Raw genomic sequence first — 144,179 nt, forward strand, 5'->3', positions numbered from 1 at the left:
TGATGGAGGAGCTCCGGGCACCCAAGGCCCCCAGAAGGTCACTTCTTACCTTGGATCACCACTGTGTTTTCCAGCTCCCCACATCCCAGCATGTGCACCTTCCTAGCCTTTCCTCATAACCACCCTGTGCCACAGACATGACATGGATAGACCTCATTTCAGAGAAAAGCCCAGAAAGAAGTCAAGCATCTACTTTGTATTTTCAAACTATGACCTAGGTTACCCCAGGGATGACGTGACATAAGCCACCCAGGACTGCTTTGCCCCTCTCACCCCCTCATCAGAGGACCTCCTCTTTAATCTGACAGATATTTGACCTGTCCATCCTGCAGGCTGGTTGCCCAGTGCTTGAAGTATCCCATCTCCCCTGAAATCCCAAGTCTCTGTGGGTTGGCGTCTGGGGAACCAGACTCCAGGGATCCCCCTCTGTGTTTCTCTCCAAAACCAAGAAGCCAGAACAGAAGAGAGTGGCCTAAGATGTCTGGCAAATCTGGGATGCCTGTGGAGTTGGGCCTCTGTGGGCGAGCTGGAAGCAATGCTTGAAGGAGTAGCCAAGTCTCCATCGTCCTGGTGGCTGGCCACAGTCCAAGGCTGTGATGGGGTGGGAGGCCGGGAGGACCACTTGTAGTGTGTCTGCCTGCAATGCAAACCTGGACATCTGAAAAGTACCCCTCGTGTGGAGCTGGATGGTCCTTACCAGAGAGCTCCAAGTCAAGACACTTTGGGACAGGCTAGAGCATATTATGGGCTGTGAGGGGAGCTGAGCCACTTCAGGATGCACAGTAGAGAGCTGAGCACTATCAAGCCCAAGGTCAACCCTGTGGGATCCATGCCGCATGTTTCTTAGTTCATCTTTATACACCCTGGGCAGCATGTCAAGGCTTCTGCAAGAATTTCCATTAGATCATGCCCACTTGAATTTTAAACTGCCTTGCCTGGCTTTTGAGGGCTTCATACCCTGATCCCATTCTTCTCTACCCCTGTGCTAACAAAGATTTTATTTATTAGAAAGAGAGAGTGCATGGGCAGGGGCACAGAGGGAGAGGGAGAAACAGGCTCCCTGCTCAAGCAGGGCTTGATCCCAGGACCATGACCTGAGCTGAAGGCAGAAGCTTAACCAACTGAGGCACCCAGGCACCCCTCCATTCCTTATTTTTGTTTTATTTATTTAAGTCATATCTACACTCAAAGTGGGGCTCGAACTCATGATCCCGGGATCAAGAGTTGCATGCTTTACTGACTGAGCCAGCCAGGAGCCCTTTTACCTCCATTCTTTAGACACATCGCCAAAGAGTCCTAAGAACTGATTATCAGTCCTGCCCACAAGTAGCTCCCAGGAGCATTTCCTCCTTTCCCTCCTTTTCAAGTCCAACTGTGGCCCTGCCCCCCTAGGAAGTCACCCTGACCACTGCAGCATGCACTGCTCTCCCTCAATCAGCAGGGCAGCAAAGGACTTCTGTATTCACTAGCATGTTTCCTGGGTGACCCTTGTCTCCCTGGTGGAGTTACAGCTTCCTGAGAATGAGGACCCCATTTACACCCTCCCTCATCCTCCCACGCGAGACCAGAGCCAGATGTATCATAAATCACATTACTGCCAAGAGGACACTTCTCATGATGTGCACTGAGTAATGTATAGAATTGCTGAATCACTCTATTGTACACCTAAAGCTCATATAACTCTGTATGTAACCTATACTGGAATTAATAATTTTTTTGAAATAATTAGAAATTTATAAATCAGTAAATAACCTGTATTACTGCCTCAAATCCCATGTGGTTTTGGCAACCCCCCCCCCACACACACACACCCAGAGCCAGAGTGACTGCCATTAGCAATCTCTGCTAATCAAGGGCTGGCCTCTTCCGGTACTTCTTTGGAGCGAGTTTCAATAGAACAGGGACTGTCGAGTTCTTTGGACATAGATTTCAGTTCTCCAAAAGGGAACTTATGCAAATTATGCAATGTGGGGTACATCAGAGTCCCACTAGCCCCAACTGTGGGTGGGCCAATGGCCCCAGAGGCAGGTGGGAGAAGAGAAATACCATCTCTGTCAGCCACCCCAGAGGCTGCCTGCCTAACCATACCACCCTGATCCACCTCTGGAGTCTGGGAATTTTGTTCACCATCAGCGAGTCACCATCAGCCTTCAACATCTGTGGTTGAACTTCTTTCTTTTTTTTTTTTTTTTTTTTTGGTTGAACTTATTTCTTAAGTCACTACTCAACCCCCTAGCATGCATGACATGGTAGCAGACTAGTGAGGCATCCCTTGGCTTTCATTGGGAGGTGGAATCCACGGTCCCTGCTGGTCTCACAGATTTCTCTATGGATCTTGGATCAAGCTTGAGGTCAAACATTAGAGTCTGAGCACCCCTAGATCAGAACCTTCCCAATCATTTTCAGCATGTACCACCTGATGGCCATGCTGGTACATGTGTTCAGGGCACACACACCTAACAAAAGCCCCCCAGATTCCTTCTTTGGGTAGGAAATGGCGAGTGGAATTCTCTTGTCCCTACAGCATAGGGTTTGTCATAGGATGTGGTCTTTTCTTTTTTTTTTTTTTTTTAATTTTTATTTATTTATGATAGTCACAGAGAGAGAGAGAGAGAGAGAGAGAGGCAGAGACATAGGCAGAGGGAGAAGCAGGCTCCATTCACCGGGAGCCCGATGTGGGATTCGATCCTGGTTCTCCGGGACCGCGCCCTGGGCCAAAGGCAGGCACCAAACCACTGCGCCACCCAGGGATCCCAGGATGTGGTCTTTTCTAACATGCACTGAGACCAATCCAGAAGAAAAACACCTCTTGCTACACTGCTCTTCTACAGCAGTGCCTATGATCTTGGTTCTTCGGGTCCAATTTCCGACCCACGGGTAATTTTTAAGGTGAAATTCTGTTGACAGTTCTTTAAGAAGCCCAAATTATATTCCCTGGGCCCCATTTATCCAAAGATGTATTTACCTCCTCAAGAAGCTCCAGCCAATAAAGCAGGTATGAATTTTCCATACATAAACCATATTTTTCTTAACAGATTGTGTTTGCTCTAGTGTTCAGTGAGCTGACCCTTCTCTCAACGATGCAGCTGTCAGGACAACCCCAGAGCCCTTCCACACAGGGTCACAGGAGACTGTCCTGGAGAGGACAGATAGGATCACTTAATGCCTGTCCTTCCAGAACTAGCACAGAGGCCACATGGTCCCTGTACACTATCAACCGAGCTTTGAAGTTCACTGAGCAAGGAGTCACCGTGTAAAGTTAGAAAATCTTTCCAACAAGATTTGTCCCCCCCCCGCAAAAAAAAAAAACCCAATTAAAATAGAAGACAAAAAAAAAAAAACAAAATCAGATAAATGAAGAATAAAAAAAAAAAGAAAAGATTTGTCTCCAGGTGGTTCCTGAGTTCTTCACCTGAACTCAGGTCAGCCAAGTTGGCCATGACCTTTAACCTGGCCTTCTGCAGGGCCAGGACACTTCTTTTTTTTTAAAGATTTTATTTATTTATTCATGATAAACAGAGAGACAGAGAGGTAGAGACACAGGCAGAGGGAGAAGCAGGCTCTATACAGGGAGCCCAACGTGGGACTTGACCCCGGGTCTCCAGGGTCATGCCCTGGGCTGAAGGCGGCACTAAACCGCTGAGCTACCTGGGCCGCCTGGGCCAGGACACTTCTAATTATGGCAAGCCCAACAAGCCTGCCCCTTCCTGAGGTTTGAGAGCATAGCCTCAGGGGAGATGGTAATGGAAGGAAAAGTAGTACATGTGGAACAAAAAAAACAGGCTCTGGTGACTAACCAACCTGTTTCACATCTGGTTCTTTGTTTCTTACCTGTGTTGTCACCCTTGAAAAAGTTACGTAACATCTTCGAGTCCTTATACTCGGTGTGCAAAACGGAGCGACTTCTACTTGTGACCATGGATGGGGCCCGTACACAGGTCTGTCCTGCCTCACTGCTCCATCGGGATGGTCTGGGTGAACAAACAGCAAGGAACTTTCTTTTTACAGTAAATACGTGCAAATAACTGTCAGTTGCTGAGGCCAGAGCTGGTTACAAGTTATTCAGAACTGAAACAAGTTTTTCATTACATTTTAAAAGCGAGGTGAGGGCAGGGGCACTCAAAATTTATAAAGGCAAGTGCAGCAAACGGGCTCAGATCCCAATGCCAGGGCTCAGAAAAGCACCCACCAGCCAGGGTTCTTTCTTTGCGGCCAACCTGGCACCAACTGCCCAGTGCAGAGTCCCCAAGAACAGTAGGTTACAGTCATTTAGGTTATCAATGTTGGTGCAGAAAAGCAAGACCCAGGCAGTGGTAAACCTAAGCAATTCTATCTGGAATGCATTTTATATGTGCACGTATTTTTTTTTTCTTGGCAGGAGGCTTACCTTCCTAATTATGTTTCCCTGAGGCTATTATTAAAATTAGTCTGCATTCCCCAAGCACACACTACTGACAGCAGGGGGAAGGCAGTTCATAAATGACAGGGTAAGGTCTACCTGGGATTGTTTGAAAATACACCAACCTGTGTGTAGCTATGTCTGTGTGCATGCGTGTGCACGCACACACACACACACACACACACACACACACACTCCCAACTCTGCCATGTGTAATAAACACAGTAACAGAGTTGCTGCAACCCCCCCCCCCAAACACTGGAGAACAATACTATAAAACCCTTAGAAAACCATCGTGGGCATCACCCATGCTTTCTCTTCATTCTTTAACCATACAAATCATCTTATCAGCTTCTACCTGGCAGGATTGATGCATGAAAATCTTTTTAACTTTCCGACAATCCTGTGCCTTCTTCCAGGATTCCTCACATATCTTTAAGAACCATCAAAAGCAGAGTAAAATATGCATTTAAGGCCACATGTGGACACTCATGCTGAGAAATGGATTCATCTGGATTTTATTGATTATCGCTGAACTAACGTGTCTCCAAACATTGTTGAGTAAAAATCCAACCTTACATGAAAACTGAATCTTGATATTTACATATTCTTATGACTCCTTGGCCATCAGATCATTCATATATGGTGACTGAGAAGGTCCTGGTACGCATTTCCCTAATATTCTCATGTCCATCCTGAGTGATGGTGGCTGTTGCTTCAAGGCCTCTGGGTTTGAGGAAACATTAAGAGTTTATTATTCAGGGCATCTGGGCGACAGTGGGCTAAGCATCTGGCTCTTGGTTTTAGCACAGGTTGTGATCTCAGGGCTGTGAGATCAAGGGTCCATGTTGGGTGTGATCTGCTTGAGATTCTCTCCCTCTGCCCCTCTCCCCACACACACCCTCACTCTCTAAAGCATTTTTATTTTTTTTAAAGATTGTATTTATTTATTCATGAGAGACACAGAGAGAGAGAAGCAGAGACACAGGCAGAGGGAGAAGCAGGCTCTATGCAGGGAGCCCAATGTGGGACTCGATCCCCAATTCTCCAGGATCATGCCCTGGACTGGAGGTGGCCCTAAACCGCTGAGCCATCCGGGCTGCACTAAAACCTTTTTTTTTAAAAAAAAAAGTTCTTAACTCTGGGAAATGAACTAGGGGTGGTGGAAGGGGAGGAGGGCGGGCATTGGGTGTGACTGGTTGGCGGGCACTGAGGGGGGCACTTGACGGGATGAGCACTGGGTGTTATTCTGTATGTTGGCAAATTGAACACCAATAAAAAATAAATTTATTATTAAAAAAATAAAAAAAAGTTCGTTATTCTAGTAAGTCATTTCTGGGGTATATTTCCTTTGAACCATTCCCAAACATTAACAGTGGTATTCATGTGCTGTGTTGTGAAAGGATCTTCCCAATTGCTTTGGCCAGCCAGTATCTTCTCCACTGGTGAGGCAAACTACTGGGCATGAACCTTAACGTGAACATACAGCATCCTAGTGATGCACTCTGGGATTAGAGCGCCACAATGCCTAACTGCTCCTCATTCAATTTGATGTTTTTGAGCAAAAGTCACCTCAATTCATCTGGGCCAAATTACAGTAAAACTCCTAAATGAGGGACCCCTGAGCAGCCAAGCCTTTAAATGGAAATCTGCATCTTTAGGTATCCCTCCTCTCAATAATGTAATCGACCTAAAAAAGAGGGGAAAATCTCTATTCATATTTGCTTGCATATGTCTTGTAAATATGCTTGCATAAGGAAACTTTGTAAAGAGAGATATATAGGTATATATAACCAGATGGGTAATTGGACAGGGTGGATGCAGGAACAGGAAGGAAACTTTTCTCTATACCTTTATGTACATTTTGGTTTTTAAACCTCGTCAGAACATTGCCCAATGAAAAAAATTAGACAAGTAAATGTTATATGGTTTTGCCTTACTGTTGGACTAGAATTCCTAGATTACCAGATGATTATCTTTCAGAGATTCTTCACATTTGTATCCATAAGAAAATCACTAGAGAAGGTTAAAAATAGAAACTGAATTGGACAATAAAGCATATCCCCAGAATGCACAGCTATACTGTCCGCACAAGGTTCTAAGTTGATAAAAATAGTTGTCAGTGTTTGTTTCCTCATTTCAAAAAGAGAAAGTTGTATTTGGTAGTTGGGCATTGGCTCGAGAGTGAGCATGCCCACATGCAGCCTCCTGTAGCAGACCCTGTCAGTGTCTTACCACCCTTCAGCTCTGCAAGAGGACATATTCAGCACACATGAAAGGACAAGCAGAATGTTGCATGCATAGCATCACCTACATCTATTTTTATGTCAGTTCTAGAATCACCAATGACAAATTCTACTTCAGGAAAACTGTTAGGTTTCTAACCCTCAGGATCTCAAGTTTTAAAATGCATGTCAATTATTTGTACTTTGTCTTTTATCAAATAATAGGTGCTAATTACAGGCTGTTTTTGAAATAAAATGTAAATCTAAGGGTCGTCAAAATGTTTTTTTCTTAAGGTACAGGGTGGTGAAGTGTTGGAAAGAAAAATAATTTCCAAATGACTTTGTAAAACACAAAATCATATGCTATTAACTGAGACTTTGGGAATGTCAGGTCTACCGACAAAGCTTTTATTCTACCTCATACTCTGAACTCTAAAGATTTTAGAATATTCAACTTGCTTTTATTCTTTTTTTTTTTTGGTGGTGGTCGGGAGGGCAGAGTGCAATGGTGAGCCTGCCAGCTGGTTAGAAGCCAAGAGTTATCCAGTCTGATCTGAATGGAAAAATCTATGATTTGTTTATTTCATAGTTCAAGTTCAAAAGCAAGAGACAATTTAAATAATAAAAGGGTCACAGGAAAAAATGCAAAGAAAGAAAACAAATCAGTGAGAGTCCAGAAGAACCTTCAAGAATATTTAATTCGGAAAATGTTATTGGTGTAGAGAAGTTGACTGAAAGAAAACAGCTGGGCAGAGTTCAAAGTTTTAAATTAAAAACAATCTTACAAGGTCTACGGGGATAACTCTTTGAGCCACATTTTGGAGACCAGATTCATTTCTACCAAGTCAAAGTAATGGCAGTCTAAGCTAAAAAGGAAATTCCTCACAACTGAGGTAGTTACTAAGTATCAGCACATTTTCCAGGTTCTCACAAGGCAGCTTAGCTATTTACAATCCATTTTTCCTCATATATAAATGGAGCACCTTTCCAATTTTAGGTCTTCTGTGATTGGTTTTAAAACAACAACAACAACAAAAAAAACCACTTATACACACCAGCCAGAATATGCCTATTTTATTAACATCATGCTTGAATAAATAACTGGCTACTGCTAATAAAATTAAGCCTCTGTTTACAACAGCCCCCAATATTCCATGTTGACCATTCGCGCAGAATTTGGTGTAAAAAGTCGAGTGAAATGTAGACCCTGAGCTATTGAGTAATTATGCTTCAATATAAAAATAGAGAATTAGTCTTACAACTGAAGATCTGAACAGGAACACAAACCACCTCTCTGTGGGTTTTAGCTTTTGTGGAATAGGTCAGGATCTTAATGGGGGTCTAAGGCAGGAAGAGACTTGCAGGATTTTTTCATTTTTAAGACTTTTTGGGAACTCCTTTTTCAAGGGATTTGTTACTGTCTCATAGTTTTATGGGTTGACATTTGGTAAGGATAGGAGGAATGGAGTCCTAGGGACCCAGGGACAACAGAACCAGCATTTGCAAGATCCCCCCCATTCCCTGGTGGCTATAGGATCACCACTAAGCTATTATCTTCTGGGCTCTCTACTCCTTCCTGTCCCCCTCCAAACAAAAACAACACGTGAAAAATATCTGGACACTCAGGTCCCACCAAGTGGACTTCTTGGCTGAAAGGGTGGCACACGACCATGAAATGCACAGCCAGCCCTTTGCCTTTCTGAGGCAGGGGCCCAGACAGACAACTCAAGTAGGGCACTTTAGAAATCTCTTTTTACAAAAATTGGGATCCCAAACCAAATGTAGATGCACAGGCAAAATCTTTGCTCGGAGGAGTGTTGACAGCTCTTCCGTGAGCCCGGGCTGTGCCCCGGTTTGGGCTGGTGCCCAGACAGTTCCCTATTCTATGTGGTTGGGGTTGAAATCTGGTACACTGTGACAAAGGGGACCAAATGAGCTTCTTAGTCACTTGGTCATTTCTGCCATCAGGATAGGAATTCAAAGCAGGTCAGTGTGGACATGAAGACCAGCACACAGCGGCTTGCTAACTTGCCTGGATAAAACACAAAAAGACAAAAACCCACCCCCAAACTAAGTGTGAACGTGTGATAACTCAGACGTCCTGAATGCCTTCTATATTTCTAGGGAGAGTGTATGAAAAAGAATCTTCTAAATGGGTTCCACTTTTTAGTATAAGCGGGTTCGAGAAATAGACCTATCTATCTGCGATCTTAGTTTATGTAATTCAATTCAGCCAAGACAGGTATAGTCTGCAGTCTCTTCCAGTCCCTGGCTATCAATGAAGTACAGCTTTCTTCTCGTATTGATGCCTGAATACAACCCACCAAGTGGCTCAGAAGCCCCCCGTGCCTTCACATTCTGTCCTAACTTAATAATAATAATAAAAAACAAAATCACATCCACTTCTCTCCAGATAAGGCAACTAAAACAACAGGGATGAATGGAAATTTTACTGCTTGTTGGGCTTTTTCTTTTAATAAGATAACATGATAAATAAAACCTGCTTCTGTACAGCTATTTAATATTTCAGAAATACGTACATGTTACATGCCAAGAAAGGACCCTGGTTTTCTTGTAAGAAACACGGTGAGATCATAACTGAAGGAAAAAAAAAAAACCCACAAACAAAAAGGAAAAAAAAACACAAACAAATAAGAGAGTGATAAAATCACAAATGCACAACTAACTACAGTTCTGTACCTACACTGTTAGCCACATTTAACATGATTCTGGGGGAGCAGGAATCAACTTTACATACGAGTCCCTTTTCCCCCACAAAACTGAATGAAAACACAAAGTCAGCATTTTTAAACCAGTGGCCACATAGTAAAAACTGTACATCGTTGTCCATTCATTTAAAAAGCAAAGTCACTAAGATGGTATAAAAGTGATAACTGGTGCCTTTTTATCTTTTTGATGAAAACTTTTTCCTCTAAGATTCAGAATTATCTCCACTCTCGCTGCATGACCAGGAGCAAGATGCAGAAGACAGCAAGGAGGTAGGGCTGTGCCCCCACAAGGGCACCAGGGCTGCTGGCTTTATCATTGGCATTCTTCCCAGAGTGGTCAGTCACGTTGTACTCAAACTCTGAAGGGCACTGCTGATACTCACAACCACTTCCACTTCCCTCTCCACTGCTCTCGTCACCTATTTAAAAAAAGGAATAGAGATTTCAATCCACTTAGTCCTCATCACAAGCTGGTACAAAGAACAATGTATAAGTTCCAAACACAAATGCTTACTGATATCAAAGAAGTCCACATCGTTCCCGTTGTACGCATTCTTCATTTTACTGGTCATAACCCGAAGAGCCATGATCTGACGAAGGATCAGTATGTCTGGTTTGCTGGTGTCAACCTGGACCTCTGGATTATTGCCCTGGTTGGCTAAGCCATTTCCCGTCACTGCGAACAGGTATCTGAAATGAGAAATGACCCTGTGAATAGGAGTGGTTAAGACAAATAGTCGCCGCAGATCATCAGAGAATTCTGCCTAGATTCTAGTATTTCCATTGGGTACAATTCATGAGAAAGTTCTTTCATTTCTTGTTTCTCTGCTTTGATGGTGACCTTTTGGAAAGCTACCCCTTTTACGGAGGTTGGTGGGTCAGAGTCAAGTGCAGTGGGTACTTAGCAGAGTTACTAAGTGTGTTAGGGGAGCAACACAAGACATCCCCGAAGAGAATGAGGCCTTTGGGGAACTGGAACTTTGGGGAGCCAGGCCATTGGGCCAAGAACCACAAGGATTCAATCCTGTAAAGACCAAACTTCTGGAACAGCCTGACCTTGGGCTGCAGCCCCTGTACTGGGCTAGAGCCACCGCCACAGACTTCTGGCCCAGTACTCGCTGCAACTAGCTGGGTGCCTTCCCAAGGCTTGCGGGGCAAAGCGTGTTCCTTAGATTGTCTAGAGGCTATCCACATTACTGATGCTTCCCTCAGGTGACACCAAGTGACCCCCGTCTGAAGAGCCCCGCAGTACCAGGCATGTGGGAGAAGGGAGACCACCAATCCACTTGCCCAAGGCTAACCTGCTCTTGCCTTTCCCATTCCAACAATCATCTTCATTGCCATTCCCGGCGGCCATCCTCTCATCACTGCAAACATTGCTGGGCAGAGAGGACCAGAACTTCTTGGCCTGTTTCAGCTTCTCCTTGACATCAGTAACCTAATTAGAGGAGGGGGAAAAGAAGAAAGAAAAGTAAAAAAGAAAAGAGGAGAAGAGAAGACCTGTGTAAAAACACCCAACTGCCTACAGATGTATCTTTTGACCATTTCTAAAGTCGCTCCAGAGTGCTATGCAATTTATTTTCAACTTGAATCACGAAAGAAAAATGCAGATCGAATTTATACAGCAAAAAACAGAATTACTCAAATGAATGAATGGTGGGATGCAAGGAGTTGCCCAGATCCACCGTCTACTCTACCTCTTTATTTACAACTACCATTGGAAGCCTGCTGGCCTCCAGGTCCCATGGATACCATGATAAAACACCGTCTCTTTCTGTGAGGCTTTCATACTCTGGTTCGAGCATCTATACTGTCCTTTCTATGAAACCGTGTCTGTCACTGTGCTCCCTCCTACTCCTGTGTGTGCAGCATGTGTGGAAAGCAGTTTGCTTATGTTTTCCAACTGTCCTAACGCTTATTACACATCCCCTTTTGCTAGTTAAGGCAAAAGGATGGCTGCTTCTCCCACTTTGTTGGGGCTTCTGGAAAACAAGGATGGGTCTCACTGCCCTGTGCTTCCCTATGACAGGCACAATGATGGTCTCAGAGTAGATGCCTCACGTTTCCTAACTACGTACCAACTTTATGAGCTAGAAAATGAGAGGCAGATTTATTGACACCCACATGCAATTTGCTTGAAAAGCTTCACCTGAAAGACCTGCACTTGAAAGCCTTCCAACTAAAAATGCATTTGGAGCAAATGTTTTTGGTTCTTGGTCATTAAACATGGCCATTGCTGCCAAAGTGCTCACCAGTCGGTCCAAACTAGTGCCAGCTGCTGTGGTTGGGCGTTCCTCAGGGTGATATGGTCTGAAGCGAGCACTGAAAGCCCCCTCAGAGATGGAACGTGAAATCCGGCCGGCTGGGAGGGGCTTGGGGGGTCCACATCCCTGGAAAACCTGCATTGAAGCATTCATGGTCACATTAGGGAAGTTGCATCCCAAGTTTGGGAGGGGTAGGGGCGGGGACTCTGTTTCTCCTTTTCAGTTATCCTGCCTCTGTTACCTTCTGAGACACTTGCACACTATTCTCCTGCATGTTCATTATAGCATCAGAAATCTTCACATCGATGGGATCCATGACCGATTCGATGTTGAAGGGACCCTCGAGCCTCTCCGCCACCATCAGCATTGCGTCTAACAGGGTGTTTGGGGAAGAACAATATGGCATAAAAAGTAAATCGTTAGTTTGGCCTTGGGTAGTCAGTCTGATTATTTTACTGTCTTTGTTTCCTATGGATGGGGGGAGAAGGGGAGGGAAGAGGGTATGTGTTGTAGTCAATTCACGTTTTTCTGTCCGCTTCTACTACACCAAGCTGCATTTAGTCAGCGTGTGTTGCTAGTTCTCTAAAGTGTGAAGTGGCCAGGTGAATGCTTTATTCCACAGCAAGGACACTCAATTGGGACTGTTCTATTATAATGATTGTTCATTCTTTCGTGTGTCGGTGGCTGTCACTGTAAGGCGCCAAGCTGGCTCCTGCTGACAAACCTAAGGCTGGAGGCAGAATAACATGCCACTTCCACAGTGACTTCCTAGGATCTTTTCATTTAGGTTCCATTTACAAGACTCAAAAACATAAATCCGTTAAAATTCTGGCGTATCATTTCCTTTCTTTCATTTTTTAAATGAAACCCTTTCAGCTCCTTGAGCGCACAGTTGGAAAGTACAAATGACAGTGTTCCCAGGAATTCTAATGACTTTTCAAATAATGAAAATTTGAAAAAATGCAAATTTGTATTAAGATAAACTTCCCATTTCAAACACGAGGGCCTCGAGTTAAAGCCAAACATGTGCCTCTTTTCATTCGGGTGAAAAGACAACACAAGACACAGTACACAAAAAAGCCTGCATTCACAGTGTGAGTCTTTGCGGATTATTCTGTGAGTCACCTTGGCATTCTGGAGGAGTCTAGAATGTTTTAGTACACATCGAATCTCTTAAACAAAATATGTGGCACTTGTTTTTCTGCCGTATGTGTTGGCTGCAATTATTAGGCTTGGTGGCTTTGCCTGATTATTTCCTGGTCAAAATGAAAGCAAACTGGAAATGGGAAAAGGGCTGCTTCACTCCTGACAAGCACCAAACTTGCAACTTGTCTGCTCTCCTTTCCACTCTAGGACTTAAGGTTTGCAGGGAGAGGGTCGTCAGGGCCACCTTATCTGCAGGATTCAGGTAGGCCAAGGGCAGCTCCCAGCAAGAGGCCAAGGGCAGCTCCCAGCAAGGAGGGCTAGTTTCCAGAAGACTATAGGCCCTTCTCAGAGAACACTGCAGACCCCCAGGATCTTCTACCTCAGCTTTCTGGTGCAAAGGAGTTTTAGCATCAACATATTAATGAAACCAAATTTGGTCATCAACCTTTCACCTTCCACCTAGAACAGATGCAACACAGCATTTTAAAGCACTGGGGGTCATTTCTCTAAACTGCAATAGCAATGTCACAAACCACAAATAGATTTCCGTGAAATGCACTTTTTTAAAAAAGTAATAACAAATCAAGTTTCAGATTGCATTGTGGTAAGCACCAATAAAGTGACGCTTCCAACCTCCAAGTAAAGGCTGCCAGCATGAATATACCATTGTGCTAGAGGGGGAAAAATGCTTTTGATGTGCTAGCAAAAGGAGACTTTTGTAAACAAGTGGAGCACGACTTAAACGTGTTCATCATTGTCAAAGCATCAGGGCTGCCAAGTACAGAAAGCACATTCTTCGCAGAAGTCGCTTGCTCCAAATAAAAATATTATGAATAGACAGATAATCAGCATCCAAAATGCAGAGGTTTAGACAAGAAAAAAACAGCGCATTTTGAAACTACTCATTCCCCTAGTGGCGAGGAGAGGCCAGATCACTAATGTGTTTGTGAAAGACTGAAAGGAAACATAAACCCGATTCTTCTGGCTGTTTGGCGTCTTTGTAAACTCTGGGAATGGAGGGAAGCCGGGCCTTTGTTGGGGCCGGTGCCATGGCGTTGTGCGGTGCGCAGCTGAGGAATGCGCAAAGCTGCCTCCCACCCCTGGGGGGAGTCATGCTTGGCTATCAATGAGGCTCTGCCCTAGAAGCAGCCAGCCCTGATTAGTAGCTGAGAGAGAGTGAGTGACCGAGAGCAAGAGAGCCAAAGATGGTGGCTTTGGGGTATTTTTCTTCTGGTGCGTCTCAGCTACAGGTCTCATTTCCAGGATATCTCACTGACCCCTGCCTCCTGCCAGCAACCCCCAAATCCCAACACCCCAATATGAAAGTCCTGCTGGCAGCAACATGTGACATTAATAAGGTTGGCTAGGAGTCAGATGAACATTAAGGCAACCACAGTATGTGATGGAAAACAAGGTGCATCCAAGCATAATTTATGGTTCTCTAGAAACAGGCTTTTTTGGTGGTGGTGGTGGGGAGTATTGGGTTGACCTTTTGAGTCAACCTCTTATAAAACCAAGTCCAGGGTGTTTCAACTGGATCCATCTTGTTGATCAAGGCTGACAATGATTCAATAGAGGGAAAAGAGGATATGGCAGCAAGAAGGCAGATGTGGAAAACGTATCCTTAGTCTCTTCAAGGGCCTGGTCCAACTGCAGGATTTCAAGGCTCAGGCTATGTGGACGAGGTCGCCCCCATCCATTAACAAAGCATCCCCTTCACACCAGGCAAAGTGATTCCTTTCGAACTGGGCCACCAATAATCATAAACCCCCATGTTCAGCCTCGGGGCCCACTGGGAGAACAAAAGGCAGTTTCCCGACTTACCCCCAAGATCTGATTTAAAGAAGGGGGGGGGAGCCCTTTGCCGTTCATTAACTGCAGTCATTTAAAGGGGAAAGAAAAATTCTTTGCAAAAAAAAAAAAAGAAAGAAAAGAAAAACTAGAGAGCAGAGGCATGTAAATTGGGCGTGAATTCTATAACCACAGAGCAAATTAAACCCTGGTGAAAATTCATAAAAAAGCACTGGGGATTAACAATGTCTATTACTCCTGACCAGTTAGATCAGCTTATGAGACATAAAGAATAAAATACCCATTAAAAATTAAGTTTAGACATGAATTATATACCTCTTCCCTCCAAAAAAGATCATTTCAAATAACTGAGGAAAATTGATTCCGAAATTCTATCAATTTGCACTGGGGTTTAATTTTGTTTCTTGAAAGAGAGCAAACGTAGTTTGAAAACTCTCAATGAGAACAACAGCAGCAACTCAGTCCTCCTTGTTTTAGAATACCTGGTTGAAAACATTAATTAAGCAAGCCAGAGTGCAGTTTTGATTTGACATGAACCTGCAAACTCTTTGGAAAAATAGGTCAAAAAAAAAAAAAAAAAAAGAGCGAGAGAATTTCTATCTTAATACAATGAGTTAGTTTATGCCAGAACAAGAGAATAGAGCAAGGAACATATCCCTTTGCCCCTTACTCCTGATCAATCTCTAGAAGAGTTGGCAAAACTAGGGGGTTGTCACTCTACCCTGTTTGTACTGTATGGCAAATGCTCCTCCTTTGCCCTGAGAATGAATACATTAGATGCTATAAAGTAAAAAGGCTAACCGACATTTACAAAACTGAATTTAGCAGAAGCAAACTGCAAATTTGGCATCTGGGTGTGGGGGAGAGGGTGGGATTTAAAAAAGAGTAAAAACATCAACTTTAGATCTGGAAATGCCACGAGCTTTGATTTCCAGTGGAAATATTTTCAAGCTACAATTTCTCCCATGGCTTCCTTCTGGGCATGATGCACCGTTAGTGTGCGCATGCCTCCCCCGCCCTTCGGCCTTCCCTTTCATGGGACTCAGCTCTCCTGTGTGTAAATTTTCTCAGGTCTTCTAGCTCTGAGCTATTTAGGCTACAATTGTGCTGAAGTGCTTAATATTCACATCTTTTATTTTTTCTTGTATCAGTGTTCTCAAGAATCTGTTGGAGCCAATTTATTGATGCATTTTCAAACAGAGTTAATATGGTAATTAGCTCTCATACAGACTAAAAAGCATTCTCTCCAACTCCAATCCCCCGCCCCCAAAAGTGCCAGCAAATTGCATCCATGTTCCATGATGTGAACAAGTAAGTGAAAAACAGGTGCTTCTAAAGGCACTTATGTTCTGCAATTACACCCATGTGACTGGGGGCCAGGGAAGAAAGCCAAGTTTGTTTTTGTGAGCCCTTTTTGTGTGCGGTGCCACTATCACGGAGGATCAGGAGCTTCTGTACCGTACCGAGGTTTCAGGACTTAACATATGCATTAAGAGTGCATCAAGGAAGTTGATGACCAGTCATTTAAATGATCCCTAACTTGTCCTTTCCCGAGGATGTTGATTAATCCTCTCGGAAAATGGGTACCTCCCTTACACTGCAGTCTGGACTCTGGGTTTCAGAGACAGGTGAGAATGCTTACCTCTAACATGACTAGAGCCAAAGGACCTCCATTCTCACGGGATGTCAGCTCCTATTAAATCCTCTACAGAAACAGAACCCCTCAATTCCCCCCAGTCAGGTTTCACCTGGTTCAAACATCCAGCGGTTGTCTGGCCAATAATGCAGAAGGTTCAGTTGTAGCATGATAGACCAAACGATTTCAAAGCTCAGCCAGTGATGGCTGTACTCCCACCTTTACAGGAACACAGGCCTAGGATATACAACTAAAACTGACCTTTCGGGGGGAAATGCCAAAAGGTCATGTTCTCATTACGAAAACTCAGTATTCACTGTGTCTGAGGTCTTCGGTAATGCCACCATTAGTTCAAGAGAATATTTACTTATAGAATGGTGGGAACTCTGAAGACAGTAAGAACCGTGGCAAGCAACAAGGAACAGAAGAACCCTCAGGGATGATAATTACACTATTCCCCACGGCCAGAAGCTGAGCTCTCTCCGGCAACACAAATTTCTTCCTCGCTCACTCACCTATGAAATTGTTCCATTCAAAATCGAGATCCCCTTGGTTAGCCAGACAGCCTCTCATAATGTTCGAGCAGTAGTTGTAACAGGGCTTCACATTCACGAGCCCCTGGCAATGGGAGCAGTAGATCATCTTCAGCAGGGCATGGGTACACTGGGCTGTAGGATTGACCTAGTTTGGGGAGAAGACAAAGACAATGGTGGGACAGAGGTACCAGAGCAATTCCAAGTCCATCAAGTTGACCTTGAACATTTGGCCATGAATTCAACATAAGAATGAGTTGTGATGGATCACACTGAGCAGGCCTGGCCTGCTTCTTCTAGAGGAAGATTAGATAAAAGGAAGGGGTATGCTAGGAAGAAAGTGGGTGGTGGTGGGGGGAGGCGAGGGATGAACACCGCTTGACCGTGAATAACCCAGGTGCACATTATTTCCCACCCTGTGGACTCTCATTCTTCCTCCAACATGCTCCCCCTCTCATTTTACATGGCTCAATTGTTTCAAAATCCTCTTACAAATATAGTGCCAGGATTGGCCAGAAGACACCAGAGTAGAGGTGATCTCCTGCCCACCACACATGGCCTGCTGTGGACTCTACCAACACTGTGTCTGGCTTGCCAGACTGGGACACAAGCATGTCTTCTTTTCAAACACATGGACTACAAGACTGGCCTTTGACACTTAATCTCCCAATCAAGGTGAAGAAGGGTATCTAGTGTACACTCTGTTCTGTGCCAGTAGCTGAGGAGAAGGCAAAAATCAATGCATCCTACAGGCAAGAATATGAATACATTTAACCTCGGGATGAAGTGAAGGCCTTCTAAGTCCTGGGAGCAGTAAAGCACAGAGTGCTCTGAGAACACTTGATGGAAGAGACGTGACTTCAGTTACACTTGGAAGAAAGGGTTGGATTTAACTGGCCAAATGAAAGGAGAACATCCCAGCCAGGGAGAACAAAATGGACTGGAGAAGTGTGCAGAGTACCTGGGGGTGGTGGAATTGTAGGAAGTGTGGCTGGATGCACAGGTAGGAGTGTGTGCGTGGCCAGAACTTAAAGGCACAAGAAGAGGAAGCAGAATGAGGTACCAATCAGCAGAACATGAGGGCTGTGAAAAGTTCACGGGGAAGGGAAGGGGCAAAGCTAAAAGTGGTACCAAAGTCAGAGTGGGCTGGCCGTCCTCGGTAGAGAAACAAGACCTCGTATCTTTCTGTTTCTCTTAACAATGACATTGTCTCATGCACCCCTCCCTGGTGGCTAACCCAAGGTTCCTGACTTCTCCATTCTCTCTGCCCTGCCCTCTGCTTTGGGAGTCACTATCAGAGGATTAGAGCATTCCTCTCTATCGCTCCCAAACAGTTCTGTGCACACAAACTTTTGAAAGCAGATACTGGTGCAGGGAACAGATGCTGGGATATGGGGCCATCTAGCAAGGTGCTTCACCTGCTCTGGAGTGTGACTTTGGATACTACTTATCAACAGGACCCTCAGGAACAGGAATGAGGGATTAGAACTGTCGGGAGGAAAACTTAACACCAATGGGCTCCTATCTGATGTGCACACACAACACTGCTTATCCCTACCAGAACTCTGGCCTGAAGGGGGCGGGAACCTCCAGCAAACAAGGTGGTAACAGAGTACAACATTCCCTACCCAAGAATTAGGACTTTGCCACAGTTTTAACTAGGCCCAAATTAGTCCTTCTAACTGTGTTTTAATGTGCAGTGAAATCTTGGCTACCCAATACCCCGGGGGAGGTATCTCCAAGTCTGGAGAGCTTGATTTTCTGGACAGCTAAAAGTTCGTTCTTCTAAAGTCATCGATAATTAGGACTTCAATACCTGTCTGCTCCACCCCCTCACTTTACAGATGAGAAAACAGGCCTGGCCAAAGGAGGAGGCTGGAGAATCTGAGGATCACAGAAGTCAGAGTTGCAAGGGGCCTTAGAGGTCACATCGTCCAGCTCTCACATTTAAGATATAAGAAAACCAAGGCCACACAGATGAACTGACTTGCTGACAGTCACCCTGCTATATCTGATTCTAGTACTGCACCTTATCAAACATTTCCCTGCCTTCTTCAACACAAGATGTGAAATTCTCATCTTACACACACTTGATTTCCTCTTGACACTATATTTCAGGTCCATGTTGATGATACCACTAAATGGCTGTATCTCAGAAAGGTGAAGAGTTAGTGTGTAAATGAGAAATCAAAGAACAGACTGCAGCATTTGTTGAATATTATGCTTAAGAGGAAACCATGCCCTGGTATGGAAACATGTACAAAGCTCAAGTGTCAACAAATAGTTACTGAGCACCTATCTCGCGTTGGGGATTATTCTGGAATGTACTTGTGATTAGGTGGCAAAGCCAAGTAGGAATCTATGTTAGAATAGGGAACCTGTTCTTTTTTTGGCATTTTTTTTTATTGGAGTTCGATTTGCCAACATACAGCACACCACCCAGTGCTCATCCAGTCAAGTGCCCCCCTCAGTGCCCGTCACCCAGTCAGGTGGGCGGGGGGTTGGGGTGACTGGGTACCCATTCTATGAAGCACAAACACATTCCAAAATAGTATGGGCCTTTAGAAAATAAGCAAAAATCTAAAACGCAATAGTTATATTCAACAAATTTTTTTCCTCCAAAAAGACCTTTCCATTCGTTTTCTTAACTATTTGTGGTCCACTGTATTCTTCATTCCGTTGTAAGTCAAATCTGTGATGCAGTAGACCTTGTAGTACAGTGCCCTAACACAGGGAGATGTCAGCTCAAGTTTAAAGACAGGGACCAAACAAGATGACACAGTTCAGTTTTATTAAAGGAAAATTAAGCTGCGTTTGGCAGACTTTTTCCATTTCATTCCCTGGCTAAGTACTGGCTCATGCTCTACATGTAACTGGTTGTCTAACTACTAATAATGATCACCAAGGACTCAGCTCTAACATGCTATGTAATCACCAAACACCAGAACGGGGGCAGCCCAGGTGGCTCAGTAGTTTAGCGCCTGCCTTCGGCCCAGAGTGTGATCCTGGAGACCCAGGATCAAGTCCCACGTCGGGCTCCCTGCATGAAGCCTGCTTCTCCCTCTGCCTGTGTCTGTGCCTCTCTCTCTCTGTCTCTCAATAAATAAATTTTTAAAATCTTAAAAAAAAAAAAAACACCAGAATGGAGAAGAGAGATGGTAAAGTTCTAGAAGTAAACCACTATGGGGAAGAACATGTGCCATACCCAGGCTAGGGAAAATTGAATAGTCTTTTGTCTCACAACCACTATTTAGACCACTCTGCACAACTTCACATTATTCAGACCTGGGAAACAAAACTCTTGTGTGGGAATGAGGCCCTTGTACAGAGAAGGGTTGTTATTTTTTATGTTTATTTATTTGATAGAGAGAAAGAGAGAGATCTCACAGAAGCAAGGAGGAAGGGCAGAGGGAGAGAGAGAAGCAGGCTCCCCGCTGAGCAGAGAGCCCAACACAGGGTTGGATCCCAGGACCCTTAGGATCAGGACTTGAGCTGAAGGCAGATGCTTAACCAACTGAGCCACCCAGGAGCCCCTAGAGAAGGGTTTTAACACAGTTAGGAAAGCGGAAAGAAACAGGGGCCCCCCTGCAATGTTCAGTCCCCCGAGAGGAAGTACCAATAAATGTGACCACTCCCCAGGTCTTGGGTCCCCACCCTCATGGATCCAAACAAGCTCAGGATGGTGAACCCAAGGTGCCAAGGACCAGCTCTCCCTTTTGACTCTGGAGTACCCGGTGGAGAAACAAAATGGTTGCCTATCTCTTGGAATCCTCAAGGGCTTCCTGCTGGCATTTTACTTATTTTGAATAGAAATTCAAGTTCATTCACATTCTACTCCCTTACTTTCTAGAGTACATTTACATGGGGACCCAAATCCAATGGATGGATCCTGTCACGTGGGGATTAACACAAGGGTTAAGTTTACTCCAAGGCCACCTTTTAATCCTTAATTATATACTGATGCTCTATGGCACAGCATGCCAACTTAAAATATTCAACATTGTTCCTTTGGGTCACACTCTTGACCAAAATTTGAGGTTTTCCTATTGTTTAGAAGGGACTGCTGAGCCCCAATGCCAGAATCCTTGGGGCTAGGATAGGAATGGGAGTGGGAGTTGGGTGGTTTAGGGTTGCTTTGATAAAAGGCACATTTTTCAGACCTCCCTTAGAGATTGTTTCTCAAAATCATATTTAGAAACAGAGAAGGAAAAACTGGACACCCTTCCCTTCCCCCTTTGAACCACTAACATAAAGAATGGACCAATGATCTCAGGAGAAAATGCTTATTTAGCTTCTATGGTTTCATGATCATGAAGAGTCTTGATGTCAAAACGGAAAAGACACATTCTGTTCAGTGCCGGAATTAGCTGTCTACTGGTCACTTTTACTGGTTTTTACTGATAGATAAGATACAGTTATAGAGTGCTTACTATGTGCCAGGCTCTCTTCTAAGTACTTTGTGTGTATTAACTTATTTAAGCCTCCAACTAATCGTATGAGAGGAGTATTATCATTTCATTTCACAGATGAGAAAGGAGAAATCAAAAGAGATTAAGGGACTCACACAAGATCTTCAAGGGAATGGCTAAGATCTGAATGTGCGCATTTTGGTTCAAGAGCAGGTACACTCAACTTCCTTGTTGTTTATCAGAATGGCTTCTTTTGAGTAACAGAACAGTGAGGGAACAATACATGTATTTTACCAAAGTTTTAACGGTTTCAAAGATTCGTAGCTAAATGTAGCAGAGATTATCGATTTCTACTAGGAAGTGGGAGATTATATAAGAAACATGTTTGACATTATCTAAGAATGAGGTGGTTTGACTTGTTTAATTTGGGGGGACAATATGGTAGAAAGGGGACATCGTCCGGACTCAATACTTCTATTTATGCCCTCAAATCAAAATCTGAGTTACTGACCCAGAAAGAAGAAATATTAAACAGCCAATTTCCAAAACTCATAAAATCCTTCAAGACTGATCAAGGTCTTTTTAAATGTTGAAATGCCTTAAGATTTTAGGAGGCTGTCTGTGTTTCATGGTAAAAGTCAGTGGGACTTGGGGTGTGGGACGATGGAGAATCCTCATCACCCTTTTGTAAGATACTCATTCCTGCCACCCGATATATATTTGACATTGACATGCATGTGCATGCCATTTCTGCTATAAAAAGCCTTTGCAGAGAAGTCCCCTTTTCTGCAAAGACTCTTTTAATATAGATTGAGACTTTTACTCAATAATCTGTGTTTTCCAAACACCACATTAAAAACTACTGCAAAGCAGCTGAAAAAAAGAAAACTGCTGGAGAAGAGCTCTTTGTGCAGCCTGGATTTCATTTTGGTAATTCCAAATGAGCCTTAAGCCACACTACAGTGATGGCAGTCAACATGCTGCACTGAAGTTAAAAACACATTTCCTTTTAGTTTATTCCAGTCCCTAACATACATTTGCTGCAACATTTTTTTGGTCTGCAAAGCCAATAGCACCAAACAAACAAAAAAGACCTAGATTTTATCTGTTGCTTGGTAACATAAGCACCCAATAAAAATAAAGGGAAATATTTCCCAAAATTATGGTAAAAGAAAAAAAGAGATAGGGAACCCAAACATGCTGTGAGATGTGATGAGTTTATTCAACAATTTCCTAGGTTTTTTTTTTTTTTTTTAAGATTTTATTTATTTGAGAGAGAGAGAAGGGGAGAGGGAGGGAGAAGTAGATTCCTCACCTAGCAGGGAGCCTGATGCAGGGCTCCATCCCAGGCCCAAGATCATGACCTGAGGCCAAGGCAGATGTTTAACCAACTGAGCTGCCCAGGCGCCCCCACAACTTCCTAGTTTTGGATTCACTGAACACACCCAAAGGAGGATGAGATGTTCCTATTCCCCTCATAATAGGATTTTTAAGATCTAACAAAATATGTGGAACAAATCAGGCCCATTAAGGAGTATTTGTTGATACGCTGTAGATAAAACTAAAGCAGAGGGCTCAATTTTTGTCCTGAGAGCACTCCATCTCAAGTCCGTAACACTTCCTCCCCTATTTTCAGCTACAGTCCCACCACTGCAATGCTAGTGTTTAAGGGTTGTGAATGAAAACAAATTCAGGGTTGAATAGATCTCTACACCTAGCTTTTTAAAAGCTTTTTATAAAAAAAAAAAAAAAGCTTTTTGTATAGACATTTACACAATTTCCATTTATAATGATTCAGGAAATAGCAAAATAATTTGTGCAATACTCTTGCAGGTGTTGGGGCATTGTGAACACACAAAATCAAAGGGGGAGCAATGGAAATTGTTCTCAAGGCAGGACAACCATTTAGATATCACAAGGGTAAGGCACTGATTTCTAATTATAGCCCCTGGAGTTTGGGGGGGCTGTAGACACAGTCCCATTATGTCAGTGTTAATTGAAACCATGAGAATGCAAGTCTCTTTGGCATAGGAGCTAGTCGTTTTCATGGTGCATGTTACCACTTGTGCACTTCTCAAAGACCACAACAGACTTCACCCTTCCAGGCAAAACTGCTGCTAGAGCAGGTAAATAGGAAAGGCATCATGAGCCATGACAAGTAAAAGAAGGAATAAGTACTACAGAGAGGTATAGTGCCAGGGTGCTCTTGAACCATTTGTTACTAATTATAGGGACTTTTCTGAGTGGGAATTGTAAAGCTTAGTAAGCTGCCATCACTGGATGTCTGGGCCCAAAAATCTGAAGCAAGGCAAGTATACTTTGACTAAGAAGTGACTTTCTCTAAGCTTACTGGTGCTAATGGCCTTTAAAAGGCTTAGTGATAATCAAATCATTGCTCAACATTTTAACTACAACCCTTGGGTTGCAAAAGGAAGATGGAAAAATAGGGCAGCCACTTACAAAGAGAAAGTGGGAACATGTTTAAGTATGCAGTAACTAGCTCCCGAGACCACAGTGCTTTTCATATTTGACTTTCAGAGACATCTTTGTAGATGGGGTGGGTGAGGTGACTTTTTAAAATTAGGATATATATTTTCTACTCAGAATGATCTTTTCTAATCCCAAGGTAATTAATTCTACAAGACACCAAATGAAGAAATGTCTATTTCTTAGGTTGCTCTATTTCTACCTGCAGACAACACTTGGACAGCAAGTGGCAGTGGTGGGAGCCCAAGTTAAAAAACAGTGCTTGGCCACCCAAACTGGTAGAGAAGCTTACTTATTTTATTAATCAAATGTAGATTTTTTTTTCTCAACATGTTCAATTTGAAATAAGGTTTTGATAGATCGTTTACTGTCTTTTCCATAGAACTATATCTTAAATTAAATATCTTGGTTTATTTGGTAGCCATACTCCAAAAATGAATGTAATAAATGTTTTCTCAAATATCCAAGTATTCCTTGCATGCTTCTAAGTAGAAACACAATGACAAGAGATTTTTTGTGTGTGTGTTTTAACTACTTTAGAAATTGACTTGATGCCTGAGTATCTTACTATTGTTAATTTAGGTAACGTAACCCAACTCGGTTGAAGGGTTTGACTTCAAGTCAATCCTAAAGTCTAGAGGAAGCTCAGTAGGGAAGCAAAACATTATTAAAAAGTTTCCAATTACAAATTCAACTTTTAAAGTAGATAAGAGGATTTTTAAAAAAGATTTTATTTATTTATTCATGAGAGACACACACACAGAGAGAGGCAGAGACACAGGCAAAGGGAGAAGCAGGCTCCACACAGGGAGCCTGATGTGGGACCCAATCCCTGGTCTCCAGGAGCTAAACAGCTAAACCACTGAGCCACCTGGGCTGCCCTATAGAGGATTTTCAACTAAACAACTGACAAGTGATGTTTACTTACAGTAAATTAAGCCCTATAGCTGGTATTCTCATATAACTATGCGAGTATCTCTTACACAGATATGAAAAATTACAGTGAACGTAGAATACAGATCAATTCTGAAGCAAATTTAGGGTTAAATTTAGAAAGGAACTTTCTCAAACAATTTACCAATACTAAGGTAACACAGAAAATCTCTTGCTTAAAAGAATTCATACCAAAAGAAACACCAGAAATTGATTGTGACTCCTTTGTTTTGAGTCACATATTCTTTATTGTATAGGTTAAGTGTGTTTGAATCTTCTATACAAAAGCCAACCTTATGGATTTCCCACCATGAATTTTAAGCACCAGGTCCAGAAGAAGAATGTGATACAGGGAAGCCACAACTGCTTCTTTATCCCTACCCTGGGAGGTGAGATGGGGTGCACAATGGCAAGCCTTCTAGCTCCTGACCTTCTAATCTGCAATGAAGGGTCTAATCACTTTGTTTCATCTACTGCCTTCCACGGTGGGTTGGAGGTTCTGGAATCTCCAACTCTAAGAGGGCTCCATCTAGCCAAGTGAGGCTAACCAGACCTCTGCCAGCTTGGTCCCTCTCCCCAATAAATGAAAGGGGTAATGGCTAATGTGAAGCAAACACTTTTCAGATGCTTCCAAAGGGCTCTCTACTTCTTGTCTTTCCTTTCACACCCACACACGCTCGTTCAAAGCACACAGCAGCACTTTTCTGCCTTTTCGGCTTAGGATGAACACAAGGACTTGTTGAAGGAGGGCAGATGTGTCAGGAGAGCTACAACATGAATAACTGCAAACTGGAGTAACTGTGCCTTGTTTTGGGACTGTGGCATGAGCATCTGCAAAACTCCTCATGGTTTCTCAGGCTGGCAGAAGTTCAGCAATCAGATTATTCCTTTAATTATAACCATTATCCCCCACTTGCTCCCTCATATGCCCTAACAAATGTTTGCAATTTATAAGGGAGAATATCAGCAGGATGAGGAGTGAACCAATACATGCTGGGAAGAACTGTTCCCTGAAAGTGTATGGCCTGGAGATGAGAGCATACACACCTGTAATAATGAAGGCAATCAGCAAAGCCTCCTATCACCAAACCCTAGCATGAAATGTCCTAGAAACACCTAATTTTCATGGTACACGATTCTTCAGAATCTTTTCTTCACTGGGTGAATGTACATTTCCTCTCTAACTTGGGTAATCCATGAATCCTAGTCTGCTCAGGACAGCCCTGGCTGCGTATTAAAAATTAGGAGCACATGTTGTCTGGGTATGACTGGTAATAAGCACCCCTTGGTCTAGATAATAACCATCCTGGTTTGGACAATAAATTCTTTGGTCACTTGAACTCTAAATGAACTCTGATAGGTGATCATATTGATATTCCAGTTGTTTGTATGGCTGTTCAGTTTTTATTTTGACCACTCCCTTCTGTCCTCAAAACAACCAAATGATCTAAGTAGAAGCTGCTGCTGTCTTTATGTCTGCAGATTTTTTAGTAAATGGACAACAATTTGGCTTTTCCTTTGAGGGCAGAAATGTCACAGAACCAAGATCAGTCTTCCAAAGGTAACTTGCCCCAGATTATTGTTTCTTCATTGTTACTAACTCATAGAAGAGTAGAGGTAGAAAGGCCTTCAAGAAGTCTTCAAATTTCATTTTTTTTCTGGGGAAGAGGGGAGTGAAGGAGCCATAAAACCTTTCCTCCACCTTGAAATCTTGCTCAAAATTATATTTTGAGGGGCACCTGGGTGGCAATTCAGTGTCTGATTCTTGATTCTGGGTCAGGTCATGATCTCAGGGTCATGAGATCAAGCCCTGCATCGGGGTCCTCACTCAGCACAAAGCATACTTGAGATTCTCTCTCTCTCCCTCTGCTCCTTCTCCCATGCTCACTCGCACACACATGCTTTCTCTCTCTTAAAATAAATAAAATCTTTTTTTAAAAAAAGATTTTTTTAATCTTTTAAAAAAAACCTTTGAAAAAAACCTTTGAAAAGTGAGGAAAGCAAAGATTCTCTAGTGCAGCCAGGAGGTAAAGACACAAATGCAGAGTCACTTACTGGAAGACTCCTCATACCTCCCTTGCTGAGAGGGAGACTCAAGGAGGCCCCTGAAACACATCCTTAGCTTGTTTCAAAGGACACAGTCCAATTCCTTTAATGAACAAATGAGGAAAATGTGCCTCATTTCATATACTCTTGCCTACATTATTACAATTTCATTCTCTTTTGGTAATCCTGTAAACAAAGCCGTAAGTCAAGAGCAGGTGGCCCACACTGTCATAAAAAGCCTCTAAAGAGTTCTGAGTATGCCTTCAAATAAGGAAACACATCCTAATGCATGTTAAATACTGCTCTAGACTGTAACTAGTTAAGCCTAATCCTAGTCACTCAAAGCAACCAATGATGGAGCCTGTCTGTTTCTTTCCCTGGAGGGGAAGTAAAATGGGGGCTGAAAACAATATGGCAATATCAAACCCATTTTGAAAATTAAGGTTCCCAAGTAAACATACATCCTGCTTCTAAGAAAAGCTACCAAGGAAACCACTGGAAAGAATGACGTTAAAGATGATAGTCATCACAGCATGGTCTCTATATGGTGTATCTCCATCAGAACAGTGTGTGAGGGAAAAGGCTAAGAGAAAGAAGAGAGCACAGAAGAAAATGGTTATCAAGCCAGTGGAATTCTACTGATTTTCTAGCTCCCAAACTTTCTTTTTATTTACTTATTTGGGGGGGGGGGGAGCATGAGCGAGCCAGCACACAAGTGGGACCGGCAGAGGGAGAGAGAGAACCCAAGCAGACTCCATACTGAGCTTGGAGCCTAACATGGGGCTCAAACTCTTGACCCTGAGATCATGACTTGAGCTGGAACCAGGAGTCAGACACTCAACTTACTGCAGCCCCCAGGTGCCCTCCAAAACCTTCTTTTAAAATGAAACAACATAAAACAACACAGTATGCAAACACACTTACCACAGAGACTTTGCTCACTACGTCTCTTGCGACCGCTAAGCCTTGAGCAAAAGTACGGGCTGCTACAAATGCACGAGTAACCTGCAGCTTCAGTTTCCGAGGGACGTCTCCGAAGGGCTTCAGCTGCTCGGTGTACTTGCTCACACATTCCAGGTACTCATCTGTAAAGTGGTACTGGGAGTTCACCAAGCGGAACATCCGCTCCAAAAGGCGAGCCCAGAAGTCACTTAGCATTTCTTCCAGGTTCACACTTCCTGCCACATAGTAGCGCTTCAGCTCCCCAAAGAGATCTTTGAACAGTTCAGAATTTTGCATGTATAGGCGGCCGTAGGTCTTCACAAACATGTCATTCAGAGATTTCTCTGCATTTTCCAGTAGTTCTTTGAAGAATTCTAAAAACAAAACAAAAAAAGAAAGCAAGGGTTTTCAGTAATTAACAGTGTTTTTCAGGTCAATTTGAAAACTGGGGGAAAAATGACAAAATGAAACTGGAAAACATGCTCATAGATGAGGTGGATTTCTTTTGGGGGGTGCGGATGTAGCACAACTGATCATTTATCAATGAAAGTAAATCAAGGTCACAAGTCACAAAGTCACTTACTTGTGTCTACATCTAAGATATGGGAAAAAATGATATCTTGGACCAACAACTTCTCAGGAGTCGATATAAAACATACACACACACTTCTCTCATTCAGTCACAAGGTAAATAAAGAAGCAGATAAAAATGGGTACATGAAATCTAAAACATGAGGTTTGCCAGAACTTTCTACTACAAGAATCTAAACCAAAGCTAACTATGCCTTGTAAAGGCAATCTGACACCAGGACAGGTATTTTCAAAACACGTTGTTTAACTTGGACACAATTTTTTTTTCTTTTCTCCTTATATCTACATGACATGCAAGAACACTGCCTGAGGGGGATGCCTGGGTGGCTTAGCAGTTTGCCCTGCCTTTGGCCCAGGGCAAGATCCTGGAGTCCCAGGATGAGTCCTGCATGGGGCTCCCTGCATAGAGCCTGCTTCTCCCTCTGCCTGTGTCTCTGCCTCTCTCTCTCATGAATAAATAAATAAGATCTTAAAAAAAAAAGAACACTGCCTGGGAAATGCTGGAGGCCAAGAAACATAATGAAATACTCCAAAAGCTAGCACTCAGGTTTTCTGAAAATGGGTCCTCAGATGTTTCCCATGGCATTAGTACAAATTGGGGTATCCAAGTTAACCCTGGGTTCTTAAAAAGTTCATATGGTAACATCATGAGATTCTGTGGCGGGAGGGTGGGAGGAGGGAGAGAGACATGTAATGCCTAGCAGACTCAATTACAGATTTGGTAGATTTATAGGACAGCAGGGAAAAATAACTCGAGAAAAATACATTAAGAATACCTGGTTATTCCAGGTATACTTTTTGGCTTGAGTGTTAAGAGATTTTAATCTCTTAAGTACAAAGGGCAAATTAGTTTCTCCTGAAGCTTTTCCTAGGCAGTTCAAAGAAGAAAAACGTTAGTGGTGTATCTATAACAATCATTCTTAAAGAATCTATGGCTGGTATAAAAATAAACACTTCATGATATCAAGTTTACAAGCAGGAAATGTAATAAATACCAAAGCAAAATATAAGGACCACATCAATTAAGAAAGTGCCTCCAAATGAACATGGAGCAGAAAAGAAAATCTGGAGCCTCCTTTGAAGCCAGAACATTAGCAATCTTCTCAAAATGCAATAGCCCAACAAAGCCATTATCTTCTCATACTGGGTGGGCAAATCAGAGGCTGAGAACTACTTCCAAATAGTTTCTCAAAACAAAACAAAACAAAACAAAAAAAACACACATAGTTTCTCAAAACCTACATTGGAAATACTGAAGCCTTTTGGAGGGGATGTGTGTGACTTTGTTTACTTCCAAGAGATACCTATGCCTCTGCTCATCACCACATGGGGGCTTGAGCCTCAAAGTCCACGGTCTTCTGGGATTCAGCTTTTCAAACTGTGTTTTGTTCATGGGGTATTTTTGTGGGGAGAGGGGCTCTTTCCTTTTCCTTTGGTTGAGTTTCGCTTTTTATTTCCTGGGTGCTCTTCAAGGAGACAAAGGGAAATGGATTCCCTCTGAAGAGCTAAAAAGAAAGGGGAGTGCACAAGTCAACCTCTCACCTCCATTCCAAGCGCACAGCCTGGTATTTTTTACAGAAGTTTTCTGCCTGGAAGACCACTGGAAAGTACGCAAGGAGCTAGAGAACCATAGGAAAAACGTTACTCAAATCAGGTACCTGAGAGGCCTCTAATTCTCTCCAAAATCCCAAGTGATTCTCAAGTGTGGTCCCACGACAGGCAAACATCAACACCATGTTACCACATCACCAGGGCACTTGTTAGAAATGCAAGTTCCTGGGCCCCACCCTAAACCCACTGGATCAGAGATTCTGGGCATGGATCCTAGCAACTCATGGATCTGCAACTCTGTTTACCCTAATGTTTGAGAACCACTGCTCTAGCCAAGGAAACGTGTCTCATTTCACCCCTCAATAGCAATCAATACCAGCTCAGGGCTGTGCTAAATATGAAGCATACAGGTTAAACGTTTTAATTAGAATGTCTTTCCAATAAATTGGTTTTATTCCCATTTTTTCTCACATTCCTGGGTGTGATTTATGATGTTTTGGGGGGGGGGTAAATTTTCTTGTGTGGGAGTCTCTCAACTAAGTGTCCAGATGCAGGCAGCACTTTTCTAGAATTCAAAGCTGGAGAGTCTTGGGGTAAGAAGAGACCTGGAAATGCCATCAGGTCCACTTCCAATGCCTTGCTTGAATCCCTAGCAAGTGCTGCTGGTTTATCAGGTACATAATAAACAAGGGAAGCTGAGTTGTATTAGTATGGGTCCAGTGGGTTACACATATAGCTCTCACATGCTGGGAAACTGAAGCCTGGTCATTGAGATCAGTATGCAAGCCTTGTGTCAATCCAGTGCTATGAGTATTTCACGATCCAAAAGAGAAGATTCCAAAGGCAACCACAGGTCCTTCCCTCACATTGGATTTTTATTATATTGCTCATAAAACTGGCACACATCATTTAGTGTAGAAGTAGGATGTTGGAAATTATTAGACTTGTGCTTTGATGACTCATTTAATAAGTAACTGAATATTCACTTGTATTTCTAGTGAATGGCACCTTAGTTGTACAGATTTTATGGGTGGAGGCAGAGTGGCATTTCAGAGGTGTTTGAACTTAAAAACATCTATACAATGTCAGAGTTCATTGTTTAGGCTTCTAAGTGTTCCAAGTCAAAGAAATGCTAAGACACTAAACATTTTATGGGAAAAAAAATAAAAGTCTCAGACTTCCTCATTCAGATCAAGAACCTATGGGTTGGTGTCCCTGTATAATGTAGCTGCTCTGGAGCATAAGAGAAACAATCTAATTAAGAGGAGAACTGATTTCAAACCAGCATGCCCTCTGTCCAATACCACCATGGACCTTACTTTGTTTCCTAGGACTCAAATTCTGTCTAGGAAGGGTGTGTGTGTGTGTGTGTGTGTGTGTGTGTGTGTGTGTACCTGTGCTGTGTGTGATGTTAATTTAAACTTTAAGAGATCAGTCTGGCGCTCCATACATACTAAATTCTAATTCCTTTCATTGTTCAGAAAATTGATTTCCTTTCTGACACTCTTTTAAAGACTCTTTAGTATGGCCATATAAGTTGCAAATATAAAGATTGATTGGGCTATACACAGAAATTCTACAAAATTGATGTATAACAAGTTAAAATCTGATAACTTAATCATTCTTAATGGATACACAATTTGACAGGTATGTACTGAGTGGCTATTATGGGCTCAAATCAAAGCACAGGTTTAGCACACGTCTTAACCTTCTCACCCAATCAGACTATAATCAACATTTCCAATAAGACAAATTTTCTTCATCCAATTCACCTTTACTATACCACCAACCCTCTGCACATGGTTTTATGTGCACCAGAGATTTTTAAAGCATCTATAAAATCCTTAATCTTTCATTTCATATAGAAAGTTTTAAAGTATTCATCTCTTTCACCTATGGAAGTTGATGGAACAAAAGTCAAGGGATTCAAAAGACCTAAACACCCTTCTCTTTAGACTTATTCTTACTGACTCTGTTAAATGGGACTCTTCGACCTATGCCTTTTGCCTCAGAGACCTTATAAGGATGATGGACATAACTTAAATTCTAAAAGCCACTTCAATTAGGTCCAATATCAGCCAAAGCATAATAATTTGCTATAAGGAGAAAAAACAGGGGCTTTTACACCTGCCCCTCCTACAAACTAGTAGCTTTCCTATGTTCGTGTATAACTCTTGTGCATCCCCAGTCTTCCTTTTATTCCTAGGACACCTCCTTCTACAATGAGGAATAGAGCAAAATTAGACATTTGAGTCCTGGTCCACGGCCATTAATGGCAACTTCATTAATCACTGTAATGTTCATCTTCACTTTCTCCTCCATTATTCAGAATTCAGGATCAGGGTCAGATCTTAATTGCTGAAGAACAACTGTACAGGCCGGAGACACCTAGCAATCATTCCTTCTTAATCATTATACCTGAAGCCAATTATAAGATACTCAGTGGTGAAGAGAGGACCAGCCAGCACAGTGTAACCCAGGATTCCGCAATGATCAGAAGCTCCGTTAATTGGGAATTAGATCTCCCTTGTGGCAACAACTTATATTCATGGAAAATGGTGGGAAGGGAATCTGTTTCAAGGGATGCTACCGGTGTCTGAAAGACAGAGTCAATGAGGTGATGGTTTAAAAGCATTTAAAATATGGTATCTGTGATCATGGTTTATTTCTCCTTCAACTTGCAGTCTGGAGGCTTGAGTGATTATGTTTCTAAGGATCAAGCAACTGCAACTCCCAGGGCTCATGGATGAGCACTTAACATGGGGGTGGAAACAGAAGCTACATCTCTAAACCAGTGTGACACAGTGGGGAAACCATGGGATCTCTCACTTACAAACTGTGTGACTTCAGATGGATGAAAGATCTAACCTGATTTTCTGTGGCCTCATCCATAACATGACACTGTTACTACTCACCTTAGATGAATAATGCCCAGCACACCAAAGACACTCAACAAATGGACACTACTTGTAATAGGTAGTGTTCTTATTGTCACCTTTAGGGTTTCTTCCTATCTACAATCACTTTAAAAATCTCTTGAGGCTGGTTTTTATCTCTCCTAGCAGAGTCAAATATTATCCAGCTCAGGAACATAAATTAAGCCAAAGCTGCTAGAGATCAGTTAAGGAGACTCAAGGCCTTATAAAACTAGGAGCGATTTAGTCAAAGGAAATGCTTAACGGCTCTGGCTCCCAATGCTGTGTAATGTCCCAGACATCTACATGGGTGGGAGGGACCATTGAATGAAAGAAACCAAAGAGAGAAACCTCAACCCATGGAAGAGGTTTTATATCAGAAGAGAGTATCACACACTTCACGCAAAGATAAAACACAGATCAGGGTAAAGGATTAAGCAAAGAATTGGTGAAAGGAAAATTGAGAAGGAAGTGGCAGGACAATCCCCACCCACCCCTCCCCACACATTTCATCTGCCAGAAGTCAGCTCAGAACAAGGGCTGAGCTAGGGGACTGAGTATTTCCCAGCTCTAAATGCGAATTATTCTTAATATCAATAATATCAGTTGAACATGGGAAAAACTAGAATGAGAGGTCACCTTTTCCATATAAACAGTTTCTACTCAAATATCCTGTCTTTTAGAAAGAATGAAGAAGAACATCATTTCTTCTCTCCCCAGCCACTTGTCCTGCATCAAATAAACATTCAAAATTCTTGAAACAGGTCAAAAGGCCCCCAGTTCTGCTATTAAACACCATTAGTTACTCCATTATAAACAATTGGCTGGCTATTGATTAATGAGCTAGAAAACATTCTAGAACTAACCCACGACCTTAAGAGATTGGAAGTCCTTTCTTTTCAATCCCCTTGGCTATGTGCTATAAATTACCACCTTGTGTTTATAGTATTAGGAAGCTGCCTTTTACGTTGAAGGATTAATTTCCTCTTTACTGTATAGACTGTACTTCACAGCCCTGGCATGGTGTGTGAACATTAAGTTACCACCTCGACAAAATTCCTGAGAAAAGAAGCCTCCTTGAAAGTGCTACAAATCATACTTTTCACACTGTTAAGAAAACTCAAAGAGTTATATTCACCCATTCATCCAAGAGCATGCATTTAATCAAGAACAGCGAGAATAAGCATCGATAAGTATAAGAGAAAAAGGAAATTAAACGAACATCTTACTGACTGAAACGAAACTGAAACTTTGGTCTCTGAAGATCTCTTCCCTCTGTCTTGCTTTTTTGGTAAAGTCTATTTAAGTTTTCAGCAGGCATTTTCCTCTATCTTGGCAAAATCTTACTCCTCAAAAGTGCCTGCTAGGGCATGGTGTACTAAAAGGACACACACTCAATTAATGTTCATCGACCGATAGCACATCAACAGACCTCCCCTAGGATGACAGAACAATTGCCAATCACAGCCCTTAAGGGCTGTGAACATATGAAAAGGTGCTAGGGATCCTACCAAAATAGGCACAACCCTTTTTCTGCAAGGTTCATTTTCATAGTTAATCCATTTTGAATGCTAAAGCTCCTTGTGTTCTCTCTCATGGCTCCCGTCTCATGCTATTGTAGCCAGAGACATGGCTAAATACTCTAAGTCTTCCACTGGACACCATTCCTTCCACAGGAAGAGGACACCTGGCTCCAGCTAGCCAATTCCCTTTAACACACCTATGCCTTCTCATTCCAGTGCCTGAAGAAGGCTGAGGGGATGGTTTAAGCAAGCCAGGAGGCTGGAGCAGCCGTCCCAAGTGTTCCATATAATAACTCTATGTGGTTCTATTCTGTGGCCTCATAAACAAACCTTATAATACAGTTTAGGTGCTCATGACTTAGTGGCAAGAGAAAAATCAGGACATAAAGTATCAATAATCTGTTAAGACTCAAATTTACATCTACATGCACAAAAAAGATAAGGCAAATATGATGCTGATGTAAATACAACGGGTGTCGGGCAGCTCACGTGGCTCAGCGGTTTGGTGCTGCCTTCAGCCCAGGGCCTGATCCTGGAGACCCAGGATCGAGTCCCACATCGGGCTCCCTGCATGGAGCCTGCTTCTCCCTCTGCCTGTGTCTCTGCCTCTCTCCCTGTCTCTCTCTCTCTGTCTCTCTCATGAATAAATAAATAAAATCTTAAAGAAAAAATACAACGGGTGTCAGGGACATAGGGTAATTATTTTTCAGTAGGTGTTTCTCACTTTTGTCCACCCAAATTTTTCAGTAACATCAGAAAAATACTATACCTTCATTGTACTCAAAAAGTACTTTATTTCCCTTTATTCTATTCATTTAACTTAATTGCTGAAGGTTTCCATGCATTTTTCTACTGTCTACAAATGGTCTACAGTGACCACTGTGATACTTTTTTGGGGGGAACCCCAAATATTTTCTTAAAACACCACCAAAACAGTTACGTTTTTCATAAAAAATACAATTTCTTTTCCTATCAAGTATCCCTTTTCAAGCTGTAGCAATCTAAAAAGTATGGAGAGGGGATCCCTGGGTGGCGCAGCGGTTTGGCGCCTGCCTTTGGCCCAGGGTGGATCCTGGGGACCCGGGATCGAGTCCCACGTCGGGCTCCCGGTGCATGGAGCCTGCTTCTCCCTCTGCCTGTGTCTCTGCGTGTCTCTCTCTCTCTCTCTCTGTGTGTGACTATCATAAATAAATAAAAATTAAAAAAAAAAAGTATGGAGAGATATGAAGAAAATAGAATCAAATTGTCGATTACCCCATCACTAAAAAACAGCCACAACAGTTTATCAAATTCCCTATGTTTTTCCTATGAAGATATGTATTGTTACAGGCTTAAGATCATACCATATCTGTACCTGTTCTCAGGTAACACTGTATAGTTAGCATTTCCTATGGGTATGAGATTCTTTGGTAACACCATTTATAACAACTGCATATATATGACACCATATGCACAGACCGGGATCATTATGAGACATTTAAGACCGATTTCCTATTTTTCATTATTGTAAATAATGCTGTGATGGACACCCCTGAATATAAACCTGTATACAGACCTTTCTTTCCTTGAGATAAATATCTGAAAGCAGAATTACTAAATCAAAGGCTATGAGAGTGTCTTTCAAAATTTCTGACCCACCGAACTCCAGGAAAGGTTGTGCCCATGTAGTGCTCTCCCTGAGGCGTATTTATTACAACAGTTTCAATTGCTTTGCTGATTCTTTCAAGGGGAAGCAGGTGGAGAAAGGCCTGGCCTGGCTGGAGAATTCTCCCTATCACTGGGGACGCAGTGCAGGATCGAATATGCCCTTTTCTTTGCCTGGACGGACAGATACACAGAAAGAGGGTGGGCAGAGAGAAACAACAGCTTTCTGGACTCACGGGCTCAAAGTGCAATGAACCAACAAAATAGATAAAAAGCAGTTCAGTTGAAGCTCTTCCATTGACTCACTTGCTGCTTCTTGCTGATGCCACGCCTTCTTAAGAAGTCAAAGCTAACAGCAGAGGCCCACAGAGCCAAGTACCGGGGGCTCTGGGCTCCCTGGAAGTTGCACAAGCATTTTCAATCCGCAGAGATAGCCAATGCTAGAGCCACAATTGGTCACACTTCAGATAACAACTCAAAAGGCAGAAAACCTTTGTCAATACAGAAATGGGTGTGTTTTGTCTGAGCTCTTGATTTGATTACAGTAAGCTGCCAGTGGCTCTTTTTCACCAAGTTTCACAGAGATTATAAAAGAGTTAGCAAAATGTCTGGCCTTCTAGTCCCCTTCACACGGAAGGAAAAGAAAACAGAATTATAAAGAAAAGAGTAGTAGTGTCTTCTAAGGAAATCAAAGACCATTAGCATTATGATCTAGAAAGAGCGCTGCATTCGCAGGATGGCGAGAAGGCCTCATGTCTTTCTTTGTAGTTCTGTAGCTACTCATCCTGTGAAATGTTGTCCACTGCACTAGAGCAGAGGTTTTAAAAAAGCAATGCATTTTTTTGAATGTCTGAATGGATCAATTCTAAGGTGAGGATTAAAAAGCAACCATACGACATATGTAGGTTATACCCTTCTATGACACATTTATTTGGAGGATTTTTTTTGACATAAAAAACTCCCCAGGGGCCTTTAGGGGGTCTTCAGTAAGTCAGTCAATATGGACACGCAAAGGACAAGAATAAAACCATGTAGTTGAAAAAACAGTGAAGGTCAGAGGTATTTGCCTTTTAAAGCCAGCTTCCTCCCACTGAGGTCACTGTGTTCATGGGCCTGCGAATTCTAATGCCGTCAACTCCCTGCACCTCCACACTGGTTTCTCAACTGGCCTAACGAAGGGATGGCCAGTGTGAACTCTGGGAAACTTCCAGTCAGTGATTAAAACACAGATTTGGCAAAATCTGCAGAGTGCGACACGTCCTGCCTTCGTGAAATGATAGAAAACAAGGGGGCTGAGGGCTTCAGGGAAGGGTGGCCACTTTGATTTACACTTGGCCTGTGCAGATAGATGGGACAGACAATTATTTCTTTTATGTGCGTTTTAAGCTAATTCAGAAAATTTCTACTATTCTTTGAGTTAACAAGCCTCGGGCTCATGGGAGGGTTTTCAAAGACCTGGGGAAAGTAGTGGAGTTAAGAAATGATAGCAGGAAAATAGAGGGTACCAGACAGGCGGCTAATTAACATCTTGTAAGACCTTTCACTAAAGCAGCTGGTCTAGTCACATGTTTAGAAGATTCACAGAATTTTTAGAATTGAAAGGGTCTTTAGAGAGCATCTAGCTCAACCCCCTCATTTTATGGATGGGAAAACTGAGACCCAGTTAATTGCCCCAGGTCACAGTGGGTTCACAGCAGAATCAGGCTGACAATTCACTGTGCTCTGCCTCCCGAAGTTACTACATTTGCTCCCTACGCTGATGAATTAACAGAGTTTCTGCAGTGGACTAGCATCAAGACAACATCTCTATTCCCTTAAGATTTAACATGCAAACTATTTGATTTTGGAAGTTAAGCAAAAATACATTTTCAAACTTGTTACATCGGTTTTACTATGTGATTCAGAGATATATTTAACATGGCAGCTCTAATCTTCTTAATCTATTTGGGTTGTTTGATTGAACTATGCTTCTTTTAAAAACAACTAGTCTCTCACAAAACATGACATTTTGGGGTGGGCCTTTATGTTGTGGTCCCTAAACACGGATTATGCCCCACTTCTATTATTTCTATTCCTTTGCCTGGCAATTCTTTCTAAGCCCCCTGAACTGAGCATCTGATTAGCATATTCATGAGATAACTGATTCAGCTATGTTAATTAGCAGTTCTACTTCAAAAAAAAAAAATTTTTTTTTTTCCCAGAACTCACCAAGAGGGGGAGCAGCTAGCTCTGCCACTATCACTTTCTAGCTCCAGGTCTCTAGCCTAGGATAGTATATTTGTACATTTCTGGTACAGATCCTCAGTTAAAGAATGGGCAAGGGAGATTACAGTGTAGAAAAATAAAGAGGTGAGACCTTAAAGTCAGGCGTACAAGTTTAAAAATGAGAATCCTGAGAATTTTGGTGTGGAGGGGTAGTGCCTAAGGAAGTATACTTAATGTACTTTCTCCAGGTCTGTAAATACACACATGTACACAGTTTACAATAAAAAAAAATGGGTTTACAGACTGTATAATCTCTTTAGATGGGCAAACAATAAAAAATTAAACATGTAGAACAAAAGGCCTTTAAAGATAAGGGAACTGGCTCCGAAACACCACGACTGGCATTTGAACTCTGGAGCTCCCTGAGGAAGAATGATAGAAAACCTGAGGCAATGGGATGATTTCTAGTTAATGAAGGCTGACCCCCTAAAAGCCTACAACCTTATTTTTGTTGAAAAGTTTATAACTTTAATAAGCAGGGTACCTGGGTAGCTCAGTTGGTTAAGCATTTACCTTCAGCTTGGGTCATGATCCTGGGATAGGGCCCCCGTGTGTGTGTGTGTGTGTGTGTGTGTGTGTGTGTGTGTGTGTAGATCTCTTGCTTGTGGGGGGGGGGGTCTGCTTCCCCCCCTCTGCCCCTGCCCCTCCCCCTCTGCTCATGAGCTTATGCAAGAGGACACATGCACATGCCCTCTCTCTCAAATAAATAAATAAATAATCTCAAACAAAAAGTTTATAACAAATTAACTGTTCCAGCCTTAGAAAGAAGTGTTCTCTCAGAAACGGGACTAAAGTTCTGATGGTAGAGGAAGGTGCCTGGGCTCAGGGTCACCACTTTAAATTTACACTGTAAGCTTGGAGATGGCAAAAGAGGCTCCTTTGAAATTGCCTGACCTTATAGGTTCCCATGTGTCCCTCTGTTATTTCCTCAGGATTTGTCGTCAGCCTTTTTCCTGCCACCTTGGACACCCCATCATGGTTCTCCAGCTGCCATCTTGTTGCTCTGCCCAATCTCTTCCCTTCCATTCACATCAATAACCTCAGGCTTGTCCTTTGTAATGGCTTGGACAATTCTTTGACCGAAGCACCCTGCTGCCCTTGGATTTCGGGGCATGAAGACAGCCCATAAACAATTTCACTCAACATCCTCTTTAGGCCTGAGGCACATTGGTGGGTCCTAATGGCCATCCTTAAAAATCAGTCAACAAATGCAGTACCCACTTGAGGATTATGGTTTGTTGGATACCAGTCAACTGAAGTTTTAACCATACAAACACATTTAATTATCTCAGAAAACCTAGCTTGGAGGAAATAGGCAACGTATCCCAGAGCTCTGTTCTGATCTCCACACCAAACACATTTAAGCTACTACTCCTTCAAAAGAAATGTAATCTATATTTAAAAAAGAGAAAGAAAGAAATGTAATCTGTGCTCAGTACCTTTGTTGTCTATGCCATATTTTAATTTGAAGTCAGAAGAAATAAACTAAAGCTTTATAATCATTTCTCAGGACCAGTTTTGAAACTGATAAAGAAACAGTGTTAACACATTTATTGAATGTGAAACCTGGTAGGAAAGGGCCAGAGAAACGGTTTTTCCATACTTTTTAAAAAAACATATGTTAACACTTACTGATAGTGTTTCTCTGTATGGCTTTTTAAAAACTACACGCTGGAATCATACAAGTAATGCTATAAAACCATGGGGAGTGGGAAGGGAAAAGAATAGCTAAAGCAGCAGGCCTGCAGGCAAGAGACGTCACTAATGTCTATGGGCTCCGTACCAGGAGGAGACCCGTCTAACAGGAAATGGGGTGACTTGGAGGTGGCAGAACCTGAAAACAGCTTTGTCTCCACTCCATCATGCTACCAACAGGCTAGCCATTTGTAAAGAGCAGGACTTTTTCCTCCTACATGCCCTTATTAAACCCCAAGAGGTTGTTTTCATGTGTTAGCATCTCAAGTTTTCTAAGATGGCCATCTAATTGTCTTTCTAAGTATCCTCTTCAAAGTCAAAGAAAATGCTGAGGTTACTGTCTTGAATAAGAAATGCCAGTCAAGCGAATACCAGTCTTTTCAATAATTAAGAGTTTAGTGACCAAGAGAGACAGAGGTGGCCTAATGATGTCTTTTGGCAATAACACCCATCTTCGAGGGATGTTACCATGTTGTTAAGTACTCTTTATAGTTACAGCATGTGTTTGTGGGGTGGGGGTATAGACTAATAGACATACAGACATATAAAACATTTTCATCCACCCAGGAGAAGGAGGAGATAAATTCAAGATTGAACACAATATTGCATAGTAACTGGTGGTAAAATGGGTATGATAAATGACATACTACATAGAGAGAACTTTAGTTCAACTACATTACAAATTAAATATGCTCTCATGGTCTAGCCTGGGAACCGAACACTTATTAAATTGGTTCTAAGTTTCAAATAACAAATCTCAAAAGCCAACATTTGAAATACAACCTGTTCTTTAGCTGGGGACTGCCTTATCAGCTATATAAATCTAATTTAGTCCAACTTCTCACCATGGTAACAAGCCCTTTGCAGAAATACTCAAAGACATTTCACATCTCGAAAATTTGCCTTGTACTTCACCACCACACATAATGTCAGGAAAAGCATGCTTCAAAGGTACTATGTAATTAGAATGGCCTTTAAAACAGGCACAAAGGAAATCATTCCTATTAAAATTAAATCTACTTCATAACACTCTTCAAACTGAGTGAAGAGCAACAGAGAAGAGAATCCTGAGGTGTTTGGAACCCAGACTCTAAAAGTCTGTTATCTGTAACATTGCTTCAGATAGGATTGAAGTGCTTCTCATTTGGCTTATCTTGGCCATTTCTTCACTATTAAAAGAAAGTGTTCATATGAGAATTCCTGTTTGGCACAGGGGATTGAAATGGGTTGGGTCATGGCTTTACATGGATAGACTAAGCCAAGGTACCAGCTAAGGGATGAAGCCCAGCTTAACGACAATTATAAATACAGGAGCTACTTCTGGGTCCCTGCTGCATACAAACTCAAGAGCTGAATTTTAATCCTATCCATGTTCTACAGGGCTCCTAGGAATTCTGGTTGTCTCTGGGGAATCCAGTTTGAAATTTAATTTGAAGTCCAGCATCTGCAGAATCTCTATGCTTATTCTAAGTTTTCAGATGCCTGCTTTTTATTAGGGAGATTTTTTCCCCCAGTAACTTGCGTCAACAACACTATTTTGTGTTCACCCAAGAAAATAAATGAAAGCTTTTAAATTAAACTACTTTAATCTCTTTTTTGGCTCCTTGTGACCAGATTTCCATAATGCCTACCATACAGATTCTACTGTATCCAGAAGGATCCTAGCAATGAAGCTGGAAGGCTAACTTGCCCTTAGGGATCCAACAAGGAGAATGTCTTCGGAGAAGACGAAGGAGCTGTGAAAAAGCAATTGTATGAACTGAGCGGTTACTGTAAAATGTGACTTGCATAAAAGGTGTAAAAGTCAAGAACAAAGCACATACTGATGCTTCCTTGGACCAAAGTTCCAATACCTACCATCAAACTTCTTGTAACGGGAAGCAAAGATGGCTTGCAGGTGGTTACATTGTTCGCTGACCACACTTTTGAAATCATCTTTACTTTGCAGGCTGTATTTCTCCTCCATCTCCTGAGAGCAGCAGGTATAGCCCTGGGGACAGATCTTCAAATGATCACCTGGAAGATAAAATTGTACGACAATCAATCTCCATCATCATTCATCAGGTCTAAGAGGCAAGACTTTCGCTTAAGTGCACACACTTCAATTCCACCTGAGAGGTTCCCGCAAAAGCCTAGGTATCATGTGTATCTGAAAAGTTTTACTGAAACCAAAAAACATCGAGGCATCTGGCTGGCTCAATCGTGTAGAGCATGCGACTCATGAACTCAGGGTCCTGGGTTTGAGCCCCATGTTGAGGGTAGAATTTATTTAAGAAAATAAAAACATCCATTCCCTTATGGAAAAGCTAAAATAATAAAGCCACCTACAAAAGACAAAAGAACTTTCAAATCAAGAAGATTGCTATACCACAGGAGCATTGGTGTAATAATAAACAGTATTAACTGTTATTTTAGTATTATTATTATTTAGTATTGTTTATAAACAATAAACAATATCATTCAATGTCAACCCAAGGCTTTTTTTTTTTCCCAAGGCTTTTTTTAAAAAAATAAATTAGTCAAGATTCTATGATAAATACTCTACAAATTATGCAAATGAGACATAAGTTTTTCTAGCTTTTGGGAGTTGACATTCCAAGAGAGGGCCTTAATGAATAATGATTTATAAAATATATGACAGCCAAAGACTAAGCAAAGACACCAGAGGTAGTCATACTGTGGGGAAGCAAAGGAATAAGTGGATTTCAAGGAGTTGGTGGCCATGAAGAAACAATGGGAGTTCACATTGGATAACTTCAGGCTTTAAGTCACAAATGGTAATGGCAAATGACCCTCAAATTTCAGACTTTCTCATCCAGTATCTTCTGCAGTTAGACACTATTTTTGACCTTATGATACTGGGATATGTAGCCACTCATCCCAATATAGACTGATAGCTTCCAGTAAATTTAATCTTTATGAAGTGATGTAGTCCTCAGAGTCAAGAGAAATGCTATAATATGCATCACTCCACAGCAGCTCAACCCATAAAGTATCTCCCTCCCCTACACCAACTACATTCTGCTTGTGGTTAGCACAGGAGGGTTAGGAGGGCTTTTTTTACTTTTAATAGATCCTGAATTCCACCCATACCTTGTTCCTCTTGCCACAGAACACAACTGCGCTTTGCAGAGACCATACCTCTCCTTCATAATGACTAGGAGATATGGTGCCACTGAAAACTGAACCCCAACAGTTATCTAGTTTTTACACATGTTTACAAGCATTCACTGCCATGGTTCCTCCTGCTATTGCTGTTCGTGTTCCATGTAAGATGAAAGGTCTGAAAACAAATCAAGATCGCAGGTACTCAGGAATTGAGTATGCTGAAGACATATGCACCTGTCAACCCAACCATAAGTACATACAATAAATAAAGGGCTGGAGACTGATGAGCCAACCAAACACCACCAATCATGGGAAATGAACTGAGCCATCATCTGGCCATTGCTGCTTCTTGGCTAAGTGTGCTTAGAAGAATAAATCTTGACCTAAGACAGATATCACAGTGGCTTTGGAGATGTGGGGTACAGCAGATAAAACAGAGGTAAGCAACTTAATTTGACTAAACTAGGGCTGTCAACAGCATGTATGCAAATCATTACATAATCTTATATATACCTGATCATTCTTCCTTCTTGGCAATTAAAAAGTAGGGAGAATGTTACTGCCACACAAAAAAGGGGGAATATGGTAATAAAGGACTATTGAGGGAAGGGAAGAGGGAAACAATCTTCAAATAACTTCCTCATCCAGAAAGAAACTGCTAAAAGTTTATTTAAGCATTTTGGAAACCCTTGGTCAGCAGACAAATCTAACCCAAAAAGGAATGGGGGTGGGTAAGATTGTGTATAAGAGTTTAGGAGCAAAAAAGGAAAAAAAAGAGTTTAGGAGCTGTGAAGCTTCAGAGTATCTTAGATCTAATTAGCCAAAGAAGAAGGTTGCTAAGGCTCAGTTTTCTGCAAACATCTTTGTTACAACCAAAAACAAAACTCCCTCTTCACTGGCTTAACAAGTTCACAGCAGGACTTTGGTACCGAGACACATAATTAACAGAGAGCTATCCAGTTGTCTCCAGGTTTCAGGGTTGAGGATTTCCCCCAACATGGTCTTAACATGTGAACTAATACGAAGAACCCCAACTAATACAGCAATTGCTGTAGTTGCATTAAATAATCCATCACACTCACACCTCACATAGAAAATTAATTGGAATGTTCAGAGTGAGAGCTTAAGACACGCAGGGCTATTTAAATGACTTATAATAAGGGGGCAGCTACTTTTTAAGATTGTCACAGGCTAAAATTCATCACATGCTGGTTTTCGAATGCCTGCAAAGATTCCATTGGGGTATGCACAGAATCTCCAAGGCAAAACAATTCATGAGTTTGGAAAATAATTTATGTTCAGGGACTACTTATTGGATGCTATCAAAATAGGCTTCTAAGTCCAAGGGAAAGCCCACCTTTTTTCTACCACCAATGCATACACACACAGACACACAACCTGAAGCCGGAAAATTTAGAGACAGCAGGAAAAAATAATTTTCTATACTTAAGAAGGTGCTAGACAAAAAAAGAAGGTGCTAGACATTGAGGGGTATAAACTGCCTGCCCCACAGAAATTTTACACTGAGACACCCTTCAAAAATGGGTAACAGCAATAAAATTTACCAGTAACCTGCTGAATGAAAACAGCACCATTTCCACTGACACATGAATACACTGGAGCATCAAAAAGGCCCAGCATATTGGGGCACCTGGGTGGCAGCTGAATCTTGATTTCGGCTCAGGTCATGATCTCAGGGTCATGGGACTGTGCCCCATGCCAGGTTCTGTACTCTGCACATGTCAGCTTGTCCCCTTCCCTACCTCCGCTTGCTCTTGCATATGTGCATGCATGCTCTCATAAATAAATAAATCTTTAAACAAATAAATACATATACAAATGGCCCAGCATAGCCAATGTACTGTCCGTTTCATAGCCACCAGGGGCCCCTGGCAGGACCTTATGGAGACCAGCTTATACCAGAACACTGAAGTACATATTTTTTGGCAATACCTAATTAAAAAATAATCCACTTTCATTTTAGAGAGAAGGTATTTCCAGGAAGACTTTGTCTAATAGTAAAAGGCTTGCCTTCTGTAAAGGACAACAACAGAGTTAAGGGTAGACACTTGGCTAATGCTTCTGCTGGCAAAGTCGTCTTCCTCTCTGTGCAAAGCAGCCCACTCCAACAGGCTACTTTTGCCCATGTAGCCTTGAATGTGCCACTTATTCTGTCTGCATTTCTAAAAAGCATTACTTGAAAATGTAATCTGACATCTTTGCCCAAAGCCCTGTCTGAGACACACACAGTCCAAGACGCACTTGTAAATTAAATCCCAAGACATGCATACGCTACTGGGGACTCAGTGCCACAACCAATTTCGGCTGATAAGAAGTACAAGGAGGAAAGGGGGGCAGTCTCAGTGCATTTGAAAATGGAATCAGGGCAGCCCCGGTGGCTCAGCGGTTTAGCACCACCTTCGGCCTAGGGAGAGATCCTGGAGTCCCAGGACTGAGTCCCACGTCGGGTTCCCGGCATGGAGCCTGCTTTTCCCTCTGCCTGTGTCTGTCTGTCTGTCTGTCTCTCTCTCTCTCTCCCCTGTGTATTCTCATGAATGAATAAATAAAATCTTAAAAAAAAAAAAGAAAATGGAATCAGAGCTCCGCATTCTGGTAAGAACTTGAGTAAACTCATTTGATTTTTAAAACTTAAGGGCACTTGGGTGGCACAGTTGGTTAAGCATCCCACTCTTGGTTTCAGTTCAAAATTGGGATCTCAGGGTCATGGGTTTGAGCCCCATCAGAGCCTGCTTGAGATTCTCTCTCTCCCCCTCTGCTCCTAACCATATCCCCCCCCACCATCATATGCACTAGCTCACTCTAAAATCAATCAATTTAAAATAAAATAAAATAAAATAAAATCAATCAATTTTTAAGATTTCTGGAGCACCTGACTGGCTCAGTCAGAAGAACATGCAACTCTTAATCTTGAAAAGTGCCCAAAACAATTTATATTAAAAGCCAGGGCACACATAGTATCTGAAAGACATTCTGCTAGGCTGCAACTGCTCCTAAAATGCTGTGTCTGAACAAGAAAGGCCTTTTCTTTCTGGAGATCTCCTTTCTAAACCTGGTGATCCTTTCTCATTTAAGAAAGATGGAACAGGGTGCCTGGGTGGCTCAGTTGGTTAAGCATCTGCCTTCAGCTCAGATCATGATCTCAGGGTCCTGGGATCGAGCCCTGCATTGGGCTCCCTGTTCAGTGGGAAGCCTGCTTCTCCCTTTCCCCCTGCCCCTGTTCATTCTCTCTTGCATTCTCTCAAAAACACAAAATTTAAAAAAAGAAAGATGGAGCAGTATTTTCTTGGTTGAGTGAGCAGACAGACAATGGGATCCAGTATGAGACAGGTGGGCGCAGACAGTGCAATGGTAAGTGCTGGGCATATGCCTTTTTTTAAGGGGCTCTAGGTAATTCTGCTACATACACTTTTCTAAGAATTACTACTTGAAAGGCTTAAGCAATAGAGCCATGGAAGAGCTGGGAACAGTCATAAGCCAGTAAATTCAATGGCTCAGGTGACGATCTACAACTGTTCTTTGTTTCATCTATCTCCCTAATTCAACCTCCTCCTTCCATGACCTTTGCTGGATGTGCAGGGCTCTGTCCACATATCTCTTCCTGGCTGCTTTCACTCCTTTCCTTTACCCTTACCATTCTGTGTGGCCCTCCTCCACAACTTTGGACTACACTGAGTATGAACCTAAAGGCTTTTGTTTTTTATTTATATTTGTTTAGAGTTCCCTGTTCTTCATTTAAAAAGCAGGTAAGTTGAATGTTTTATGGTTTTCTAAGGAAGCACCTAAATTAAGTTGCTTTTTCTACATGGCCCTTGACTAATTTTTTCTCTGTGGGTCAGTGGCCTTCTAAAGAAAAAAAGTTCCCCTAGCCCTGTCCTCTGAGGCTTGGATGAGATTCAATGAAGCATGCTTTTAAAGCTTAACTCTATGTAAAAAAAAAAAAAAAATCACTCAAGCCAAACTGTTTTCAGTCATATCAGCTCTATGTAATTTCTCTTTAGTCTTGATATCAATGCCTTAGTTTTCAAAGATGAACAAAGATAATCACAATAAATTACTACTCGATCCTGCCGAGTGTGTATTTGTTCTTTTTTGGAGGCACTTCAAATCAATGGTTAAACAAGGCGGCAATGAGAATGGGGAATCTAGTCTATCCTGTAATAGGACTTGGTGGCATAACATCTGTGGAAAATGTGCTTTCTCGTTTTATCTCGTCAACTTCCTTTTACCAAAGGCTGGCTCTGATGTACAAATGGGGTGTGGCCAATGCCTGTGGATGTTCGGTTGCTCATACTCACTTTCCCATAGAAAGTGTTACAGATGGAGATCGGTTCCCAGGCCAGCTCTCTGCTTATTTACTATCAACTAGACTATTTTTAACTGTATCTTACAACCACTTTTCTAGGTTTTTCTCAGAAAATTCATTTTGAAGTCCGACTACATGCCAAGAAAATGTCTCTCTGATTCTCACATACTTGGGGGGAATGGTGATAGAAGAATACTTGTTGTCACCACTAAGGTGTTAGTTTTCTGTATACATAGGAGATAAAGTTAATCTCAAGTCATTAGTCCCCCAGAGTTCTAAGTGGAGGGAACGGCAGCCAGAAACCTTTATGGGGCCCAGTGGCAGAGAACCCAGGCTTGCCTGCACCAGCAGGATTTGTAGGGCAAACGTTCTCTGCACTCCAAATGATTTTACCAATAAAACCACCAAATGCCATTAATAAATAAGAGAGACGCAAATTGTACCCTAAGGGTGAGGGCTGCAGAGAAGAACATTGGAGAAGAACGAACTGGAAAGCACTTTGTAAATTGAAAATGTAAGAGACTGTAATTTTACATTGGTTGTTCTTGCAGAAACAGAATGCCTCACTTGGGTTTTGAAGAAAACTTAGCTCTTTACAAGGGGTTTTTAGAAAGGGAGTTTAAAAGGTTCCAAATACTTAACACAATTCAGAGGTTTTATTCTGCAAGGCTAATGGTAGTCTCAGGATAAGAAGACTCATGTGGGAAGTTAGGATCTGGGTTTGAGTCCCAGCTCTACATGACTCACGGCAGGCTCTGTGGAAAGTCAGAAAGTCACTTACCCATTAGAGCCTTACAAAAGCCCTTTGTAAACAAGGAAGCATTATGTAAATGAAAAAGTGCAATGAGGAAACAAAGACAGAAAGAAAGAAAGAAATAACATCTATTATACCCTGATAAGCTACTGAAGTCCTCCAGGAAGAGACTTTTCTGACAACTTGTACTAGTTGAGGGAGAGGGAGGGGCCAGGCAGGCAGTACCTTCTCTCTTCTGGCTACTTCAGGGAAATTTCTCCTTCAAGGGTGGATTTTAGGGGAGTCAAAATAGCCAGACAGGAGGTGTTGAATGGCATGCAGAAGTGATAGTGAACTGATGAAAACAAAACGCAGACATCTCAAGGGCCATCAAAAGCAAAGCCCTGGGACCTTAAGGAGACATGATGATGGAAAAAGATATGGTATCCTAGATGGGTCCCTGGAACAGAAAAAGACATTGGGAGAAAACTAAGGAAATCACACAAAGATGTGTACGTGAATATTCATAGTAGTATCATTCATAATAGCCAAAAGTCCATCAGCAGGGAGAAGCAAAATGTAGTATATCCGTACAATGGATCATTCAGCCATAAGGACGAATGAAGTTCTGATACGTGCTAGAATCTCAAAACAAAACAAAACCAAACCCACGTGGCTGAATATCAAAACAAAACAAAAACAAGCCACAAAAATAACACACAACTACGCAAAAGAAAGAGCCAGCCACCAAAGTCCACCTATTGTATGATTCCATTTATATGAAATGTTTGGCATAGGTCACTTTATAGACACAGAAAGTGGATTAGTGGTTGCCTAGAGGAATGGGACATAAGGAGAGGCTACAGCTAAAAGGTAGGGGATTTTCTTTCTGGAATGATGAAAATGTTCTAAAATTGGTTTTGGTGATGAATCGACAATTCTGCAAATATATTAAAAGCTACTATATACTTTTTTAAAAGATTTTATTTATTCATGAGAGAAAGAGAGAGAGAGAGAGAGAGAGAGAGAGAGAGAGAGAGAGAGAGGCAGAGACATAGGCAGAGGAAGAAACAGGCTGCATGCAGGGAGCCAGATGTGGGACTGACTCCAGGACTCCAGGATCACACCCTCATCCAAAGGCAGAGGCTGCTGAGCCACCCAGGCGTCCCAACCACCCTACACTTTAAAAGGGCAAACATTTAGGATTTGAATTGTACCTCAATAAAAGCATTAGTAAAATTTTAAAAACTAAGAATATCAAAATATGGTAGGGACTTCAAATAATAATGCGTCTTTACTGGTGTATCAATTGTGACAATGTACCACACTAAGGTAAGATGCTAATAATAGGAAAACTATCCCGTGCTATCCTCCCAACTTCTGTAAATCTGGAACTCTTCTAGGATAAAAAGATTATGATTATGATTATGATTATTTTAAAGCAAGCACCAGTTTTCAAAGGAAAAAGGGGAAATGTGTGTATATGTGTCGAGGGGGGTGGGCTTTCACGAAGCTTTTAAAAAATATAAACAATTGGTGTAATTTTCCTAATGGGACCTACATTAAGCTATTATTTGCAGGGGGTGATTTCCCTAATCCATCAATTGCTACTTTACTCTTTTTCTAATTTTTATTTGTTCCAAAAGTAAAACAATTCTTGCCATCAGTGTCAAGAGTTACCAAAATGATTTCTGCTCACTTTCTAGATCTTTAAATCCATGCAGCCACAAAGTGAACTAAAAAGCAGGCTGCTGTGTAACTCCAGTGCCTCCAAGCCACCTAAGAACCCCAGGAGGAATATACAATGTTCTGCTTCCCAGGAACAAAGAAAGAAAATCTCAAAAGGTTTTTCATACTCCCAGTGGGGAGGAACATATACATTAATCCACCCTCCCCTTTGCAAAAAGGAGTGAAATTACCACACAGGATGCGCAATGCACATCGAAAGCCTTAAGTCATTTGACTCAAGCCTTAGTAAGAAAGCATATAAATTATGGTTATTATGCAGATGTAGCATTTGAGATCACCTACCAATCAGCAGGAAAAATGCAGCTAGTTAGTATTTTGCAAAACCTTGCCAAAATACAGCTCTGGAGGGCTTAACACTGCCAATTATTTTTAGGTCCACTAATCCTATAAGGTAGGCTAGAGAAGGCCAATCGGAAACACATAAATTCGGAAACTCAGTTGTATTGCATTTTTCTAAGAATATCTTCCTGTAAGTGTAGTTGGAAGAGTTAGGGCTGCTACTTTAAAACTCCATGCATCATTCCAACGAGCTTGCAACAGCTTGCAAATCCACTCCAGATAGAAATCAAGCAGGGTTTTTATTGCTTTTTAAATGATAAGCAAATTATGAACCAAAGTTTCTCTCTGGCAATCCTGGAACTCCATTTTAGTGGTAGTAAACCAAAGGTTTCCTCAAGTAAGGCCTATCAGCCCAAGTGAATGAGTGGTGAGAAATGCACTCTCTGCCGTAGGTTACCAGTCATTCTTGAGCAGCTAGAGCATTTGCATCGATCTTGCACATTTACAACCACTTTGTTCAAGGCCTCTGAGCTGGAATAGTAATACTGGTGATTAACCCCACACTCTTCAGTAATCTAGAGGACCCAATACATACTCCCTAAGCAGCAGGTGCTAATGAAGGCTCACAAAACTGAGTTGGGGACTCTTCAGGGGTTGGCTAGGGCCAGGCAGGAAAAGACGAGCACTAATGAAAGAGAGCTTTTCTTGTCCGGTCTTTAGGAGTATGTAACTTGGTAGCACATTTGAGAGTCTCTCTCCAACACCAATTTATAATTGTCATTGGGCTCATAATTTAACAGAATGCCTAGAGGGGTAAAGGATTCCAAACATCTCAGTTCCACATTTGGCTATCCATAAAAAAGTAGCCTAGAGACGAAATACTATTCATTGGCTAGGACATTCCTTTCTCGGGGGCCAAACAGTACTTCTGGCACGTGTGTACCCAACCAAAGATGCATCACAATCCCTGGCAGAGCAAGGCTTCGGTAGAGTCATCTCGGAGACAGCTAGTCAGGCCAGGCTTGGAGGGCCATAGGGAGGGATTTCCAGGGTGGGGGAATGCTAGCCACCAGCATCTCCCTCTTTCTCTGCACACCTGCCTCTCCCCCCACCCACACACACACCACCACAGTGTGCAGAAGTCTTAATGGCTGTCCCCGTGAGCAGTCTTCTGTGGGCAATCACTTAAGACTACAGAGAAAGTGGATGAGGGAGAGTATCCTCAGAAATACAGAGAGTGATTTTCCTTACTATTCCTAAATAATCTCTCCAGAAACCCACAGGAACCCTGTTCTCAGATAACCTGCCAAAGTCATTCAGGTTAAGTATTAAGTAGCAAGACCAGAGAGGGTCAACAGCTGAGTCCTGAGTTTATCACAGGAGTGGTGGAAAATGCAGCCGATGGATGGGGAAGCTCACAGACACACACTTGCTCTAACACAAATATGAACACCTTTCATTTCATGTACATTACACAGGTCATGGCGGGTCATGGACATTTTAAAAAGTAGCTTCTCTTTTTTTTTAATGGTTGTTTTCAACTTGGGTACCTTGGAAAATAAAAACCCTCCTAAGCTTTTTTTTTTTTTTTTTTTTTTTTTTACTCTCTTTCATGATACACCAAAAATTCCTCCCTCCCAAATACGGTGGGAAAAGAAGTCTTCAGTAAACCCACTTTCTAGGGAAAATATACCTAAAGAACAACTCATTCATTATCATGAATCCTCCCAAAGACATTTCTCCAAATGGCTATCTAAAAAGCTTTTATACTAAGTGATAGCAAAGTCTGCTGCTTCACATAAAGAAAAATTATTCTCTAACATCAGATTTCATGCCACATGAACCATTCTTCAAAATTCTAGCCAGATGCCAATGAAATGGTGAAGAAGAAAGAAACATTTACATTTTCTGTGTTTGTACGTACATAATAACATCCCCCAAAATCCACTTCCACAAAATTCTTGTTCGAGGTCATGGTGAGTTACAGCTTACTGTGATACAGACTTGCATCAAGGGACTCTTAAATAATCTCCATCCCATGGACATGGACAAGAGCCACAGGTGAAGAGAGGTTAGTTTCTGTAACATGAGGGGGAAAACTCTGCACCTTAGTGCAGGCAGATGCAGGAGGGGCAGGGTCCTCCTTTTACAGAGCTGAGTTCCAACCCTCAAAAGACCTCCTCTCCTCACCATTATCAAATACCCTCGCACCTGGGCATACGTCCTAGAATTTATTCCCTTTTAGCAAGTTCTTTGCTATTTAGAAAATGTTTGCTGACAGAAGTTTCTTGTTTTTCTTAAAGGCTTTATTTTATTTATTCATGTGAGACAGAGAGAGAGAGAGAGAGGCAGAGACACAGGCAGAGAGAGAAGCAGGCTCCATGCAGGGAGCCCAATATGGGACTTGATCCTGGGACTCCAGGATCATGCCTTGGGCCGAAGGCAGACATATGCTCAACCACTAAGCCACCCAGGCGTCCCAAGAAGTAATATTTTCAATGTCTACTTCCTCTTCTAGGTCATTTATTGGGGCTCTAAGTAAAATCTGTCTTGGTCCTAATTTTGCAGAGAATGTCACCACTAATATCGCTCTCCAGAAAATTATCTTTTCTATTCCATACCCTTTGCTTCCTTCCTCCAAGTCAACTGTATAATGTTTGATGGAACAGTCCCACACTTCTCTGTTGATGCCAATTATTTTAAGTTTCCTTGGCTTGGTGTGCAAACTCACATATAGCTTTCTGAAAGCCTAAGTAGATCACCTGTACTAGTTTCCCTTTGTCCACATATGCTTTAGTTGCTTGAAAACCATAAAGTCATTCATTGGCCAAGCATAGCTTCCCCTCATAGAAATGATGTTGCCTTTCCCAGAGGACTGAGTTTAAGTTTTCAGTGTCCTCACTCTTGATTAGAGATTCTCCTAGCTTACCTTTACAGTGAGGAAGCCCATGTCTGATTGGGATTTATCCTCATGGCAATCCATTAGAGCTCCTTGGCACCAGTCCATCCCCCATCTTACCTTTCAGAATCTTTCCTTTAGGATCAGACCTGTTGATTAATTACATTTGATTTGTTCCTTAGGATTAGAAAATTTGGTATTATTTATCACTTCTTGAACTAGTTACTTCCACTGGTCCACCTCACAAGATTATCTGGGAAGAGAACACTGCCTTAACAATTTTCCAAGCCATTTCAACAACAGTTTACTTTACCCAAACTAACCTTTGACCCAATTTGGCAACACAAAAACAGTAATGCGGTATTTATCAAGCACCTCTTACGCGCCAGATGCCATCCATCAGTGCAGAAAATACAAAAGGCTTGGTCTCGACCGTCGAGAATTACAAAATGCGCAGACATGAATTTTATTATCGCTCTATAGGCTTTTTCTTTCTCCCTCTTACTCTATAATCTGAATTCCTCCAGCCCCTATCCCCCAGAATCTTCAAGGTCCTCTGATCTTCTCTTAGAACAAACAACTCAAGCTCAAGACAGGAGAGTTGATACTTTTCTAGGCAAATCCACCCAACCCACGCTTCTCACACTGGGGCTTCAACAGATGTGCTTCTGGAGGTGCCTTTGGACAAATTGGGAGGAAAAGTCACATACTCAAATATAACTCATGCGTTACCAGATATACACTGTTCATTTTTTGAGTCATCCAAAACAGCAGATATTTGTTTGGGCTCAAAGGAGAATCTTGTAATGAAGGAAATAAGCAAACTCCATGGGGATATGGTTCAGCTATCTTTCTTGGTCATCAAAGCAAAATCCACAAAGCAAAAACTTCTCACACAAATGCTTTTTAGTTATTTGGCTGGACACATAAGGTCACTAACATTCAATTTTATTTTAAAACACCCCATTTCTCAGATGATGCTAATGGTTTGATTTTTAAAAAAAAAAATATTGGGGCGCCTAGGTGGGTCAGGAGTTGAGTGTCTGCCTCTGGCTCGGGTCGTAATCCCAGGGTCCTGGGATCGAATCCTGCATCAGGCTCCCAGCGGGCAGCCTGCTTCTCCCTCTACCTATGTCTCTATGTCTCTGCCTCTCTTTCTAGGTCTCTCGTGAATAAATAAATACTCTTTAAAAAATAAATAAAATAAAAATTTTTTTTAATTTAAAGTATCAAATTCTGATCACTTAAGGCTGAACTTCCCTAAACTTATATTCCAAATGACAAGAAATCATTGAAATGGCCCCATTCAATTTCCCCAACTGAGCTCTCAGGAAAAGAGCTTTTAGGCCTTTGGGTGATCAACACAACAAATAGCAAAGGAGTTGTGATACTACACAATTCCTCCGTGCCACACTAAGAGTAATCCCTATTTGTTCTGGGCTCTGATACTCTGATAAAAAGGTGCTTGAAGCAAAATGCAAGGTATCAGTTAGGGAATTCTTCAGCTGGGCTGCCATGCCAAGCTACCTACCATTTTACTCTTATTTCTTAAATATCACAGGGAAAAAGAAAGGCAGATCTTGGGCACTAAATTGAAGTATTAATGTGATTATTTATGACTTAAAAAAATTTACTTCCTTATGGAAGAAGGTGAAACAATGATTGCTGCTTTGCCAACAAGTGACAAGGAAAAGAAAGAAAACCAGTCATTTGCTCTGCATTCAAGTCCCTACAGGCCTATTCAATTCCTGACCATCCTCACCTGCCAGATAAGAGGCCTCATCATAGTTACCCCAGGGCCACATAGATGTGAATGTTCCCAAAAAACAAAAACAGAAAAAGCTAGTGCAATGGAGGTAGCCTGGCCCTCATTACTGCAGAACTGTCAGATAACCAAGAATGAAGGGCTGCCTATTACCATCTTTGCTTTGGGTGGGGATGAAAAGGAAAGAGGCCATTCTAGTGTGAGCCTCTAAGAAGAAAAGAAAGTTGCTGTCAGAGGGCTGACATTGGAGTCACTGCAGAATGGTGCCATCATAGAACCTAAGAAAGGCAGCAGAGCTTCAGAAACTTGGGCAAGGGCAGACCGGGTGGCACAGTGGTTTAGTGCCACCGTCAGCCCAGGGTGTGATCCTGGAGTCCCACCATCAGGCTCCTCGCATGGAGCCTGCTTCTCTCTCTCCCTGTGTCTCTGCCTGCCTCTCTCTCTCTGTCTTTCATGAATAAATAAATAAAATCTTAAAAAAAAAAAAAGAAAGAAACATGGGCAAGAGTCGAGCTTGAGACATATGTTCATCATTCAGTGTCAGACAGCTTGCTATGGACTGGAGCAACTGAGTAAGTGGGGTGTGCGTTTCATTATGTCAATATCCAACTTGCCTTCCATAAATCTTTTGGGTCATGGGTCAACTGCTCACTTGTAAAGCAATGAATTTGGTCAAATATCTGATCCGAGGAAGTTCCAATCACTCCCCCAGTGCCAGAATGTTACCCATCATCAAGGCCACAGGAGTGAGAAAGAACAGACAAGAAATGGGTGAGGGACGAAGATAAGGAAGTTGGTATATGACCTGGGGCTGAGGAGTGACAACCTGGCACCAGGGCCTCAGGTTCCACAGCAACTCTTACCAAGCAGAGGGACATGTTTTCCTTCCTAGTTTCCATTACACAGAGGCTGCAGATGGCACAACATTACTGCTGCAATTATTGACTATAATTATGAAAATCTGCTATCTCTGATGTGACAGCAAAAATTATTAAAATGGCCCTTCTTAGAAAAAGAAGGGCAATAAATATAGCCTCCTTTGCAAAATTCAATGACCAATTTCATACCAGGACCTTCTGCCAGAAAAGAGATCATCAGTTTAATATACTTGTTTTCAGCTTCTCCCCTTCAAGATGTTTTATCCCATGTGGAAAATGAATAATGACATGTGGTTCATGACATATTTTAAGAGTATACTTAAGGGTGCTTCAAAGGAAAATAAAAGGGTAAACTTCTCCTTGCAGACACACACATGTGATTTGCACAAGCTCCTAGATTTTTCTGCTCCCACAGTACCCAACAAGAGGTAATTTTTGAAACAGTCACCGGGCGCCTGGCTGGCTCAGTCAGTGGAACATGCTTCTCTTGATCTTAGGGTTGTGGGTTTGAGTCTCACGTTGGATGTAGAGACAACTTTTTTTAAAAAAAACTTCAAATTAAAAAATGAAAATAAAAGTCTTCATTTATGAGAATGAGAACAAATGGCAATAGATAAATGTCAGTCTTGGTTTAAAAAGGTAACACTTGGTGGTGCTGTGCTTATCTGTTGGAATTAGTACATATTTTCATGTACTTAAATGTTATTGGTAACTAGAAATATCAAAAGTGAAGGGCTCACTTTGGTCTCTTTGCCTTCTATAGGATCACAAACCGTGCAAGGTCACATTTTAACTCTTTTCTTAATCTACCTAATCTTAGGTTGAAACTAAGTCATAATCCCAAGTGTAGCCCATGTTAAAAGAGCACATACTTTAACACAGTGCAAGATTTTTAATCATATTCTGGAAATCAGTTTCAGAAGGGGCCATTTCAAAAGCTGAAGCTAAAGCAAATGTCCAGCATTATAAGCCCTGCTTTTTTGCAAATGAGTGACCTAAGTAAGAATAAGTCTGACCAGGCTAAGTGGGGTATGTCTATTTTTAATATATGATCCCAGCTCAATACAAAAACATCAACTAATCTAACTCAGGTATAAGTCTTCTTTGATAAATCAATCATACAGAATATTAATACTACAATAAGCTTGGAGAAGAACCACAGTTTAATCTCAAGTTTCACAAACATTTGAGGAGGTGCTTGGTGGCACAAGCCTGAGCTTTCATTTGGCCTATATGACCAGGTTGAGTATGGGTAAATGTGGAGCATACTTATAAAAAGGCATGTTTTGGGGGCACCTGGGTGACTCAGTCGGTTAAGTGTCTAACCCTTGGTTTCAGCTCAGGTCATGATCTCATGGACTGGGAGATCACAGCCTTGCTTCAGGCCCTGGGCCCTGCACTCAGTGGGAATCTGCTTGAGATTCATTCTTTCTCTCTTTCTCTCTCTCTCTCTCTCTCTCTCTCTCTGCCCCTCCTCCTGCCCTTCCTCCCTTGGCATGTGCACTCTCTCTAAAATAAATGAATTTTTTTGAAAAAGGCATGGTTTCATCATTGTGAGATTAATTTTCATGATTTGTGGGAATAAACAGAAACACAACTTATGCCAGGGATTATTACGAAATGAGCCTGTGTTAAAAAAAAAAAAAAAAAGAAAAAGAAAAAGAAAAAGAAAGGAAAAAAGTCATGACGCATCTTGCTTATTGGTTAAAATTCTTATAATAGCACTGACAAATTTGGTGGCCCTGGAAGAGCAGACAGAAGCCAAGCTTCTTTTTCGGTACCAAACAAATGAAGAAAGTCACAACAAGTAGGACGCTCACTGAATAAAGGGAAGAGAAAAGCTTTCCATACACAGTATTGGCCCTAAGTCTTTGAGGCAGGCAGGCTCCACGTGATATAAAGAGCTTAAGCACATTTGAGTTAAACAGGCCTGAATCTGAACTCAATTCTGTGCAACTCTGGTCAGTCTCTTCACTTCAGAGACAATTTCATCTTCTAGAAAATAAGGACAAAACTAGAACCTACCTCACAGAATCACTGAAAACATTAAATGTATATGGTGCCTCACTCGATAATAGTTATCATTATAAATACTGCCATCAGAAAATACTCTCTATTCCTCAGAAGGTGGGTCCTTTCTAGGCCTCGGGATTGGCTATATATTTAAAGGAAGAGTGTTGTTTTTCTTGTTACTCTTCTACTAGTAGTAGTCGTCATCATCTTTTGGAAGCATTTATTTTTAAAATTTACCCACCAAAGAGCAATTTAGCTTTATTTAGCCAAATATAAACTGTCTGTTGGTAAAAATCCAGGCTACAGCAATACCACTCTGGGATTACAGGCTAGAAAATCTTCTCTTTAATTCTGAAATAGCTGTTATGACCCTGGAGATTAATGAAAAACAAAGATGGACTCATATGAAACTGCCATTGTTTTAGGTCAAAAAGGTCAAGTATCAGCAATTTTATATAGCCTACACCTGATTATTTTGAGGAATCAACTTGGCATTAACATCCAAATATCTACATATAAACTATGAACCGTTTGCATTCTAGAATTCCTGCATTCACGAATATGATTCAGAAGAGTAAAAGAATATTTACTTCCTTAAATATGCACCTTGCTTTTTACAAAATGTGTGTGTCTAGGGTGTGCACTATGTCACTGCACCTGTCCCGACACATGATGGCCTCCTCCTTCATGGCCAATCACTTTGCTGAAAGCACACCCTGCTCTATCAAATGGAAGTAGATAATTCAGAAATTTAGAATATCTAAGGATAAACATATGTCAGAGAAAAAACAAAAAAAAAAAAAAAAAGGAAAGAGAAAAGAAAAAAAATCAACAAACCCACCCTGAGATGAAGGGAGTTTGTTCCCTGTCACATCAAAGGGAGGGAGAACAAAGATGGAAATGACAGCTCTCCGCACAATTGTGATGCATTTAAGTGCCATTTTTTTGATGTTTCTGATGAGAGTGTATCGACCTCAGATCGTCTGTCAGTTTAGCACCTGATCACCTCCTTATACTCTATTTCTTAAGTATTTCTGTCAAATACATCTTCCTCTGCAGGTTTTAGATGGGCACCATATATTTCCCTCCATTGCCCTCTTACGATTATGGAGAAGATTCACAGACACGAATAAGAAAAAGAAAATTCATCAACATAATGCTTAACCTGCCAAGATGTGTAGGCAAGGTTTGGAGATGAAAAATGACGGCTTCCTGAACAAGTGTTTCTAGAAGTGTGTGGGAGGAGTGTGCAGAGAGGGAGGGAGGAACAGGTGTGTTGGGAGATACCCTGGCCTTGGTCCTTAGTAGCATATAGGAAGGAGGGCACCACATAATCAATCAGATCAACAAGCATGTAATGGCAATCACAGCACTATAATTCAACAGTGTGATGGGGAAAAGAAAAGTTCCAAACCCATTAAACGTAGTTTTCCTTATTTTAGGCTAAGAAGCTCTGGCAAAACCAGGCATTATTGAGGGAGAAAGAAAGAATTCCAAAAGTAAACAATGTGCAAGATGCCTAGAAATTGGTTTAAAAATAGAGAGAAAAACAAGCCTTACCTATTGTTACCTCAGAGTAAGTGCTCCCAGGTACTTAAGATTTAGAGAGAGCTGCAGAGAGAAGGGAACCTTTAGCGTGGCTAAAAGGCAGAGTGAAAAGAAGTGAAGGTATCTTTGATGAGATAAAGAGCTAGTCCAGATGGAGAAGAGAGAAAAGCCCATAAGGCATTGCAGATTAGACACAACCTTAAAAACAGGCAGGAGCAACTTGCAAGAGATTGCAAAGCCAAGAGAATAAGAGGCTGTTTTTGCTCTATCAAAGGGAGGAAGCCATTTAGAGCATCGGCCGACCCACTTAATCACAGTCACCAGACTAAAAAGGAGATGGTCGATAGACTGAATGAATTCTTTGTCTTCTAAGGAGATTCGCATTCCCAAACCAGAACACTGAACTCCACAGGTCAGAGGTACTAGATCAAATAGTGGTAAACATGATGCTCTGCATCTAATCAACAAACCAGGAGTAGATAAATCACTGTGACCAGATGGTATCCACCAGCCAGTTTTGAAGTAAGTCAAGAGTGAAATTGTTTTGGCCAACATGTGTAGGCCGACTTTACAAACAGCCACTGTGCCCAAGAGACTGGTGCTTGTCAATGCGATTCCTAAGCTATTCATAAGAAGGGTTCCAGAAGGGACCCTGGGAAGTAGAAACCAGTAAGACTCATTTCCATACCAAGCAGGCTGGCAAACTTTACAATAAAGGTGCAATCACTGAACATTACAAAAGTAAAGCCTATGGGCGAAGAGAAAAATAATTTGGCAAAGGAGACAAATCACGTTCATCTAATAAACCAGAGCTCCTGGGGTGGGCAGTGCAAGAAAAATATGCAGCTGGATAAAGGGAACCCTGTAGATCAAATGTACAGGGGTGTTAAAAACACAACAGAAAATAATACCCACGCCACTATGTCCTGGCACTGAATCTTGAAAGAGAAAGAGGGAGCTCAGCAAAATTTGAAAGTTGGATGAAAAGACAGGGGCAGTTCATTTCAGAGATGTGGGAGAGACAAAAGAAGATAAATTAAGGTTCAGTGTGGAAAGATGGGAATCTTATTTCTTTTAATCAAGCATATGGAGAGGCTTTAAGTATTCTTTTTATAGTCTCCTGATATACTGAACATATTCAACAACCAACCCTAGAAGTAGAGCAATGGCTCATCTACACACTGCTTCAACTTTTAGAACACCCCAAAAAGCAAGAGAAGCTTTGGTCTAAACAGAAACAAACAAACAAAAAAGGGTAAGTGGGATCCCTGGGTGGCTCAGCAATGAGCACTTGCCTTGAGCCCAGGGTGTGATCCTGGAGTCTCAGGATCGAGTCCCACATTGGGCTCCCTGCATGGAGCCTGCTACTCCCTCTGCCTGTGTCTGCCTCTCTGTGTGTCTCTCGTGAATAAATAAATAAAATCTAAAAAGAAAGAAAAGAAAAGAAAAGAAAAGAAAAGAAAAGAAAAGAAAAGAAAAGAAAAGAAAAGAAAAAAGAAAGAAAAGAAAGAAAAAGAAAAAAACATTCAAAGTCTGTAAAATTTGCTGTAGAAAATTGGAGCCACCCTCTGAGACACCCTCTGAGACTTTATTTTGCACACAAATATTCCAGTTGCATGTTTAACCAACTCTGCTGTCTGATTTCTAGACATTCAGTTCTGCCCTGGATGAAAAGAGCCCTGAGGACTGACTGCTTTAGTGAACCATTTTTTAAATGATTTTCATGATGACCCTGAGTCTTCCTTTCTTCCTTAACTGATTACAGTTTGTATCCTTTTGTTTATAAGCCAGGGGAATAAATATTTCAGAAATATTTTCATTGAAATGTTTAGAACATTTTTAAAAACTATTTGGTATGTGAAAGAGTAATTATCTGGAAAAATCTCTTACTCAAAATATTTCCTTTTCAGATGAAGCAAGATAACGAAGATGTTATTTTAAAGCCACAAGCATTAAGGTCAACAGTTGGAACAGGATGCAACTCAAAAGCTTCACAGAAGTTATAGATGTATTCAGAGAGCAGATCAACAGGGTGATTTATTAAGGAAAATTCACTTGTTTTGTATATATTTAGATTCTTTGAATTTGTGTTCCAAAAAAGAACATTCATTTTCCTTCCACCTGACCACGGTGTCCTTGTCAGAGACAAAACTGACCAGAGAACTGACCCATGTGGCAAGGCTATTTTTCCTTTCAAAAGACATCAAACAGCTGATTCATATTAGCAAAAACATTAATCTCAGAAGACTTAGAAGAAAAGAGTTAAGTAAACGTGAAAATAAGGTTTATTTCTTAGAATGGGCTTATTTATTTCTTCAAACACATATCTTCCCCATTGAGAAGAGAGATTCTGCTAACTGCACTCCTCACCATTCTTAATTCCTCTCAAGACAAGCCTGGTTTAGTGAAGGAAACATATCCAACATATTCGAGAAGAAAACAAAAATAGGATGCTTAAGGGAAGCCAAATCTCAAGCCATGCACCTTTTAGGACAGGCCACTGTGCACATCAGAAAAGCACCATTTTTGGTCGTTGTCATAAAAGGTATGAAGTGCTCCAGGAAAATGAAATGGAACAAGCACTGGGTAACAGCATGGAAGGTCAAAATACCAATGTTTCCTGGAAAACTAAATTCATGCAAAAGTTCTATCATTCCTTCTCCTTCCTATCAGAATACCCAAATGCAAAAGTTACTCCTCTCTCACAGAAAAGAAAAGGTCGCAAGGCAGGATTCTGAGTAAGGAGAAGACTCCTGAACAAATCAAATACTGAATCATGGAAACAAAGATACTGAAGAAAAGATGGGGCAGGGAGAAACTGTGGCTCACTCATTTTCATCCTAAAAAGGCCAGTGTACAAAATGTCACATACCATATCTGTACCCTACATATGACACAGTACTAATGTTCTACATTTGAAAGAATGAGTTAAGAACGGTTTTACAATTTTAAATAGCCTTGTTCTGCAGACTGAACTTTGATATAAACCCATCACTGCTCCCAGTCTCTCACAGGGCATTTTATAAATGAACGTGTGTGTGGCCATGGATGGCACTTAGCACTGATATTCGGAGATCATTTCTTTAGAACAATGGCCTCTTAACATTTCCTACTTCTTAGCGGGATCAGACACTAAAAGCGCCAGAGTAATGCCTTGCTAAAGAAGGGATGAAAAGCTTACAATATTGCCAGCATTTCCGAGAGAAACAAACATCCTCTGTGAGGGCTGTCCTGAAAACAGCCCTCTGTGGTGGCTCACACAATCTTTATTTCATGAAAACCTCCACAATGGTGACTTTTCAGTGAAAGCTTGTCAACTCCTGGTTTCCTCTCAGAAAGCTGCTGTGGGTCCGGACCCCCTCAAACTCCTTCCACCACACAGCTATCTCCAACTAAAAAAACAGATAAGTCAAGTCAGAAGAGCCTGGCTAAGGGTAGGGAGGGGAAAGGAGAGGATGGGTTTCTTGGCAAAACAAGTGGTGGTGATGGTTTGCTCTTCCGACAGAAAGCCGGGTCAGGCATCATAGGGAGCTGGGGATGCCATGGCTGAGAGGTCAAGAGGCTCCTGGGTCAGTGTCATCACCACTACTGGTTCTATAACAGGAAATGAACCACATATGCGTGCCCTCAGCCAACAATGCGACAAGTGATGCTTGTTTTTAAACACATAGTTTTGCTGTAATGCTTGTGTTGACCCGGGTTCCACATGTTGAAACAGAACACGTGATGGTAGTTGTAGGTGGTACTTTGGAAGTAATTAGGTCATGAGGATGGAGCCCCCATCAATGGGATTAGTGCCCTTATAAAAGGGGCCCTCACAGCAGACACAGAATCTTCGGGGCACCCCGACCTTGGGACTTCCCAGCCAATGAAACTGTAAGAAATACACTTCTGTTGTTTAAGTCACACAGTCTCTGGGATTTTGTTATAGGAGCCAAAACAGACTAAGTAAGAAAAGCCAGTTTTTTCTCACACCTTTACCCAAACACCCTCAGGCCTTTCATTATGAAAATATGCCATTTACTGGCTGCTCACCTGCCAACATTTCCTGCGTTCTCCCTAGGATGGAAAACAGTGAAATAAGGTTACGTGTTAAGTAAAGGCTATCAAAGTTTCCAACCACTAAGAAGTGGAAGAGATCCATGGCCTTGAGATCTGATTTCCTCAGTTTATGGAAGAAAAGACGAAGTTCCCTGCAAATGTGAGTGAAACTGTCCACAGCGGCACGGTACGAAGTCATCAGGGATCTCCTACCACCCAGTTTGATATTCTTTATCAATCAAGTGAACCCTGACATTAGCCATTAGGGAAAAGCAAATGGGAAATTCATGAGTCCAATATAGTGCTAGACCCAGTGCTCATCCCCCACCCCCAACCACTTAATATCTTCCTCCAACTATTCTTTAATTAAAATATAATTCATAATATTTAATGTGTACAGTTCATTGGGTTTTAGTTTATTCACCAAGTTGTGTAACCACTATCTAATTCTGGAACTTTTGCATCATCCCAAGAAGAAATTTCATGCCTATTAGCAGTCACTGCCACTCCGTTCCCCCAGCCACCCATACACATCAGGTCTAGGCAACCACTAAGCTCTGTTCTGTCTCTGTGGGCTTGCCTATTCTGGACATCTTATATGAAAGGAAGTGTGCATGTAGTCCTTTTGTACTGGCTTTCTTCATGAAGCATAAAGTCCTTAAGGTTCATCAGTTGTAATGTCTCAGTGCTTCTTTCCCCTTTTATGGCTATATGTTATTCTGAGTGGACTGCACCAGGTTTTGTTTATCTATGTACCAGTTCATGAATATTTAGATTGTTCCTACCTTTTTGCAACCATGACTGCTGCCACAAACATCCTTAAATTATATTATTTATTATATTATTTGCTTTTTATTTTGACATTGGATACAGACATTGATAGGAAGCTCTTAGCAACACTAAAATCTTAGTAATATCCAAACTTACTTTTGCTTTCTTTTTTTCTTTGCCCAAAGGGTTTCAAATTCCCTTAGGTATATACATACCTAGGAATGGAAGCTCTGGGTCGCATGGGCCAAAAAGTCTATGCTGAACTTTTTGAGAATCTGCCACCCATCGACCTTTTGGAGGTAACAATTCCATCTGGACCGGCCTCAGATATAAGCTTAACACAAGTTATTGGTCTCCACAAGCTAGCTGCTCTAGCCACCAGAAACAACAATGACATTTAAATTGGGAGTGATGACCAAAACAAAACAAAACAAACCCCAAAACATGGGTTTTAATCTCTCAAATAAGAAAACACACTTAAATTTAGTCACTACTTCCTGTTTTCATCCTAAAATTTAGATGAGGCATTCTGAACTTCAATACACACGCATAATTGTAAAAGTGGAATGAAATGGTAAATAAGAATCAGATACCCACCTTTCTTTAATAACTCCCATATGAATTACATCTTTCAGATATGGTAAAAGGAATACATAACTTTCTGGATAGGAACACAACAAATTATCTCAGAGATGTAGATATGAATGCTGCTGAAAAATCTAAGAATATCCACTGTTCCTGACACAGCTAAAAACTCTGCTTCCTAGAGTTACTAAGACATTTAAGACAGTCCCATTCTCTAAATTAAGAGACCTTACTAATGCAGACATTATCAACTCATTTTAGGAGGATAGCCAAGATGGGTAAATGGTCATTCTTGTCAAAGATGGGGGGGGGGCAGCAATGGGCCTATCTTGGAGAGTCACAGAGCTTGTTGATTTCTTTTCATTCTGAAATTCTTTTTATTCATTACTAAGGCTGCTGGGCAGAGCATTTTCCATGATCACTGCTGCAGATTTTTAGCCCCAAAGCCAAATACTTTTTTACAACCTCCTCAATTTGTTTCTTAATGTTTTATTCCATTTCAACTATAGTTTTTTGATGGCTGCCTGTAAGGCACAACCCCCCCCCCCCCCGCCATGGTTTCCACTTAATTTTTAAAACTTCACCTTTTTATCCCAATTTCATTAACCTTTCACCACTCCCATGCTTGCTCTACCTATATTCCCACAAGCTATCTTTTTCTTCTCTAGTCAATGAACATTTATTGGCTACCTCATATATATCAGGCATGGTGCCAAATTCTGAGGGTAAGAAATGAGCATATTCTCTGCCCTAAAGGAGCTCAGAGTCTAGTATAGATTATCTCAGCAGTGCGTCCTCCTTCTCATTTCCATCACAGTTATGACACCATCTTCCCAAGTGTCCATGTCAAAACCATCTCTTTGAGAGCCTGCTGAGTCTGAGACTTGGCTATCTTGATGTTTCCTGTTCCCAGGAGACCCTCTGCAATGGGATATAGACACTGACAGGGTAATCTCTTCAGAACATGAGAATCTTCAGAATCTCTACCCTTATTTAATAAACCAAAGTTGGAATGATTTTTATTTTCAAAGGTTTTTTTTTAAATCAGTCTGTAGGTTTTTTATTTTTTGGTAGAAAAAGGAAACAAGCCTGTTAAAACCTGCAAGTATGCACTATTTACTGCATTACTCATCTTTCCTAAATAGTTGCAGCTGTTTTGCAAGTTTTTCTATGCAAAACTATGGGTCAACATCCTACACTGGATGTTAGGTTAGAGGGCATACGTTTTAGACAATAAGATCAGAATGGCAAATGGCTGGATGGTAAAATATTCACAAGCAATCCCTCAGGAGCTGTACAGAAAGAACAGAATACTGTAGCAGGACATTCATCAGCTCTCTGGGTGTTTACATGCCTTCTCAAGTTCTTATCAGTTTCATGGATTTCAGGTCAAATGTAATGAAGGCATGAATCAGGTATGCATGGAGAGGATTCAAGTTTAAAAGTATTTCAGTTCATAATATCAAGTTCCAAGACCCAAGCTCCAAATGTTATCATTACATAAAAGTATACACATATGTTTTCAATGGTTCTGTTCAGTGGTTCCCATACTGTGGGTCTTAAGAGGTATTTGTCCAAAGTCTATAGATTTACAGGTCTGCCAAGGACTCTGCACGCTGAATACTATCTCACTTACAGAACACACTATAGTTTTCTTGAGCTACAAAAGGTTGGGATCCACTGCAGCCAACACTCGGCACTACTGCGCAGGGAGATCAACAGGTAACAGAATGTAGACAGTTCACGAGACTGTGTGAGCAAAAAACAGTTGCAGGTAAAATCCAATGAGCTGGTACACTTAAGACAAATGATCAGAATGGTTTAGGAAAGGATGGTGAACCCTTCTCACTTATGTACACTCAGCAAACGGTCACCACAGATGACACCAACCCACATCCTGGTGGAGCAGAAAGAGAGAGGACAACATTGCACAGTATCATCTAAGAAGCAATGATGAAGAAATCAGAAACCATGGTCCTCGAAGTGACAACCACTAAGTGGCTGTGGGATGTGGGGCAAGAATCCCCCTCTCTGGCTCTCAAAGACTTCATTCTGTAAAATGACTTTTACCTCCTGTCTGGCTCCAACATTCAGAGGAGCTCTAAGATCGTATGTTCCCATGATTCTGTTTCTCAGAGGCACCCAGGGGCCTCCTGTGGAGGGCAGAGTTGACAAACGTTAACCCCCAAATGAGCTCCTAGACTGCATGCCTCTGCAGCAGCCAAGGGTTTATTTAATTCACCTGAGCATCCTGAGGGCCACATGAGCTGGGTGAATTGCTCTCAATAAATACTTGTTTTGGATGAATGTGAGGGCCAGAAAGGGCTTATGACCACAGATGAATATCAAATCTCTCACCGCTTAGTCAAGTGAGGTCCTTAGAGATTCGTAGGGAAATCTTCTGATAATTTCTGATTCCTTCTGCAGTGAATGTACTTTCTCTTCCCTGCCTCTCCAAGCTCAACAGCAATTTCTACATTCTGCATTTATTAGCAGGCCAAATAGGGTAGCTATATTTTAATAGATTATGAGACTAAAGCTATGTCTACCTCCGCAGGGTGGTTCAGTTTTATACATTCCAATCTCTGAACGCCAAAAGCTGGGAACCAGCAGGGCTTTCAGTCCATTACATCTGCAAGGCTGGAAGCCAGCCAAGGCTAATGGGGGGACATTTTTAGAGATAATAAACCGGCCCCTCTGCAGACTTTTGCTTTAGAAGCCAATTTAAACTTACACCACTGACAAACAGAATATGATTCCCATTCTATCAAAGGGTGAAGGACTGAAAAGCAGTAATGAATTAAAGCAAAACACTCTTCCCATGGCCACTGACAAGACTAACCTACCCTCAAGTGAAAACCTAGCAGAATGGAGATAAGGCCATAGGACCAATTTCATAAATTGTAGCCAAGCAAAGCATTTAGCTTTCAGAATCTCAGTTTCCCCTTTCACACTGGATGCCCTGTAGGCTATTTCCAGTTCTAGTGTACTCTGGTCTTTATTTAACTTTTCAATTAAAAGAATCCAGGGGAAAACAAACTATTGGGATTACATCAAGTGAATAAGCTTTTGCACAGTCAAGGAAACCATCAACAAAAGGAAACCCCAACCTACTGAATGGGAGAAGAGATTTGCAAATGATATATCCATCCATTAGAGGGTCAATATCCAAAATATACAAGAACGTCATAAAACTCAGCACTGAAAGAAAACATAATAATCTCATTAAAATAGGCAGGGGACCTGAATAGACTTTTTTCAAAGAAGACATGCAGAATGCCAACAGAACAGACATGAAAAGATGCAAATCATCACTAATCACCAGGGAAATGCAAATCAGAACCACAATGAAGTATCACCTCACACCTGTCAGAATGGCTAGTCTCAAAAAGACAAGAAATAACAGGTGTTGGCAAGGATGTAAAGAATAGGGAACCATCGGGGGGCCTGGATGGCTCAGTCTGTTGAGCATCTGGCTCTTGGTTTTGACTCAGATCATGATCTTGGGATCCTGAGATTGAGCCCCATGTCAGGTTCCACATTCAGTGCCGTTTGCTTGAGATTCTCTCCCTCTGCCCCTCCCACTGCTCGCCCTCTAAATAAATTAATATGAAATAAATCTTGAAAAAGAATAGGAAACTCTCTTGCAGTGTTGGGGGGAATGTAAATTGGTACAGCCACTGTGGAGAAAGTATGAGGGTTCCTTAGAATTAAAACTAGAAATACCATATAACCCAGTAATTCCAATACTTGCCCAAATAAACTGAAAACACTAATTGAAAAAGATATATGCACCCCAATGTTTACTGCGGTATTATTTACCATAGCCAAGATATGGGAGCAACCTAAGTGCCCATCCATAGATGAATGGATAAAGAAAATGTGGGATATATACATACACACACACACACACACACACACACACACACACAGAGAGAGAGAGAGAGAGAGAGAGAGGAATATTACTCAGGCATAAAAAAGAATGAAATCTTGCTAATTTACAACAATATGGATGTACCTAGAGAGCACTGTGCTAAGTGAAATAAGTCAGAGAAAGACAAATACCAAACTATTTCCCTTAAATTGGAATCTAATGAACAAAGCAAATAAGTATAGAGGACAAACTGATGGAACTGATGGTCATGGGAGGTGGGGCAGGGTGCAGTTGGATGGGCAAAATAGGGGAAAGGGGCTAAGAGGCACAAACTTCCAGTTATAAAATAAATGAGTCATGGGGATGAAATGTATAAGGAACATAGTCAATCATATTGTAATACTTTTGTCTGGTGACAGATGATGATGACACCTGTTGCAATGAGCACTGCTTAACATATACAATTGTCACATCACTATGTTGTACACCTGAAACTAATGTTAACACTGTATGTCAACTATACTTCAATAAGTAATCCAGGAGGGGACGCCTGGGTGGCCCAGAGGTTTAGCGCCTGCCTTTGGCCCAGGGCATAGTCCCAGAGTCCTGGGATCGAATCCCACATCAGGCTTCCTGCATGGAGCCTGTTTCTCCCTCTGCCTGCATCTCTACGCCTCTCTCTCTCTCTCTCTCTCTCTCTCTCTCTCTGTCTCTCATGAATAAATAAATAAAATCTTAAAAAAAAAAAAACAGGGGAAATCACTTGCAATTGACTGAAATAAAATCCTAAGGAGTGTTTTAATGGCCACTGAAACCAAAAGTCAGCAAGACTAACTTAAACCCATTCACATTACCATAAAGGTCCACACCTGAAGTCCTCTAGCATGAACTGCAAGGACACGGAGCTCCAAGGGGGAGTGTGCTTAGGTGGTCTCGAAACTTCTAGGTAATGAACCTGGACATTATGAGCTAAGATACTTTCAAACCCTGAAGATCTGTGGCTTCATCCTTGCTTTTTCTGTTTATTCTCCTCTCTATTCTGACTGCTTCAGGGGCACTTACAACTGCTACAAGGTCATCCAGTGATCTTCAGGAGATATTCACTGGTAAGAATCTTACCCATTTCTGCCCAAATAACTCAGTTTTCCTATAATCAGCAAGGGCTAGACTGGGACCCCACCACAGCCTGGCTTATAGCTTCCCCACAGAGGACCTACCACTCAAGGCTCCAGTTTACAACATGGCCCTGGAGAAGGAGCTGACCCACTCCGGTTCCCCCAGAACTAAACCTAATCCCGCAGGCTTTCACATTTCCCACTATACTTGGAGTGCACATACTTGTCCAGGGCCTCTCCACATCCTGAAGCGCATTATGTTCCCTTGGGGCAAGGGTTAGAGCTGTAGGCACTCAGAAAGCCCTCCGTGACCTCCCCTATTTTAGCAAGTGAGACACCACACAAGGCTTATTGAGTGAATACATCTCTTGGAAGCAAGTAATTCACTTCTTTAACCCCAGAAGAGGATTTCTGTATCCTTGTTAAGCTTCAGAAAGTAGAAAAGGGACCGAAGGCACAGAGGGATTAAGGGACTTATCCAAGGGCATCTAATACAGCACAGGAATCAGTCTCCTAGCTCCAAGGCCACTAAACCACATGCCATCATAATAAGCACATAAATCTGATTGCAAAACACCTACTCTCCACTGTTTGGACATTTCTGTACAGCTCGGGTCTTATGGTGTTCCTGAGGCTGGAGATATTTGATCACTGGGCACAAAACCTAATTCGTACTTTAGCCTACAGCACTGTAACCAGTTTAAAAAAAAAACAAAATGCACAAATCCAAAAGAGAGTGCTTCTTTACTACTCTTTCTTACTCCCCGGGAAGAGGTTTATAAAGAATAAAAGATTCGCTACCAGTCGTTTCAAAAACAAAAACATTGGCAGGCCCTGGAACACACTTGCATACTGTGCATTCAACTTTCACACACAAGTTATACGAAGGGAGGCAGATATTTGTGAGTCCGCAGGAGTCCTACTAGGGTGTGAGCCCCACCTCTTTCTGCATCTGCTTGCGTACCAGGGTAATATGAAGGCATGCTCATAATGATGGCCCTGATGTGCGATCAGAATCATACTCAATTCTATTCTGTAAGATTCTTTTTTAGACATCAGTATATATGGCTTTCTTGCTTCTTTGAGAAGCACTGTCCCAACATAGGCAGAACCTGCTCAGCCAGGAGATCTGCCTGATGGCACTTCATTCAACATAAGGCTAACTTACCTCTAGCCAAGAATTTAAAGTTCTCTCAACCTTTTTTTTTTTTTGAAGCAAAACTAGTTCAAATAATTTTTAACTCTCAAGTTCTTTTCTCGAATATCCCATTTCTTTTTTTTAATTTTATTTATTTACTCATGAGGGACACAGAGACAGAGAGGCAGAGACACAGGCAGAGGGAGAAGCAAGCTCCATGCAGGGAGCACGATGTGGGACTCGACCCCAGGTCTCCAGGATCAGACCCTAGGCTGAAGCCTGCAGCAAACCACTGAGCCACCGGGGCTGCCCGAATATCCCATTTCTTGTCCTCAGGGTGACCATAAATGATAGTCCACACCAGGACACATTTGAGAGGGAAAGGAGACCCTATTAACCATCATGCTGGGATAATAGGTGTGAGCCTGAACCACGCCCGGCAAACCAGAGCACTGAGCCCCTCCCTCTCTTATCTATACTGTTTCAAGTATCTTCTGCTGAGATTCTTTTTTTTTTAAAGATTTTATTTATTTATCCATGACAGACACAGAGAGAGAGAGGCAGGCAGAGACACAGGCAGAGGGAGAAGCAGGCTCCATGCAGGGAGCCCAACGTGGGACTCGATCCCAGGTCTCTAGGATCACACCCTGGGTTGAAGGCGGCACTAAACCGCTGAGCCACCTGGGCTGCCCTGCTGAGATTCTTCAAATAAAAAGGGTAAAAAAAAAATACGTAACTGCTAAACTCCTTGCCATCTCTTCCAACTGTGAATCATCTTGAAACAGTGCTGGAGATGAATTGGATGTGCTTGGTTTTTTTTCCTGACAGCACACAAAGTCTTAATTTCATCTCAATTATCAGGATGACCAACGTAAGCATATTTTCCAGTACTCCCGACATACAAAGTGACTAGAGACTGCATTCCTTCCATCCTCCACACCAAAGTCTAAGGGAATGTTTTTGATTCATGAAAGGGCTGTTAATAAAATCAGCTTGGGAATGGGTGGCACAGTTGGTTAAGGGTCTGCCTTGGTCTCAGGTCATGATCTCTGGGTCCTGGGATGGAGCCCTGAATCAGGCTCCCTGCTCAGTGGGGAGTCTGCTTCTCCCTCTCCCTCTCTCTCTGCTCCTTCCCCCTGCTCATGCTCTTTCTCTCTCACACACATAAATAAATAAAACCTTTTTAAAAAATCAGCCATCTTTCAACACATTTTATAATCCTTATCATCTAAGTTTTGTTGCTTCATTTACAGCTTCACTTGTAAGATTTTTAAGAGCATGGTTATTTTATCACTGAAGAAAACACTGAGAACATTACTTCAATATAATATATTAGGTAACATGTTTTTATACTCGGATGTGGCTTCTTGATTTTGTTCATATATCCAAGAGTAGACCCTACTTTATACATAGGTGTATATATGGAGGATGTCATAAATTACAGTGCCTTATGATACGCAAAACCAGAAAACTAATTTTATTCCACTTGCAATTAAACAATCATAGAAAACCACATCCTTAATCCCCCCAAGAGGTAGGATGTACAATTAATGTAATCCTTAATAGTGCTATAGGTTTGCTTTCAATCCTGTTACTGTATTCCTTCATGCAATCAAGTGCTAAAAAAAAAACAAAAAACAAAAAACAAACAAACAAACAAACAAACAAAAAACTATTGTATCACTTAAGTTTGCCTCCTCAGAGAAAGGTTATGGCCCTCTTATACCCCGTGGGGCTTTTTACCCTAGTTCCTATTTTTCTTATATTTCTGTTAAGTTACAGTTCTCACAGAACCCTCATGATTTACATGAGATAATACAAGTCTGTCTTAAATGATACTAAACTTGTAACCATTAGATAGTGTGAGCTAAGCAAGAAAACCTAATATTATGATGCAGTTGATTTAAAAATGACATGAAAATCTAGTCAAGACTGTCAAAATATTTTTCCAATGCTTCGCTTCCACAGTGACTTATAATGCAGTCACACTCAATTAATTCCCTGGTTTTGCATATCTTAAAGTACTGTAATTTATGACATCTTCCATGTGTAAGGTAGGACTCTGCCCTTGGATATATGAACAAAATCAAGAAGCCACCTCAAAGTAGGGGTGCCAGGGTGGCTTGGTCGTTTAAGCATCTAACTCTTGGGTTTGGCTCAGGTCATGATCTTGGGGTTGTGGGATAGAGCCCCAAGATAGGCTCTAGCCCCGAGTCTGGTTCCATGCTCAGTGCAGTCTGCTTGGAACACTCTCTTTCTCTAATAATTAAATAAAATCTTTAAAAAAAAAAAAAGAAGCCATGTCAAAGTATTTTTTAAAAAGTGTTGATCACCCAGTATCATATTTCTTTACATTGAAGTAATATAATTTTTTCTTAGATGATAAAAGTACTACACTCAATCCACAGAGCTAGTCTCTTCAAAATGAATTTAAATTGAATTAAACACCCTAGTATTTACAAAGCTTTCTTCCCAGGATAAATCATTCTTTCTGCTTATGATATGAATATTTAAATGAGGATTCTTGAACAGTAAGTAATTAGTTAGATGTATAGTAGTGGCCATTTAATTATCCTAAGGGATTGGGGAAAGACAAAGGTTGAGAACTGGGATTCAAATAAATCATTTTCATCAGAAAACTATTTAGTGACCTATGAAACATGCAACCAAGGAACCTGGAGTCGAACACTCACAGCCCAGCTGTGACTAATATTACTATTAACAACCCACCATTCATGAGGCAGATCAAAATAATTAACACTCAACTTGATAAAAAAAAAAGGCCAAATTACTCCCATATGATTGCTTGTAAAATAAGCAAGTTATGTCAACCAGTTGATTACTTAGTTAAAAATGAAAGTTGACAAGGTAGATTGAGTGGAGGTGGGAGGTCAGGTCTCTCAAGCCAGTACGTATGAAAATAAAATTTCAAAGTCAAGTGTCTTCTTACCAAATGCTTTAAAACAAAAACAGAAGAGCTCCTCAAAACCCACCCACATCGCTCCCAAAATAAGCTTTTGCCCGGAGAATAGAGGATATGCAATCTGAGGATTTTGTTCACCTCAGTAGCCACAGTAGCAAAATCTGTCCCCCCATTTTTTGGTCAAGTCAACAATCTGTTTTGTCTTTTACTGTTAACCCAAAACAAAACATGGTTGGAAGGGAGGGAGGAGGGGACTATTTTATAACAGTTGGTTAAGAGCTCCAGCATTGTTTTTATTTGTTGGAAAAAGCAATTTTCTAGAGAACCACTTGAAATAAAGCAGCAAACAACATGGAGCACTGGGAAATTCATTACTTTAGCTCATCTGCATCAATTGAGAGCTCCTGTAAAGTTCTCCAGTTTTGTTGTCAATCGGAGCTTATTTTTTCATACCTTCTTTGTTCCAGAGGGACAGTTCCATCATCTCTACTTTTCATCCAGGATCACATTTCCAGGCTTACCCAAGAGATGCTTTAAATGCTCAAGTTGTAATAACCCTTTTTTTCTCCTTGGATATTCTTTGGCCTCCAAAAGCCACTTGCAGATTTAACTAATTTCCCTTCCAAGGATTGAATGACCACTACTCTCAATAACTATTTGAAGAACTAGTTCTACATTCAGAAAAATTCCACAGCATTGCTAACCAAAAGAGATGTTCTTTTAAGACGGTAGCTCTTGGGATGGGGTGGGGGGAACTCAAAGCAAAAAGGGAAGTTTCAATTACTTTGTGAAGTGAAGCAGAAAAATTAAGTGAGATCCAAGCAAACTTTATTAGCTATGACAAGCAATCCTTAATGCTTTTGTTTCATGAGTGCTCTGAAACCTTTGCTAAAATATTTGAAAAATTCGTCAAGCTAAGGCATCCCAACGTAGCTGCTGTGTGTCTGGATGTGCGTGTATGTGTGCACTTCCACACATCTGAAATTAGTCTTTAAAAAAGCAAGTTCCCATTTGATGTTTCAGGAGCACGTTAGGAAATGAAGTCAAGTCCTAAGCCTTCTTCCTGTTCAAATATAAATGTAATTGGAAACTATGGCAAACTTAAAAACTGTTAATTAAAAGCCTACTTTAATTCTTGACTTTTAGGCCTAGGCTAGCTTCACTATCTCTACTTCTCAGGGTTTGTCATGACCAGTGGAACAAACAAGACAAGGCATAACTACAGACTGCTAAGAAGCAATTCAGACTCAGTTATGTTCTTTTATTATTATTTTTTTTAGTTACGTTATTAGGGCAAATATTCAGTCCTTTGAATCATGGTATTCAAGACTGAAACTGTGTTTACACACACACACACACAAGTGTGCACGCACTTCTACAAATTCTACAAATTCTTCTGCTTTACTCAAATCACTGTTGTCTTCTGGGAAAAGTCAACAGCCTCCTCTGCCCCGATGCTGAAAAATAAGCTCAGATTTTGTAATCTCAAACTTATCAAATAAAGCCTGCAGCTATCACTTGTAAAATAAATAAAGCCATCTTTATACACAAGGCTATTTGTATACACAAGGCTCCTTAATGGCTATATCAATTCTATCAAATGAGTGTATCAATTCTTGGACAGAAAAAAAAAAAGTATGTTTTAGTTGATTTCTCTTTTTTCCAAATTGATTAATACAAGGAACTTTAGGCCACTAGACCAGTTACCATGCTTCTCACAGGGAGAGGTGAGTTAATTAACTCACCCAACAGAAACTGAGGCCTTGAGACAAGCAATTTACTTTCCGGGACATTCCAAAAGTCATTGTAATATTGAGTCAAGGGAGCTGCAGGTGATTTCAGAGAAATGCTTGCTGCTCCCACCCTAAATGAGTGGGTTCGTGCCTTCATCCCTGAGCCCAAGTGCCAAGCTATTCCGCCCAGACCAGGGCTCTACAGGTTGAAAGAGGTTACATGAAACCCAAATTTTGCTTTTAAATTTCAGAAAGTCTTGTTTTGTCATATATACCCAAGGGTATATGTTAAGGGTAATCATAACATGCCAGTATTCATTTTCTAGAAAGAAATCTCCTGACCACTCTAAAGATTAGCACTTAGAGCCCACTCTCCAACCATCTACACTTATGACCAAGTGCCCCCTGCCCAAGACAATCAATCAGCTTCAGGGTTGCTTCTGGCAATCCCAAGTCTGAGATGCTCACAGAGAAAATACCAGAAAATGCATTTTCTGGTTCAATAATAACATTTAGTGACTAGCTCGCTCAGAATTCTTCCAGTTTTTAACATTTTTTTGGAAATGATTAAAATTCAAGACAAAGGACATAAAGGGGAACGTATCCTCCCACCGCCTCTCTCTCTCTCCCCCTCACACACACACACCCCCCAAAGGTAAATTTTAAGTTTTCCTAAAAGGCAAAATACAGTAAAAGATTTCTGCTCTATTGCCAAATGTCAGAGAAAAATAGCTATGGTCTCCATTTACCGATAAAGAAACCACTACTCCTTCATCTTTCCTGAGGAAGACTGCATTTCTTAAAAATCTGGTTGCTGACAGTTGTCTTTACAAAGTAAGATACCTTGCATCTCCTAAAATATTTCTCTGACCTTCTCTTTTACAATCTACTTAAAAGCTTCTCCTGAAGAAACACAAGATCCCAACTCTAGGACAATGCATTATTATTACTTAAAGGTCACAGACACCCAGATACGTGTCCCTTATTTTCCTGACATGCAGTTTTGTCTTCTGGACTGTTAAAAATTCTTTACTAAGAAGGAACAGTGAAAGCGATTTTTCAGAAAGGCTTCTTCCCTAGTTGTATTGTAGCTAAAAAGGGGCCTGAGGGTGGGAGCAGTGAAAATCTAAAGCCTAACATGAGGTAGTTTACACTGATGGGGCTGGAACATTTTTGTTCGGAGCTCCCATGTCTACAGCACACAGTTGGAATGGTGCTCTTGGAAGCAAGCGGTGCCAACTTCTAAAAGAGGATTCTCTCAATTCCCTCCCTTTTCTTATCAAATCCTTTCCCACTAGGCCACAGTCTACTCTTAGAAAGGTCCACCTGCCTCCAGAGCTGAAAGGAGAATAAAATGATAATTCCCTCCTCCCCACCCTATGACTCAAGAGGTTAAGCTCAACTAATACGCATAATTGCCGAACTGGAAGTTTTGCAAAGCCCTTTGATAAGGTCTCTGGTACAAATTAGGAACATTTTAGGCGTTTGCTTAAGAGCAAGCACATGTCTTTTAGGAACTGCCGCACTGCCTGTCACTTTTTGAAAGTTGCCGGGGTATTTCAGATAGCAAGCTTTGAAAGTTCAAAGCAATTTTCAGTATTCTGTTCCTGAGTGTGTGGCTTTTAATATCCTATTGTTGGACAACATTAAAACCAAATGACCCAACAGGTTTCACTTGTGAATTTTTGCTGATGCCAGAGGGCAGTGTGTGCTGTGTCATGGAAGGCCCTGAACTCCTGGCATGGAACTATTAACATTTTACTGACACTTTCTCAATTCTATACCAGGTCCATGGTGATGGCAATTCAAGGAATCTGAGATAGAAACTGTTCACGCCCACTTACTTTTCTGACTGCAACAGGCATGTACTTGATTGCAAGTAAAAGCATTCCTTACCAGAAGCTCCTCCTCAGATAAAGCTCTACGAAGAATCAAAGCAGCTACCTGAAGCACAGATTTCTACAGCATTAGTAGGAAAAAATAAACATAACTGGTCCTCCAAACCTACTATTTTTTTCCCTGAATGCTTACTTCACAGAGTATCATGGTGTTGGCTCCCGGATAGGAACAAAACTCACAAGAAACATAGTAAGAGATGAGTACATTTATAGTAAGAGATGAGTACATTTCTGATCAGAAGCCAAAATGAGATACAACCTGAATGTATGGTGATACCCATTTTACATGCTACTTTTTTAAAATTATTCTATTTAAAAGAAAAGCACCCCAAAAAGCACAAAAAAAGAGAAAAGCACAAAAGTAAAAATGAACTCAATTAACTAACAATGACAGGTATGTGTCAAAATGCTGGGGTAATTCTGGGGCATCTGGCTCTTGGTTTCAGCTCAGGTCGTGATCAGGGTATGGGATGGAGCCCTGCATCGGGTTCTGCACTCAGTGCACAGTCTACTTAAGACTCTCTGCCCCTCTCTTCCTGTAAGCCCTCTCTAACATAAATAAATAAAATCTTTATGGATGCCTGGGTGGCTCAGTGGTTGAATGTCTGCCTTTGGCTCAGGGCATGATCCTGGGTCCTGGGATCAAGTCCTGCACTGGGCTCCCCTCAGGGAGCCTGCTTCTCCCTCTGCCGGTTTTTCTGCCTTTCTCTCTCATGAATAAATAAATAAAATCTTTTTTTAAAAAAAACTAAGATAATTTAATCTCTATTAACATCAGCAAGTAAATTCACTCACTTGGTGAATGATGTATGCCTATTATGTGGCAGACAGACATTAGCCCTGGAACTCGGGTTACAAAGTCCCTGCCCTGAGGAAGCTTCCAGTCAGGGGGTTTCCCATCACCAGGGTTTAGGGGCAAAGAGTAAGTGGTCATCTGACAAAAATGAGGTTGCCGGAAGTCAGACAGAGGAGATTCACACAGAGGTCCTCCAAGGCCCCATTCTGGAAGTCTCTGGCATAGGAATGGCAGTACAGAATGCACTCATCTCCCAGTTTATTTGTCTCTAAAGCAGTCAGTGGCAGGTCTGGCCAACGAGGGAGGATGGGCAAAACCCAGGAAGACTACAATCAAGCTGAGTGAGTGGGCAACCAAATGACACCTTTCTTTACGGGGACAGGACTGCATATTGGGCCCCAAGACATCAATCTGTGCACAGAAAGCAGCTGCCGAGGCCTGGGAGAGGAGGCAAGGTACAAGGTTTCTTCTTGGGGCGACAAAAATCTTCTCAGCAGACTGTGGTGATGGCCACACAACTCCAGAAACATATGAAAACCACTGAATTGTACACTTGGAGTGAGTTTTGTAGTTTATGGCTTCTACTCCAATAAAGCTAGGAAAGAAAAAGCCACCAATCTATCATACTGTCATGGCTGCAAGTGTCTGGCATCACGGGAAGGGGTTAAGAGAAACCAAAACCTCCCCCTATAGCCTCTAAGGAGAAAAGCCCTACTCTGTATCCAAAAGGGTATTTTGATTGTGCCCAGACTACCATGCTGTTCTAAAATTCAGGAAGACTATGGAATAGACTTTCTGCAGAAGGGTGGGGGAGAAAGAAGAAAAAAGAAAAAGGCACAGGAAGGGAGAAGCCCAGTGGGAGAAATAGCCCAAAGGTGCAAGGTAGTTGGGGAAAGAAAAAAAAAAAAGAAAAGAAAATGTGCAAAGTCACAAAGAGTCTGGCCAGGGTGAACGGAGCTTCTTTGATCATGGAAACCTTTAAAAGCTTAGAAGTACCCAAAATTGAGAGGTGAAGGGGGCGAAGGGTAAAGGAAAGCAAACCTACAGTTGGTTACACATGTTGGGAGGAAACAAGGCCCAGCATGTCAATCTGCCTCTAGGACCTTGAGAACAAATCAGTGACCCTTCTTGGGCTTCCACTTCCAGTCTTCAAACGCACTGTGATTCCTAATTATGCTCAAATCCTTTCTCATTAATCAAGCAGAGCCCTTAAAGAACCAGGAGCTCTTCATGGCAGGGCTATCAGATTCCACTCTAAGTTCCCCACACAAAAATTTACTAAGAAAGTCACTCAACAGGTATATGGATGGCATATAAATGGACTAGCATTTCACAGGAGATATCAAAACCCTCCGAGTAGCCCATAGGGTTTTAAGACCTTGGCAAAACCTTTGACAAATCTTGTTGGTTTAGGCTGTAAAAACTCCCCAGGAACCTGCAGGTTTGTTATGAAACTGTTGCAGCCTATTACGAGACTGTGTATTTTTTGCTGCCTGGTTGGCCAATATCATCTAAAACAAGTAATATAAACACTTCCACTTCCACATACTGCATAATAAAGTATCTTCAAAGCTTCTGACCATTTCAGACCTCAATTTGTAAATATCATCTATCATGCATGACAAAGTATCTCACAGGATTAATACTATCATTGAAATCCTGCCAACATTTGTGTATTGTGGGATTACAGAAACTGAACTACCCACCCCTGGTATGTGTATATATATAGTAGTCCACAGCTTTCTGCTTTGTTAATGTGTCCTCAAGGAAATAATTTTAATGGAAGCACTTCATAGTAAAGTTGTCCCCAAGTACCAAAAGAAACATGGTAACAAGCTGGATAAAGGCATTTTTGTAGATTTATACCAAAAGGCAGCTTAAGGAAAATGCAAAAAAAAAAAAATCTGTTCATCTATTATAGTGTCCAGATTCTCAAAAACAATTTGTTCGTAATCACTGAAAAAATAGGATTTTTTAAAGGTAAAAGCCACTGACACTAAAAAAAAGAAAGCTTAATAGGAAACCACTTTACAGCTGATGCAATTTCCATTTCTTAAGAATATTAACTGCAGAAACTACAAGTAGTTACACATTCTTGAAAATGGCCCACTTGTACTTGGGAATACCACAGCCCTTGGCCCCTTAGCAATCCAATTCTCAAGCTCTGTTCAGGAGAGCAAAGCCTTCCTGCTTTCTTTTTCTTTACAACCCATGAAAAGCAGACTCCCCCCCCCCCCAAGAATGAGAAATGCTAAACCAGGAAAGTCAGTAGTGGCTCTAACTGGTACGACTATTAAAAACGAGTGCCTAGATTTGAACTTTCCTTCATACTGTCCACTGCAACGGTCCTTAAACCATTTTATTGGTCTAGGTACTGGTCTAATCCCCTCCATAGCTGCAGGGGATTATGCCCGTAGGGTTTGCAACAGTAAAAACTCATTTAGGAAGGGAGAGAAGAATGTTAACTTGCAATAAGACAGAGAGAAATGGCCCCTCTTCAAATTTCCCAGCACAGCTTTGAGAGCTGTCCTATAGCCAAGTCTCCCCGGGGTTCTCCTAATCCTCGGCAGCCACTGAAGAGAGCCAGGATGAAACTTTTTTCTGAACAAAGAGAACTGAAAAGGGCCAAGTCTCAAAGTCACAGGCTCCCAGCTCGCCACTGGCTCAAAGCCAAGGAGCAGCCTTGTGCTCAGGCCAGCGGTCCTGCAGCTGATGGACAGACAGCAGGCCGGGGAGGGGTGGGCGGACAGGGGAGGCCACAAATCAGTCTGAGCCCGGGGCCCTCTCCCGCTGCCCAGAGAAACCTCCCCAGGGTGACAGAGCTGCCCACTCCGCGCCCCCCCAACCCCTGACCCCGGGGTCCCTGCCAATGACATTTAACACTCGCCAGGCCTTCTGGCAGCCAAAGCCCCGTATCTGACATGACTGCCCAAGCATGTGTCTGGGCACGGTGTGCGCGTGTGCGGCTCCAGCTGCCATGACATTCCTACCTCCATGACGGAATCCAGCACGGACGCCCTCATGGCCCCGCAGGAGCGCACACCCACGCTCCCGCGCTGACCCGGCCGCTTGCCGCCTCGCGGGAGGGAAGCTCAGGCTCTGCCCAGCTGAGGCGCACACGCGCTCTGCGCACCACCCCAGGCCACGTACTCTAAGGAGGTGCACAGTCGGCAGAAATGCACTCTGGGAAAGCCAACCGGGACCCGGACGGCGTCGGCACCGGACACGCTCGGCTGACGGCCTGTCCACCTGCACTTGCGCAGCCTGTCGTCTGGAAGAGTTCTTCGGTCCCTTCGTGCGTGAGCTTGGGGCCTGCCTCCTCGAGGAGCTGGAGGCAGGGAGGCTGCCGGTCTCTGCCTTGGCTGCCCCCACGAGGGACGCTGATGGGGAGGCGCCACGCAGATTCTTGAGGCATGAAGCCTGCGAGTATGAACACAGACAGCAGTGGGCGCGCTTTTTCTGGAGGGCCTTCAACCTGAGAGCCGCGGGCCAAGCTGCTTTCTTCCAATTTCTTTTCACTCTCAGATCCGTGGGGTTCAGACTCCGGCCGGGGTGTCCCCCATCCCGGATTTTTCCTGTTTCCCCTGAAAAGCTGCTGGTTTGCTACCGTGAGCACCTAGCTCCCAGGTCCTCAAAATCCTCAAAACCCTGGGGAAGGGAGGCATTTGGGAGAGAGAGAGAGGAAAACATACCCAAGGAAGCTAATCTATACCAGGACTCCTCCAACTGTGGGATCATGACCTCCAAAGGAACCGGAGAGAATTTCAAGGGGGTCAGAGGCCCTGGAGCCCAGAGCCCAAGACCTCCCAACATCTGTTGTCAGTGAGGGCAGAGTAGCCTTTTGTAATACTATTTCCTCTCCTGCATCACCACCAATATTCTTTTTCTAGCCCCCATGTCTACCCAGCACCCCCTGCCACATGACCTCATCTCTCATTACTATCCGAATTATTGCCGCATTACATTGTCCTGTATTATTCATTTCCCTTGGCAGCAGGGCTGAACTAAGAATTTTAAGAGGAATTCTACACATTTCCTGCCTTTGCTGCCCTATCATGAACACCATCTATCAGTTGGACCTTCAAAAAATATTTTATGATGCTAATATTAATAGTTAGCAACATCCACTGAGCACTTGTTATGTCTCAGGCACCATGCCAAGCACTATATTATCTGTATCAGCTGCTTTGATCATCTCAATTCTAGGAGGGAGGTACATAACTTACTATTTTACTCCCTTCTACATATATGAACACGGGAGCAGAGTCACTAAAGAACTTGTCTAAGACCAGAACTAGTAAGTGGCAGTAAGGCTCCACAACCTACACTGGTTTTCTTCATGTTTTAGTGAGATATAATTCACATGTCATATAATTCACCCATTTAAAGTGTGCCACACATTGCCTTTTAGTGCATTTAAAGTTGTGTAACCATCACCACAATCAATTACTCCCCTCCCCAAAAGAAACCCCACACCTTAGTCATCACATCACTTCCTAGGACCTCAGCAGCCAGCCATCAGCTACTGATCCTACATTCTTTTTTTTTTTTTTAATTTATGTATTATAGTCACAGAGAGAGAGAGAGAGAGGCAGAGACACAGACAGAGGGAGAAGCAGGCTCCATGCACCGGGAGCCTGATGTGGGATTCGATCCCGGGTCTCCAAGATCGCGCCCTGGGCCAAAGGCAGGCGCCAAACTGCTGCGCCACCCAGGGATCCCTGATCCTACATTCTCTCTATGGATTTGTTTGTTGTGGACCATTTCTCAGAACTGAAATCATATAGTATGTGATTCTAAACCACTACCTGACACTGAGGAAGAGGAGGATGTCCACTGACAAACCTCAAACCCCTTTTCCCCAAGCCAAATCCATATTACCAACAATTTCGCCCACAACGTGAGACAGTATACATGTTTGCTGTTATTGGCTAGAGCTGAGATTGGGCAGGGGGTTGCTGGAGCCCTTCAGCAGTTATTAGGAGACAGCATGGTCCAAGAAAATGAGCACAGCCTCTGGAGTCGAAAAGATCTGTGCTCACCTCACACACTGCTGATGGTAATGTAAAATGGTGCACAGCCACCATGGAAAATAGTTGGGCAATCCCCCCAAAAAAGTTTAACACAGAATTACCATGTGACCTGGTAACTCCACTCCTAGGTATACATACACAGTTGACTCCTGAATAACATAGGGGCTTGGGACACCAACCCCCACCCCCTACCAATGCAGTCAAAAATCTGCTTAAAACTAGATACCCTGAAAACTTAACCACTAATAGCCTACTCACCAGAAACCTCACTGATAACACAGTTAATGCATATTTCGTATGTTATATACTGTATTTACACAATAAAATAAGCTAGACAAAAGAAAATGTTACTGAGAAAACATAAGGAAGATGGGGCAACTGGCTGGCTCAGTTGTTAGAGCACGTGACTCTTGATCTTGGGGTTGTAGCTTCAAGCCCCACACTTTGGAGTAGAGGTTACTTTAAAAAAATAAAAAACTTTGGGGGAAAAAAGAAAACCATAAGGAAGGGCGAGTAACATTTACAGTAATGATTTTAAAAATCCACAGGGCAGGGGATCCCTGGGTGGCTCAGCGGTTTGGCGCCTGCCTTTGGCCCAGGACGCGATCCTGGAGTCCCACGTCCGGCTCCCGGTATGGAGCCTGCTTCTCCCTCCTCCTGTGTCTCTGCCTCTCTCTCTCTTTCTCTGTCTATCATAAATAAATTAATAAATCTTTAAAAAAAAATCCACAGGGCAACCCGGGTGGCTCAGCGGTTTAGCACCACCTTCAGCCCAGGGTGTGATCCTGGAGACCTGAGATCGAGTCCCACGTTGGGCTCCCTGCATGGAGCCTGCTTCTCCCTCTGCCTGTGTCTCTGCCTCTCTTTGTCTGTCATGAATAAATAATTAGAATCTTAAAAAAACCTCCACATATAAATGGGCCCCCACAGTTCAATCCTGTGTTGTTAAAGATCAACTGTAGTCAAGACAATTGAAAACAGGTGTTCAGACAAAAACGTGTGTGTGTCTGTGTGTGTGTGTGTGTATGGTCATAGCACTATTCAAAATAGCCAACAAGTGGAAACCCAATGTCCACCAAATGACAAATGGATAAAAAATGTGGTATGTCCATGTGGCGGAATAATATTCAGCCATAATAAAAAGAAATGAAATACCGAAAGATACAACACTTGGAGATAAACCTTGAAAACATTATGCTAAGTGACAGAAGCCAGGCACAAAAGGTCAGATTTTTTTAGGATCCATTTACATGAAATATCCAGAATCGGCAAAATCTATAGAAACAGAAATGAAGGATCCCTGGGTGGCGCAGTGGTTTGGCGCCTGCCTTTGGCCCAGGGCGTGATCCTGGAGACCCGGGATCGAATCCCACGTCGGGCTCCCGGTGCATGGAGCCTGCTTCTCCCTCTACCTCTCTCTCTCTCTCTGTGACTATCGTAGATTAAAAAAAAAGAAAGAAAGAAACAGAAATGAGATTAATAATTGCCAATCTGGGGGTCCCTGGGTGGCTCAGCAGTTTGTCACCTGCCTTCAGCCTGAGGCGTGGTCCTGGAGTCCCGGGATCGAGTCACACGTCAGGCTCCCTGCATGGAGCCTGCTTCTCCTTCTGTCTGTGTCTCTGCCTCTCTCTCTCTCTCTCTCTCTCTCTCTCTCTCTCTCTCTGTGTGTGTGTGTGTGTGTGTGTGTCTTTCATGAATAAATAAATAAAATCTTCTTTAAAAAATTGCCAATCAAATGGATATGGGGTGGGAGATGAGTAGTAACTTAACGGGTGCAGAATTTTACTTCTCAGAGGATGAAAATGTTCTACAATTAGAAAGTGTTGACAGTTGCACAATGCTGAGAACATACTAAGTACCACTGGATTGTACCCTTTAAAATGGTTGAAATGGTGAATTTTCGGGATGCCTGGGTGGTTCAGCAGTTGAGCAGCTGCCTTCTGCTCAGGGCGTTATCCCAGGATCCAAGATCGAGTCCCTCATCAGGCTCCCTACAAGGAACCTGCTTCTCCCTCTCCCTGTGTCTCTGCCTCTCTCCCTCTCTCTCTCTCTCGTGAATAAATCAATCTTTTTTTAAAAAAAGAAAGAAATGGTAAATTTTCTGTTATGTGAAACTTACCTCAATAAAAAATAAATGAAAGAGTAAAAAAAGGGGGGGGGATACCTGGGTTGAAGAGTTGGTTAAGCGTCCAACTCCTGGTTTCAGGTCAGGTCATGATCTCAGGTTCATGAGATCAAGCCCTGTGTCGGGTTCCAAGCTCACTGAAGGGTCTGTCAAAGTTTCTCTCTCCTTCTGCCTCAGCCCTCCCCACACTCACTCACACTATCTCTAAAATAAGTAAAGAAAAATAAAATAAAATAAGTAAAGAAATCTTAAAAAGAAAGATACTAACACTTTTTTAAAAATTTAAAAAAGAAAATCCTGGGGCACTTGAGTGGCTCAGTTAAGCATCTACCTTCAGCTCAGGTCATGATCTTGGGGGTGCTGGGGTGGGGGGTTTCCTGAGATAGATGACCCTCACCCATGCATCAGGCTCCCTACTAAGGGGGCAATCTGCTTCTTCCTCTCCCTCTGCCCCTCCCCCTGCTCATGTGCTGCTCTCTCTCAAATACATAAATAAAATCTTCAAAGAAAAGAAAATCCTGGGGCACCTGGCTGGCTCTAACTGAGTGGTATGTATGACTCTTGATCTCGGAGTTGTGAGTTTGAGCCCCATGCCAGAGGTAGAGATTTCATTACATTTTTTTTTCTGGGGATCCCTGGTGGCTCAGTGGTTTGGCACCTTCCTTCAGCCCAGGGCGTGATCCTAGGGTCCCGGGATCGAGTCCCACATCAGGCTCCCTGCATGGAGCCTGCTTCTCCCTCTGCCTGTGTCTCTGCCTCTCTCTCTCTCTCTCTCTCTCTCTCTCTCTCGAAGAAATAAATAAAATCTTCAAAAAAAATCTTTAAAAAATTTTTTTTCTTTTAAATCTGGAGTTCAAATCTCATGCTGCCTGATCCTGTGCAAGGGGCAGAAGTCACAGTTCAACTGAGTGCAAAATACATTTGACAATGTTTTTTGTGAGAATTAAAGGAGGAAATACATGGAAATCAATACTAACACTTAGAAAGTTCTCAAGTAAGCGAAGCCATTGGTGAGCCAAGGATCAAAACCATTGCCCTCACTCTGAGCAAAGAGACCAGCTCCTTCCTATTCTCTACCGGAAACAGTGACATTTCAGCTCCTTTCTATTCTCTACCGGAAACAGTGACATTTCTATCAACATTTCTACAGACAACAGAGTGATCCTAAGTAGCAAATAACAACAGAGAAATTGGAGGATCCATAAAAACAGGACTGCTTTGAACTGGAGATTGGAGAATCCAGAATTTTCTTTACAAAACCTTTTTAAGGGACACCTGGGTGGTTCATTGGTTGAGTGAATCTGCCTAGGTCTCTCTCTGTCTCTTTCTGTGTCTCTCATGAATAAATAAAAATTTTAAAAAAGAAAAACAAAAACCTTTTTTTTTAAACCATCAGACCCCAACCTAGAGAGCCCATTCCCAATCAAGCACAGCAACCTCATAAATTTGATGTAGCTCCTGGATGGCAAAAAGTTTTAAGGCTAAGAATCTCAGCCAATCTACAGAAAAACCCAAGGCTTTTCAAGAATAATAGAGCCACTCTGGATCCAAAGCATCTTTAGTGAGGGGGATTATAGGAGATGATACACACAGAGCAGAGCATTTGTAGTTTGTGAAGAATCCTTCCCTCCAAACAGAAAATAAGGTATTTCTTTCCTGGGCAGCATTTTATTGTCATTGTCGTCAGAGTGCTTATCTATATATTTATTTGTGATATGAATGTCTATTTTTGAAAACAAATTTCTCTCTAAGGCACTGTTTTCCCTTTGGAAATGAGTCTTTAACATGATCGAAAGTTTCCCGAGGAAGAAATGGTTTCTATAATCCATAAGAGGAAAAATACACAGAAAGAGACACAGACACCACTGAATATAGGCCTGTTAATATTCATGCCAGACTCTGGAAAGACATGCTTCTAAAATGTTTTCAATGACTCTATGAAGACTGTTCAAAGAGGGCTCAAATATGCGGCCAGCCCTAGCTCACCTGGCTCCAAGGAAGCCTTCTCACCATTCCACGCTTGCTTCATCCACCACACCAGCAATTTTGAGTAAGCAAGAGGTCAAACAACCCAGCATACCCCTCAATATAAAACCAGAAGTCAGCTCTCTACATGTTACCTGGCCCTCCCAAGCAGCACACGAGGCCCCTGGTGAAGGAATCGACTGGTGCTAAGAGTCATGGTTCAGTGGGTCATTGATGGCAGCAGTTCAGACAGCACAAAGGAGATCATCTAGGAGAAGCTACTATGAGAATGAAAGGGACCTACTATGCTCAAGAATGCATAGTAGGGGGGCTCCTGGGTGACTCAGTCAGTTAAACATCCAACTCGTGGTTTGGTTTCAGCTCAGGTCATGATCTCAGGGTCCTAGGATCACGGGAGTCCACTTGTCCCTCTGCCTCCCTCTCTGTTCCTGCCCCTGCCTCCCCCCACCCATTCACACTCACGCTCTCTCAAATAATCTTTTTAAAAGATGAATGCATCAAAGGGTATTCACTAGAGCCTGCTATGCTGTAACACTCAATTTGAAAATATGAATTTGTTCCAATGTGACTGATACCTTAAGAAATAACCTGAGCATGTGAATTTCACATTTGCTAATGTCACGTTTCACTTTCGCCTACCATATTTGTTGTACTTATGTATTTCCTAATCACTTAGCACATGCAAAACTATGCTATTTTTTTATTAGGTTCTTTAGTTTTTAAATGTGCTATTATGTTTTTTAGTGCTGTACCCTAGCCCTAATCTTCTCATGCCTGTGGTTTTACTGCATGATTCTGCAGAGCAGAGTGATCTTTAGGAATGAATATGTTACGTTACAGCAGGACTAACTGTGCTTTCCTGCCAGGTCTGTGAAGTCAACAGGTTGAGTGGCGGGTGCACACTTAGTTGATCACTAACTTTTTACTTGCCCTTTCACCAGAACTTCAGGTTAATAAAAGTGACTCTTGTGCGAAGCCCAGGGGAAGGTGTACCAGGTATGGCCTGCTTAAGACCCTACATATCTAAGTGGAAAATGTAACCAAAATCAAACTTTCCAGCTGCCAGTCAGAGGGACCAAGTTAACATCTGTCACAGGATCAAATAATATCAAAAGTAATAAGAAAACTGGGACGCCTGGGTGGCTCAGCGGTTGAGCATCTGCCTTTGGCTCAGGGCGTGATCCTGGAGTCCTGGGATCAAGTCCCACATCAGGCTCCCTGAATGGAGCCTGCTTCTCCCTCTGCCTATGTCTCTGCCTCTGTCTCTGTGTCTCTAATGAATAAATAAATAAATAAATCTTTTTTTAAAAAAAAAAGAGTAATAAGAAAACAAACCAAAAAAAAAGGCAGGCTTAAAAAATGGGGCAAAGATGGGCAGCCCGGTTGGCTCAGCAGTTTGGCGCCGCCTTCAGCCCAGGGCATGATCCTGGGGTCCTGGGATCGAGTCCCACATCGGGCTCCCTGCATGGAGCCTGCTTCTTCTGCCTGTGTCTCTCCCTCTCTCTCTGTCTCTGTGTCCCTCATGAATAAATAAAAATCTTTTTTTTTAAATAAAAATCTTTTTTTAAAAAATGAGGCAAAGACTTGAGCAGATATCTCAAAGATCTACAGATGGCAAATAAGCATATGAGAAGATGGTCCACATCACAGGTCATTGGGGAATTGTGAATGAAAACAACGATATGCCACTGCACACCAATGAGAATGGCCAGAATCCAAAACACTGACAATACCAAATGGTGCTGCAGGTGTGGAGCAACAGGAACTCTCATTCATCGCTGGGGGCGAGGGGGGGGGATGCAAAATGGCACAGCCACTTTGGAAGAGAGTTTGGAAGTTTTTTATAAAACTGAAGATACACATACTCCTTGGTATTTATCCAAATGAGCTGAAAACTTATTCTGCACAAAAACCTGCACAGAGATGTCTAGAGAAGCTTTGTACAAAATTACCAAAATCTGGAAGCAGCCAACACAGCCTTCAATAGGTAAATGGGAGAAACAAACTGTGGCGATCCAGACAATGAAATATTATTCAGGGCTAAAACAAAGTGAGCTATCAAACCACGAAAAGACATGGAGGAAGCTTAAATTCCTATTACTCAGTGAAACAAGCCAAACTGAAAAGGTTACATACTGGATGATTCCCACTCTATGACGTTCTGGAAAAGGCAAAACTACAGGAGACAGTAAAAAGATGAGTGGTTGCCAGGGGTTGGAGGGAAGGAGGGAGGAATGACCAGGCAGAGCACAAGTGATTTTGGGGGCAGTTAAATCACTATACATTTGTCCAAGCTCAAAGAATGTACATCACCAGGAGTGATCCCTGACATAAAGGATGGTCTTTGGGTGATGAGGATCTATCAGTGTAGGTTCACCAATTTTAACAAATGTCCCACTCTGGAGCAGAATGTTGATAAAAGGGGAAGCTGTACTTTCTGCTCAAATTTGCTCTATGAACCTAAAATTTCTCTAAAAAATAAAGCCCATTGAAGAGCTCTTAAATCAAAGTAAAAATCCCTTTCAAAAACATGTACGCTCATTATTGTAGCAATGCAACATGAGAGTTTTCCTCAGAGAACTCAAAATGCACAAAGAATTGCACTTTAATGTATCCAGATGAGGGCAGCCCCGGTGGCTCAGCAATTTAGTGGTCTCCCAGAGACCCAGGATCGAGTCCCACCTCAGGCTCCCTGTGGAGCCTGCTTCTCCCTCTGCCTGTGTCTCTGCCCCTCCCTCCCCGCCTCGAATAAATAAATAAAATCTTTAAAAAAAATAATGTATCCAGATGAACCCACTACCAGAGCAAACAGCCATGCACAAGATAAAAGGCCTAACAAATTGTGACAATCTTGATTCCTGTATAAAAAGGAGCCACGCAATCTTTCTCTTTCTCATGGCAAGAGTAGAGTTACCCAATTTTTCAAAGTTAGTCTGTCCCCGGGATCCCTGTGTCACACACAGTCCTGTCCTTCAGCGGAAGACCAGAGCAGGGCCACAACCTGTTGTTAAATCTGCAGGGAATTAAGGTCATTTCCTTTCAAAGAAAGTTTTTTCCTGAGGATCTCAAAGTTCAAACTTGGAAAGAGCAAAGAGAGAGGAGAAGAACTTTCAGGTTGCTATAAATGTCCCTTTCAGTCTTCAGTTTGAAAGGTTACATAAGGATGCACAATTACCTGAGTAGGAAGGAGAGCCCAAGCCAAAAGCAGACTCCGGGCATTGTCTTTGGCACATATAAAGCATTTCCAGAAAGCTTCAGAAGGCTTCAGATCTTGCACTATGGAACTACGTGTACAAGCAGGAACCTTGAAAGTTTCCAGGTCAGGCATCACTCGCCCAGGGTGTCATCAAAGACCTTAACAGGAACCAAGAGCCCTAAGGGGCTACCAGCACAGATGTCATATCTCAAACATACCCATCCCCACTCCCTCTTCAAGTCTCTCACTAGCCAGAGCTCCCCTTTCTGACCCACCACCTGAAGAAGAATATCTAGAGTATCTGGACTCCACTTGAAAACTAAGGCCTTGGGATGCCTGGGTGGCTCAGCAGTTGAGCATCTACCTTCGACTCAGGGCGTGATCCTGGAATACCAGGATCAAGTCCCACATCGGGCTTCCTGCATGGAGCCTGCTTCTCCCTCTGCCTAAGTCTCTGCCTCCCTCTCTGTGTCTCTCATGAATAAATAAATCTTAAAAACAAAACAAAAAAACTTAGGCCTTCTCAGTACAGTCTCTAACCCTGCTGGGAAGCACTGCCCTTCAGATGCCTCTCACCTCTACCCCAAAGCCCTTTGGAACTCAGAGGCCACACATCAGGGCCTGGAACCACATGCTCAGGCTCATACTGAATGTATATCTGCTTACATCAAAATATTCAAATGTATCTTGATACAGGTAACTGATGCCTCAAGAGCCTGAGTATTATTTCCTCACCAATCTCCTGTTCTTTTTCAACTTGTGGGCGAATAAAGTAAATGGATTTATAGGCAACACAGCCTCTGCCTCACAGGAATGTGTCTTTTTTTCTTTACAGTAGAGCATTTAGTCCGACGATTTAGTACATTTAGTTTGAGCATTTTAGTACTGCTCGCAGACTGGGGAGCCTGCAGTAATGTCTGCGAATCAATTTTTATGGGGTGGCAGGGGAAAAGGAGCATAAAAATGTTTGTCATCGTGATGGTCTTAGGAAACACTGAAGAATTCAGTTGTTAAACATCAGAAACAGTCAAAAGAATTGGGCTCATTTGGTTTTGAATTTTACTTAAGAGTACTTATAATCAGAACAGAAGTAACTTTTTTTTTTTTTCTGAGATAGGTTCTCTGTCCAATGTGGGGCTCAAACTCATGATCCTGAGACCAAAAGTCCCACAAAACAGACTGACCCAGCCAGTCACCCACAGAACGGTTTTAACAATGGCAACACCTCACATTCACATTATGCTGAAGTGTGCATATATATATAATCTTCACATATATTATGTTGTCCTCACCCTAAGCTCTGAGGGTATAATCCTATTTGACAGTTAGGGAAACTGAGGCTCGATTTCCGATCAGAAAAACAAAGATGAAAATCTGCTTCTAAGAGGTTGGTGAGGCTGGGAGAAGGCACACAGAGCTAAATACTGGAAGTGCCCGCCCCCGGCTAACCAGGATGGGCACTGCAGTACTCATTAAAATGCAAGCCCTCCAACTGCTGAGAGCTGCTGAGCTGCCCCATGTCCACCTCCCGGCCAAAACTAACGTTTGATTTGTGGATGCATTATAGATGCATATGTATAATTAGGCTAATGCTAAAATTAAAGGACATCCCTAAAATAATACCAGTTTGACAGAGGGATAGGGCCGGGATTTGGGATTCGCTGAGAGCACGGATGAGGGTCCTTTGTACGGTAGCCTGCCTATGCGAGGGGCCTTACAGGGGAAGGGGAGGCCGCTACACAGCCGTGGGGACACTAGAGTCCATTTTACTTGGGGTTTTTTGTTGTTTTCTTTCTTTCTTTCTTTTTTAATCTAAGCAGTTCTTTCAGCGGATTCTAGCAGGGACACAAATGGAATTGAAAAATGTTTAAACAAAGAATACATATTTGCTTGTTCAAATTAAAATGACTTCGAGGCACATTATCAAGAAACTTTATCTGGAAAGTAATTGGGCAAAGCACAAGGGCTCTTAATTTTAACACATAATGTTTCAGAGAGAATGAAAGGGACATGATTTTATTCCCTTTCAAAGAGCAGCAATAAAGACCCTGATGATCCTGTATTACACACGATATGCAGCTCTTAATGCCATTAATGGAAATGGGAGGCAGGTGCATATACTCAGAGACTAAAGAACAACCTGAGAAGTGGCTATTAAGTCAGAGATCTGTCTATTCAGATCCCTCCCCCCCTTGCTGCCCTTGTTTTAAGGACCAGCTCAATAACTGGCAGAGTTGTTAAGGCATTAATAGTCCTAATTCACGCTGACACACTTGAAGGAAAAGTATCTATTCTGTGAGTACAAAGGACTCCCCCCTTCATCCAGTTTCTAGTCTGTTTAGTTTGTTTTTGAGACTAGAGCTAATTTTATGCAGAATTAGATTTAAAAAAAAAAAACTCGCATGTTAATCCACCCAGTGCTTTGGGACCCCAAGCTAATTCTCATGCCTATTAGAGATCAGATTCTATCATAATACTCAGGGGATGGGTGGGGGGCAGCAGCCAGAAGCCCCCCCCCCATCCCTTCAGTCAGGGAATCCTCATGCAATCTGGCACGGTGGTGGTAGCAAAAGTTGGAATGTGCAGTACATAAAGGAGGGGTCCCTACACCTCTGGTCAACAGGCCGCTTAAATCTGCACTGACTTATGATCAGCTAGATCCTGACAGGACCCTGTTTTCACATATGTCCACTAAATCTTACTTGGCCACAATGCATCAGCCTGCATTCACAAGAGCGAAGTGGCTTTATGGACAAAAGCCTACAGTTATCCCAGGGGTGGGCTGAAAGTCTCTCCTTTGGTCTCCCAGTATTTCCTGTTATTGTAGTAATGCTGCATGAAAGACAGCAGTAGGTTTCAATTATATGCTGCAAATAATTCTCCCGAAACATTTTGTAGTGATATTAGTTCCTTGTTGTTTATCGCTGCCAGAGTGGAAATTGGAAGCAATTCTGGTGAATAAAGGTTAATATCTGAACATCAAGTAAATAAATAAGAGTCCACAGAAGACTAAATGAGATTTCCACCTTGTTAGTGAATTAGGGTTTATGGCTTTAAAATGTTATTCTCAAATTCTTTCCTGAAAGGTTTAGGAATAATTATATACCACTTAAAGGACAGGCAGGGCCAGATAAACCTAATAAGTCTATAATTTGTACTAGAGGCAGGGCTTCCTGTAAATGCGAGCTGGATTTAATTTTATCATTTGTACTTTGAAATGTTTGTTGATTATTAATCACATGGTATGTCAGACTTCTGAGGCTGCAGTCCTTCGTTCTCCTGATACATGAGGGCTCAAATGCGTGAACAGGGTTCCCCCAGTAAGCTCATCAGTTACTAACTTTGAGCATCCATTCACACTCAGCTCTATTGCCTTCATGTTAGACTCAGGTTTGAGAACTAGATGATCAGAAGCTGGTTTCTGCTAACACCTGCGTATAATCTAAAAGCCATTTTCTTGATTCTACTGCTGGGCTCTCCTATAGCTAAAGTAGGTAGATAGTATCATATCCTTTCAACAGATAAAGGCACTAGAGATAAAGGTTTGCAGCTAAAGGCACTTTAGCAACTCTGGGCATAACAAGTTAGGTGGCAGGCTAGAATGTGCACTTATCCAGGAGCACAAACAGGCAGAAGTTCTTACTTTTGAGGCTTCACACTGAGAAGACGACCATGCCTATACCTGGCAGTGACCAGTCTTAACCCTTGGTGTTTTCAATCCACTTTATATCGAGGGAAGAATGTGCTTCAAAGTCTAACCTCCCCACTATTAGATCAAAGCACTATGCTAAAGATACCGCCTTGGAAAGGGCTTCTGGGAATATATGCCCTTTTTTTTTTTTTCATGCGAAAGAAGTGGAGTATTTTTCAAATCAAGCTAATAAACATTTCCTGAGACTCTGTACTGTATGCAAGGCATGATGAGATTATAAAGCTGAGTAAGACATGATACCAGACTTTGGGGAGCTTCTGACCCTATAGAGGCAATAAAATCAATAATCAATTTTAACATAAAGTATTATTCCCTTGAGAACTGAGACTGTCTCTTATTCATTTTTTTTATTTAAATTTTGTTAGTAGGGCACCTTGGTGGCTCAGTGGTTGAGCATCTGCCTTTGGCTCAGGTTATGATCCCGGGATCCTGGGATCAAGTCCTGCATCGGGCTCCTTGAATGGAACCTGCCTTTTCTCTCTGCCTTACTTGTTTTTATATCCCTACTACCTGACACTTAGCTGGGCACACAGAAGATGTTTAATAAATGTTTATGGAATAAACGAACAATTCACTATCCTGATGTCCATTCACTTCTTCACTTACTCATTCACAGCAAAATGCTATGGGGAAGAAGGAGAGATGTCCACCTGCGGGTATCAGAGAAAATGGATGCGAAGGTCTATGTGAGATGAGCGGGATGTTTCATTGTCACAAGTAGGAAGAGGCGACAGTTCCCACTACTTCCTGGGAATGAGTAGTCTGACTTGGCTACGTATAGATAAGAGTACAAGGTGTGGGAAGAGGGGAACATAAAGCTGGGAAGGTAGAAAGATCAGGGATGGGTGCTGGCCTCTACCTCCGGTGACTGCTGTGACCACAAAATACACATGTGGCCAGCACCACAGATTGTGGGTATGTAACCACTATGGGTCTGACGGCTAGAGAAACTATTCTGAACGCAATGATTGATCATTTGAGTTAGGTTTTCATGCAGAAACTATGGAAGGATACCTATTTGGATGTCAATGCCTTGCAGTTTACAACATTCTGAAGGAGGAATAGTTTGATTCAAATTCCCACTCTGGACTATGCATTGAGACAGGGGAGTGGGATCTCCGTGGCTGCTTTCAGAAGTTTGTGTGCAACATGCCAGGCACCAGCCAGATAAGCAAACCATAAACATACACATGGGCTGAGGCAGCCTGTACTGCCAAGCACCCTACTTTAAGCAGACAGGCACATCCAAGCCAGCTTTCTCTTTAGAATCCAAACTTCAGAAGTATGCCTCCAGCTTTCTCAAATAGTTCCTTGTCCTAGCTCTTTACTTCAAACTTAAAAAAAAAAAAAAACCCTTTATGAAATAAGGCGTCTTCTGATGCAGATCTGACTGTATAGCTAGAGCCTGGGATAGACTGCCTTCCCTGGCCCCCTCCCCAGCCCCCTCTCCTTGGTCTGTTCCTTTGCCTCCTCTTATCCACCTGCTTTTCCTTCTTAATTAATTAGCACAGAGGAGAAACATGCTTATTAACTACACGAATGTCTAGCCTAAGACAGATGGGAATATAGTGACACATCGCCTATCTGGAGCCTTAAAATAAGCCCCCAAAGGCTCTGATCAGCCCAAGTCCAAGTGCTGGAGTCCTAGGAGAGGCCCTTCCTCACAACTTATGTGTGCTTCTTGGCATAGAGTTCTGATGAGCTTAATGCTACGGTTTCTAAGACCACAAGGGAAGCAGCCAAGAAGGAGGGACAGAAGTGGCTAAAAGCAGGCATGCTGACAGCAGTACAGAATGACAGCTGACAGCAAGGAAGGAGACAAAAACCATTCAGAAAGCTCAGTTACCCAGAACTGCTCATTTCAAGGTTTTATTGTATTCAAGAATACATATGCAATGAGGAAAGGGCTTTCCTCCTATTCCTCTTATCTTTCCAGATCATCTCATCAGCTCTCAACGCCTTTGCAGTGAAAACACAGAATATCAGAGCTGGCCAGGATCTTGGTGACCAGCTAAGTTCAAAGCCCTCATTTTCTGAACACCAGGAACGGGGCCCTAACATGCTGACTTCCTGAATGCCCATCACCCAGCCGGCCAGTGGCAGAGCAGGGAAAAGCACCCAGGTCTCCTGGCTCCTGGCTCCTGGCCCAAAGCTTTCTTCTTCCTGGCAGGGATATGCTTCCCTGCTTATGTTATAGCTTGCGTGCACTTAAAGAACAGCAAAACAAAACAAAACAAAACAAAAATCAGCTTGCTTACAGTATAATGAATCTGAAATTCACAACAAACTGCAAAGACAGTAGTTTAGAACTTCTGAAAAGGTCAGTGAAAGGAATTAAAAGCTCTATATATGTTGTCAAGTTCCTAGAAAGCCCTCCCTAGTCACATTTTTATTGCGGTTATTGCTATCAATTGCCTTCATTTAGGAGACAGAAACATCTTTAGTATCGGGGCTCTAGAAGTTAGAGTGAATTTGTAAAACACCATGCAGCAAGCCTCCCTTCAAGGACAGAAAACTTTCTCGGCCTCAGCAGATGGCCCCCTTTCCACTCATTGTTACCACAGAGTTCTAGCACAAAAAAGCAATGTGGACTGCTTTTACCCCCTGCATTCACTCTCCCGATCATTCCCCATCTTCCCAGGAGGCCACTGGTAAGTCAGGATTGGGAGAGAGCAAGAGAAGAAAGTCTGGAAAAGAAATACCTGGATCTCAGATCCCTTTAGTTATACACTGGTGTGGTTTTGGTGGTTTCTACTGGTTAGCTCTTTAAATTGGCTCGCACCCTACATCTTGTTCTTAATTATTAACAGGGCTTTAGTCTGTCAAATGTACTACAGTCGACAACACCAAAAAAAAAAAAGTGTTCAAGTACAGAGGGAGGACATGGGAATCAGAAAAACTCTACCTTTCTTCAAACTACCTGGAGTATTATTGTATAATTCTGGGCTGTGCACATGAAGCAAGACATAAATTGAACTGAAGGCTCAGGAGAGGCGGAGGGGGGTAGTCTAGCACAGGGAAGAAGATTTAAAGGGATTTCTACATAGTAGTAATTCTTAGGACATCATTTAAGTCCCACGAGCCTTAGGTGTGACAGTCTCAGGAGGCTACCAACAACCAAAGGTTACAAGTGGGGAGTCCTTTCACTTATAACTCATCCAGAAGCCACTGGCCAATCTGCTGTCCCCTGTAGCTAGTATCAGCTAAAGAAAGCGTAGCCAAAGCCACATCAGGGCTACTGGGGGAGAGTCCTGAACACCAGGGTCCCTGGGACCATGTGGGACACCACGCTGGCCTGGACTCTCAAAGGGACAGCTCCTCCCAATAAGGATACCAAGGCTGTGAATGATTTATCACTCCTGTGCATTACAGGAAATTCATCTACCCTGTCACCTCTTCTGGGTCCTCACTCTGTTCCCATAGAGGGTACCCCAGGAAGAGGCAGAAAAGCCAGAAATGGCCCTAAGAAGGGTACAGCTGTCTTACAACCATAGACCTTACTGGCACACTCCTCTTTCAAGGCCCCATTGAGGGAGAAGAGCATAATAATCACGCGCCATTTGTCAGCCCCAAAAGCAGCAGCTACCCACTCTCTTCCCCTGCACACACACCCCCTGCATGCCCCTCCTCCTCCACCCCACCCTTTAAAAGCACCTCTTTCACCAGCCACCTGTCAAAATAAAGCAAGCTACGGATCTTTCAAAAACTGACACTGGAAAGAAGCCGTTGGACAATTTCTTTCCAGGACCTGTTGAAAGATAAAAGACGAAGCAGACAATTTAAAAGGCGAGACTGTACCCTCCCAATCACAAAGCTGAAAGCAGACAAACCGTGGAAGCCAATGACATAGGAAACGCCCTTTGACCAGAGGCAGACATTAGGCATAGCGAAGTTATTTTCCATAAAGAATAAGAAGCTGAATTAAGCCATTTCACAACTAATAGTCATAAAATCTTTTCATTGTAAAAAAGTGGGAGAGGAGGGAGAATGGAGGGTTATTATGAGCTCCTCCTTTTAGAAACAATGACACTGCTTTCTAGGAAGTTCTGTTTAGATGACAAATGTTTTAGGAAGCGTTTTGTTTGGTTTTTTTTTTTTTTTGCCTCTTGTTTTGTTTTTTTAAAGCAAGACACACAGACATGTGGGAGACTCTGCTCCAATGAAAGAGCAGAAGAACCACAGAAGGAAGGCCCTGCCCTTCAAGCAACTCATTTCTACTCACCTTCGGGCTGAATCCCCTCCCACCCAACATTTCAGCTGTTTCTGGGAATATGGCTGAATGAAGTTTTTAGGAACCAAAGTAGGTGCAGGTTCCTGCCAAGAGCTCAGAGAGGGTACAGCTGGGAAATGCCGGGGAAAAAGTGAATTCTTAGGGCTGACCAGCTAAACCTCAGATTTCCTCCCCTTTCCCTCCCCCTGCAGACCTAGAACACAGCAGCCTGGTGTGTGCTGCGCTTCCACTAGGCTTTAGGCACCAGGGAGGTTTCCCACTTTTACACCTTCTGAACGTTTATAAAGCAAGCAAACAAACAAGAAACTCATCGTAAAATTGAATTTTTAAAAAAGATTTATTTATTTATTCATGAAAGACACAGACTGAGAGAGGCAGAGACATAGGCAGAGGAAGAAGCAGGCTCCTCACACGGAGCCTGATGTGGGACTCGATCCTGGATCCCAGGATCATGACCTGAGCTGAAGGCAGGCGCCCAACCGCTGAGCCACCCAGGCGTCCCGTAAAATTGAATTTAAGGAAATCATTCAACAGAAGCCTAACGGGTGGAAATGAAGATCATCACTATTGTGCTCAATATAAAACCAAACACACACAAACATGCACACCTATACAAACCACAGGAAATAATCTCAACGTCCACATGGGGAGCCCAGAACAGAGTATACTACATTTACTTCAGGGAATATTACGCAGCCATTTGAACTGTACAGAACGAAGTATAACTGTAGAGGCACTTTTCATGGTACATTAAAAAGAAGAAATAAACCAAGTAGTACACTTTAAACCAAGTGCAGGACGCCTGGGTGGCTCAGCGGTTGGGTGTCTGCCTTCAGCCCAGGGTGTGATCCTGGAGTCCGGGGATCGAGTCCCACAACGGGCTCCTTGCATGGAGCCTGCTTCTCCCTCTGCTTCTGCCTGTGTCCCTGTGTCTCTCATGAATAAATAAATAAATAAAATCTTTTAAAAATAAATAAATAAACCAAGTGCAACCGTATGCACATGAGTAGGGACTGGATGGCGATCTGCAAAGGATATAGAAGTTATTCCTCATTGTTGTCATACCATCTTTCCAATTGGAAAAAAATGTAACCTACCATAAACCATAATCTCTGGAGGCCAAATAACACTACACAGCTCAGTGCCAGGTTCAAAGTCCTGAGGGCAAGGAGAAGAAAAACTGGCCAAAGGAGCAGAGGAAGTACAGCCCAGATCTCCCAAATGGTCTGAATTCCTAGATCTCAAGTGGCTTAAGCCCACAGCTTTGCCTTTCCCCCTGGTGTGCAACTCTCTGGTTTTCTGGTCCACTCCAGGTGGCTGTGTTGGCGTTCATCACGATGTCATTAGCTACTTCGCAGGACAGTTTGGACTCAGAAACCAAAAGATATGAATTCATACACAAAAAGAAAGCAGTTACCAATAAAGAAGAGTTTGATTCTTTAGACTGAAGACAATACCATGGACCCGAAGGACTGACCGGATTTCTCAAAACTCGTTTCTTTGGATTTCATGGCAGATCAGTACAAGAAATGAAATCACTGATGACACTGATCATTACACTGTTCACGGTTTGGCTGAAGAATCTACATAACAAATACTTTCTAGATTTAGCAAAAAGAAAATGTCTCACCTAAGGAGCTGTTAAGGCTTCTTTTTATCACATAAACAGAAAATGCAGAACCAGTTTAGGGCCCTGTTTTACCTCCACTAACTGCAAAGCCTACTAGTCAAGTATGGATGGCTCATTCCCTGCAATAATTGCCTTGTTTTTCAAGTTCTTTATCCCATCTTCCCTCCATGTATATTTTTGGTTTATATAAAATAGTACATAACACATTGAAAAAAAGACCCATAGCAAGTGCTCGGTAAATGCTATCTACAGTTACTGAGATAATAATTAACAACACATATGATTGTACGAATCTTGTTGAATATGGACTAAATAATTTTAAGTATGTAGGGTTTACATCATTACAATTAAAATTTTAAAACCTTGGAAGAAAATGACATGACTTCTTCAAGTGTCAGGCTCTGCCAGATTTTTAAAAATTAAAGACATATGGTTGAAGGATGGGTCACTAGCTCCTTTCAAAACTGCACCCTTGATGATTAAGGACCAACAGATTTCCATTAGTAAAGCAATTAGAAGGCTGATGAAATCATGCCAGTCTCTTCTTGGTTGTTTTTGTTAAATGGGAAAAAAAATGATCAATATTGACTGATTAAACAAAACAAATATGAGGAGAGAAAGAAACAAAAGATGAGAAACGCCCAGTCGGGGTTACAATACACTGTTTAAAAAGGAACATGAGGGGCCCCTGGGTGGCTCAGTTGGTTAAGTGTCTGCCTTCGACTCAGATCATGGTCCCAGGGTCATAGTCCCAGGGTCCTAGGATCAAGCCCCGTGTCACTGAGCACCCTACTCAGCAGGGAGCCTGCTTCTCCCTCTCCCTCTGTATGTATTCTTTCTCTCTCCCTCTAATAAATATTTTTTTAAAAAAAGGAAGATGAGCACCAAGTCAAACACTTCAGTGGACAAAATTCAATACAACTAAAAAACACACTTATGTTATGTGGTATCTGAAGAAATTAACAACATTTTACATTTACCTGGAGTAAAATGCCTTGCTATTCTTCCTCATTTAAATTGATCAAAATTTTCCTTCATTTCAAAGACTGATAATCATAACTGAAGTACTTGAATTACATTTTAATGGTCCCTTGGAAACTGTCTGCAGTTGGGGGTTATATTTTCTTCCACAAGAGCACTGCTAAATACACAACATTATACAAATCTAAGGTTTGACAGAACTCTCTGATCACACATCAAGTAACTGTTGCAAATGGTGAAAAATGCCTTTACAACCAATTTTTGTTAGGAAAAATACTTAATACTTGAGGCAATTTATATTTGGCAAAATGTAGGATCTAAATCTACATTTCTTAAATGTCACCCCAGGAAGCCACAAAGCATTGGCATAACACTCAAGTATAGGGCACAGATTCAAAGACATTTCTGAAATTAATAACTATGCCAAATGCAATCATTTCCCTTTATTCTTAGTGATCAGCCTGCAATTTTCTCACATTAAAAACACATCTCAATTTTGGGGGCTACTTCTGCAAAATACGAGGATATAACAGCAGCTGGAACTTCAAGAAGAAAAACAAATACTCCTAACAGCAGAGGTGCCACTAGTCTCCCATGTTAATATGATCAATATAGAAATGCCTTCTATAGATCTAATTAAAGGGAATATGGGCTGAATTATACAATACTTTACAATATCTCTACAATTATATACTATCTCTTCTACAAAGAAATGCACACTCATCACTTTCAAACACTAAGTGACCCCTCCCCCAGAAGTGGCTATGGACAGCCAAAGCAAATTAGAGACCTACTTTAATAAGCAGAGATAGGGGGATCCCTGGGTGGCTCAGCGGTTTGGCGCCTGCCTTTGGCCCAGGGCACGATCCTGGAGTCCTGGGATCGAGTCCCGCGTCAGGCTCCCGGCATGGAGCCTGCTTCTCCCTCCTCCTGTATCTCTGCCTCTCTTTCTCTCTATGTCTATCATAAATAAATAAATAAATCTTAAAAAAAATAAGCAGAGATAGATTTATAACTAACACAATGGTTTCAATTAAAACCGTTGTTCCAAAAAAAAAAAAAAAAAAAAAAACCGTTGTTCCCAAGGTGTTTGGAAATACTCTCTTCCCCTCTCAAGGTGTTAAACATCTCCTAATACCATATTTAGGCCATTCATGTGCTTTTAGCAAAACCCTTTTATTACAAACCCAGCTGAGATAAACACACTAAGCCTCAGCCTCCACTATCCCAGAATCTCATGGTGTGTTTACTTCATTCTTAAAGCTTAGAAGCAACTGAGAAAATCTCTGGGCTCCAAGGGAAACACTAAGAGGTTATTGGTGAAAACAGTACATGTTGTGTCTCCTTTAAAAATAAAAGCAGAGGGGGATCCCTGGGTGGCGCGGCGGGTTGACGCCTGCCTTTGGCCCAGGGCGCGATCCTGGAGACCCGGGATCGAATCCCACGTCAGGCTCCCGGTGCATGGAGCCTGCTTCTCCCTCTGCCTGTGTCTCTGCCTCTCTCTCTCTCTCTGTGACTATCATAAATAAATTTTAAAAAAAATTTTAAAAAATAAAAGCAGAGGGCAGCCTGGGTGGCTCAGCAGTTTAGCGCTGCCTTCAGCCCAGGGCCTGATCCTGGAGACCTGGAATCGAGTCCCACGTCAGGTTTCCTGCATGGAGCCTGCTTCTCCGCCTCTCTCTCTGTGTCTGTCATGAATAAATAAATAAAATCTTAAAAAAAAAATAAAAGCAGAGACAATCACCCCCCTCTCTGCCCCGCCAAACTTAAAGCTATGTTTAGACAGCTAAGGGCTGGTTCACCTTATCATGAACTCCTACATTGTAGCCCATACCATAAGTACTTCATAGCATATGGACTATCTGATCGATTACAAAGAAATAAAATGCTTATGTCCTGAATCAGGAAACTTATCTTTATAATGATAGAGCGAGCCACAGTATTTTAAATAGGATAAATGCCATAATCTTTATATTTCAATGCATATTTAAAATAAGGCAACTTTATTTTTTTGACATCTTTTTTAAAAGTAAGCTCTATGCCCAACATGGGGCTCAAACTCACATCAAGAGTCACATACTGGGATCCCTGGGTGGCGCAGCGGTTTAGCGCCTGTCTTTGGCCCAGGGCACGATCCTGGAGACCCGGGATCGAATCCCACGTCGGGCTCCCTGCATGGAGCCTGCTTCTCCCTCTGCCTGTGTCTCTGCCCCACCCCTCTCTCTGTGACTATCATAAATAAATAAATAAATAAATAAATAAATAAATCTAGAACTTTAAAAAAAAAAAAAAAAAGAGTCACATACTTGGGCAGCCTGAGTGCTCAGCAGTTTAGTGCTGCCTTCAGCCCAGGGCCTGATCCTGGAGACCTGGGATCGAGTGCCACATCAGGCTCCCTGCATGGAGCCTGCTTCTCCCTTCACCTGTGTCTCTGCCTCTCTCTCTCCCTGTGTCCCTCATGAATAAATAAATAAAATCTAAAAAAAAAAAAAAAAAAAAAAAGAGTCACATACTGTACACCTGGGTGGCTCACTTGGTTAAGTGTCTTCCTTCAGCTCAGTTCATGATCCCAGAGTACTGGGATGGAGTCCTGTATCAGGTTCCCTGCTCAGTGGAGAGCCTGCTTCTCCCTCTGCCCCTCCCCCCTGCTCATGCGCTCTCTCCCTCTCAAATAAATAAATAAATAAAAACTTTAAAAAAAAAATGAGGGGATGCCTGGGTGACTCAGCGGTTGAGCATCTGCCTTTAGCTCAGGTTGTAATCCCGGAATCCTGGGATTGAGTCCCACATCAGGCTGCAGGCAAGGAGCCTGCTTCTCCCTCTGCCTATGTCTCTGCCTCTCTCTGTGTCTCTCATGAATAAATAAAATATTTTTAAAAACTGGACAGGTCCAGAGGCACCTGGGAGGCTCAGTCAGTTGGACGCCTGCCTTCAGCTCAGGTTATGATCTCAGGGTTCTGGGATTGAGCCCCACATCGAGCACCTTGCTCAACAGAAAGTCTGCTTCTCCTCCCTCTGACCCTCCTACCCACTTGTGCTGTCTAAAATAAATAAAACCATTAAAAAAAAACTGAGCAGGTCTGAATAAGAATATAGCTAAAAACACTGGCTTGTCACCAGAAAATACTGAGAATAATGGGATTTCATGACTACTCATGGCCCCCGGGGTAAACCTGCCAGGTATGTGAGGTCAGGCCCATATACACTTTGAGCCTCAGTTCCTCATTAGGACTGAACAAGCTAACAAAAATAGGGTCCTATTTACAGTAATTAATCTAAAATTCTGAAAAATATCACAGGGCATCTGGCTGGCTCAGTGGGTAGACCATGCAGCTCTTGATCTCAGGGCTGTGAGTTCAAGCCCCATGCTGGGCATAGGGACTACCTAAAAAATAAAATTCTGAAAAATATCAATCATATTTCGATTTTAAAAAGTAATCTGAGGGGTGCCCAAATAGCTCAGGGGGTTAAGCGTCTGACTCTTGACCTCAGCTCAGGTCTTGATTTCAGGATTGTGAGTTTAAGCCCTGCACTGGGCTCAACGCTGAGTGTGGAGAATACTTAAAAAAATAGTAATCGGAAAACTAATCTTTCTTGAAATGGAGAAAGCCCTGTTCTCAAAGCCCTGATACACAGCAGGGATGCTCCTTCCCAAATTTACTCCTGGGGCTGCATTTGCTCTTGATCCTATCTCCCTAGACACTCGCTCCCCAAGCCAGCTCCTTCCTCCCCTCTGGGCAACCTCTGCATACTTGCTCAAGATTAATACAGTCTTGGGGAGGGCAGAAATTCTATCAATTGACAGGTGCATCTGGTCCATATTTTGCTGAACCAGAGTTCTACTGTAACAGTCACTGCTGGGCCAGAGGGCTTCATTTTGAGCCACTCATCATTCAAAATATCCAATATTTCTGTGGTCTCTGTGGCCCAAAAGTGGATGCTCAACTTTCCCAGAACCCCGAAGGCCTTAGCGCTCCCAGTACTGAGCTGATTACTCTGCAGAGCACTCTGAGAACAGAAAAAAATGATGCAAGAGTTCATTTTGCATTTTGGGGTGCCCATGTAATCCCAACCCCTAAAATGATGGCTGAGGCATATTACCAGAGAAGAGTGCTCCATGAAAGCCTCAGTAATTTATTTTTTTTATTTTTATTTATTTATGATAGTCACACAGAGAGAGAGAGGCAGAGACACAGGCAGAGGGAGAAGCAGGCTCCATGCACCGGGAGCCCGACGTGGGATTCGATCCCGGGTCTCCAGGATCACGCCCTGGGCCAAAGGCAGGCGCTAAACCGCTGAGCCACCCAGGGATCCCAGCCTCAGTAATTTAGCCCATCTCCCCTGCACTGCTCTACCAAGTACTCTAGAATTCGCCTCAGGACCCAATGATAGAAACAGACCCTGGCCATTCATGTATCTGGGGGGCGGGGGGAGGGCCTTGTGATGGTGTCAAAAAGCCCTACTCCTGGGAGATGAGAAGAGCCCCATGGACCTAAATGCTGAAGAAAACTATGCTTCACCCTGATCATCATTCACCCAAGACCAAGGGCTTCTCCTCAGAAACAGTTATCACAGTTGTAGTTGCAAAGAATAAAGGAGAGAGGGAGAGGGACAATGTGTTTGCGAGGGGGTGTGGGTTCGACTTTAGAGGTCAAGAAAGGCTTCTCAGTTAAGGGAATAGGTAAGCAAAGCCCCAAAACATTTGACGGAGCCATGGTGCTATGCGGCAGCAGTGCTCCAGGTGTTGAGAATAAGGCAAAGGAACTTGTACTGGAGTGTGCCTCGAGGACCAGAGACACCAACATGTGGTGGGGACCGGGGGTGGGGGGTTGGGGGAAACAACATAGGAAAAGACAGTGTGGGCTGCCATGGTAAGGGGCAATGGGCAGACCCCAGAAGGCCTCACAAGCTTTGGCTTTCACTCCAGATGGCAGGGGGAACCCCTGGAGCATTCTGGGCAGAGAAATGATACTGACTCAGGGTTAACAGAAAAGGATCTCACTGATTGATGTGCTGAGAAAGACTGGGCAGGGGCGACAAGGAATGGGAAAGGAGACCAGGACAGTAGCTACTCAAGATGGGTGGGAGGGGGGGAGGCAAGAGGAGGACAGATTCTGGATAAATCTTGAAAGCAGTGTCCAAAGGTAGAACTTATGAAAGAGCATCTCTACAGAAGCTGCTTCCTACCCAGCCTCCTGATTCTGCTCAGATCACAAGAAAACTGACACAGTCCCTTATTCTGTAAGGCTGTAGATTTCCTCATTTGCCCTCCAACTGGAGAGATACAAGGCTATCTTCTAAGTTTGCCACACTGCTTAATCATCAATCAGCCTCCCGCCAGCTGAGCCTTCTTCTTAGAGTGTCTAGGCCCATCGGACCTGACAGGGCAGGAAAAAGAAAAAGTTAGTTCCAAACTAGGGGAAAATGAGGCAGAACATGAACTAAGCAACCAGCCAGGGGCATTGGGTTCAAATTCAGTCTAAGGCAAAACCACAGGAAGTCTGGGTGGCTCAAATGGTTGGGCGTCTGCCTCATGGTCTCAGGATCCTAGAATCAAACCCTACATCAGGCTCCCTGCTCAACGGGAAGCCTGCTTCTCCCTCTCCCGCTGCTCCTCTCTGCCCTCGCCCGCGTTCTCTCCAATAAATAAAGTCTTTAAATAAATAAATAAATAAATAAACGCAAGTGAACCTGCTGTACTCCCCCCCTTAAAAGAATTCTCCCCCATCAACACAAAACACTTCCTCCTCAGAGCCTCCAACATCCTAGGTCAGGGAGTGATTTTTAAGCCCAGTGTCTCAAAAGCACACCAGTGAAAAGTTGTCTTGTTTTGCAATTTAGAATCTTAGCATGGGGAAATATTCTATAATTAAGGCAATTTTAACAATAGCAGATAATAATTTGACTATAAATTGTAAGGAATGTAATGACTGCTTATTCTGGCACCAAAGAAACAGGACTTTCTGTGAAGTGACTGCCAAGAAAAATGATACTCCCACTCAGACTGGACCATTGCAAGTAGTAACTGTTAACCACATGCTCTACACTGCAGTTTGCAAGGACACAGCGCTTTGTTTTCGTCTCTAACCAAACACCAGGCTGAGAACCCAAATGGAGACAAACTATGGTAGAACAGAAACAATAACTGAAAGGGGGAAAAAAGTCCTGTCTGTGGCTTAATGCTCACTGGGATGCCCACGTCAAGAGAGAGCGAAGTAAAGTTCTGCAGTCCAAAAGCAGCCACATTCCAGCCTGCTCCTGCAGCCCAAAAGCGCCGCATATTAAAAAAGAAGCCAGGCTTAAAAGGTTGCAAAAGCCAACTAACAGAGTAGCTGTGAGAAGAAAGGGCTAGAATGAAAAGGATGGCTGGGATGAAGCAGAGGCCAGGTGACCTTGAGGTAGACTAACCAAGAGCATGAATCCTGCCTGGGGCCTGCCCCAGGCCTCCTGGGGAAGCAGCGGGGAGTGAACAAGCCTCCCTTTTCTAAAAGCACGTCTGCAGGTACGGTGGCATTCCTATTAACATCTGGACTAGATGGTCTAAGAAGCAACCATTTGTCCACCAGGATTAAAACAAACCACATGAAATACTCAAGCTCCCACCTCCAAGCAAGAAGTTAACACTACCTTCTAGGTTTGAAAAGAGGATTCTGCTTTTTGCCAGCTCTCATTTAGGCATCCAGGAGTGAATGCAGAAATTTTAAAATCAATAGCTATACCTGAATTCACTTAAAAGGGACAAATGGATGGGGCACCTGGGTGGCTCAGTGGTTGGGCATCTGCCTTTAGCTCAGGGCGTGATCCTGGGATCCGGGACTGAGTCCCACATCAGGCTCCCAGTGGGAAGCCTGCTTCTCCCTCTGCCTATGTCTCTGCCTCTCTCTCTCATGAAGAAGTAAATTAATAAAAATTTTTAAAAATTAAAATAAATAGTGGGATCCCTGGGTGGCGCAGCGGTTTGGCGCCTGCCTTTGGCCCGGGGCGCGATCCTGGAGACCCGGGATCGAATCCCACGTCGGGCTCGCGGTGCATGGAGCCTGCTTCTCCCTCTGCCTGTGTCTCTGCCTCTTCTCTCTCTGTGTGTGACTATCATAAATAAATAAAAATTAAAAAAAAAATAAAAAATAAAATAAATAGTAAAATGGACAAATAGAAACATTCACAATATATAAAAGGCAAAAGTCACACCCAACCTTATTTTTGAACCGCAAACATTGCTCAAACACTTGCCATGTGCCGTTCAGTGTGTCAGAAACTAGAGCTATGTGGTGTCAGATCAGGCATGATGGAGCAAAAAAGGGCTTTTTGTTTTAAAGGTTCAAATACGGGACATGGTCAAAGCCAAGGACCATCAAATATATGCACTCCAATCCTTAACTTCTAGTGCTTTTTTTATTACGATTATCCATTGACTCAGTTTGGTAAATGTTTAAAAAGGAAATCAATATTCAAATATTTAAACCTGTCCCCTCACCAAAAGCCAGCTCTTGCCTCTTGTGACTTCAGGTCACAATGTCTGTTTCCCAAGCAAAGTGCAGTAGCAGAGCACAGCAGGCAGTAACATTACTAAGGAACCAAATGGAACTTGGATGTTCTAGAGGGCTTAGAAGAGAAGGTGGGGAGGAACACGATCACCAGCCAAAAGGTCTGAAGTGAAGAAGCCACCGAATTAATAATACAGTCTTTAACTTTTTTTTTTTTTTAAAGAAAAGGACAAAGTGACACATTGAATGGACCCCTTATTGATCCAGCTCTGGGTAACCAGGTGCCCTCCAAGGGTGAATGGGTTAGTGAAGTGAACCTTCCTTTCTTTCAAGAGCAAGTTTGGATTTCAAATAGGCCTACTCTTTCTGAAGTCCACTCACTATATATTTAATTATGCCAAACACTATTATTTGATACTGCCCTGAAGCATCCTAGTGCCCTCAAGGGTTGGGGAGCTGTCTCTGAGCATTCGTCCCATTCTAGAAGAGTTCAAACAACTGAAAGAACAGTCAAGATCAGCAAGTCCTGGTTCTACTGCTCAGCTTCTGCACCCATCCACCCCCCCACACCCCCTCCCCGGCCACCTGGTCACTCTCACTTCTCCCAGATGTCAAGTCTTGCCTGCCTCTAAAGCCATCCCCATCCTGGTGACTCCTCCACTCCTCAACCATCACTACCTGCTACTTCTAATTGGCCAGGGGCCGGGAGGCAAGATTACCATTTCTATCTTCCCACTGTCCACCCGATTTGAATGCAAGCACCTCAAAAGCTTGACTGATTTTAAACCTCTTTGAATCCCTAGCACCCAGCATTTTGCTCTTGACAGAAGAGCTATTCAATCAATGATTGCTGATGATAAATTCCCAAAGGCCTTGTCTCCAAGTAGAATGCATGGGCTTTATGACAGCTGTTTCCATCATGTAGCTTTTCTGCTTACTTCCACATTCCCAGCTGTGTTCTGGATGGCTGTGCCGGCCAGAAGCCTAGGGATTTACTGTACTTCTATTTCTTGATAAGATACTTGAAGAGAATAAACACATGGCAAAGAGGACATTAAAGTAAGGGATAAAGAGATCTTTTTTATTTTACCAATAAAGAGAAAAGGAAGAAATATCACCTAGCACACTGACACTTAATAAATGACAAGCAAGACTGGATTCCTTTCTAATTCTCTCCAAAGTACTCTCAATGGCCCGGGCTTACTTCTATACCCTCAGCAAAGCATCATAGGCTAAGCGTCACTTGCATTTTGATTACAGAATATATTTTTCCAAGTTCAGCAGACCTTCCTCTTAAATTCAAGTTAGCAAAAAATTAAAACGAGCCGGCACTGAGAGTCTAAATTGAAGCTCCCTTCTGAGACGATACTTGTTGAATTTCATCAGAAAATCGAGAATCGTAGAATCTCCGAGGTGGAGGGGACCTGGACAAAATCTAGGGTGGTGGTTCTGGACCATGGCTGCTCACTGGGACCACTGGGGAGCTTTTAAAAATTATCATGACCTAGCCCCACTGCTGGAAAGTGTGATTTAACTGGTCTGGGGTGGTGCCCAGGCATGAGATTTTAAAAACGCACCAGGTGATTCTAATGTGCAACCAGGGTCAACCACCCTTGATCTAACACAGCACTCTAATGCCCCTGGCTCCTATTTTTCAGACAAAGAGGGGAGGAACCTGACCAAGATATCCAACTAATCTGTCAGGGCTTAGCTAGGACTGCCCCTTCCAGGAAACTATGTCCTCTCCATGTAAAAACTACTGCCATCTAGGACACTGAGGTTTTCCTAGCTTCTCTCCTCAGTAAACCAACCCCCCTCCCCACCCATCCCAAAGTGAATGCGTTTTCTGAATTGTCTCTGCCTTGGAATCCCATTGCAAAATTCAAGAAAACCTATACTATGTCTGTTTCCCTGCATCCACTTGCTTCTTTTCTCTCCAAGAACTCTTGAGAGTTTAATCAGGCATGGTTTCCCCCTTCAAGAAGCTACCGTGCTTTTCTCCTCTGATAGGGCTGGACTCACTGAGGGCACCCATCCCCATCATCCTCACGTGGGCCTTCTTTCAAATCCCTCGCAAGGTGCACCTCCAGTTCTTGCGGCTCCCTCACTTTCTAGTCTGTACCTGCCCTGCCATACCTCCTGGCCTTCCCGCTCCTCCTGGCCAAAGCTCTTTCCATTTTGTGAAAGATTCCTTTTCCCCTGAAGCAGCCTCTTTTGCTCTGCCAGTTAGTCATGCCGGCTTCTTTTTTTCTTCCCCCAAGCAGCTGGTCTTTTTGATGTCTGGCACACATTTATCTGGGCTTCCAATAAGATGTTTTTACATAGTTTCCAGGCTTCCTGGAGGTTATTGACTTTTTTTTTTTTTTTTTTTTTGGTAACTCTTCCATTCAATTTTTTTTCTCCTAATTTCTAACATTTGTTAGAGTTTCTTTTTCAAAAGTTGAATACCTGGCTGATGGATCTCTTTGATTTCGCTCTCCTACCAGATTGCTGAATTAAATGCATCAGAACTTAAATATAACATTTCAAATTACCTACAGAATGGAATCGCTTCATGAATTTTCTGCACTTTCATGTTCTCTGTAGTAAGCAACAGATGCTTAGCCAAGTGGAATTGAAAATGCTCGTTCTTACCTGTGCGTGTTTTAGTGGGGCTGCTTACATAAAACATTCTGATATCCTTAAGCCGGTGTTCTTCTGCTTGGTTAAGACAATCAACTTCAGATTTTATTTTCTAAAAGGTAACAGCTCTACACACCAAATCCGATGTGCTAAATTACTCTTCTAAATTTCCTCCAAATTGTCTAACACAGAAGCCTCAGTTACCTATTCCTTAAAGGGGATCTCACAGCGCAAAGAAAAACAATTCTGAACCTTGCTGACAAATTCCGATAGCACTCCATTATTAATCAAGTGGTTAAGATGAGTACTAACCCCCCAAAAAATCATAAAACATTTAATATATGCTATATCAACATATTACGGAGATTTACCCTAAATTCATTTCACTTCAGAATGTTTAGCTCTAAAAGATTCCCAGGAGAGCAAGAGACCATGGGATGACAATCTATCATCAAGGCAGTATAAACCCCATTATGGCACTGGGATCCTGGCAGAATTGTCTACATCATCCCCCGCCCCCACGCATTTACTGAATACTGCCTTGAGCTTTATCACATTTGTCCTCGAGTTGCTTACAGTTGAGAAGGCACATAGGTGCCTGCATGCACAATTAACAGGAGACCATTAGGTGCAAAGACCATCGACCTGAGTCAAGCAAAGAATTAGGAAGAGGGCACATAACTCTGGGGAGTTCAGAAGGGACTTAATGAAAGTATCATTTGCCATACTTGAAGCCACTGAAGCTCAAAGCAGAGGAAGGGCTCCATTCAAAGCACCGCAGTAACAAAATGATGCTCAGCATGGAATGAGAGGGTAACAAGGCATGAGAAAGGCAGACCCATTAAGAACTGTATACTTATGTTCAGTCACTATATCGTATACCTGAAACTAACAGAACACCATATGTTCGCTCTACTGGAATTAAGGTAAAACTTTAAAAAAAAAAAAAAAACTGCCTACTTAAAGCAGCCTCCTGACAGCTCTCACTGCCTTGATTCCCCTCGCCTCACCGACCCTTAACTTGCAGTTACACCAGTTCTCTTCCTAAAAACAGTTTGACTAATGACTTTGCCCTCCTCAGAAACCATCACCACTTCCCCATAACCCAAGAAATACAATTTATATTCCTTCTCCTGTTAACACTAGGTTGTCTGTGGCAGGGTATTAATACTTGCCTGTAAAAGACATGACTGAATCCTCTCTCTACTATAGTATCAGAGTAGCGTTGGGATGGTCTTTTGCTGGTCAGTGGTCCTCTCATAGCTCCTATTTCTAAAGCTATCCCTCCACGGGTGGTGGGAAAGTAGTCTGTCTTACGATCTAACTGTACAACACTGCACAAAATGTTCTTCTGGGTCAGGGAAGACTTGGGTTCAGATCCCACCTCTACCATACACTAGCTGTGAGCCTGTGAATCTATTTCCAAATCGCTTTGAGTCTCAGTTTCCAGGTCTCATAAAATGGGGAAGATGATGAAGATAATAATACTTTTGACTTCATATGGTTGTTGTAGATTTTAACTGTGAGAACATGTAAAGCCCTTGGCTTCGGACCGGGTCCAGAGAAAGCAATCAATAGCTGCAAGCTATTTTCCTGAGGCCAAAATGCATTTTTTATTGTGAACATATGTGGGAACCACCTCAGTGCCCAAACAGTTAACGTTACTGGGGAGCCAGACACTCCCTTCCAACTGATTTAGATTAACGCTGATGTTGTTTCCCTTGTAGAGACAACAAGAAACTTCCTTTTCATTCCTCAGTCTAGTCTCCAGCTAATCCTGAAATTGCATGCAACCCAATGTGAGTCAAATAAAAGGAAAATAGTAATTATGCTGAATCAAACATTTTATATTTGTATGTTCTAACTAGAGTTTGAGCTGCATAAGCCAGAACTTTTATTAAGTTCTTTTTTGAGTATGTCCAGGAAGTAGTTCCTACATTACTTGGGACAATCTCTATACTGACAGGCCCCGTTGCTCAATTAGCCCTTCTTTCTTAAGTGAAATCCAAGTAGCCAAACTAAGGATTCCAACAGAATAGAAGATCGCAAGTTCTCCGCAAAATCCAACCCACCCACTTGAAGTAGGAAAGACGAAATGCAAATCATGAGGACATTGTGTCTTACATATAATCAACTCAGTACCAGAAAGTATGCCTACCTCTCCAACACATGTAACACATATATACTTTTTGCCATGTGATCCTAACATAGCTTATGTCATTCCCAGAATCCTCTGAGGCATACATATGTGCATGTATGTGTGCTCCCCCCAAGTGCACTGCTCATGAACATGAATGGGAACAAGAAACCAAAACTCCAAAACTCACAATTATGACACAAAGTTCTCCTTGGCATCCTTCAATGTCCCTATGAAAGAGACCTATGGCGGGATTAAGAACATCTCTACCCAACTGCCTAACTCTTAAAAACAATTTCAGAGACACCTGGGTGGCTCAGTGGTTGAGCAACTGCCTTCGGCTCAGGGTGTGACACCAGGCTCCCTGAAGCCTGCTTCTCCCTTTGCCTATGTCTCTGCCTCTGTGTGTGTGTGTCTCTCATGAATCAATAAATAAAATCTCTTTTTAAAAAAAGACAATTTCAGCAAAAAGTAGTAATAAAATGCCAACTGTTGAGGTTCCTGGCTGACTCTGATCTCAGGGTTACGAGTCTGAGCCCCATGCTGGCTGTAGAGATTACTTAAATAATAACTTTGGGACGCCTGGGTGGCTCAGTGGTCATCTGCCTTCAGCTCAGGGAGTGATCACAGAGTCCCAGAATCGAGTCCCACATCGGGCTCCTTGCATGGAGCCTGCCTCTCTCTCTGTGTCTCTCAATAAAATATTTTTAAAAATCAAAAAAATAAAACTTTGAAAAATAATTGAAAAAATAAAATCAAATGCCAATTGTTGCCTCTCTCTAACCCTGTCTTTATGGAGGGGAAGCACAATGCAAATTGTTAAATTTTTAAATTTCATATTACCATTGATATTATGTTTTCCTAGTGAACTAGCATCACCAAGTTAATAATCCGGTCCCAAATACCTTCTCCCTTGGAACTGTAGGCACTCCTTACTCCTCATCTGTAACCCACAGGGAGTACTTCTCTCATAAGGTGTTGCTGTGTGCACGTGGCTTGTCTCCCTACTACCTGGAAAGGTCCTGGTGGCAAAGGCCCCTCTGGCCCTTCTTGCTGCCTCCAGGATGGCCAGCACAGAATACTGGACATAGTAGGTGCTCCAAAAGAAAATATGTCCATTGAAAGGTGAACAAAAACAGGTCCTTGGTGTTAAAGATCCCTTTTGATATACACATTATTTGGTAAGTTCGGGGGTCAAGGAAATAGGCAATGCAGGATCTCTCCTAGAAGACCTGTCAGCATGATATACTCCCTGATACCCTTAATTATGATCCAAAAAAGACTGAGACTCCTTAAGAACACAGAGTATTCTTAAGGCCTGTTCAAACCTCTAGAAGACAAGTACAAGGCTGACTGGAATAAAACCTTCCACTTGGGCGAAGCCTGGTGCTAGGTACCCAGGCATTATGACCCTTTGCCTGAAAACAATCCTGCACTTTTTGCATATTAAAAAAGGGGGATCCCTGGGTGGCTCAGTGGTTTAGCACCTGCCTTGAGTCCAGGGTGTGATCCTGTAGTTCCAGGATCAAGTCCCACATCAGGCTCCCTGTATGGAGCCTGCTTCTCCCTCTGCCTGTGTGTGTGTGTGTGTCTGTCTGTCTGTCTATCTGTATCTCTTTGTCTCTCATGAATAAATAAATAAAATCTTAAAAAAAAGAAAGATCCCCCTGCCCCCGTGCCCCCCCCCCACACACACACCCCTGGCCAGGGAAAGTGCCTGGCAATTCATTCAGACACAGGCCGTATACATGTCACTATACGGACTACCCTCCCAAAAATGACCAAAATTATCTGAGCGTAGCCCAAGGAAGACAAGGCTAATGTATGCATCTAAACAGGCCAGGGTGATGGTAAAGATTACCCCCTGTTTCTATACTGGCCGTCTAAAGGTATTTACTTGGGTCTGTCTGTGTTGTGACAGTGTCCTGGACTCAAATGAATGCCTCTAACACTCCACATTTTTGAGCCATTCAGTCATGCATTTTTGTTATTGTTGAAAGTGGTGCGAAATTGCACTGCATGAGCTAAAGTCCTTGGTGGTCTTCCAAGGATTCCAGCTAAAAAGGCACTTCCTTTGTTCCTCAGGAGAATGCAGTCCAGTAGGTCATTCAAAAGGGGAAATAAAAGCAGCAGCCCTGGGAGGGAGATGAAGGACAAGACAAAAAGAATAAAATGTTTTGGGTGTGAGCACATTAGTTTCCATTTCCTGCTGCTGGTCACCAATAACTCTCCTATCTTTGGGGGGAAATATCCAGATAGACATTTATGCAAAAATACCACTCAGGTGTTTGCTGGGGACCAGGGCAATCAAAGGGAACACCTAGCACAGTCCTTGAGCACCCTTCAAACTTCCTGTTCCCTGAGATGCTGGCTGGGGAAGAGGTCCTGCTGTCAGGAGCCTGCCCTGAGCCAAGCTGGAGAAAGTGGGGGGGGGGGGGCAAATATCACAACCCACTCCTTGAATGCCTCCAGTCCAGCTCAAAGACACATATTGTTTGCAGGAGAAGATGAAAACTTGTCACATTCCCATTAAGTGCATCGCCGCATCTCTCCCTTCAAAATGCTGGAATGACAACTGTAACCTTCACGCCAATCATCTCTGCTGGGCCCAGGCCCAAACCATGCAGGGCACAAAGCTCCCAGGTCTGACCTGCCGAGCCCCCAAGCTTCAGTGACTGCTGGGTCACTTCACTGTTTCTGGCGGGGCGGGAGGGAGAGGGGAAAGAAAGAGGGCTTTTCAGGGCTCCACAACCAATAAAATCATGCCGCTGTGAGGACATTCTTGAGTTCCCCAAAAGACAGGCAGCTCAAGGGCAAACGGTCTCTAATCAGTAGCGTGCGAGTTATTTGATAACTGCCAAGGTACAGTGGGCTCCTGGGCTGCTCCGACAATTTCTTGAGTTCTATTTCTAGACGGATGCCGAATACCCTCAGAAAGTGCCCAGCGACTTCCCTCAATTACCTTTGTAATTTATATGTAATTGAGGACTGCACTTAATCTCCAAGGTTATTAATAGCCCTTCCAAAAAATGACCCCCACGTCTTTCTTAAGCCTCTGGAAGCGCCTGGTTGAAATTACAGTATTTCCTTTGCTGGCTGCCGGCCCCCTGCTCGCCCCACCCGGGTGACCGGCCCCGCGAGGCAAAGGCGCGCTCTCCTCACTTCCATGAAAGGTTCGGAATGAAGGCTTGGCCCCCCGGGGGCTCGAACCGCTCTCTCCTCCGTTAGGTTACGCTGGCCAGCAGCCAGCTAGATCGGTGCTGCTTTCTGAACCCTCAGGGTGAACGGGCTACCTGCGCCGCCGCCGGCCCCAGCGCAGCCTGCGGGGCTGCGCGCAACAGTTGCCCTCCGCGAATCAGAGACCGCGACCCGGAGGGGACCCAGCTATCTGCCGGCCGCCCGCCGCCGCCGCCGGCCTCGCAAGGAGGGGCGGAGGGCGTCCGCCGAAATGCCGCCTCCCCGGCGCTCCTGGAAGGGCTTTCACCAACCCCGCAAGCAACCCCCCCAGCGCCGAAATCCGTTGAACTTTTTCACAGGCTAAGGCTTCTCCATTTGCATAACCATCTCCAAACTGAGATTCGGGTTTCCTGCGGTCAGTCCTTTCAAAGGTTTGTAATTGAATGTGCAATTAACCCTGAAAATGAGGTGAGAAAAAAAGAAAGGGGGGTGGTGGAAGTACCCTTCCCGTGCAGCACCTTCCGGAAAGCAGGAGAGTTCCCAAAAGTCAGGGTTTGGAGGGGTGGAGAGTCGTTTGCTTTTTAAAGGCGACTTCTAAAGCCGCTGGAGCTACTAAAACTCCTAATCCGCGTCAGCGGTGGAAGAGAGGCGGGGAGAGGGGTTTTAAAGAACATCAATGAAACCTCCATTCGAGTTTCACGTTTGGTGTCCCCAGGAATCCGGCAAGCTGTAGGTTGCCCCACCACCACCACCACCACCACCCCACCGGCGACCCTCACCCCCTCCCGGCCTCTCGTCGCCCACACAACAAAGCGTGGAGCCCAGTGAGGAGTTCAACCCGGAACAGGCGAGGGAGACCGTGACACGCACTTTGCGGGCCACAGTCCTCGGGGCTCCCCGGGACCGGGAAGACGCGGCGGGGCGGGAGAAGCCGCGGGGTGGCACCCGGCCCGTCGGCGGTGCCCCTCCACTCGCGGCCCCGCGGGCCGCGCTGTGCCGGGGCTCGTTCTCGTGCTCTCTCCTGCCTGCCTGCCCATTGCTCCCCCACCCCCCCCGGGCTACCTGCGGCCTCGCGGGGGGCTCCGCGGCCCCTTCCCCGGGTGCCTGCCTCCGCGCGCGCCTCCCGGGGGCCCCCACCTACCGTTGATTTCGTGCGCGGGGGCATCGTTCTTATTGAAGCCTTTGGACACGTAGAGCCGTCGCACTTCCGAGCAACTTTTCGACTTGGGCTCGGCAGCCAGCAGCGCGGCGCAGAGCACGGCCAGGGTGCAGAGAAGCGCGGGCATGCCGAACCGGGCCATGGTGTGGGCCGGGGCCGACGCGCTCCCACCTCTGGGGCAGGCGGAGAGTGGCGGGCGCGGGCAGAGGGGCGCGCGGCCGGGGGCTCGCGGGCGGAGCGGAGCGAGGGGGCGACGGAGTTGGGGCAGGAGTTGGGAGAGCAGCGGGAAGAGGAGATGCGGGACGAAAAGTGGAGCTGGGCCTCGCGCGTCAGGCAACGGTCCCTGGTGCCAGGCGCCCGGCCGGGGGGAGGAGGAGGAGGGCGTGGAGGCGGCGCGCGGCCCACGGGAGCGGTGGCGCGGGCCGGTGGGTTCCGGGCTCCGCGGGGCGGCGGATGGGGCGCGCCGGCCGGCAGCGGGACAGGGGCGCGGGGAAGGACGAGAAGGTGGCAGGCGCCGCCGGGGCCGCGGAGGGCGTGGGCGGCGGCGGGCGCTCGCTGCGCGCTGCTCGGGCTGCCCGGCGCCGGTCCGCTCTCCTGGCTCGGCTCGGCTCACTCTGCCCTCGGCCGCGCGGCTGTGCCCTCCTCAGCTCCGCCGCTGATTGACTGGCCGGCGTGCGCGGCGACGCTCGGCAAACTTGGCCCAGCGGGCGGCACTCAGGGGGAGGGGGCGGGCGGCGGGGGGGCCGGAGACGGGCGGGAGCTCGCAGGGCCGGGACAGGAGAAAACCTGGAAGCGGGCTAGGATCCGGAGCGGCCAAATCCACTTCCTAGGGGGCCGCACCGGGCGCGCGGCGCTCCCTCGCGCGACACGCCCCGCGGGGCTCCTCCCTCCTCCCCTCCTCCCTCCTCCCTTTCTCCCCGCCTCCCCTCCCCAGGGAGGGGAGGCGGGGAGATGCCTGCCGCCCCCCACCCAAAGAGGGAGGGCTAACTTCTCCGTCGGTGAAGGGCCCAAGGCTCGGGGAACCGCGCGCCGGGGTACTTGTCCTGCAGCCCACATCCGAGTCACAGGCTTTCTGCGCGCGGCCACCTGACTCGCTGACGGTGGGCCAAAGCCGGGCGGAGCCCTCCCGCCTCGGTACCTGCCCTCCCAGCCGCTCCGCTCCCGGGCCCGGAGGGAAAGGCGCTGGCACGACTCGCATTGTTTCGCCGCAGGCACCGGGGGACTTCGGACTCCCAGCTGGCCCGAGACCCTCACCTGGCCCTCTCAGACCGGCTTCCCATCCAACGGGGCTCCATGAACACCGACTAGTTCGGAACCCGGCAGGCATTCTCCTCCCCCGCCTTCCCCTAGCCACGCCTGGTTCTGCTGCAAATCTACCCAAACCCTGAAGTGGGAAAACCTCCCCCTCTCCCCATTCGCGAGGCGATGGGACAGTGAAGCACGACCTCAGAGACTTTAGATGCCTGGCCCAAATCCTCCTTGTGCATGTAGGGAAACTGAGGCCCAGGGAAGGGGAGTGACTCGCTAATAGCATGCAGCTGGAGTGTGAGTCCAGAACCCTGGGCTACACTCCCAGGTCACGTGGAGTAAAGGTAGCCGGAGACCCGCCCCCCCATCCCCTTCTGCCCTCAAGCCTCTTGAGAGAGGCTTAAACCTCACTGGGACCCAGTCTACGCTTAGCCACCAGAAAACTGGAAATGGGCGAGTCTTCCCACCTTCCCAGCTTTGTCAGATTCCATTAATGAGTGTTTTTGAAGCTCCCAGGGCTCCTTTAATGAAGGGAACTGTGCAGATTGGGAACTTGTCATTACCCTTGTTATTGTTACAATCTGCTTTAAGAGGTTAGGGTGAGAAGTGCCTCAGACACCTCGGGAGTGTGCTGGGAACTGGGCAGATAAAAGGGGCTGGAACTTATTATTTGGCTAGACTTTCAATTCCCATAAAATTACATAGGGTGAAGATATGAACCATCATTACAATTATCACCCTCATAGGGTTTGTTGAGACTTCGTCCACTGCTGTTTGTAAACCACATTGACATGTTGGCTCTGTGGAGTTGTAGAAACTTAGGGCAGCTGTTGTTTTGAATGCCCACTGCAGACTTTTCTACATTTTACTAACTCTTGGAGATCATCAAGGTAAACAGATAGTGACCTATTAGTGAAACTGACAATTTCTGTGAGTTGGCAGAACATTTAACCCTGCAACTAGCAGAGGAGTTTTTCTAAATAGGCAAACTCTCCTCCAAGTGAATCTCCTGCCATTTTCAAGATGCTATCAAGTAGTCCACCTTTGTCTCAACCTAATACCATTCAAATTATTGCTCAGGCTTAACCCAGCACTTCTAACTTGCATTGATTGCTACATTTACTTAAAGATGTTCTTTACCAAAAATGATATAATCTGAGATGCAACCAACAGTAATAGCAGAATGAAATCCAGTGACCATAAGTGAAAAAAAAAAAAAAGATCCTCCCAAACCATGGACCCCAAATCAGAAAGCTGCTTTTCACAAGTCCAGGGGAAACTCATTCCTTGCCTCCTCACCCCATTTACTCCTGCTTTTCCTGTTCATGTATTATTAACCAAAACTTGAGCCTTTTTCACCAGAAACTGTAACCTCTGGCTAGGAACAGATCTGGACAAGTCTGAACTTTACCACACAAGACAGGAACCCCAAGCCCTGCTCAGAGGCGGCTCCCACTTCAAAGCCTCCTTTCATTTAAATACAAACAGGGTGAACAACTGGCAATCTACGAAACAAATACCATCCAGCTTCCCTTTTCAGATGGCCCCTAGCTCCTCCTTTCCTCCTCCCACCCCCACTCCAACTTTTCTCTTATAAAGAGGCTCCTTAGTGCAGATGCACCTACTCTGTAAGTTCTCTGGATGCCAAAAAAAAAAAAAAATGAATGGGGTACTGCATGTAGAATGTAAGAAACAACAGCTTCTCAAGATGATTAGCCCTCACTTAGCACTTTTATTGTGGTAAAATACACAAACATAAGACTTCTCATTTTCACCATTTTAAAGTATGCAATTCAGCGGCATTTAGTACACTCACAAAGGTGTGCCACCATTGCCACTATCTAGTTTCAGAATAATTTCATCATTCCAAAAGGAAAACCCATACCCATTAAGGAAAGTCTATTCCCATCCCCCGGCCCCCAAAAACCACTAATCCGCTTTATGTATCTATAGACTTGCCTATTCTAGATCTTTGGTATAAATGGAATCATGGGGGCGCCTGGGTGGCTCAGTGGTTGAGTATCTGCCTTCGACTCAAGTCATGATCCTCCGGTCCTGGAATCAAGTCCTGCATTGGGCTCCCCATGGGAAGCCTGTGTCTCCCTCTGCCTATGTCTCTGCCTCTCTTTCTGTGTCTCTCATGAATAAATAAATTAAATCTTTAAAAAAAAATAAATGGAATCATGCCACATGTGACCTGTGTCTGGCTTCTTTTACTTAGTTAGCATCAGGTCTTCAAGATTCATCCACCTGGATGCAGATATTAGAACTTTTTTCCTTTCTGTGACTGAATAGTATTCCATTTTATAGATATGCTACATTGGGTCATATACTACTTTACAGTTTGCAAAGTGCCTTCAGGTGCACTCACTGTCTGCTCTTAGAAAATCCTAGTGTTTTTTAAAAAAATAGTTGAATGGACAAGGTCTCAGCAAGGTTACATGGCTCATTCACAGCCACAGCAATCTTGAGTAGCTGAACCCAGACTGAAAATTATAAGGCCTCTGACCAAATCCCATGTGATTTTTTGGTTTTTTTAAAGATTTTATTTATTCATGAGAGACAGAGAGAGAGAGGCGAGACAAAGGTAGAGGGAGAAGCAGGCTCCATGCAGGGAGCCCAATGTGGGACTCATCACTCCCTGGGGCTGAAGGCGGCACTAAACCTCTGAGCCACCCAGGCTGCCCCCCCCCATGTGATTTTTTTGGTTAGAAAACAGTACTCTGGGTCTCATTTAGGGTCAGCTGTGAATGTGCAACTACCCAGATCCTGTAGAAGCATCCCTACTTCAGATTATCACATATTCACTGAGCACCTAGTATGTGCCAGATGCTGCACATCCCCAGAAGGAAGGAAGACATATGCGCCAAAAGGAGTTTATAGTTGAGTGTACTGGGTAAGATCCATATGCCAAGGCTTGCTTAGATAGAATGAATTTATGGTGTACCTGCTTTTCCCAAGTGAGGCGTTTCTCCTGATGAGGCACTGGGGTACATTCACTGGTGGGCAGAGGAAACAAGATACATGCTCACTGCTGATGTCCTTTCCAAGCCAAGAACCAAGTCAGGTCCACTCTCTTAGGTCTGGGGGCCCTTATCTTGGCCTGCTGGGGAGCTAGCTTGGTTGCCAAATATGGGGATGGCAAGTAGAATATGACTTCCTTTCATAGGATAGGTGCTGTCCTACAGCCCCCTAGCCTCTCCCTTTACCCAACCCATCTTTCCCACAGCCATCAGAGTGAGCCTCTGATGACACCACCTGAACAGTGTCCCTCCCCAGCTTAACTCTGCCCCTATCCCCCACAGGACCCCGTTGCTTTCTAGATCGATTACCAAATAGATCAGCAGAGCTGGATCTTTGCTATCAGGCCATTATCTACATTACCAGTTTTTTTGTTTGTTTTGTTTTTACTGGCCCTTCCCAACCTTGTATCTGGTAGCTCAGCCTCACAAGAGCACATGCCATGGACATTCTTGTACCCCTGCTAGGAATACATTTTCATTCCGTCCACTCCTGGGATGACTCCTTCATATACTCATCCATTGAGACTCAACTGAGATGTCACTTCTTCTGGAAAACCTTCCTGGATTCCCCAAGCAGAACTAATGGTTCCTGCTTTGAGGCCTCCAAAACACTGCCTGCCCCAAATAACCACCACACTTGCCCCTGCATTGGCATGACCATGCATTGGTCATGTTTTCTCTTAGAATTCTTCCACCCCCAGCCTTCAAGAGCCCTTTCAGGCTTTATTTTTGGGTTTTTTGTTTTGTTTTTAATTTATTTATGATAGTCACACACAGAGAGAGAGAGAGAGAATGAGAGAGAGAGAGGCAGAGACATAGGCAGAGGGAGAAGCAGGCTCCATGCACCGGGAGCCCGACGTGGGATTCGATCCCCACGTGGGATTCGATCCCGAGTCTCCAGGATCGCGCCCCGGGCCAAAGGCAGGCGCTAAACGGCTGCGACACCCAGGGATCCCTCAGGCTTTATTTTTGTTTGAATGCCTATTGCCTGCAAGAGTACAGGTTCACCTGTTGGTGCAGTTTCCCACAAAAATAAAAGACCTAGAACTGCATTTGAAATCTCCTGATTTTTAAATGTTAGTGACTTAACATTTAAGCTTAAGAACTCATAAAAGTTTACCAAACTCAGCCAGTCTTCAGCCTAGATTTCACCAAATAACATTCTCTCTGCCCCCCATGACTCTCTTTTTCAAGCAACCAAGCAAGTAATCCCTGCTGACCACTTGCTATGTACAGAGGTTGGTTCTGTGAAGGCTCTAGAAACTTGGAAGATCGGAAGCATTTGAAAAGCTGACTCTCTGCTTAGAGGTGGGAGCCATAGATGCATGGAGAAGGACTCTGGTGAGGGTGACACAAGGCAATGCCTGACCCCCAGGACAGTCATCCCAATTTTCTTTTCGTTGCATGGTTGCCAGTCTCTTCTTGGTCCCCTTGGAAATTTACAGAAGTCCCAGTAATTGAAGGCCAGTCTCTTGGAAAGAGTTGATGTGTGTGGTCTGTTCCTGTCTCCTAATCTCATGCTTCCCTTCAGTATTCTTTCTCTAATGCCCAAAGTTTGCCTTACCTTTCCTTCTTCCTCAGAGAGCTCATCTGTGTTTACAACTTCAACCACCAGCAACAGGTACCTAGCCACCATACTTCCCTGTCTCTGCCCGTGTTGGCCACTGGACTCCCTTTTTCTTCTGCAATCACCTGGATAGATTGAATCTTCCTTTCTACTCTGTGGCCATCAATGCTTGTCTGGGTTCCATTACCTCTTGTCTGGACTGTAGCGCCAACCTCCTAATACATCTTCTGGCCGCAGACCTCTCTCTCTCTCCATCCATCCATCCACCCAGGGGCCATCACAAAATCAGTCTGATAGCATTATTTGCAAACTTCCCACTCCTTCCCTAAAAAGTCTTCCACGGGAAGCCAATCTCACAATAAGAACTGATATTTGTTTAGAACTACAGTTTAGGAATTGCTTCCACATGTATTATCTGTGAAATATGTATTATTCTCCATAATTTATGGGTGAGGAAACTGGTTCAGAGCCCTAAATTGAGGCCCTCTGAGTCCAAGTCCAGGTACAGTCATTTCTCACTGTGCCCCAAGCCCAAAACATACCCAGGAAAACTTCAAAGACAGTGCAAGGCTAATGTGAAAAAGATTGGAGAAGGTAGGACCTCCTCTGGACCACGAAGGACATGGAAGAATTGCCAGGCAGAGGAGTCGGGGTATAGGAGGCCAGTGGAGGCTTGTGAAGACCCGATTTTGGCTGAGTCCAGGTTCATCCTGGAGACTCTCATGACATGAGGTGCCAGAAGACGGGGACACGTTGCCTCAGGATGAGAGTGCTATGGTGGTCCCATCAACACTGAGAGGATGTGCAAGTAGGGACTGAAAAGGCAAAAGTGGTGCCTTAGAAAGAACAATCTGGGGAGATAAGGAAGCATAGAAGTCTGAAGAACGAGGCCTCAGTTGACTCCTCAACAAAGTGATGAGGGCCCAGCATGTCTTTATTCAGGGATTCCGCATGAAGAGCAGAAAACAAATGTATAAAGGGAAAGGCAGGGACGCCTGGGTGGCTCAGTGGTTGAGTGTCTGCCTTCTGCTCAGGGTGTAATTCCAGAATTCCAGGATCCAGTCCCACATCAGGCTCCCCGCAGGGAGTCTGCTTCCCTCTCTGCCTGTGTCTCTGCCTCTCTCTCTCTCTCTCTCTCTCTCTCTCTCTCTGTGTCTCTCATGAATAAATAAATAAAATATTTTTTAAAAAAATAAGTAAAGGGAAAAGCAGTGTTTCCCGATGAAATAGACTAGGCCATGGGGCCAGGCTGACTAAGAGTTGAGTCCTGGCTCTGCCATTTACTGGCCACATGGCCTTAGATCAGTAACATACCCTCTCTGAGCCTCGTTTTTTTCCTCAGGTGTCACATTTACCTCTCAAGGATTACAAGAAAAAACATACGAAAAGCATTCCTCTCACCCAGAGCACTTTCTGTGCCCTCAGCACAAGGCATGGAGTATAAAAATACTTATAACTTGGACGTAATCAGAAAGCACTTAGCACCCTGCCCGGTACAAAGCACTCACTTGCTATCCATGCGCTCATTCCTTCATTCAACAGGTATTCATTGGGATCAATACTCTTTAAGGCTCTGGGAACATAATTATGAATAAAACAGTTGGGGCTCAATAGAGTAAATATTAGCTAATACTCTCGTTATGGTTATTATACATCCACTTCCAAATTTGCTCAGACCCAGCCCTGCCAGTAGTGAAATGTTATTTAAGTATGATAGCATATTGTTCTAATAATTTTGAAGATTTGTTTTGGGGGCAGGGAAAGGGGCAGAGAGAGAGGGAGAGAGAGAGAGAGAGAGAAATGTAAGCAGACTCCGAACTGAGTTTGGAGCCCAATGTGGGGCTCAATCGTACAGCCCTGAGATCTGGACCTAAGCCGAAACCAAAAGTTGTATGCTTAACAGATTTGCACCACCCAAGCGCCTCTTGGTCTAATAATTTTGTATTGGAACACATGAATTCTATCTACCTTGGTCCATAGTTAGCATGAATTATACAAGTTGTAGAACACAGAGGGATTGGAGTTGATTTTACCCACTAGGGTTCTCTCACTACAAGAAAGGTGTTTCTTATGCCAATTTTCCCCCTTGAAATCACTGAGGCCCAAAGAGTCACATGGACATTCTTATGCAATAATCACACATCATTGGTACCAATACGTTCTCATATGTTAATACCTAGGCAAAGGTTTCTTGAAGTATGTAGCTTCTGTAAAAATGACAACGCATATCTTACGCTCATAGGAGAACAAGGATCAAATCTGTACAGAAATCTGGTTAGTATTCTCTATACCTGAGCTGTTATCTACAGTCTGATTTATAAAGAGCATTTCTAATTACTGGAAAAAAAAACACTTTTCAGTGGGTGCAATTCCCTGTGATGGCAAAACAGTTGCCATAGATATTCATTACTCTAGTTGTGGCCTATGATTTGACCTACAGCTTTAGATGTAAAATGTGCATTTCAATATAATTGGGAGAGAGTTCCTTCTCTAATTTGCCCACTGGACATAAATGGTGCATTCATGGAAAGAAAATTATTTCTTCATATCCTTTTGATTCAATAAAACCACTGATACTTTGTGGTTGGCACTCAGATTGCAAAGGTACTTCCAAACTGTTCATTTTTCTATTTTTTTAAACCTTCACCTTTTTTTTAAAGATTTTATTTATTTATTCATAAGAGACATACACAGAGAGAGAGAGAGGCAAAGACACAGGCAGAGGGAGAAGCAAGCTCCATGCAGGGAGCCTGACGTGGGACTCGATCCTAGGTCTCCAGGATCACACCCTGGGCTGAAGGCGGCGCTAAACTGCTGAGCCACCCGGGCCACCCAGAACCGTCATTTTTCAAAATTGTTTGCATGGCTCTTCCACATCTCACCCAGCCGATGAGAAAATTGCATGAGCAGAAAGACAGGGTAGAGGCAGGCAGGGCAGCATTGTCCAAGCAGAGGCTTCTCGAATGTGAGAACTGGAAGGGACCTTGACATTTGTCTCATCAATCCACCTCAAACTTGACCTTTCCTTTTGCGTTTGAAATTTCAATCCCGTGAAAGACTGTCAGAAGCAAAACATGGGTTCTAACTAGAACGATGGCAGTAGTAATGGTGTTTTCCAACCTCGCTGCCTCTATGCAGGATTTCAGAGGGAACAAGGGTTTCTAGGTTTCAGGCACATTGTGGCTTGAGATCACAAAGGACACCTAATGACATGAGGTACTGCACACTGCATTTTATATTCATTCTCTACCTTGTTTGGAAAAACAGACAAGCTATCTGGTGGCAGCTCCCCCCACCCCGCAGGGCTCCAAGGATCTGAAGGGCAACCTCTCCAACTGGGGCCCTGAACATCATGTCCTCCCGACCCTCCCACCAGCCGTGAGGATCAGGAAACCCAGCTACAAAACCAAGGCCCGGTCAGAAAGGAACAGAATACTTTAAGCGACATAAGATAGTCCTTAAATGAAGTGCCAGTTGAGCCCTACAGGTAGTGAAACTCCTGCTTCAAACCTGAAAAGTCAGATTGAATTCCTTTTCTTTCTCCTTTTCCTCCTCCTCCTCATCTTTTACTTCTTTTTCCATAGCACCATCATCCCTGCCTTTATGTGAAGAGACAATGTGCATTTTTTAAGAAGACCCAGCAGGGAGTAGGCATTTTTATTCCAAAGAGATACCACAGATAAAAAGAGCTGAAGAGAGTCAGGGTCAGACATAGTTTGACATTTGTCATTTTCTAACCACTGATGGGTGATGTCTACAGAACTGTTGCTATAACAATAATGAATTCAAATGAGCAAGGAAACTATAAACCTGCACAGACATTCCAAGCATCTGGCTGAATCCAGGCTACACACACAGTACTGGGGTGGGGGTGGGGCTTGGATGGGTGGCCTTTCGCATGTCCCCCCCTGCTCATATATACATGCTTCTCTTACCCAGACTGACTTTGGATGATTCAAACCGACATTTTCTTAATTCTCAGAGTACCCAGTGCTGTCATTCCAACATGCAGGCTTCAGGGGAACGGGTAGGACGCACAAAAGTGGGCAGAAGCCAGGAAGGGGCTTACGCCTGCTCACTTTTACCACCTCCAAGAGAACCCTGCCTTTCTTTGACCTCTCAGGGTCAAGGGAAGGGGACAGCTAAAAAAAGAAAAAATGCATCAAGAAAAACCCAGGAAGGGGATCCTGTTGGGGCTCAGTTGGTAGAGCATGCAACTCTTGATCTTGGGGTCGTGAGTTCAAGCCCCACATTGGGCACACACTTTACATCAAAATAAAGTTGGGGGCGCCTGGGTTGTTCAATAGGTTGAGCGTCAGCCTTGGGCTTGGGTTGTGATCCCAGGATCCTAGGATCCAGCCCTGCCTTGGGGTCCCTGCTCAGTGGGGAGCCTGCTTCTCCCTCTCCAGCTCCCCTTGCTTATGTGTACTCTCTGTCTGTGTCAAAGAAATAAATAAAATCTAGAAAAGAAAAGTTGAGGCACCTTGATGGCTCAGTTGGTTGAGCATCCGACTTTTGATCTTAGCTCAAGTTTTGATCTCAGGGTCATGAGTTCAAGCCCTGCATTGGGCTCCAAGCTGGGTGTAGAATCTACTTTAAAAAATTGTTTTAGGGGATCCCTGGGTGGCTCAGGGGTTTAACGCCTGCCTTTGGCCCAGGGCGTGATCCTGGGGTCCCAGGATTGAGTACCGCATGGGGCTCCTTGCATGGAGCCTGCTTCTCCCTCTGCTTCTCTCTCTCTGTGTCTCTCATAAATGTATAAATAAATAAAATCTTTAAAAAAATTGTTTTAAAAAGAAGAAAAATTTGTTTTCAGAAGTCAGATTTCTAATTTTATTTTTTTCCAAAGATTCCATCTATTTACTCATGAGAGACACAGAGAGAGAGAGAGAGAGAGAGAGAGAGAGAGAGAGGCAGAGACATAGGCAGAGGGAGGAAATGCAGGCTCCATGCAGGAAGCCCATTGCGGGACTTGATCCCAAGACTCTGGGATCACTCTCTAAGCCAAAGGCAGCTGCTCAACTGCTGAGCCACCCAGGCATCCCAGATTTCTTATTTTAAATAATCAAATCTAATTTCTATGATTCCTAACTTTATTTCCTTTAAAGTATGGATTCATATGAGTTTGTCTACCTTTAATACATGTATACAAATAATAGGATTTTGAAAATTTGGTTTTAGTCAATATTTCAGGTATTATAAAATAATTCAATGTTGTATAACCACCACCAAAAAATGTTCATCACAAAAAGAAATTCTTTACCCATTAAGCAATAACTCCCCATTTACCCCTCTCACCAGTCCCTCCCATCCTCTAACCTACTTCCAGTATCTATAAATTTGTCTATTCTGGACATTTCATACAAATGGAATCATACAATATTGGTTCCTGTGTGGCTCCTTTCACTTAACACAATGCCTTTGAGGTTCATTATCCATGCTGCAGCATTCATGTAGCATACATCAATACTTCATTCCTTTTTATGGCTGAATAATATTCCATCATACTGATACACACATTTTATTTATCCATTTATTGCTTGGTAGACATTTGTGTTGTTTCCATTTTTTGCATGCCCATGACTGTATCCTAAAGAAATAGCCAAGGAGATGCATAAATCATTAGTTTAAGGATATTCATTGTGTATATATCTATATTACAATTTGTTAATCCATTCATCCTCTGATGGACATTCAGGCTTTTCCCACCTATTGTGAATAATACTGCTATGAATATGCCTGCACATGTATGTGAGCACCGGTTTCTGATTCTTCTGGGTATTGACATACTATTTTTTTAAGATTTATTTAAATAAATAATTAATAATTAATTTCTGGGTGGCTCAGTTGTTGAGGGTCTGCCTTCTGCTCATGGCATGATCCTGGAGTCCTAAGTTCGAGTCCCATATCAGGCTTCCTGCATGGAACCTGCTTCTCCCTCTGCCCTGTCTCTGCCTCTCTCTCTCTGTCTCTCATGAATAAGTAGATAAAATCTTTTTAAGAAAAAGAAATTTACAAAAAAAAAAGAAAAAGAAATTTACAATTTTATTTTTTATTTTTATTTTTTTTATTTTTTTAATTTTTATTTATTTATGATAGTCACACAGAGAGAGAGAGAGAGGCAGAGACACAGGCAGAGGGAGAAGCAGGCTCCATGCACCAGGAGCCTGACGTGGGATTCGATCCCGGGTCTCCAGGATCGCGCCCTGGGCCAAAGGCAGGCGCCAAACCGCTGCGCCACCCAGGGATCCCTACAATTTTATTTTTTAAATAAATTAATTTTTATTGATGTTAAATTTTATTTTTTAAAACAATTTTTATTAAGTAAACTCCATCCCCCCAACATGGGACTTGAACTCATGACCCCGGGATCAAGAGTTGTATGCTCTACTGACTGAGCCAGCCGGGCACCTTGGAACTTCCAATTTTAGTGGGCAGACAAGACATGTTCCCCAAGAGACAATTGATGGCCTGCAACAGCACGTGTCAAACACCAATGATTAGTCTCATAGGTGTTTGGAGAAAGTTTTCCTTTGACCCTACTTTCTCCATTCAACACACGGAAGCCTTTTCAATGATGTTCCGATTTCTTGCTGGCAACAGCTGCTGCCACTGCCAGTACTTTAGACGTCCTGAGTTCTGCTTAGTTGGGATATTAGGCACAGGGACCAAGGGCAGCCGTGAAAACAGCGATGTCATAAAGGTGGAAGCACTGAACTCTCAGCAGTGCCCAAAGCTGGCTGCACAAGGCTAGAAGTTCTTTTTTTTTTTTTTATTGTTTCACACATTTTATTTTTTAATATATTTATTTTTTATTGGTGTTCAATTTGCCAACATATAGAATAACACCCAGTGCTCATCCCATCAAAGCTAGAAGTTTAATAGGGAATGAGGAGCAGCTGGCCAAGCCACCCCCCCTCCCCCTCCCCCACCCCACCAGACCTGGGTCAGGGCTGCGTCCCTGAGCAGGAGGAAAAGCGGTAAAAACTCCAACCCTACCCCCCCAACACCCGTGAAGAAACACTGCTTCACCACCTGCCTTGCAGCCTTTCGGCTCCTTCTGTGAAGAAACACAGCTACAAACTGCACCACACCCTCTCCATTCACTGCCACATCCCTTCTTTGAATTCCATTTTAAATGTTACTTGACAATTGGGTAAAATCATGTTTCAAAGAATGCACTGGACAACATGCAGCAGGGACCCATTAAAATACTGCTTTGGTATATACAAAAATATCCTCATTTTCACAGATTTAAATACTTCTCAGCTCTCTGCAAAGGACTGCATGACAGATGGTTTCAAAGCGAGTCACATTTACAAACAGCAGACAAAAATATTATTTAGCAGATTCTCTAAGAGTTCTTCTGAGCTGTTCAGAACCAATCTTTTCCCAAGGGCTCTTTTATTCCTAATTTGTGGAGGCCAACAAAAAGGTCTCTCAACTTCCTAGCAACCTCTGCGGGTGGCGTTTCTTGAGTTTGTAGAATATGAGAACCGAAAGCAGGTCTAGAGCTATGAATGTCATTTCAGAAAATACAACCTCGGCCTGAAAAAAATGAATTATTAGCCCATCACAAGCCCCAAGCCACAAATGGGGGAGTCGGAAGGGGAGAGGGGGTTGGGGAGAGAAAGGACAAAAGAGAAGCTGATGGAGGAATTGTCACAGGAGTTATGGACAGGAATCACGTACGCAGCCATTTAGTAAGTTATGCTCCCTCGATTAAGGTCATCAAAACAATGACCGCCTCCTGGACAACTCTGCTTTTAAAGTTTTGGAAAAGATCACATGTCGAGCACATATCATGAAAAGGGAACAAGCCACAGACCTGGCCTGTAATCCAGGAGCATCCACTGTCGGCAGGGACCAGGACATTACCGCCTGAGGCAGGCAGTGCCTGTTAGCTCCAGATAGCCCGTGGTCCTCACCATCAGTGGAGGGGTGAGGTCACCAGGCCCTCTCAGGGTGGGGCCAGGCAACGGGAGATAGCCACAGCAAAGATCTCAAAGGGATAGGAGGCTTGTTAGATAAGCAGAATGCCTTGAACAAAGGTCTCGAGGATGAGAACTTAGAGACAGGCAGAGGGAGGAGAGTGCCCGATGGCCAGCTTGGAGGAAGAATGGAAACAGAGGTAAGGAAGGACAAGTGAGCCAAACCTATGGGGCTGGAGGCACACAGCCCTGTCTGGCTGGACGGAGAATGTTCGGGAATGTTGTGTGACCCATCGGCATATGCTCTCTTACTGTACCCATGAAGACTATCTTTTTTCTCTTCCTGCTAGCCTCACCCTCAAAACCAACAGTATTTACACTGTCTCTAACACGCATTGACGAGGAAAGGAAAAAAGCTGGAGCAGAGCAACAGTATATCTAGCCTGGGTTCTGATGAATAGCACAGTTGTGGATTGTCTGAGTGGAGCCATCCTGCAAGAAGTTAGTGCATTTCATCTTTTACAGTGAAATTTTCCTGTTTATTCCTCCCACTCATGTTCTAGAATTTTATTTATAACACTTTTTGGCCTGCTCTTTAAAATGTGTGTGCGTGCCTCTGGGTGTGAGAGACTGACTGAGCAGCTCAAGTACTCTTATTGGGCTCTGAGCTTCTGGAAAGCAGGCCTCACATACATTCCAAGTATGATAATTATGATCCGTTATGCAGAAGGAGGAGCAAGGTAGACGGTGCCCCTCTGTTCTGGCTGCACCATCTTGCAGAACCGCCTCCAGGCTAATATCCACACAGCCTCGCCTCCCCTTTCGTCCCAGCAAGGCAGCCTGCCTGAAGCTGGACAGACACAACTGGGGTTTGTCCTTTGCTATCCCATGGTCTGGCTTAACTCATTCACTGCTAGAGGGCAATACGATGTACTGGAAAGAACTGTAGATTTGGAATTGGGTAAATTTGTGTTTGGATCTTCTCTCTGCCACTTGGTTCATATGTGATCTTGGGAAAATAATTTCATTTTTCCAGGCTCATTTCCTAATCTGGAAAATGGTATCTTCCTCAAAGGATCGTTGTGAAGATTAAAAGTAACTTTTTTTAAAAAAAAGATTTAAAAAAAAAAAAAAGATTTATTGGGACTCCTGGGTGGCTCAGCGGTTGAGCGTCTGCCTTTGGCTCAGGGCTTGATCCTGGAGTCCTGGGATCGAGTCCCGCATCAGGCTCCCTGCATGGAGTTTCTCTCTCTGCCTGTGTCTCTGCCTCTCTCTTTCTGTGTCTCTCATGAACAAATAAATAAAATCTTAAATAAATCTTTTTATTTTATTTTTTTATTTGAGAAAGCGAGCACAAGTGGAAGGGGTGGAGGCAGAGGGAGAGAAACTCAGGCAGTGGGCGGGGATTGGGGGGATCCGTCAATCTCAGGACCCAGAGATCATGACCTGAGCCAAAACCAAGATTAAGACACCTAACTGACTGCACCACTCAGGTGCCCCAAGATTAAAAGTATTTTGAACACAAAATACACATGACAAATATTAGCTCCTTTCAATCTGGGGGGATTTATTTATTTTTTAAAGTAACCTCCACCCTCAATGTGGGGCTCGAACTCATAATCAATCCCTGAGGTCAAGAGTCCCATGCTCCACTGACTGAGCCAGCCAGGCACCGCAGCTCCCTTCCTTTTTGACCTTGATGTGCCATACCAACTTTCAAAAATCCATTTCAAAACATGCGAAGGAGTGATCTTAATTTCTCCATTGCTCTAAATACTGCTTTCCCCAATTATACCACTGCCTAGCATTTTTGCCAGTATTTTGCTTTAGGGAGATGTGGCTGTGATGATTTATATAGCAGGATCTCACCTGTCCATTCAGAACTTTTTATTCCTTCGGAGGTGTTTTGTTTTGTTTTGTTTTTTCTCTGTGTCCTCTTCAGATTTGTCTCTCACCATCCTGCAGAAGCCCAGGCTGGACCCAGGCCTCTGGGTAAGTTTTTATCACTGCAAAGCGCTGACGTGGATGAATGCTCTCTTGTTTCTGCAGACTGATGCTTCTATAGAACAAAAGACTGATAGTGCGAAATCACATATGTAAAAGTGTCCAGCATAGACTGAGGCTGCAGTAACAAGCAGCTGCTGTTATGATTATTACTACTTCTATTATTATTATAAAGCAGGAAATGATAGGGGAAGATCCTCAAGAGGAAAGCTTTATCATTCCTCTCCTGGCCGGAATGCTGAGTGCCAAATGGGTGCACCTCAAAGGCCTATTCAATCATCTCAGCAAGATATTGAAATACTGCCACCTAAAGTCAATGAAGTCCCCATAAGTTGTCAACTTGATCCTTGAGCCGGGGACCAGAGAGAAAGAGGAGGCTGGCCAGCCTAAAGTTCCTTTTAAAGGCTCCAAACAAAAGGTTAATAAGGAAGTGGAGAGGCCCTTCCTGGAGGGACACAAAGGCAGGACCCTCCCCTCAAGAAACTTAGACTCTCCCCTTGGCTCACTCCTCTCCCTATTATACCCACTTGTATGTTGCTTTGTAAGTGCCCTTAAATCTTTTTTCAAGAGAGTCACTTGGAGATCACTAATTAGGCCTGTAAACCCGTCGGGGACAAGGGCCCCTGGCTTTTACTTCTTTTGTTCCCTGTCGCTCTCACAGCGGCCAGAACAGTACTCAACACAGGCCAGAGCCTCCATAGAAGTTGCTGTCTGACCTTGGGGACTTGGTCAACAGGCTAGATAGAAGCCTCAGCTTAAATTGTGTTAAGTGGCATTCACTGGTGACGGTGGCTGGCTGGCTGGCTGGCTCAGACAGAGCAAAATGAACCACAAAGTGCAAGCATGCCAAGGGCAGTTCAGTGGAGAAAGCCAGGCTGTGAGCAGATGGGGGTGGGGGAGGCGGCGGGGGTGGGGGTGAATCAGTCATCTCCTACAGTAGATTGGAGATAATTACCTCTCCAACACGTGCCCAGATTACCTTCCGTGGCATTGAGTCTTTGACAGCAAAATGCCTGTTAAAAGTGATAGAAGCCAAAGGGAGGGGGAAAGAGGAGGCGGGGGGCGGGATGTGTGCACGAGTGTGTGGATACTTTAAAAACCTGACCTTTTAAGATGTGTTTAATACTGGAACCATCTGATACCTTCTGCGTGCTCCTACCACCACCACAGTAAAGGCACTCGCTCTATGGGGCTTTGTGTGACATCTGCTTCTGGTGGCTAAGGATTCATGGGCCGCATTAGCCAAAGCACAGCATCCTGGCTGACAATTGAAATTCAGGGCAGCCTTTTTGTCTTGAGGCAGAGGAGAGATCACCTGGAGTCAGGAAGGATTCCCGGTAGAACCATATTATGTGATTTAGAGGCTGCCCAGTCTTCTCTTGGGGGCTGGGGAACAGCGCTCCTAAGGCCTGTGGGGGGAAGACAACAGATTGAATTCTCATGGTTCCTGAAGGAGGGACTGGGAACAGAGGGTAGATGTTACAAGGAGGCAGATTTCCACTCTATATAAGGAAGAGCTTTCTAACCCACCAGAGCTGTTAAAATCTAAATGGGTTGTCTGCTAAGGTAATGAGTTCTCCATGTGGGTGAGTGTTTAAGTTTCTGATTTTGTCTCCCTAACCACATATCCTGCCTCTTTGCCCAAATTTGCAAAACCAAAGCCCTAACCGCCCATGATTCAAAGTGACTAACCATGAGACCCTGGCATCCTCACCTCTGTGGCTGTTGGGTCCGCTGCCAGTTGGGGCTCAGAGGATGGGGATTTCTTCCCTCAGAAATTGAAGTTGAGTCTCCTAAACCTGTGTCCTGGAGGAGGCGTGGCTCAGACCCAGTGCTCCTGGGGTGAGTTAGGATGATCCTGCTCTGACCCTGGGGGAGTTGGGCACTCCAGGTGTTGGGCCTTCCTTCTGTTGTTGTACTTTCCAAGTGCCAGGCAGGCCCTCCAGGGCTGAGCCAGCCCAGCCAGGCACAGCTGGAGTATCCCACCTGTTCGGCCCCTCTCCGAGGAGGCGAGTCCATTCTTCTGCCCCAAGGAAGAGCTGCCACCAAGCAAGCTTGGCAAGTAAATACAAGACATTTATAAACTCCAAACCATTTTTCACTGGCTTGCCAGTCCCCTAGAGGTACTCTAAGAGTAAAGGACATGAAATTAGCATTCTTGACCTTTGACCCTACACAAATCATCACTCCCTGAAAGAGTGGCTATTCACAAAGCCAAATTCAGCCATTTGAGCCAGATACACTCAATCTGGAGATGTGTGCTTTGAGAGGCAGATTTGGAGCTATATCTTGAGTGCCATCTAAGTTTTAAGTGTATTCGGCCCTTAAGTGAATATTTATGTTAAAGAAAACATTCGAGACTGTTGAGTGCTACTTGCAATAATAATACTTTACACTTGGGAGAGGGAATCCATATCCATTTACAATTTACAAAGAATTTTCAAGAACCTGGACTTGTTTTTCTTAAAGATTTTATTTATTTATTTGAGAGAGAGCAAGAGTGAGAGAGCACAAACAAGGGGAGCAGCAGAGGGAGAAGGAGAAGGAGATTCCCCTCTGAGCAGGGAGCCTGATGCGAGGCTGGATGCGGGGCTCCATCCCAGGACCCTGAGATCAGGAGCTGAGCCCAAGGCAGACGCTTAACCAGCGGAGCCACCCGGGCGCCCCTCTAGATGCTTCTTTCATCATCCCCACAGCCCGCTGAGATTGATGTTAACATCCCTGTTACATGGATGGAGGAAGAAACAGGCCCTGAGAGGTGCAGGCACCTGCCTGAGGTCACACAGCCACTTTCCGGATACTCATGTGCACTTCACTTCAGCACTCCTGCTGCCCCAGCACTACCCACCAGGGAAGATGGAGGAGACAGATGACACGAGATGCTTTCCCTTTTGGACTGTCTGCGGTTTCCACGCACCATCCTGAGCCAAGGACAGTCTGGAGCTGCTCTGCTCTGCTACCTGTTGTCCTCTTCCCATGTTGACCCCTCCACCCCGCCAGGGACCCCAGGAACACACAGTCTTTAGTGTGCCTGGCTCCCCCTCCCCCATCAGGGACAAGCTGGAGCTCTTATCTGAGAATTCAACCCTCCCCGGAAGCAGGAATCTCTGTGCTAATGTGTTAATCCTCCTATTCAAAAGGTCGCTACTTCCCTACTGTGGGGACCAGCAGCGGTCTATAACCCGCCCCATACAGTATTTCTGTCCTGGGGTGAGCCTTGTTCCAGCCTAATTATAGCACAAAGGGGAGTTTAGACCCACTCATGCACTTGTTTAAATTTACTGGGAGCAAACAGGGCTTGGGGATTTGGAAGGTGGCAATAGGGTCCAGACTTGCAAGTTACTGGAGGCCACGAGATGGCCAGGGCTCTTAGGGAAACCAGGAGGACACGGGAGGGTCGTGCCTGTGTGGCCTAGCCTGAAAGATCCCCTTAAGGGGCAGGAGAGTGTGGGCAAATTACCCTACCCCTTCACTGAGGCCAGGACTGGTGTGCCATGGGAGCCTTTAAAAAAGTTGCCTCCATTGTGGGAACCTTTCTTTCCTGTGTGGGAAAGAACCAGGCTCAGGTTTCAACCAGGCCATTCTGAGAAGGCTGGGGAAAGAAGGGAATGGTGGGAACAGGCCACCAGGCCTTTCGTGTTGATGGGAGGCACCGAGGAGAGGCAATGGTGACCTCCTTCACTACCTGGCTGGGGCTTCCAAGCAACAAAGGCCAGGTGTAGTTAGTTACGGGCACTTGCTCCTACTTTGCTGAACAAATGAACCAGAGGAGAGTATCTGGGAGAGGAGAAATATGTGACATTCTGCTCTCTCCTGCCTCTTCTCAGCAGTGGTGGTGGAGGAGGAGGGGGGAGGGGGAAGGAGGAGGCAGTAGCACCAGTCACTGGACCTGGAAAGCTTCTGATAGGATCAGTGATGGAGGGGAAGGAGCACTGGACTGGGAGTCATAAGGCAGGAATGCCATTTCTTTCAGCCCCTGGCCCTCTGCTGGGGAACTTCACAGCTCTGGTATTCCAGAACTTACCTCTTGAAGAGAGTTTTTAGAGCTTAAAAAACAGGACAGGGTGTGAAACTAGAACACATAGAGGACTCTTCCCCTTGGTGAGTCAAAACTGGGATGCCATGGTGGTTGGGCATGCCATGGTGAGCAGCCTCACCCCCACTGAGGCATTTGTGTCAGGCCACAGATAACCAGCTCTGGCTGCTCCTGAGAGTCTCTGGAGGCCATTGAAGAACACAAGTCTATTGTTGCCCTGTAAGGAGCTTCTGACCAACAGGAGGGCCCAGGGGTGGCTGGCTGGCTCAGTTGGTAGAGTGTTGGACTCTTGATCTTGGGGTTGTGGGTTTGAGCCGCATGTTGGGTGTAGAGATTACTTTAAAAAATGGGGGACCCAGATCCTAATGAGCAAGCTGGGCAGAGTGGGAAAAAATGCACCCAAATGCACCAGTGGTTGTAACGATCTTGAGATTGGGGACAATGAAGTTTTCCATTTTCCTTTATTTTTCCAATTTTTTCACAAAAGTACCTATATCAATTTTTCTAAAAATTGCTTTGCTCAAGGAAAGCTTGCCAGAGGCCATGATCTATGTGGCAATGTGACCGGGGCCTTTACCTTGGAATTGTACTGTCCAATATGCTAACCGTTAGCCACATATAGTTAGTTAAATGTAAATTAATTAATCAAAGAAAAATTTAAATTTCAGCTCGTCCATTGCACTAGCCACATTGCAAGTGCTTAGCAGCCACATGTGCTAGTGGCTACCATACTGGATAGTACAAATATAAAATATTTCCAGCGTCTCAGAAAGTTCTACTGGATAGTACTGCTTTGGAACATCTATGGAAACCGGTTTGAAAGTCAAGGTAATATCAAATGTGTGCTAACAACACAATGGCCTTACTATGGAGACCAAATATCTTTATTTTTTAAAGGATTTTATTTATTTATTCATGAGAGACACAGAAAGAAAGGCAGAGACACAGGCAGAGAGAGGAGAAGCAGGCGCCATGCAAGGACCCCGATGTGGGACTCGATCCTGGGAATCCGGGATTACGCCCTAAACCAAAGGCAGACATTCAACCACTGAGCCAAGACATCCTGAGACCAAATACCTTTATTTTTTTTTCCAAATACCTTTAAAGCATCTACTTAAAGGCATCTTGCTGGCTCAGGCAGTGGAGCATGTGTCTCTTGATCTTGGGGGTGGGGAGTTTGAGCCCCACGTTGGATGTGGAGATTACTTAAAAATAAAATCTTTTTTTTTAAATTTTTTTAAATTTTTATTTATTTATGATAGTCACACACACAGAGAGAGAGGCAGAGATACAGGCAGAGGGAGAAGCAGGCTCCATGCACTGGGAGCCTGACGTGGGATTCGATCCCGGGTCTCCAGGATCGCACCCTGGGCCAAAGGCAGGCGCCAAACCGCTGCGCCACCCAGGGATCCCAAAAATAAAATCTTAAAAAAAAAGCACCTACTTGGAATCTTTTGCTTATAATAATGGATTGCTCCATTTTATTTTCTCGTATTTATTCAAAAAGGTGAACTCAATCTCTTTGGGCAACACTTTGTTAGTTGTTACTGTTATTGCATGAATAAAAGTCATAGAACGGTCATTCCTGAAAGCAGGCTCTCACTGCTTTTAAGATAGTAGCTAGCCTTGGCACATCCTTCTGGATCCCAGCTTTTGCTCTCATTCTAGAAGACAAGCAGTCCATTCCAGAGGCCACTATTTTGCGGGATGGGTGAGATCTCCTGAGAGATCTTGTAATGCCTGATAGGATTCCAAAGCTAATTGTTGCCCCTACACCTTGCTCACAGAAAACTAGACCTTATTGTGGCGGTGGAGGCAGGAGGCAGAGTGGAGGTGGGATGGAGGGGTGGGACATAGGAAGAAATCCAGGCAACGGTGACATGTGACTATTATCCTGGTGTTTCTACAAAATAAAAAAGAAATCCTCCTTCTTTGGAGATCGGGAGCCCCCAGATATCCTAGTCTTTCCCTCTGAGCCCTCTCCGAAGAGAAAACACCCTTACTGAATGGACTCTTGCTGTTGTCTCACCCATTAAAAACTCCCGGGGGTAGCTTAAATGTCATTAGCTGGGCTAGGCTACTCTGGCCAGGCACCATGCCAGGCACCAGGGACTCAGGAATGACTAAAACTCAGTCCTTGACCTCAAGGAAATCATGCTTGAGCAGGAGACACAGACTCCTAAGCAGTGTATTTTATTTTATTTTATTTTTTTTTTAAGCAGTGTATTTTAATCCTGTATGCTAGGTGCTATACACAGACACTTACAGGGTACCAGGGGAGCAGAGAAAACGGAATGCAATGCTCTGCATGCAGAAATGAGAGAAGGTTCCTGGAGAAGATGCCTTGAGGACTAGATAAAAGATGAGCAGAAAGAGGCACCTGGGTGGTCCAGTCAGTTAAGCATCTGACTCTGGGTTTTGGCTCAGGTTGTGATCTCAGGGTCCTGGGATGGAGCTCTGAGTTAGGCTCTGAGCTCAGTGTGGAGTCTGCTTGAGACTGTTTCTCCCTTCCCTATCCGCCCCTCTCCAGTGAGTGCGTGCTCTCTCTCTGTCCCTCTAAAGTAAATAAGTAAATCCTTGGAAAAAAAAAAAAAAAGATGAGTAGAAGTTCACCAGCCAAGAAGGTGTGAGAGGTGGGTGTTCAAGGGAGAAGCGTGGAGCCATCTGACATCTGGCCTTGGGGCGTGGGGAGCAAAGATTGGAAACATAAGTCTCCAGCACAGGGCAGAGGTGGATAGGAGTAGGGGGACACCTGACTGATGGGGGTCGGCATAGCAGGCCACAGAGGACCCTATGTGGAGTTTGGACTTGATTTTTATAACAATGGGAACCTCCTAGACGGCATACTAGCAAGAATGGACTAGAGGGGAGTAAGTCTGGGCAGAAAAAGCCAGTGGAGTGTCAGGATCTGCTTCTATTCCCAAGACACTTACTGGAATCACTCACTCAAGGTCACTCAGGTTCCAACCCAGTTCTATCTGTCTCTACAGCACATTCCATTGTCCCTGAGCATGTACCCCAGGAAATAGCCTAGGAATTAGCCAAGAGACTAATTTCCACTTATTTAACTGGTTTATACAAATAACACAAGGTGCAAGGCACAGAAATATACGGAAGAATAAAGCATGGCCACTACCCTTAACTCTCCCGCTTTTTAAATAACCCAGAGGGGCACTTGGGTGGCTCAGCCGGTTGAGCATCTGACTCTTGATTTCAGCTGGGATCATGATCTCAGAGTTCAGGGTTGTGAGATCAAGCCCAGCATTGGGCATGGAGCCTGCTTAAGATTCTCTCTCCTCCTCTTCCCCTCCTCACTCTGTGCTCGTGCTCTCTCTCTCTCAAAAAAAAGAAAAAAAAACCCCAGCATTTAAATAATCTAGAAATATATCACAGGGTTTGATCATAACTTAAACAGCAGTGAATGTGGCACTACTCTAAGACATCTAACATCTAAACATATTTAGAATTATAAGGACTTCTAACAATAACTTTGGTAATACAAAAACCTTTCGATGTTTAGATCTTCTGATTTGCCCAGAGAAGTGAGCATATAACCAGAAATCCGTTAGCCATGGCCTTGGGCATATTCCTTCCTCTGAAAAATGAGGACAGATCTAACAGTGCTTCTACATTTGACAAGGCTATGCTAGAAAGTTTACTATCGAGTCCCATTAACTATTTCCATATACACTCATATATATGCAAGACATTCCGCCTTTATATTTTTTTTCTTAAAAAAAAAAAAAACTCCCCTTACTCTATTTCTCAGGAGGATTTGGTTCTCTTTCCCCCTATGATTTCCAGAACATTTCAAAACTCTTCAAATGAAAATATGCGAGTCATGACTTGTGGGTTGCAAGTTAGGACTTGTGGGGACAGTTAGGGGGAGGGCAAACTGTGAGATCTGCCAGCAATTGTTTTCTCTCTTGATTCGAACGAAGGAAAAGATCATGTTATTTATACAGCATAAGGTTCCAGATTTTCAGGAATGAAATCTGAGCCCAGCATGTCAACATATTGGTCTGGTCTGTCTTGGAATCTACAGTAGATGGATTTCTTTGTGCTGGGAAACATTAGGAAGGTCAATATTCTTTTCTGATTTTTTTTTTCTTTTAAGAAAAGAGTTCATTCTCACACTCTAAAGTGGTGGTATTAGATATCATCCAGATAATACGCTCAATGGTGGTGCCGACTTCAGTTTCAAATATAAAGCCTCAGGGCAAACAGCTTTTATGTATTCAGTTACATGTTCTTTACTTTACAGATAATGTTTTTCCACAAATACTCCCAGCCTGGGAGGAGATACAGAAGTGAACAATCCCATGAAATAAAAATAATAGTGACGTTAATAACAGTGAGTCCCAAATCGCAAAGCAGCCAGGAGGCACCCGGACCGGGGCTTCCCAACCAGGGGAACCTGAGAGAAGCAGGTTGGGCAGAGGCCGCGGGCGGGGCGGTGGTGGGAAGAGCGGCTGGGTCCGGGACCACAGGACGGGGCTTGGAGCTCCGGCCTCTTTCTGATCAGCTCTGCAGCAAGGCGGAATCCTCACCCTCAGCCTCGATGGCTTTCAGTTTTCTCATCCGCAAAAGAGGGGGGTTGGCCTGGATCTAGAAGAAAGGACCCAGGAGCCCAGGACAGCCCGAGGCCTGCCCCCTGGCTCTGCCCCCGGCCAGAGTGGAACCCTGAACAGTTAAGTCTCTGGGCGGCGTTCCCCTCCCCCCACCTGTAAAGTCAAGGACAATAAGACTTTCCAGATTGAGGTTCACTGAGGATGAAAGGGATCGTGTTTTTACAGCGTCTGGCACGTAGTAGGCAGCACTCGCAAGGGACACCCAAGCTCCTCTCCCGCTCCCTCTGGAAGTCCCTTCCAGCGCCCGAACACCGTGGCCCCAATCCAGATCTTTTGTCTCCCCACTCCAGTCCGTGCCTTCGCAAAGGCCCTCATTCCCCGTCTCGGCAGGGGCACACACACCTGAATTGCTTCTTTCAGTTTTCCAAACGCCACTAAAACTTGCTCCTCGCGAAGTATTTGCCCCCCTTGGGCATATCCCGAAGCGCCGCCGCACTTTCTGGCTTCCCGGACTCCGCTTCCACTTCCCTCCTCCCCCCTCCCCTTCTCCCTCCCCGCCCCCCTCCCCCGGCGGCGGCGGGCGACCCCGACAGCCCCGGCACCGAGCGTGGCCTCCCACTTCCGCCCCTCCAGGTGTTTCGGGGTAGGCCGGCGATTTAGCTTGCGTTTCCCACGTAGGAAGGACTCAGACCCGGCCCATCTTCCGGGAGCTGGCCTGGGGATTAGCAGATCCCAAAATAGGGTCCCCTGGGGGGTTGGTTTGTTGGCGGTTTGACTGACGTGGCCCCGGGGGAGAGGGCTGCTGCCTGGTGGTCCTTCTTTGGGAAGGGAGCTCCTGGTCCGGAATTCCTGAATTCCAGGGAGGCTTCAGATACATGTTTATAAAAGTAACATATATAATTTACATATATTTATAACAGTATTATAACCACATTAGAAGACCTTTGAAAAGCACAGCAAAAGAAAAACCCCTCCCCATTTGTAATTACAACTCCCAAACGCAGAAGCCCCTAGGATTTTGCTGTGTGCTCCTTCGGTTGGGTTCTTTGAATCCTTTCCCAAAGCTTTTGTTAGTTCTACATTCTCTCTCTCTCTCTCTCTCTCTCTCTCTCTCACACACACACACACACATTTTTTGTACCTTGCTTTTCACACTGTAAACTTTTCTAGGTAGATCCTTCATAATCATTATTTTAGTAACTGCAAACTACACCTAGGGGATTCAATAGGACGGATTTTACGGATTTTCTTGTTGGCCCTTTGGGTGGTCTCCAATGTTCTTCTGTTGTAGGCAACACTACCATGAATGTGTATTAGCTTGACACCTTTCCACCCAAATTTCTTACCATTTCCTTAAAGTCACCTCGAAATTGAAACAGGTCAATGAGCATGAACTTGTTCGTGGTTCCATCGCTCTTCCCCGGATGCTTTGCAAAGGATGGAACCAATATCCACTCTGACCTACTGCAGGTGAGCATCCTCTCATCCCACGGGTCCCAGTGCGCTCTATCATCTATTACTGGTTTTGTCTGTTTTTTAAGCAAGCCTTCTTGAAGTGAGTGGGATTTGAATGAAGAAAGATGGCTTAGTGAATAAAGCCTGGGAGGTTGTCCCATCAGGATTTTCAGAGAGCTGGGGTGAGGGGAAGAAATGGATGACAGTGCTTGGTGGGGAGGAAGGGAAGGGGTAGTGAGGGATGAGTTTAGGGGGGAAAAAGAACAGTGCCACTCCCCCTCCAAGTTGCTGGTGCGAGAAAGATGGATTCAGAAGCAGCACTTTGGACCAGTTAAAAGCAACAGAGCCTGGGCTCCAGGCACAAAATCAGCATCAAAGATTTGGTGAAGGGATGAAAGAGAAGTGAACTTTGGATTATAGGAACGACACAGTCTATCAGATACAATAGGGGAAGGAGTCCCGCACTCTCTCATTTATTGAATACTTTCCCCATGCCCACTTTTGGGAGGCTATCTCTTTTTTTTTTTAATTATTTTTTATTGGTGTTCAATTTACCAACATACAGAAAAACACCCAGTGCTCATCCCGTCAAGTGTCCACTTCAGTGCCCGTCACCCATTCCCCCCCACCCCCTGCCCTCCTCCCCTTCCACCACCCCTAGTTCATTTCCCAGAGTTAGGAGTCTTTATGTTCTGTCTCCCTGATATTTTGGGAGGCTATCTCAATGGATAATAACCCGAGGAGAGACGTAGTATCATTATACTCATTGTACAGATGTAGAAACTATCTGAGGGGTTCAGTGTCTCAGCCAAGGCCGCATATGTATATCCCAAGTGGCAGAAAAGAGGATTCAAAACCATGCCTTCCTACTTCAAACCTAGGGCCTTCGGGTTCAAGAACAAGATCTGGACAAAGGACAGAGGAGAAACAGCATTTATCTAGATTAGGAGAAAGAT

General features: G+C 43.5%; 1 protein-coding gene across 1 annotated transcript; it reads right to left on the reverse strand.

The window, feature by feature from the left end:
* Positions 1–7,304: 7,304 nt before the first annotated feature.
* Positions 7,305–118,053, reverse strand: GPC4 (glypican 4). Its single transcript, XM_025983174.2, has 9 exons — positions 117,371–118,053; positions 41,603–41,761; positions 27,544–27,935; positions 16,727–16,892; positions 11,859–11,989; positions 11,606–11,752; positions 10,655–10,791; positions 9,868–10,043; positions 7,305–9,772 (listed from the first exon to the last, which is right to left on the reverse strand). The coding sequence occupies exons 1-9, from the start codon at positions 117,528–117,530 to the stop codon at positions 9,570–9,572; spliced, it is 1,671 nt and encodes a 556-aa protein (XP_025838959.1). The 5' UTR covers positions 117,531–118,053; the 3' UTR covers positions 7,305–9,569.
* Positions 118,054–144,179: the final 26,126 nt, after the last annotated feature.

Source organism: Vulpes vulpes, chromosome X (assembly GCF_048418805.1).
Source record: "Vulpes vulpes isolate BD-2025 chromosome X, VulVul3, whole genome shotgun sequence".
NCBI lineage: Eukaryota > Metazoa > Chordata > Mammalia > Carnivora > Canidae > Vulpes > Vulpes vulpes.

Bases quoted from the DNA above. Each gene is read 5' to 3' on its own strand.
- GPC4 (XM_025983174.2), bottom strand. From the start codon at position 117,530: ATGGCCCGGTTCGGCATGCCCGCGCTTCTCTGCACCCTGGCCGTGCTC. The intron at 27,936-41,602 runs GTAGGTATTGGA...TTTTGTTTTTAG, and splicing joins CCGTTACAAGAAGTTTGATG to AATTCTTCAAAGAACTACTG. The intron at 10,044-10,654 runs GTTAGCCTTGGG...TTCTCATTTCAG, and splicing joins AATGGGAAAGGCAAGAGCAG to ATACCTGTTCGCAGTGACGG.